General features: G+C 45.9%; 3 protein-coding genes across 10 annotated transcripts; 1 reads left to right on the top strand and 2 right to left on the bottom strand.

Annotated features, from left to right (window-relative positions):
• Positions 1–25,533: 25,533 nt before the first annotated feature.
• Positions 25,534–84,598, bottom strand: LOC137304412 (ras GTPase-activating protein nGAP-like). Of its 2 annotated transcripts, XM_067972998.1 has the most exons (18): positions 83,984–84,598; positions 72,695–72,834; positions 67,928–68,000; positions 49,796–49,884; positions 44,777–44,856; positions 42,613–42,766; positions 41,432–41,530; positions 40,122–40,670; positions 38,509–38,653; positions 36,880–37,024; positions 35,876–36,112; positions 34,431–34,632; positions 33,587–33,687; positions 31,605–31,974; positions 30,217–30,342; positions 29,243–29,415; positions 28,865–28,949; positions 25,534–26,287 (listed from the first exon to the last, which is right to left on the bottom strand). In XM_067972998.1, the coding sequence occupies exons 1-18, from the start codon at positions 84,486–84,488 to the stop codon at positions 26,057–26,059; spliced, it is 3,504 nt and encodes a 1,167-aa protein (XP_067829099.1). In that variant the 5' UTR covers positions 84,489–84,598; the 3' UTR covers positions 25,534–26,056. The 2 variants fall into 2 exon arrangements, with proteins under 2 accessions (XP_067829099.1, XP_067829100.1); XM_067972999.1 differs by lacking the exons at positions 67,928–68,000; positions 72,695–72,834; positions 83,984–84,598 and adding an exon at positions 64,972–65,190.
• Positions 84,599–89,904: 5,306 nt separating this feature from the next.
• On the bottom strand, positions 89,905–97,965 carry pglyrp6 (peptidoglycan recognition protein 6). The gene is made up of 4 exons (XM_067972825.1): positions 97,292–97,965; positions 94,299–94,509; positions 92,757–93,051; positions 89,905–90,416 (listed from the first exon to the last, which is right to left on the bottom strand). Exons 1-4 carry the CDS (start codon positions 97,926–97,928, stop codon positions 90,381–90,383), a joined length of 1,179 nt encoding a protein of 392 aa, XP_067828926.1. The 5' UTR covers positions 97,929–97,965; the 3' UTR covers positions 89,905–90,380.
• Positions 97,966–105,258: 7,293 nt separating this feature from the next.
• Positions 105,259–143,506, top strand: slc27a1a (solute carrier family 27 member 1a). 7 transcript variants are annotated; one of them, XM_067972995.1, is made up of 14 exons: positions 105,708–105,813; positions 108,490–108,629; positions 112,914–113,096; positions 117,639–118,033; positions 119,477–119,638; positions 128,650–128,719; positions 130,334–130,425; positions 132,746–132,855; positions 134,719–134,932; positions 135,782–135,904; positions 137,524–137,661; positions 139,483–139,647; positions 140,826–140,972; positions 142,976–143,506. In XM_067972995.1, the coding sequence occupies exons 3-14, from the start codon at positions 112,930–112,932 to the stop codon at positions 143,131–143,133; spliced, it is 1,941 nt and encodes a 646-aa protein (XP_067829096.1). In that variant the 5' UTR covers positions 105,708–105,813; positions 108,490–108,629; positions 112,914–112,929; the 3' UTR covers positions 143,134–143,506. The 7 variants fall into 7 exon arrangements, with proteins under 7 accessions (XP_067829098.1, XP_067829096.1, XP_067829094.1 ...); XM_067972994.1 differs by lacking the exon at positions 105,708–105,813 and adding an exon at positions 105,824–106,011; XM_067972997.1 differs by lacking the exons at positions 105,708–105,813; positions 108,490–108,629 and adding an exon at positions 105,259–105,374.
• The last annotated feature ends 220 nt before the right edge of the window (positions 143,507–143,726 follow it).

Genomic DNA, 143,726 nt, shown 5'->3' with positions numbered 1-143,726 from the left:
TTATTTTCATTGGTGTTAAACGTATAAAAATGAAACTCCCAACAGTACCCAGTGATTAACAATTTCTTGCAGTCATATGGTTGCAGATCACCTCCCCCCACCTCACTGGTTTGAAGTGGTTGCTCCCAGTGAAGTCAATGGAGTTGCTGTGGGAAGCATGCTGGCTGATCCAAATGGAGGAGCTCAGCAGGGGAGCAGTGATGTCAAATACCAGGTCTACCAGAGAGAAGTAACCTGCAAAATTGTAAAAGCATGTAAAGGAGTAGATATCATTTGATCTTGAAGGGTTGGGTAAGGGCTTTGAACACGCGATACCTCCAAACCTTCCTATCTCCCTTACCTAACCGGATTAGACTCCAGACTGAAGGAAACACAAAGAAGCTGAATTCAGGAGATGGGAGGAGAAAATTAATCCAGCTTGTTTTTATAAAAGGTTTTTTTGAAGGTACGTACGGTCTTGCTTTGCAGTTGAACGTCCTGTTAGCCTTTCCGTAGTTTGCTTTGTGTTGGTCACTTCTGAAAGATAATCCCACATTATATATTTTGTCAGTTAAAAAGCCCTTAACTAAAAGAAACCACTTGGAACCAGTATTGAATAAAATAAACTTTCACATAAGATAACAGAACGTCCCAGAATGTTCCTTTTGAGGGAAAATAAAGTTTTTGGAAATTGCATTTCAGCAGCTTATTTATGGGCCAAAGGCGGGTATATGGAGTTAGATCACAGATCAGCCATGATCTTATCAAATGGCGGGGCAGGCACGAGGGGCTGAATGGCCTACTCCTGTTCCTATGTTCCTATGATAGTTATAACTTCTTTGGAGATAGAGGTGTTCAAAATTATGAGGAGTTTTGATAGAGTAGATAGGGAGAGGGTAGAGGGTCGGTAACCAGAGGACACAGATTTAAGGTAATTTGCAAAAAAGCCAGAGGGGAGATGAGGAGAATTTCTTTTACGCAGCGAGTTGTTATGATCTGGAATGCGCTGCCTGAAAGGGCGATGGAAGCAGATTCAATAGTAACTTTCAAAAGGGAATTGGATAAATACTTGAAAAGGAAAAATTTGCAGGGCTATGAGGATAAGAGATGGGGAGTGGGGCTAATTGGATAGCTCTTTCAAAGAGCCAGCACAGGCACGACGGGCTGAATGGCCTCCTCCTGTGATGCATGATTCTATAAACACTAAATAAACAAATCTGTAACTGAGACTCTCAGAAGCCATCAGCTCATTTTACATTTTTCTGCCTCAAGTTTGTGCACAACAGATAATGGGAGATGGTAACATCTGATTGATTCCAATCCGGCCACCCATCCTATCTCGTCTGACGAGGGATGCCAGTCCCACCCACCAGTGATCTGATGGGTAAATACTGACAATCTCCAACAGCAGTGATAAAAGTAGATTTGACTTGTAAAACACTGACACCTGGGTCAAAACACTGTCTGTTTAAAAAAAAACGTATGGTTATATGGTTCGTATCGAAAGCTGAACCTTTCAGTGAAATTGCAACCTAATCTTGTACCTTACCGCCTATAATTCCATGTTAAATTAAATGAATGAATCTTGAAGTGTGCAGTGTGTGTTGTAAGAAATTGTGACTCACTTTTATCACCAGTACAGTTCCGTGCCACTTCTTCCCATCTTTGTGTGATTTCTGGCACTGAAAGATGACATTAGATTACAGATTGTTACTTTCTAACGGTCTGTAAACGTACTGCAACAACAACATCTTGCATTTATATAGCGCCTTTAACATAGTAAAACGTCCCAGGGTGCTTCACGGCAGAGATTGTCAAACAAAATTTGACACCGGGCCACATAAGGAGATATTAGGACAGGTGACCAAAAGCTTGGTCAAAGAGGCAGGTTTTAATCGTAGAATCGTAGAAATTTACGGCACAGAAGGAGGCCATTCGGCCCATCATGTCTGTGCTGGCCAATAAAGAGCTATCCAGCCTAATCCCACTTTCCAGCACTTGGTCAGTAGCCCTGTAGGTTACGGCACTTCAAGTGCACATCCAAGTACTTTTTAAATGAGTTAAGGGTTTCTGCCTCTCCCACCCTCTCAGGCAGTGAATTCCAGACCCCCACCACCCTCTGGGTGAAAAAATTTCTCCTCAACTCCCCTCTAACCCTTCTACCAATTACTTTAAATCTATGCCCCCTTGTCTTTGACCTCTCTGCTAAGGGAACTAGGTCCTTCCTATCCACTCTATCTAGTCCCATCGTAATTTTATACACCTCAATTAAATCTCCCCTCAGCCTGCTCTGTGATGGTGGGCCGCCTTCTCCTTGAACCACTGGGGTCCTTGCGTTGATGGTGCTCCTACGATAGTGTTAGGCCAGTTTAGGTGCAGCAGCCCTGACTGATTTTTTTCCCCCCCGATATTCCCCTCCCCACACAACCCCGGGGCACAGAGGCCAATCGTAACCCCCAAGAAATGTACTTAAGGAGCATCTTAAAGGAGGAGAGAGAGATAGAGAGGTTTAGGGAGGGAATTCCAGAGCTTAAGGCCTAGGCAGCTGAAGGCACGGCCGCTAATGGTGGAGTGAAGAAAATCGCAAGAGGTCAGAATTGGAGGAGCGCAGAGATCTCGGAGGTTACAGAGATAGGGAGGGGCGAGGCCACGGAGGGATTTGAAAACAGGGATGAGAATTTTAAAATCGAGGGGTTGCCGGACCGAGAGCCAGTGTAGGTCAGCGAGCACAGGGGTGATGGGTGAATGAGGAAAGTGGAGAAATTAAATAGATGCTTCATATCCTTCACAAGACTATGGTCAAATCCTTGATCCTTAAACTTGAGGTGTTGGCAGACTGGGAACCATTCTACGTTACTGTGCACAGTGGTGATACACGAGCAGGATTTAGTACAGGATAGGAAAGTTCTTGCTTATTTACAACTTATTTAGTCAGAGGTTAACCAGTTTATTTTAAATGGGCTGAGGGGTGACCTAATGGAGGTCTTTAAAACTATGAAGCGATTCAATAGGGTAGATGTAGAGAAGATGTTTCCACTTGTGGGGAGTCCAAAACTAGGAGCCATAAATATAAAATAGTCAGCAATAAATCCAATAGGGAATTCAGGAGGAACTTCTTTACCCAGAGAGTGGTTAGAATGTGGAACTCACTACCACATGGAGTAGCTGAGGCAAATAGCAGAGATACATTTAAGGGGAAGCTAGATAAGTGCACAACTGATCGGGCCAGATGAAGTAGGGAGGGAGGAGGCTTGTGTGGAGCATAAACATCGACACAGACCAGTTTGGCCAAATGGCCAGTTTCTGTGCTGTACACTCTATGTAATTCTATGTAACTTGATGTCAAATAAGCAGTCAGACACCTCAGTGGTTGTGTGACATCAATCATGCTGAGAGTTACTAGTCCCTGAGATGTCAGTGGTTGTGTTCAAAAAACCTTCAGGGTTGTGGAGTGTAGCAGGTAGTGAAACCTTGGTGCTCATAAGAACATAAGAAACAGGAGCAGGAGTAGGCCATCCGGCCCCTCGAGCCTGCTCAGAACTAGCCTCCTTCATATTATTTCTTAAGACACCAACTTGGCCACAAACAAAACCCATTTTAATTTTACGGTAGAAATAAAACTTATAGAATTTATAAAGAAGGTGTAATGCTCATAATTATCTACATGATGAATTCAGAGTCGGAGCCAGTCCATTGGGAGGGAGGCACAATGACGAAGAGGGGCGGAGGGAAAATAGAGAAGACACAGGCTTAGGGAGAGGTTGTCTCTACTCCCTCCCCTCTTGGCGAGAGATTGGTGGAGGGCTTGGGAGACTCAACAAAAAAAAAACCTTACCAAAAAAATAATTTCAATAACTTACTTTTATTTTGAATCCCCTTCAGTTCGTTCATTAATTTGTTCATTTCTTTGTTTAGCGCTGAGACTGAAAGACAGATAACCTCAGTGATCAAATAAATAGCAGCTGAACATCGAAAATGAAATTCTCTGAGGCAGCCATTTTCATGAAGTGTGACAAACCTTTTTTTTTTAGGTTTATCAGATTTTATTTCAAATGTAATCATCACCCAAACCTCACTCCTTATTTTGTTTGTAAACCTTGGCAATCCTGCAAGTATGGTCACAGGAATTGTCACGGTTCATAACAGTTACCATATTTACACTGTCCCTTATCTCAAAAAAACACCTGGAACCATCATTGAAGAAAATAAACTTTCACACGCAACAGCTGGGCACGCCCCAGAATGTTCCTTTTGAGGGAAAATAAAGTTTTTGGAAGTTGCGTTTCAGCAGCTAATTTAATATTTATAACATCATCAAATAACTAGCAACTGAATATCGAAAATGAAAGTCTCTGAGGCAGCCGTTTTCTTAAAGGGTTGGTTTTGTTAAGTTTTTCAGCCTTATGTCACTGTATGTTGTGGCGAGATAGTTTGCCCTAGTACTTCTACCGAAATAATTACATATCTTATGGGACATTGGAAAGTCTCCGAGGAGTGTGGAAAGGTGTCCGTATATTAATAAGTCCTGAATGGCTCCATCTCGTATTGATAAAAAAAAAAGCCATGAATTATAGTCAACTATCTGTTAGGTAAACTATGGTGATTGGCTCAAATATTCCATGAACTAAAAGATTTCCAATCAAAAACCATCCCCATTCACTAAATAATTGAGATAAAACTACCGACAGTCCATAACTACCAAAATCCAACTGATCAAATTGCTAAAAAAGAGGGAATTGGACATATAGTTAAAAAGGAGAAATGTGCAGGACGATGGGGATAAGAGCAGGGGGAGTGGGACTGATTGGATAGCTCTTTCAAAGAGCCAGCACAGGCACGATGGGCTGAATGGCCTCCTTCTATGCTGTAAGATTCTTTGTGCTCTAGCAGCAACTACTTTTGGATTATGCAAGAATAACTTCAGTGTACAGTTGGGACTCAGAAAGGGTCATTTTCAACATCACTGCTTGGGCAGTAACTTGGCTGCTGATTTCAATGGAATGAAAACCGGGAGCTTCTTAAAGTGGGGGTGTAGTGGGGGCAATCTGCTCCGCCAGGATACTGTTGAAAATGACCCCCCCGTAGTCTTTATATGAAAACAGTGTCATTTGGGTGGGATTCTTTTGTTCTCCCAACCTCCCCCCCCCCCCCGCCCACCCCGGGACGCTGACTCACGCTGGGATAGGGTTCACGGGGACCCAATTCATACTTCAGTTCCTTGCACCAGTGCCTAAAGTTCACGTGTGAGCCAAGACAGCAAACTATTCGGCCATGGAGGGAATCAGGCCATGCTCTGTTATCACTTGACATCCACATTCTGCAGCTGGAGTCTCTGGATTGTGGGATACCTGACTGATACTTTTTATTCCCGGAGCGTCGAGCCAAATTGTAGTTTCCCAACTGCCACTGAGGCTGAGGTCAGCTCATTCAGCCCAGGCCACGAATGGATCTTTAAGCCTATATGGTGTGAATTGTATGATTTATATCAGCGAGTGTTAATTGTATTCAGGTGGTGGTTAACAACTGGGGCTCTCTTGTATCCTTTTTATAGGAGAGGGAATCTCTGTGAATAAAGGTTGGAAGCAACTAAATGCCAGGCTCTAGTGTTCTATCCTTCACCACATGGCTATCCAATTTTAACATATGGCTGTTAGATTTCCTATTGAGCCATATGGAGCTCTTGAATGGGAAGTATCCACCTCCAATGTAAGACACAGGCTTACGGCATAATACATTATTATGGTGTTAGCTGTGGCTCAGCGGGTAGCACTCTTGCCTTTGAGTCACGAAGGTCGTGAGTTCATAGTCCCACTCCAGAGACTTGAGCATGGAATCCAGACTGATACTCCCAGTGCAGTACTGAGGGGGTGCTGCACTGTTGGTAGGCGCTGTTTCTTGGATGAGAACTGAGGTCTCAGGTGGTCGTAAAAGATCCCACAGCACTCTCGAAGAAGAAGAACAAGAGAGTTCTCCCTGGTGTCCCGGCCAATATTATCCCTAACCAACATCCTAAAAAAAACAGATTATCTGGTCATTATCCTATTGCTGTTTGTGGGATCTTGCTGTGCTCAACTTGACTGCCTCGTTTCCTACATTACAACTGTGACTGCACTTCAAAATTGGCTGTAAAACGCTTTGGGACGTCCTGAGGTCGTGAAAGGCGCTATAGAAATGCAAGTTCCTTCTTTCTTTCCATACACATATGGGTAGAACTTGCGCAGTATTCTCCTGATCCTCTCCTTAATTTTGGCAGAAGATCCAGAGAGAAACGGCGTCAGTGGCCATTTGTCCGGGATTTCCGTCGAACCTTCGGCAGGAGATCGGGAGATCGTCCGCGGACATTGTACCCCATAGAATTGAGAATGGCACCAACCAAATGGTAAAACCTGTTGTAGAACCCACCTAATTTTCATTCCATCGTCCTTATGTGTCAGTCACAGGCAATTTCTGTCTCGTTAGCATGAAGTACTTACCGTTTGAAAGGCCAACAATGAGAAGAACCAGAATCACGAAGAAAGGGATTCCCAGAATCAGGAAGATGACAAAAGGTTTTCCATATACAACGGGCCATCCTCCACATGAAAGCTTTCCTCCACAACCTTAAAAAAAACAAGTTCGATAAGCAGTTACCTGCAGCTCAATAAAGATTAGGGGTAATTCCACAATCCCCACTCCCAACAGGGAGCCACGCACCCAGGGAGCACGGATTGGAGAGTTGGGCCTACGGTAATGTCTCTGGCCAGTGTTCACGGTCAGTTCAGCTGTTTACTGGAGGCCTGGGGGCCCAGAAATAGCCCCCTTGAGGTCGGGTTTCCGCTTTGGGCGCTTTTGGGAAATTGCGCCCAATTGCACTGGTTTGGTTACACTTCAATTTTCCGCTAAAATTCATTTGCATAATCACAGACGTTAAAATCTTCCATGAACCTGCGCAGTCGGGCAGCGTAACACAACATAATCGTTCCTTTTTTTTCTTTCCATTTAAAAGTATTCCTTGATGTATTTAACAGGGATGACCTGGTGCAGTTTTATTAATTCAGCTGAAAATGGGTTGATGAGCAAAAATAAGCCTTTTTAATAAGAACATAAGAAATAGGAGCAGGGGCAGACCACCTGGCCCCTCGAACCTGCTTTGCCATTAAATAGGATCATGACTGATATTCTACCTCAACTCCACTTTCCTGCCCGATCCCCATATCCCTTGATTCCCTTAGTGTTCAAATATCCATCAATCTCAGTCTTGAATATACTCAATGACTGAGCATCCCTCAGTCTGAGCCCTCTGGGGTAGAGAATTCCAAAGATTCGCAACCCTCTGAGTGAAGAACTTTTTCCTCATCTCGGTCTTAAATGACCAACCCATTATCTTGTGACTATTCCCCCTAGTTCTAGACTCTCCAGCCAGGGGAAATAACCTCTCAGCATCTACCCTGTCAAGCCCTCTAAGAATTTTATACATTTCAATAAGATCACCTCTCATTCTTCTAAACTCCAGAGAGAATAGGCCCATTCTACTCAATCTCTCCTCATAGGACAACCCTCTCATCCCAGGAATCAATCTAGTGAACCTTCGTTGTGCCTCATCTAAGGCGAGTATATCCTTCCGTAGGTAAGGAGACCAGAACTGTACACAGTACTCCAGGTGAGGTCTCACCAAAGCCCTGTACAATTGCAGCAAGACTTCCTTACTCTTGTACTCCAACCCTCTTGCAATAAAGGCCAACATACCATTTGCCTTCCTAATTGCTTGCTGTACCTGCATGTTCACTTTCCGTGATTCGTGTACAAAGACACCCAAATCCCTCTGACTGTCAACAGTTCTTAGTCTCTCACCTTTTAAAAAATATTCTGTTTTTCTAGTCTTCCTATCAAAGTGGATAATTTCACATTTCCCCACATTATACTCCATCTGCCACCTTCTCGCCCACTCGCTTAACCTGTCTAAATCCTTTTGCAGCCTCTTTGCGTCCTCCTCACAGCTTACTTTCCCTTAAACATTTTTAATAACGGTTAAGTTCTCCACCTGTGAGTAACCTGATTTAAAATCACTGAAAATGATTTAAAAAACTACCGAACCATTTACTACTTTCATTGGTGTACACTAGTCAGTTTCTTAGTAAATTAAATATTTTTTGATGTGAAAAAGCTTTTAAAACACGTCGACTAGTGCCTGTGCGTTTAAGAAAATGAGCCCAATTTGAACACCCTTCAGGATCCAGCACAATCTGCGGAATCTCGCAATTCCGACCTGGGAGGCGTGGCCAGGTTTGTGGGCGGGGCCTGACTCGGGCGAATTGAATCTTGAACCAACGTAAAAGATGACGGAAAATGTAAGAGATTGTGGAATTACCCCCAGTGCCATGGGAACTTTTACGTCCATCTGAGAGGGCAGACCATGAATGCAGCCATCCCACCCTCGAATTATTGGTCATCTTGCAGGAAGTGTCATTGTACCATTGTTGGGGTGCGTCCAGTGTCACATAATCTTTCCGTAGGTACTTTAGTTATTAAGACTGGGCATACGAATGAGTCGCCTTCCTCACATTGGGCGTCATTGCTTACTCTGCGGTCTCATGTCTTATAGCCGGGTCTTTCAGATCAGTACCTGCACCCCCCCCCACACACCTGGATGAGCAGTCGTTCATCCTGTACCCCTGTTACAGTGAGAGCACCTGAACTCTCTAGTATCACCCCATGACTTCCTTACTCTGTTGCTTCTGGGGCTGTGGAGACACACCAGGTTGACGGGAACAATCTGACTGCACAGTCGACCATCGAGATCCTGACGCTCTTGAGTTTCCATAATGGTCTGCCCGTTTGCCTAGCTGCTTCAGGGTCTCACACCCACGGTCAAGCAACCGTGCCCTTAGACCATTTGTAACTGCATCCAGAAATCAATCCCTCAACATATAGATCAATCTCTCTATTTCTCCACACAACTACGTGAAGTTTGAATTTATATCTCCAAGCTTCAAGCGTTAAGTCATGGGGATCAAGAATATATGTTTTACAGCTCCATAGTTCTCACTATTCATCGGATTGACACGAGAAGAAGCCACAAAGTGCTTTTCCGCTGAGAAGGGTACATGTCGTTCCAGCACAGACATCAGATGCCATTAAACCGACATGTACTATAGACAGTGAGACACACGAGCTGCACAGTAACAGAGGGGAGTCTGATGTCTCTGCTTATTTGGGGTTTCTACTGAGACGGAGCGAGTGAAATGTGAGATAAAACTATATTCTTTATTTTATACCATATAGAAATTTTTCAAGTAACGCTTGTACCAGTCTTTTACCGGGAATGAACAAATGCTGATAAGTTCATCAAATTTACTAAAATGGGGATTTTTTTTTTTGCTTAGGGGGTGTTGTCCACTAATTTGCTGGGGTAGATTTCCACCTTCAGCCCATGGACACTAATCTGGCGGGGAGATCTCCCGCCCTTTACTGGCCCCCCCCCCCGCTGACTTTCATTCCTTTGAAATGAATGGGATGAAAACCAAACGAGATTACCACCCAGAAGTCCAGCCTCATTTCTCCCTCTCAGACCCTGCTGTCCCTCAACTTTTCCTTTTTAAAAAAACTTCCGTATCAGTGAGAAGCACTTCAAAAAACAAACTCGTTCCTGTCAGAAAATGACTATTCAGCAATATAGCATTGACCCCCTCCCCCCAATTAATGTTTTTTAACCAAGCTGTTAATTGTCTACGATTCCTCATTAAATGGCTTTTACTCAATTCTCTTCTTTGTACTAAATATTAATAGAATATCTCAGTGAGGAATAACAGGCGACTGGCGATATTTCAACTATCGTTCATTTAAAAACATCAAAATGTTTCTATGATCCTTGGTAAATATTCTTTAAACATCTTATTCAAAGAAGTGATCTTCGTCTAAGCAACATGCAGAAGTAGTCGTTATATAAATGATAGAGAAGTGAACCCGTGCTGTATCAGCTCACTCGCTTTAGAGCAATCGTAGAATCATAGAATGATACAGCACAGAAGGAGGCCATTCTCTGAAAGAGCTGTCCAATTAGTCCCACTCCCCCTGCTCTTTCCCCGTAGCCCTGCAGATTTTTCTTCTTCAAGTATTTATCCAATTTCCTTTTGAAAGTTACTGTTGAATCTGCTTCCACCACCCTTTCAGGCAGCGCATTCCAGATCAGAACAACTCGCTGCGTAAAACTTTATTCCTCATGGTTCTTTTGCCAATTACCTTAAATCTGTGTCCTCTGGTTACTGACCCTTCTGCCACTGGAAGCAGTTTCTCCTTATTTACTCTTATCAAAACCCTTCATGATTTTGAACACCTCTATCAAATCTCCCCTTAACCTTCTCTGCTCTAAGGAGAACAACCCCAGCTTCTCCAGTCTCTCCACGTAACTGAAATCTTTCATCCCTGGCACCATTCCAGTAAATCTCCTCTGCACCCTCTCTCATGATGTGGAGATGCCGTCTCTCATCAAGGCCCTCTCTCAGGCCTTGATATCCTTCCCAAAATGTGGTGCCTTCAATCTTGCCCCATTTGCAAATCCTGCACTTTTTTTTCAGTCCAAAGGGGGCTGTGTTGTGAGACGAGGAAGCTGCTCATCTTTCAAACTAACTCTCTTTTCCATTTCATTATCCATGAACAATGGAGCAAAGAAGCTGGGATAGTCTGAAGCTGGGGCAGAGAATCCAGGAGTGTGTCAGTAACCCGATATCTGAAGAGAACTGTTCAAAGTGGAACAGACTGCTACTAATATAAATACAAACATCATTAACATTATCACATTCATTTTAATGATATAAGCATAGAAGGTTAAGGGGAGATTCAATCGAGGTGTTCAAAATCATGAAGGGTTTTGATAGAGTAAATAAAGAGAAACTGTTTCCAGTGGCAGGAGGGTCGGTAACCAGAGGGCACAGATTTAAGATAATTGGCAAAAGAACCAAAGGAGAAATGAGGAGAATTTTTTTTTGCGTAGCGAGTTGTTATGATCTGGAATTCACTGCCTGAAAGGGCGGTGGAAGCAGATTCAATGGTAACTTTCAAAAGGGAATTGGATAAATACTTGAAAAGGAAAAATATTGCAGGGCTATGGGGAAAGAGCAGGGGGAGTGGGACTAATTGGATTGCTCTTTCAAAGAGCCGGCACAGGCACAATGGGCCAAATGGCCTCCTTCTGTGCCGTATGATTCTATTAGTAGCAGTCAATCATTCTCAGTACAAAGTGATTGATTAAATATTTGTTAAGGACGGTGGCAGTCCGGAGTCTAATCAGGCAGACGGCTTGATATCAAACGAGCGTAACCCAGACTTACATCGAATTACATCGAAACTACAGCACAGAAACAGGCCATTCGGCCCAACTGCTCTGTGCCGGTGTTTATGCTCCACACGAGCCTCCTCCCTTCCCACTTCAACTCACCCTATCAGCATATCCTTCTATTCCTTTGTCCCTCATGTGTTTATCTAGCTTCCCCTTAAATGTATCCACGCTATTTGCCTCAACAATCCTTGTGTTGGCGAGTTCCACGCTCTAACCACTCTCTGGGTAAAGATGTTTCTCCTGCAACACGCAAAAGAAAAATAAACACCCTGCCCTATAGACTGTTGGCGAGCCGCCCTTTACCTTGTTTCCCTCTGTGCATCCCCTCCCGTTCGCCATGTCGCAAGTGATTGCAGAAGTTGCTGTAGATGGTGTTGTCTTCCCGGCCCCCACTGAGAACCTGCAAGTTAGCATAAGTCTGATCGTGAGCCATGAATCCTGTCGGTGCCCGTCTCCGGCTGAGTCTAGTCGAAGGAACCGTGGAAAAAATTATATATATTCAGACGTCACCAGTGAAGTTAATCTATTCTTGAGAACAGGTGGGCAGGGTGTTTATTTAAACTTTTGCATAAATTTTTTATCCTGAAGCCACTTGTAGTCTGAGATGGGTTTGGTGGAGGTTGATGCTAATCTTCTGCACTTCCTGTGAGTTGCTTATCTCGATGATGTGCCATGTAGAAAAAAAAGACACTGCTATCAAGAATGATCGTTATGTGTCTCTGCTTTACATCACCCATCTCCTCTTTACCCTTTCTTGTTTTATTTTGTATGGATGTTTGTGCTCAAAATGTAGGGGGGATGTTGGTGCTCAGGTGGATGTTTCAACATGGTGTACTTCCAGATGGAGTACATTGTGTGTTAGGTGCAGAATAAAGCTCCCGCTACCCTGCCCTAGCAACGTGCTTTGGCCCAACTTCAGGGCAGCAACTCCAACTGTAGGGGCGCCTGACCTTTAGTACCCGTGTGTCTCAATTAGCGAGTGAGTCACGCTTGGTTAAATTGCTTTGGAGACAAGCAAAATCCTGCTTAAGCCACATCTCCAACTTCCAATCAACTTGCTGGTTCTTGGAGATCTTGGACTATGCCACTTCCAGCTATAGAATCATAGAATCTTACATCTTATAAAGGGGGGCCATTTAGCCCATCGTGCCTGTGCTAGCTCTTTGAAAAAGCTATGTGTGTGTGTGTATATGTGACTCTGTGTGTGTGTATATGTAACTGCGTGTTTGTGTTTGTGTGTGTGTATATGTGGCTTTGTGTTTGTGTGTGTATGTATATATGTGTATGTGTGTGTATGTATATACGTGTGTACGTGCCGGCTCTTTGAAAGAGCTGTCCAATTAGTCCCGCTCCCCTGCCCTTTCGCCATAGCCCTGTAAACTTTTCCTTTTCAACTATTTATCCAATTCCCTTTTGAAAGTTATTATTGAATCTGCTTCCACCGCCCTTTCAAGCAGCGCATTCCAGATCAGAACAACTCGCTCCGTAAAAACATTCTCCTCATCTCCCCTCTGGTTCTTTTGCTAATTACCTTAAATCTGTGTCCTCTGGTTACCGACCCTCCTGGCAGTGGAAACAGTTTTTCCTTATTTCCTCTATCAAACCCTTTGTAATTTTGAACACCTCTATGAAATCTCCCTTTAACCTTCTCTGCTGTAGGGAGAACAATCCCAGCTCCTTCACAGTTCTCTCTCTACGAACATACGTTTGCAACCATCTTCAGCCAGAAGTGCTGAGTGGATGCACTGCAGCAACTCGCCAAGGCTTCTTCGACAGCACCTCCCAAACCCGCGACCTCTACCACTTAGAAGGACAAGAGCAGCAGGTACATGGGAACAACACCACCTGCACGTTCCCCTCCAAATCACACACCATCCCGACTTGGAAATATATCGCCGTTCCTTCATCGTCGCTGGGTCAAAATCCTGGAACTCCCTCCCTAACAGCACTGTGGGAGAACCTTCACCACACGGACTGCAGCGGTTCAAGAACATAAGAACATAAGAACATAAGAAATTGGAGCAGGAGTAGGCCAATCGGCCCCTCGAGCCTGCTCCGCCATTCAATAAGATCATGGCTGATCTGATCCCAACCACAAATCTAAAGAACACAAGAAGTAGGAGCAGGACCCGGCCACACAGCCCCTGGGCCCTCTCCGCCACCCACAGGGCATTGACCGATCTGAACTCAGCTTCATGTCCAATTTCCTGCCCGCTCCCCATAACCCCTAATTCCCTTTACTTCTAGAAAACTGTCTATTTCTGTTTTAAATTTATCTAATGATGTAGCTTCCACAGCTTCCTGAGGCAGCAAATTCCACAGACCTACCACCCTCTGAGTGAAGAAGTTTCTCCTCATCTCAGTTTTGAAAGAGCAGCCCCTTATTCTAAGATTATGCCCCCTAGTTCTAGTTTCACCCATCCTTGGGAACATCATTACCGCATCCACCCGATCAAGCCCCTTCACAATCTTATATGTTTCAATAAGATCGCCTCTCATTCTTCTGAACTCCAATGAGTAGAGTCCCAATCTACTCAACCTCTCCTCATATGTCCGCCCCCTCATCCCCGGGATTAACCGAGTGAACCTTCTTTGTACTGCCTCGAGAGCAAGTATGTCTTTTCTCCACCTTCTCAAAGGCAATTAGGGATGGGCAATAAATGCCGGCCTCGCCAGCGACGCCCACATCCCATGAATGAATAAAAAAAATAGGAACATACGAATTAAGAGCAGGAGTGGGACATTCGGCCCCTCGAGCCTGCTCTGCCATTTGATAAAATCATGGCTGATCTGATTGTGACCTCAACCTAACTTTCCTGTCTATCTACTATAACCTTTGACTCCCTTGTTAATCAGGAATCTATCTAACTCAGCCTTAAAAATATTCAATGACCCTGCCTCCACCGCTCTCTGGGGAAGGGAGTTCCACAGATTCACGATCCTCTAAAGGAAAAAAATTCTCCTTATCTCCGTTGTAGGGTGTTTCCGATCGTGTGAGGGTCGTTCAGCCTTGCTTGTCACAGCCGAACTCACTTATTTACGGTCGAAAATCTGCCATTATCCTTATGAATCACACTGAAAGAAGATGAATAATGCAACTGACACAGGTTTCAGATTTTGAACAGTAAAAGTATGTTTAATGTGTACAGCAAATCTCAATATGGCAAAACCAATGCTAACGTTCCTATAGGACTAGGAACAAATAGATTACTTCCCCTTGGACGTCTTAAACTAAGCCCCTCCGTGTTCCCCTACTCACGGCTGTTAACTACCAACACTATACTGCTGAGGTTTGGTCGGGACATGCAGAGGTAACTCTCCACACGGCTGTGAGTTGAGTATTCTGCAGGCTGCGGTTGAAATGCTCACCCTGCTGACTTTGGCTGCCGGGTCGTGCCTTCTACGATCCAAGTCCTTGGGGCCGTACCCGTTGCTTGGGGCATGCGACTTCCTTCGGTCCTGGTTGTAGAGAGAGCGGCCTGCTCTGATCTTCTGATGTTGTAGAGCTGTGTCGCTGGTGTCCCTTTGACATCCACTGTTTGACCCCCTCCACTGTTTGACCCCTCCACTGTTTGACCCCTCCACTGTTTGACCCCTCCACTGTTTGACCCCTCCACTGTTTGACCCCTCCACTGTTTGACCCCTCCACTGTTTGACCCCTCCACTGTTGGACCCCTCCACTGTTCGACCCCCTCCTTCCCTCGGCTGCAACAGTTATACTGTTTTCTGGCTGCTCTACTCAGACGGTGCAAAATGCTACGATTGGTCCTTGGAGAGAAAGCTTTGTTTGAATGGGTATTATTTTCCTGCCTCTCAGCTGGCTGGTTTTGGGGGACGATGGGAACTGCTGATCTTGCGTACTATATGAGGTGTGAACTGTTTTCAGATGGGTTCTGTTGTCCCGACCGATTGACTTAATTATATCAACTGGTGGATTTCATTGTCTCCTTAGCCAACTTGGAGCCAGTGATGATGTAAGGCACTGTGGGTGGGTGGGTTTTAGTTCAAAAGCTTGTCCTTTCTGGTTTGATGTGGAGATGCCGGTGATGGACTGGGATTCCTTACAACTTTCTGGTCTGGGAACTGTGTTTTAAACAGTGTCCTTTACGCAGCCATTTTCCCAAAACTGGGGCTTTCCCCTGGTGAATAAAATCTTGGATTAAAAAATGATAATCCTACACTGTCTTCAATGGGAGACCCCTTATTTTTAAACTGTGGTCCTTAGTTCTAGTCTCTCCCACAAGGAGAAACATCCTCTCAGCATCTACCCCTTCAAGTCCCCTCAGGATCTTATATGTTTCAATAAGATCACCTCTCATTCTTCTAAACTCCAGTGTATACAGGCCCAACTTGTCCAACCTTTCCTCATAAGATAACCCCCTCATCCCAGGAATCAGTCGAGTGAACCTTCTCTGAACCGCCTCCAAAGCGATTATGTCCTTTCTTAAATAAGGAGACCAAAACTGCACACAGTATTCTAGATGTGGTCTCACCAATGCCCTGTACAACTGTAGCAAAACATCTCTACTTTTATGTTCCATTCCCCTTGCAATGTCCATTTGCCTTCCTAATCATTACTATCTCTGCAGCCACTTCTTTTAAGACCCTAGGATGAAGTCCGTCAGGACCTGGGGACTTGTCAGCTTTTAGTCTTAATATTTTTTTCAAAACCCTTTCCCTGGTGATTGTAAATATTTTAAGATCCTCCCTCTCTTTCACCTCTTGATTCGCAATGATTTCTGGGATGTTATTTGTATCCTCTACAGTGAAGACGGACGCAAAATATCTGTTCAATTTATCCGCCATTTCCTTATCCTCCATTATTAATTCCACAGACTCGCTCTCTAGAGGACCAACACTCACTTTACTTACTTTTTAAATACCTGTAGAAACTCTTACTATCTGTTTTTATATTTCTAGCTCGCTTTCTCTCGAACTCTAATTTCTCCCTCCTTATTATTCTTTTATGTGGAGATGCCGGTGATGGACTGGGGTGGACAAATGTAAGGAATCTTACAACACCAGGTTATAGTCCAACAAATTTATTTTAAAATCACAAGCTTTCGGAGATTATCTCCTTCGTCAGATGAATGAATCTGACGAAGGAGATAATCTCCGAAAGCTTGTGATTTTAAAATAAATTTGTTGGACTATAACCTGGTGTTGTAAGATTCCTTACATTATTCTTTTAGTCATTCTTTGCTGTTTTTTATGTTCTGTCCAATTTTCTGACCTGCCACTGATCTTTGCGGAATTGTATGCTTTTTCTTTTAACTTGATACTATCTTTAACTTCCTTAGTTAGCCACGGATGGTACGTCCTTCCCCTGGTGTCTTTCTTTCTCACTGGAATGTATCTTTGCTGAGTGTTATGAAATATCTCATTAAATGTCTGCCACTGCATCTCTACTGACATATCCCTTAACCTAAGTTCACTTCAGCCAGCTCTGTCTTCATGCCCTCATAATTGCCCTTATTTAAGTTTAAAACACTAGTCTTAGACTTACTGTTCTCTCCCTCAAACTGAATGCAAAACTCAATCATATTATGATCACTGCTACCTAGAGGCTCCTTTACAATGAGGTCATTAATTAATCCTGTCTCATTACACATTACCAGATCTAGAATAACCTGCTCTCTGGTTGGCTCTAGAACGTGCTGCTCTAAGAAACTGTCCTGAAAGCACTCTATGAACTCATCTTCCAGGCTACCTTTGCCAATCAGATTCTACCAATCTATGTGTAGATTAGAATCACCCATGATTATCGCTGTTCCTTTCACACAAGCCCCCATTATTTCTTCCTGTATACCCTGTCGTACAGTGTGGTTACTGTTCGGAGGCCTATAAACTAATCCCACAAGTGACTTCTTGCCTTTGCTATTTCATATCTCTACCCAAACTGATTCTACATCTTGGGCTTTAGAACTAAGGTAATTTCTCTCTATTATACTCATGTCATCCTCAATTAACACTGAGCTACCCCTCCACCTTTTCCTAGCTTCCTGTCCTTCCGAAATGTCAAGTGCCCTTGAATATTCAGGTTCCAGCCTTTGTCACCTTGCAGCCATGTCTCTGTAATGGCTCTCAGATCGTACATATTTATTTTTATTTGAGCTGTCAATTCATCCATTTTGTTACAAATGCTACGCACATTCAGATACAAAGCCTTTAGTGCTGTCTTTTTACTATTTTTGCAACCTCTAGCCTTATCTGCTGGTGCACTCTTAAGTTTGCATGCTCTGTTCCTTCCTGCCACTCTCTGATTATCATTTCCCTGATTGCTACCTTGCTCTCTTGCCTTGTCTTCTTTCTTTAATTTATCACATCTTCCATTACTTGATCCCTCACCCCACTATTTAGTTTAAAGCCCTCTCTACCGCCCTAGTTATACGATTCGCCAGAACACTGGCCCCAGCACAGTTCTGATGAAGCCCGTCCCAACGGTACAGCTCCCACTTTCCCCAGTACTGGGGCCAGTGCCCCATGAATCGAAACCCATTTCTCCCACACCAATCTTTGAGCTGTGAATTTAACTCTCTAATCTTATTTACCCTATGTCAATTTGCTCGTGGCTCAGGTAATAATCCAGAGATTATTACCTTTGAGGTTCTGCTTTTTAATTTAACCCCTAGCTGCTCATACTCCCTAAGCAGAACCTCTTCCCTCGTTCTGCCTATGTCGTTGGTACCTACGTGAACCACAACAACTGGATCCTCCTCCTCCCACTGCAAGTTCCTCTCCAGCCCAAAGCAGATGTCCCGAATCCTGGCACCAGGCAGGCAACACAGCCTTCTGGGCTCTCGTTCTCGGCTGCAGAGAACTGTGTCTATCCCTTGACTATACTGTCCCCAACTACCACTACATTCAGTCCAGAGAAATGTGAGTTAATGCATTTGGGGAGAGCAAACAAGGCAAGGGAATACACAATAAATGGGAGGATACTGAGAGCTGTAAAGGAAGTGAGGGACCTTGGAGTGCATGTCCACAGATCCCTGAAGGTAGCAGGACAGGTAGATAAGGTGGTTAAGAAGGCATATGGAATGCATAGAATATAAAAGCAGGGATGTTGTGCTGGAATTGTATAAAGCACTAGTTAGGCCACAGCTTGAGCACTGGTACAGTTCTGGTCACCACATTACAGGAAGGATGTAATTGCACTAGAGAGGGTGCAGAGGAGATTTACGAGGATGTTGCCAAGACTGGAGAAGTTTAGCTATGAGGAAAGATTGGATAGGCTGGGGTTGTTTTCCTTGGAACAGCGGAGGCTGAGGGGTGATTTATTTGAGGTGTACAAAATTATGAGGGGCCTAGACAGACCTATTTCCCTTAGCGGAGGGGTCAATAACCATAGGGCATGGGTTTAAAGTGATTGGTGGAAGGATTAGAGCAGAAATGAGGAAATTTTTTTTCGCTCAAAGCGTGGTGGGGGTCTGGAACTCACTGCTTGAGAGGGTGGTAGAGGCAGAAACCCTCAACTCATTTAAAAAATACTCGGATGTGCACCTGAAGCACCTGCAGGGCTACGGACCAAATGCGGGAAAGTGGGATTAGGCTGGGTGGCTCGTTTCTCAGCCGGCGCGGACACGATGGGCCGAATGGCCTCCTTCTGTGCCGTAAATTTTCTATTATTCTATTCATTCCTACTAACTCCCCCCGCTCGAATGGCTTCCTGTATCATGGTGCCACGGTCAGTTTGCTCATCCACCCTGCAGCCCCCGCTTTCATCCACACAGGCTGCATGGACCTCAAACCTATTGGAGAATTGCAAAGGCTGAGGCTCCTCCACTTCTACCTGATCTCCACGATCCCCTGACCTGCCTCGCTCGCAGTCACACCCTCCTGTCCCTGACCACTGACCAATTTAGACGACCTTATCCTAAGCGGTGTGACCGCCTCCTGGAACCGAGTGTCCAGGTATTTTTCCCCCTCCCTGATGTGTCGCAGTGTCTGCAGCTCGGCCTCCAGTTCAATGACTCTGAGCCGAAGCTCCTCAAGCCGCAGACACTTACTGCAGACGTGTTTGCCCCGGATCACACTGGGGTCCAGGAGCTCCCACATTCTGCAGTCGCTACACATCACCTGCCCTGCCATCTTTATTATGTGTCTATCTCTCCCTGCTATGTTACCTCTCTTCTCTTTTAATACTTTTCCCTTCCTCTTTTTTTTTATTCTTCTGTTTTGGAGCTCAGTTTGAATCGCTTTATCCAGCCCACATCACCAAAAGCACCCTGCTCAGAGTCACCAATGATATCTTTATCTCTGCTCGTCTTTCTGGATCTCTGCACGACCTTTGATTAAGGATAGCCACTCCCACCGCTTCTCCTTCGGGGTCTGGCAACGCGGTATCACCCTTTCATGTTCCCCAACTTAGCCGTCACTACTCTTGAAATGCTTCGCCGCCTGTGCCAGCTCTGGCGGGCTCCAAGGTTCCACCCGCAGGGATCCACTGCTCTTCACCATCTTTGCCAACGAGCGAAACGAAGGCACCGGGCGAGGCGTCCACCAGTTCAGAGATGATACAAAGATATGTGCGGGTGTGTGGACCTCAGGTGAGAACAATCGTTGGCAGCCAGATCGACATGCGATGGGCGAGTGGTGGGGAGGGCCCGTATTCGCAAGATGTCTGTTAATATACATAAATGTAGCGTTATGCACTTGGGCAGGCAGAACTCCAAGAATGTTTACACCTTCTGGAGTGCGTGCTTAGCGGGAGGTCAGTGACATGAGGCTATTGTAAAAGCAAATAGAGCATTAAAGAAAGAAAGAAGAAAGGCTTGAATTTATATTTCTTTTATTCGTTCATGGGATGTGGGCGTCGCTGGCGAGGCCGGCATTTATTGCCCATCCTTAATTGCCCTCGAGAAGGTGGTGGTGAGCCGCCTTCTTGAACCGCTGCAGTCCGTGTGGTGAAGGTTCTCCCACAGTGCTGTTAGGTCGGGAGTTCCAGGATTTTGACCCAGCGACGAGGAAGGAACGGCCGATATATTTCCAAGTCGGGATGGTGTGTGACTTGGGAGGGGAACGTGCAGGTGGTGTTGTTCCCATGTGCCTTTCATGACCTCAGGACGACCCAAAGTGCTTTACAGCCAATGAAATACTTTTGAAGTGTAGTCACTGTTGTAATGTAGGAAACGCGACAGCCAATTTGCGCACAGCAAGATCCCACAAACAGCAATGTGATAATGGCCAGATAATCTGTTTTAGTGATGTTGGTTGAGGGATAAATGTTGGCCCAGGACACCGGGGAGAACTCCCCTGCTCTTTTTCGAAATAGTGCCATGGGATCTTTTACGTCCACTTAAGAGGGAAGACGGGGCCTCGGTTTAACGTCTCATCCGGAAGACGGCACCTCTGACAGTGAAGCACTCCCTCAGCACTGCACTGGAGTATTGTCACATTAGGATGTTTTGCCAGGAGAAATAAATATAAAACTAGAAATACCATCCTTTGCCCATATAAGACTTTGCTCAGGCCTTGTGTAGAATGCTGTGTCCAGTTTTGGTCCCCTCACATAGTGGGTGATATAGAGGCCCTGGAAAAGGTTCAGAGGAGGGCCACTTAATTGATATCTAGTTTAAAGGCACTTAGTTACCAGGACAGGCCTTGAGAGCTGGAGCTCTTTACTTTGGAAAAGCGTAGACTTTGAGAGGATACGATTGACGTTTTCAAAATAATGAAGGGATTATATTCTGTCCGTGTAGTTATGTTACTTGAGCTAGCTAGGTCGGGATGGGCTTGTGGCATCAGTACAAGTTACGAAAGCAGAGAGTTAGGTTAGGTGATCAGCTCCACTCGCAATCCCTCAGATGATGAAGCGGTCCTTGTCCTCATGCAGCAAGACCTGGACAACATCCAGACTTGGGTTGCTAAGTGCCAAGTGAAACATTGCGCCACCCTTAAGGCGATGACACTAAAGAGCCAATTCTGTGACCCCGCACTCCCAGCTAACACTGGGAGTTTCACCTCGCCTTACGGAAATTACCCCTTACATGTACATCCTAAAGGACTTCTGACAATCCAAAGCTTCTGGGAGCCTAAAACAGCCCTGAATCCCCGGACAATTTGTCTGTACCTCAGGCCTTGGCTGAGCCTCCACTTCAGCGAGGTACCTCAGGTTGGAAAGTCTTAAGAGGCACGTAAGATTCACGGCTTCCTCTGTTGTCTCAATTATTTAAAAAAAAACACCGCAGCTTAGCTACAGTGCAGGACCAGAAGCATTCATCGTACACAAGATTGGTAAAACTCAAATGCATTTTAATAATACAGCAGGAAACCTCAGAGATTCAAAGAATTTCTTTTGTAATTTTACAGGTTATTTACATTACTGTTTTCTTTTGAAGCAAAAAGAAGTTAAATGAAGAGAATCGTTGACTATGTTACTGTCCCTTTCCACCCCGCACTCAGCACTGAAAACTCTTGTGCGTGAAATCCTGTTGAGGCGAGGTCAAAATTGAGATTGTTAGATTTTTGTTAGGCAAGAGTATTAAGGGTTACGGAACCAAGGCGGGTAGATGGAGTTAAGATACAGATCAGCCACGATCTAATTGAATGGTGGAACGGGCTCGAGGGGCTGAATGGCCTCCTCCTCTTCCTGTGTTCTTCCTACGATCCTCCGTAATTTCAGAAAAAAACGCCCTCAATTTACAATCCACCATTTTTACTCAAAATGATGAACCATAATAGCATGGATAAAAGAGAGAGAGAGAGAGACAGGAGTTGTTACGGAGTGAGGGAATTATTAGAGTGGGAGACGGTTCACCTGTCGGACGATTAGCTGCAGCTTGTATTCTGTCCAGCAATGTGAGGGAGGTGTTGGAACGGTCTCCCCAGATGCAGGAGGACAATTCCTCTTTAAACCTACCTGTGTTTGGACAGCTTGGCATCCATGCAGCTTTTCAGACTATGGGTAAAGGTGTACACCAGATATAGCCTCAGGCAATCTCTGAGACACAGTACCAGGTGTGATATGTTACCTATTCAGCTTTAGAGATTACATTTGCTGAGGAATCTTTGCAGAGTCAAATGTTAACTGTACAATAATTAATTTTTTATTACTTGTTTGAATAGCAACGCACAAAAAAATGAGAGTTTCAGGCTAACCAAGGGCTAAAATGGTAAAATACAGGCGAATAGTCTGTGTTTGGTCACCATCACAAAATGGTGGCCGCACGTTGTTACCTTACAAAATGGTGGCTACATGTCAAGTCACCTTCACAAAATGGAGGCTCTATCTATTGTATTTTCACATTTGTGCACTGCCTACTTACACCAATGTTTACATAAAAAAATTCTTCAAATAGTTCTACATCACCAGCAAAAATGTCAAATAAAGAATAAATAATATTCAAATAAATGAATAGTTGGAAAGCTATTTTTAAAACTAAGCTCGAATTGCATAAACACTAAATAAATTTGTGAAATGAAACCTTTCTGTATCTCCTCTCGAGTGTCTACAATGCCTGTTGTAACGGGGCTAACACCTAGTTCTCCACATAACTCAGTTCAGTATGTACTACCTGTGTAACATTGCCCTTCTCCGCCCCGCCTCAGCCCATCTGCTGTTGAAACTCTCATCCATGCCTTAGTTACCTCCAGACTTGACTATTCCAACGCTCTCCTGGCCGGCCTCCCATCTTCCACCCTCCATAAACTTCAGCTCATCCAAAACTCTGTCGCCCGTATCCAACTTTCACCAAGTCCCGTTCACCCATCACCCCCTGTGCTCGCTGACCTACATTGGCTCCCGGTCCAGCAACGCCTCGATTTTAAAATTCTCATCCTTATGTTCAAATCCCTCCATGGCCCTCGCCCCTCCCTATCTCTGTAACCTCCTCCAGCCCTACAACCCTCCGAGATCTCTGCGCTCCTCCAATTCTGGACTCTTGCACATCCCCAATTTCCTTCGCTCCACCATTGGCGGCCGTGCCTTCAGCTGCCTGGGTCCTACGCTCTGGATTTCCCTTCCTAAACGTCTCCGCCTCTCCACCTCTCCTCCTTTAAGTCGCTCATAAAAACCTACCTCTTTGACCAAGCCTTTGGTCACCTGTCCTAATATCTCCTTACGTGGCTCGGTGTCAAATTTTGTCTGATTACGCTCCTGTAAAGCCTCTTGGGATGTTTTACTACGTTAAAGGCGCTATATAAATGCAAGTTGTTGTTGTGTGCTACTTAACCATATGGACAAGGAAGGTTCTGTGTTTGATCCCTGCTCTGTGCTGATGTGACGAGTGAAAGTTTACATTGTTCATTTTGTAATACATTTCAAGTGGTTTGGGGTTGGTTGAATCTCTTGTCTCTGAGACAGAACACAAACACCACAGCAGCAGAGAAAGGGTTAACCTAAAGACGGGCAATTGTGGAAGGGCTGTACCACCACTTGAGTAAGGAGGGGAGGTCTAGATGGAACGTCCTGAATGTACGTGTTATCTAACCAGGAACCCTTTGGGAACAATAAGTACAATCGTTCAGATGGTCAGTGATGGAGGGGGGGGAGCAAGTTGGAGTAATAAGCCCGACATTCCTGGGGTCCCACTGTGCTGGGGTAAGTGCGCCCCGTCTCATCCGAGGCTGGAGACCCAATCCAAATTCCGGAGACAGGGACATTTGCATGGCCAGAGTGGGATCAGGTGAAAGATCGGCCCACAGCCAAACCCACCAGATGGAATGTAAAGGTTGGTTCAGATGGGGCATAATCCTGGCAGAGTTGGGGTCAGGCCCATGTTCCTGGAGACCCCCTTCCCCTCAGTGTATGTGTGACTTATACCCTTCCCAACCCTGGGAAGTTCACGGGCCCTATTACCTTCAGTTTGAGGTGTTTCATTCTCACAGTCGAAACCCACCCTCTAGCCCAATGAAAGAGTCTGGTCGTTGGATAGCTGCAGGTAAGAGTTGACTCCAATCCTCTCTGAAAGTGTGGCTGACCTGGTGAAATGAGTGAGGTATAAAACTTGTTTTTAATCACACTCAACTGGGTTCCCATTGCCTAATTGAGTGAGAGATAAGAGACCGCAGAGGAAGGAGAGACAACAACTGTAGAAATACGATGCAAATTACTCATAGGGGCCGGGAAGGTTTGTTGTGGAATGTCATTGTGTCCCAAAGCCAACTGTGTCACTGCTATCAGCCTAGGAAACAGTAGGAAGCTCTACAGCGAGTTGGGTGCGCTACAATTGCCCACAGTTCTGCTGAGGAAGGGAAACAGATTTATCCGGGGTTCCTGCTCCTGATCTATCCAGCGATTCCTGTTGGAATGTGTGGGGGCACCAGGCGAGGACAGGATTGGTCCTGGGTGTGATGCCTCCCACAGTTGGTCAGCCAGACGACAACTCACTGCCAGAGCTCCGATGTGAAGAATGGCCACTTGAGTGAGGTACCAAAGGAATGTTGGACATGTTGGAACCACACCCAGCGTAACCTAGCACTGTCAGGGGAGGAGGAGAGAAAATTAGCCTCAATATGGCTGTCAAGGTGTCCAAATATTTGCCTGAATTTAGTTGGACATTTATATCAGAGCAAAATATGATGCTTTCAGTTCTACAATATTTTGACATTTTCACCACATGCAAAACTCACAATATTATACAAAAATACAAAAATATTACATTGGCATTGTTTACAAAATATTTTCTTTTCCCAAAATGTCATCGTCACCAAGTCGCCCACCATCCTGACTTGGAACATGTATCAACATTCCTTTATTGTTGCTGGGTCAAAACCAGGGATATCCTTAGTTAACACTGCTGTGGGAGCACCATCTCCACACAGACTGCAGTGGTTCAAGAAGGCGGCTCACCACCGCCTTCTCAAGGGGCAACTGGGGATGGGCAATAAATGCCGGCCTTACCAGTGACGCCCACATCCTGAGAACAAATATTTTTTTTAAAAATCACTATTTACAGCAAGATCCAGTGCATAAATTGCAACCTCATTCTTGTTTTTATGTTTCTTTCCAATATAAGACAGTCACAGTGTTGCTGAGAATGGAAAGTTAGTCAAGACACCGATTATAAACAGAGTGGGGTGAGTTATATATGGGTGTGCTTTAACATCTAGCTGATGAAATTGGCTTCCTAACTCATCGGCTGACACCGTGCTGCCAATGGACTCTGGTTGAAATAGGCTAATGATACAGAAAAGATCCACAAGTTGTAAATGTAACAGTTTAAATCATCGGTTCTCAATGCGACTCACTGATTTCTGTATTGTGATCCCATTAATTTGACCTCATGGTTATGCTGATAGGGTGAGATGAAGAGGGGTGGGAGGAGGCTCGTGTGGAGCACAAACACCAGCATAGACTGGTTGGGCCGAATGGCCTGTTTCTGTGCTGTAAATTCTATGCAATTCTACGTATTTGTTCAATCCCACGATCCCAAATCTGGTCCCCGTTCTTGATCTGCTGCCAATGATTAGCTGCCACAATGCCAACACTCCCACTGCCACATGACGGGCAGCGTGCCAACCAACCCATCACAAAGCTTAAGGCAATGCCGCTGAGAGACCCAGTGCACATCGGGACAATGGGCAGGCCACAAAAGCACATCTAAATATTTGCCGCAACCAGCCGCCAAAGTATGTCGATAGCCTTTACTCGGGGCTTGCTCCTCATACACAATGAACCATATACTCCATGAAAAGAACACATGAATGTGTGACTACATGTTGCAACTGAAGAAGAATTTTTTAAAAATATATAATTTTTTTTTTAGAAATTTCTAATGCCATTTCTATGAAAAGTAACAATCCCACGGAGCGAGGAAGTTCTTAACAATTGCCGTTCTCTACTTGTCCATTTTCCACAGCTGATAGCTCAGTGGGACTTAGCAGTGCCTTGGAACTGGATGGAGCAGAGGGATTGGTGTCGGATGGAGCCTCGGGTATGGGGCTTGATGGAGCGATGTGATTGGAACTTGCTGCATGGTGATTGTCTCTCAGCTCTTTGATGGAGTTCAATAACTGTTTGTGTTGTTCTTCCATTGAAAAGAGGCGACTTTCCTGCATTAAAACACATGAGGCATCCGGGTTAAAGCCGTGGATCTCAAGCCCACCTTTACACAACATAAGCTATTAATAAGACATACCTGTTTAGGGATAAACCTATACTTTTAAGCACTCCAAGTGCCTGTACTGACCTCCCTGAAGCCATCTGCCTTCCTTGAGAATCAAGCAGCATTGTGTCTGTTATTGCAGGCACGTAACCAGTCATATAGTATAGAATCATAGAATGATACAGCACAGAGGAGGCCGTTCAGCCCATCGTGCCTGTGCCGGCTCTTTGAAAAAGCTATCCAATTAGTCCCACTCCCCTCCCTGCAAATTTTTCCCCTTCAAGTATTCCCTTTTGAAAGTTATTATTGAATCTGCTTCCACCGCCCTTTCAGGCAGCGCATTCCAGATCATAACAACTCGCTGCGTAAAAAAAATTCTTCTCATCTCCCCTCTGGTTCTTTTGACAATTACCTTAAATCCGTGTCCTCTGGTTACCGACCCTCCCAGTTTCTCGTTATTTGCTTTATCAAAAACCGTCATGCTTCTGACCACCTCTATTAAATCTCTGCTCTAAGGAGAACAACCCCAGCTTCTCCAGTCTCTCCAGGTAACTGAAGTCCCTCATCCCTGGTACCATTCTAGTAAATCTCCTCTGTACCCTCTCCAAGAAAACGTTAAAAGAAATATATTAAAACAAATCGTACAAAAAGGCCTTTAGGGCCAACAGGTCCATTTCCAATGACAACCATTAGTATTTATATAGCACCTTCAACACAGATAAAGGCTTCACAAAGGTATAAGGGGAAAAAAACAGGTGCCAAGGAAAAGAAGGCGAGATTGACAGCTCGGTCAAAGAGGTGGGTTTTAAGGAGGGCCTGAAACGAGGAGAGAGAGATCAAGGTGTTTACCTATTCCTTTTGAATAGGTGAACCCCACTTGCCCACCTTCAGAGTTCGGCCTGTACTTACAGAACAGAGCCTCACTCAAGAGGATAACGGGTTGGAGAATTGGGGGTGCAGGTTCTAGCCTATTTTACGCAGCGAGTTGTTACGATCTGGTGTGCGCCGCCTGAAAGGGCGGTGGAAGCAGATTCAAAAGTCACTTTCAAAGAGGAACTGGATCTAAACTTAAAAAGGAAAGATTTGCAGGGCTACGGGGAAAAAGCATGAGAGCGGGATTAATCGAATAGCTCTTTCAAAGAGCCAGCACAGGCACGATGGGCCGAATGGCCACCTTCTGTGCTGTATCATTCTATGTTTATATTCTCTGGCACATTTTGTGTTGCAACACACTAAATGATCACTATTTGGAGTGCTTTTGATGGCGGGAGTGCATTGGCTGAATGCTGTTACAAGGCCTTGTGTGAGATAATGTCAAGACTGATGATTTAAAAACATCATTTTTAACCTAACCCATATGGCCCGGTCCGGTTTACAATGGAGAGTAAAATCAGACAGGGTTGTAAAACCTGTTCTTCCTGCAAACCAGCTCCCAATCCCGTCAGTCTCCTGCTGGGCAGGTCAGCTTACCATTACCCTCATGCAATTATGGAAATCTGGGAGGGTCTGTTCGACAGCTATTTAATTACAACCATCACTTCTTGCTCAATAGAAAATGTCTCCGGGCATTTAGCAAGACAAAAAAACTGAGCGAGCAGGAAAGAGGGAGGGAATCATTTGGTTAGGGTGGGGACGGTGGAACAAAAATTAAGGCCAAAGAGAAGGGTTCTTAGCAGGGTTGCCAACTCTGGTTGGACGTATTCCTGGAGGTTTGACCTCCAGGAATACGTGACCTCCTGTCTCCAACCGCCCCACCCCCACACTCCCACCATTGGTCGCCCAACATGTCCATCCTCGCGGTGCCCCGCCTTCCCACGGCCAATTGGAAAGCGAACAGACTCTTTGTTACCCGATTGGGTGACTCTTGACTGTCAGTCAAATGGCCATTTTCCCAACTCCAATATTTTTATAATCAATAAACAAAGAAAATTTTAAATAACACAATTATCTTTTTAACGTCCCTATGATTTGATCTCCTGGGTTTGCGGGCGGCAGTGTCTTGGAGATTAATCTTCAATTCCTGGAGACTCCAGGACAATCCTGGAAGGCTGGCAACCCTAGTTCTTAGCGGGTTTCTGGAGGGAGGGAGGGAGGGAAGGAGGTAGAGAGACATGCGAGAGAGAATCCCAGAAAGCAGGTGCGTAGTGACTGAAGGAAGAAGCTCTGGAGGGAGAGAGAAATGGATCACAACTCCATGCTAGAAGTAAACAATTTTACAACACCAAGTTATAGTCCAACGATTTTATTTGAAATTTACAAGCTTTCGGAGGCTTCCTCCTTCCTCAGGTAAATGTGGACATTTGCCTGAGGAAGGAGGAAGCCTTCGAAAGCTTGTAAATTTCAAATAAAATCGTTGGACTATAACTTGGTGTTGTAAAATTGTTTACAATTGTCCATCACCGGCATCTCCACACCATGCTAGAAGAGCAGAGGAGGCAATAAGTGGAGATCACTCAGGTAAGGCAACATGATTAACCTTTTTAATAAGGAGCTGAGAAAGAGCAGCCAACGACACATTACTTACCAAACATTCAATCTTCTGCTGGTTCCGGGCGGCAGCTTCTAATTTTTCAATGTCCTTCTTCCTTTCCCCTTCAACTGTTTCAAGTCTGTAAAAGCAGAGAACTTTTCAACGTGTGATCAGGCTGCGGAGCGGTTAGCTCAAGTGGCGCGGGTTAATGGACGCAGTAAAACAAGGTGATCCTCAGAATCCTGCCACTCAGATTACTCTACCACCCTTATTCTGTTCTTGCTCTCGATGGTCACTCTACATTGGAGCATTCCTGAGAGTGACCCTCAAGCAAGGCATAGCTTGATACAGTGTCCCTCAACCAGATGTCAGTAAAGCCAAATTAGAAAAATATCCTTGCCTAGTCTTATTAATGAAGCGCTTTGTTCTCACCTGTGAGCAAGCTCCTTTATTTGCTTGTCCTTTTCCTCCAGCTGATTTTTCTGCTTCTCCTCGTTCCCCTGAAGCATTCGCTGAACCTGCTCTTCTATACAGTTTTTAAATTCCTTCAGCTCCTCGTTGATTGTCTGTATGTTTTCCTTTAGACTGGTGATGTCCTGCTCGTGCTGGGGAGAGGGAGGGGAGTAAGGGATGTCAGAGAGGCGTTACTTGCTTCTTCACATGATATGAACGTTTAGAAGTTCTAGACTGGCTGGAAATTTAAAGAGAGCTCTTCAACGCACACAGTGTGGAACTGAGCCAAAACCAAGAACGGAAAGGTTCCAACTTCAGTGCTCTGTATCAGCTCAGGAAGCTAATTGCACTGTGCAACAGTGAGGATTGGCACAATGCCCTGGACTAATGCACCCACTCCCGATTGGCATCCAGTGCCCCCTGCTGGAAAATGGAGGTGCCTGGATGTCAGGTGAGCAGGTCGAGCCCATTTGAATGTGGGATGTTACTGGAGGCCTTTAGCACTGTTTCCTGCCTTCTGCTTCTGTTCAACACCATTAAGAGTGGGGCTATCCCATCATTCACACTACGGTGCACCTTAGACTGCACCCCGTCACTCTACGTTGGAGCATTCCTTAGAGCGACCCTCAAGCAAGCCAAAGCTTGAGTACCGTGGTCCTGGATCGGGCTGGACTATGATACTATTCCCCTAATCAAATGGCCTGCTGACACTCAATACCTGAGCTCGCAAGTGAAGAATGGTGAGGAATCAGAGGGCAGCCAATGCCCATGGAACTATACTCCAGCTCATTCAGAAGAGAAGGAAAGACTTGAATCTATATAGCACCTTTAATGACCTCAGGACGTGCCAAAGCTCTTCACTTTCATCAGCTCCAAACAGCTTTCAGTTTAGAATATTCATATTGAAAGAAAATAGCTGGTATAAAATTGATGCTGGATTATACTCTTCTTACCTTCTCCAAAGGTTTGAAGTCCTGTCTTTCTGGCCCTGTCTGAGGAGACCACTCCTCATTTTCAGTGCATTGCCATGGGACTTGGGACTTTCGGAATGAATCAACTGGCATAAGACGTGGGTGGCCCTGTCACAGAAAGAACAAAATTGGGGCGTCAGATATGTGCACTAAAAGCATTTCTTCCGAATTGTACAGCGATCTCATAAAACAAAATTCATGGGTGGCGGGAGAGGGAGAAACACGCAGTGTGATGTCAAATGGGACAGCCAATGGGGCCCTATGATTGGTCTCAGCCAACTGGGGAACAGTTGGCCAGATTGGCATTCTATGCTTTGAAGCATAATCAACCAATGCCGTTCCTGCAATATTCGCAGCTCCAATAATGTACATCAGGTCAGGGGATAGTAAATGGGATAAGTTTGGTGAAAATCAAAGTTAGTTAACTGAAGCAAATGTTAGTTGGCAGGTTGACCAATACTGGTTGAGATACAAAGGAAAACAAAACTTCCAGTTGGTACACCTGACTCATGCCTTGTACCTGCCACCTTCCTCTCATTTAGTTCTGTGTTATAATGGGGGTTGCTAATCTCCCAGTTTCTAGTTACATAGAATTACATAGGATTTACAGCACAGAAACAGGCCATTCAGTCCAACTGGTCTATGCCAATGTTTATGCTCCACATGAGTTTCTATTAACTTCATCTCACCCTATCAACATATCCTTCTATTCCTTATGTGTTTATCTTGATTCCCCTTTAAATGCATCTATGCTATTCACCTCGACTACTCCTTATGGTAGCGAGTTCCACATTCTCACCACTCTCTGGGTAAGGAAGTTTCTCCTGAATTCCCTCTAGAATTTACCAGTGACTCTTATACTTATGGCCCCTAGTTCTGGTCTCCCCCGCAAGTGGAAACATCTTCTCTACATCTACCCTATCAAACCCCTTCATAATTTCAAAGACCTCTATCAGGTCCCCTCTCCTCTTTTTTAGAGAAAAGATCCCCAGCCTGTTCAGTCTTTCCTGATAGTTATAACCTCTCAGTTCTGGTATCATCGTTGTAAATCTTTTTTGCACTTTCTCCAGTGCATCTACATCCTTTTTGTAATTTGGAGACCAGAACTGTGCACAGTACTCTAAATGTGATCCGCCCGAGGTTCTATATTAGTTTGACATAACTTCTCTGCTTTTGAATTCTATCTCTCCAGAAATGAACCCCAGTAATTTGTTTCCATTGAGGTTCTGATGAAGGGGCGACATCCCAAATGTTAACCTGTTTTTCCAGATGCTTAAGGACCTGCAGCGTTTTTCCAACATTTTCCGTTTTAATGCAAGCAATACCGGCGTCTACTCGCACATTGGAGCAATGAGAGACGATACTGTTACCTGCATTCTCAGACGTGGGATGCCTTGTGCGCAAGAGCGGGGAGAATTTAACGAGCGGGTGCCAGAGAGAGGAATCTTTGTTAACGTATTGTATTGTCGGTCTGGTAAGCTTGTGACGATGTCTTCGTCGACGCACTCTCTGTTCTCTGAAACAGGTTCCCAAGTTGACTGTTTCTGCGTCACGTTGGGTCTCTTCCGTGCCGGCGCACTCTGCGTGCGTTTCACCACGACCGTACCCTTGTTTGCGATCCCAGCGGACTTCAAATTCTGCTCTTCGGCTGTGGACCTTTGCAAACTGAGCAGCGACGCACTAACCAGGTTGACGTTTTTGGGCGCTACGTAGGTCGGTTTGTCGTCCCGACAGTAGGGGCTGAAAGAGAAGGCGTCCTGTGTGAGTAATGTGCAGCATATATTGGGGTCAAGGTGATGTCATTTTTGGGGGCCCCAATGTTGGGTGTTTACAAAGTGGAAGAGCATGGTAGGGTGGGTTACGGTGTCTGGTTCTGTACTTCCCCTACACTGTGAGCTTCAGACTCCATCATGGTACCATATCTCGTCCTTCACAGGCGTGATAGGGAAACCTTCGACAGGCAAATCACCTCACTCTTGTGCACCGAACTCTTTGGCAGGGCCCTGGGATCGGGTCACTCGGGGCAGGGGGGAGACAGCGCTCTCTGCAACTTCTTCAACTCTTCGACCTTCATCTCTATAAAGTCTGTCTAAGGCTACGATATTGTTCCCATATCTGGAGGCTTGTCTAGCTTCCCTTTCACATCACTGAACAGGATACAAAACAAAGCTCCTGTCTGATAGTTGATTCCTGTAATCTCCAACCTCTCTCTCTTCATCCCAACCTTTCTAGTCTTTGTCTATTTTCTTGGTAGTTGACTCTGGTCAGCTGCTGCTCTGAAATTTCTCCTCCCCTTCCCCCTAAGCTCCAAATATGTCCCCTTACATCCTCTTATTTTCTTCATTGTCAATGCGTTGAAATCAAGTCTCCGTCCTCCCTCCTACAATCGACTCACTTTTAAAACCCAAGCTCGGCATCGGTGAACCTCTGGGGTCGATTTTCAACTTGCTGCCGGGGCATTGGAGAATCCTCCCGATTTTAACTTCCGTTGGTATCGACGGTCGACCCGCAATGCCAGACTTATGCCTGGTCTGCTAGTCGAAAATGTGCCAGGTCTGGATTCATTAAGGTTTCTCAACTAGAACCCCACCCCCCACCCCACCAACCTGTAGAATAGGGGTGCAGTACATTTGAAAATAGACTCAAGAACAAGCAACTAAAGTGTGGCACGTTAAGCCTTTTTTTTGTTCATGATTGCCCAAGATATCTGCTGGGTGGCTCTGAACGCCCTCCAATAAACTGTTGCTCCAATTGATTACACAAAGTGGCAAGAGAGAGAGTTTCTCCTCTATGAGGTCGAGGGACTCTAATATACCACAGTTAGCAGCCAGTGATTGAGAACTGACAGATGCGATAGTGCAGTTGTGTAAAACGGGTGATATCGGATCAGCTGCCCATTGACTTCAATGGAAACGAAAATCAGGAGAAGTGTACAGTGGGCGTCTGAATTGAAATCGCCCGTGTCACACTATCGCACCGAAGTCGGAATTCCCAACGTATCATCGATTCACTGGGAATTCTGCTCCTCATTTATCTTATATCGTCTTGGGAATGCTCTTCCTCACTTCCTCTGATCAATTCATTGACTTCCCAGTTTATGGAGATCAATCATTGACTGAGAACGCTGCTCTTGGATTCTTTTTTTTTGATTCACCTGTTTGTAAAGAATGGCATTCACCTTTATCCCAGATCACCTTTACAGGAAAATCACTGTCCATTTGTTAGGAATACTCAGTGGGATGGTGGGGGGGGGTGGGGCGGGTGAGAGGGGGAATACCGTTCCTTTACCTAACTTCGGTCGGTAACTCATCCACTCGTGGACAATCTGTGGGGACGGATACTTGTGTCTTACCTGAATTCCTGGTGATGGATCATTGGTGCATTCGGGTTGTTCAGCGAATGGGTGATACCATTGAGAATGGCGGGGAGAGGTTGCAGCTTGTCCAGTTCTTGCTGTTATTTGCAGGACGTAGCAATGGCAATAGCAGCGGGAATCAGGATTGTAGGGGGGTGCATTGAAAATAGACAGTAAAAGGAAAAAGATATTAGACACATAGGGACAGTAATGGAAAGTTACACAATTTAAAAATGAATTGACTGCTCATCAGGTTAAAGGATGCCAACGGGGGGAATGACTAAGGAGCAGATTATTCATCTATTGCCCTCTTGGCCATGTCCCCCACGTTCTTTGCTCCATCATTGGTGGCCATGCTTTCAGCTGTCTAGGCCCTAAGCTCTGGAATTCCCTCCCTAAACCTCTCCGCCTCTCTCTCTCCTCCTTTAAGACGCTCCTCAAAACCTACTTCTTTGACCAAGCTTTTGGTCACCTGTCCTAATATCTCCTTATGTGGCTCAGTGTTAATTTTTTGTTTGATTACGCTCCTGTGAAGCGCCTTGTGACATTTTACTACATTAAAGGCGCTATATAAACGCAAGTTGTTGTTGTATGGACAAAAATCTAGTCCCATTGCAGTGAATACTCCGATGTCAGTATAACAAAGCCATCCCTAGTAGGAACTGGTTCACTATCCAAACTCATTTCTTGAAGGACATTGATAATTACCCGAAGGATAAGACCTACACTGTTCACCCTGATAGACTCTCTGAGTAAGAAAAATTATCACCTCAACTACTCAATCACAGTGGAAAAAAAGTAACGAATACAACATGTTAGGGCAACCGATTTCTCACCATACCTGGTCCAACCGCGAGATGACGTCACAGAGGAGAGAGTGGAGGATGGACAGTTCCAGTCCGAGATCAATGCAGCCTTCGAACGCTGAGGTATTCATGTTGAGCTCTGGATTGGAAATGTTTGTCAGAAAGAGATTCATGTTCTCCCAGTTTAACGCCAAGAAGTTGTCCATAAAGGCCATGTACCCCTCCTTGTCCTCGAACCTGCAGGTTGCACAGATGCCACAAAGGACGGAACTGAGTGCGGTTCAGGAACCTCCATGCAAGGCTATGAATAATGGGTAAGCAAGGTAGATACCGTACATATGAGGAGAGTCTCCATATAGCTGAGGAAAAGGGGATGCTCCATATAGACCCTTTTCAGCTATACACCTAATTATCACAAACTCTTATTTTACTGACCCTTCCATTATAATGAGTAGTGGAGCTTAAACCCTGATAAAATGAACCTTCATTGAGAACCGCGTGTAAAAAAAAAAGTATCTCATCAGGTCAAAACGGCTCAACGCACTTCACAAAATGAGTTTGTTTTTGGAGTGAAGTGACCTTTGTTATGTGGCCGAGTGCTCTGTCATTCTGTACCAGCGACACCCGATAAACACCAATGAGATGAACGACCAGTTAATTTGTTTTCTTGCTGGTGTTGGTTGAGGGGGGAATGTTGGCCAGGACCCCAGGAGAACTTCCCATCCTTCCTACGAATAGTGCCATGGGATATTTAACGTCCGCCCAGGTCTCAGGGTGCCATTGCTTCCAGAGGACGGCAGCTCCCAGAGCCCAGCACTCGCTCAACGTTGCACTGGACCGTCAGCCTAGATTACACCCTCAGGTTCTACTTTAGGGTTCGATCCCACAACCTTCTGACCAGAGGCAAAGTGCTATGTAGAGATCCAAGCGGACACCAGGTTTAGCGGTGAGCCTTGGCTCAGTGGGTAGCTCTCTCACCTCTGAGTCAGAAGATCGTGGGTTCAAGTCTCACTCCTGTGACTTGAACACAAAATCGAGGCTGACACTTACCCAGTACCGTACTGAGGGAGTGCTGCACTGTGGGAGTGTGCCGTCTTTCAGATGGGACATTAGACCTAGGCCCCGTCTGCCCTCTCAGGTGGACACAAAAGATCCCATGGAAACCTATTGGAAGAAGAGCAGGGGAGTTCTCCCCGGTGTCCTGGTGAATATTTATCCCTTAACAAACATCACTAAAAAAATAGATCATCTGATCATTATCACATTGCTGTTTGTGGGATCTTGCTGTGCGCAAACTGGCTGCTGTGTCTCCCTACTTGACAACGCTTCAAAAAAGTACTTCATTGGCTGTAAAGCACTTTGGGACATCCTGAGGTTGTGAAAGGCGCTATATAAATGCAAGTCTTCCTTCTTCCTTTGATTGTACACAGTTTCAGACTGTGTATGGTGCTTGACGGGTCAGGTACAGTGATATACGTACGTGGTAAAGTTGGCCAGGTTCTGAATGACTTTGGCGATAAGTGTGAGAGTTCGAGCCGCGCTGTCGTTGGGATATTCCTGAGTCAGGTTGAAGAGGCTGGGAGACATTATTGCCGGGCAGAGAAATCGCAGAAACAATGAGGCACAAATCATCCGTTTCCCAATGTCCAGCTTCCCTCGATCGAAACACTGCTGCTGCCAGGCTGCAAATATTTCCCTCAGCTCGACTGGAAATGTGCTGTAAAAAGAAACGGGCGAGGAAGGCAGATAAGTTAGAATAGCTTCAGATACACAGATCTGGGTTTAAATCCTGAGCTGCACTGCCCATTTCCAGTGGGATTTGGTAGATATATACTGTTGATGGCTTAATCTCATCCATTATCGCACTGAGATTGATGGATTTTTGTTAGGCAACGGTATTAAGGGTTACGGAACTAGTGGGAGTCTGCGATCTGCTGTGCTCACCAGTGGGAGTCTGCGATCTCTTGTACTCACTAGTGGGAGTCTGCGATCTGCTGTGCTCACCAGTGGGAGTCTGCGATCTCTTGTACTCACTAGTGGGAGTCTGCGATCTGCTGTGCTCACCAGTGGGAGTCTGCGATCTCTTGTACTCACTAGTGGGAGTCTGCGATCTGCTGTGCTCACCAGTGGGAGTCTGCGATCTCTTGTACTCACCAGTGGGAGTCTGCGATCTCTTGTACTCACCAATGGGAGTCTGCGATCTGCTGTGCTCACTAGTGGGAGTCTGCGATTTGCTCTGCTCACTAGTGGGAGTCTGCGATCTGCTCTGCTCACCAGTGGGAGTCTATGATCTGCTCTGCTCACTAGTGGGAGTCTATGATTTGCTGTGTTCACTAGTGGGAGTCTATGATTTGCTGTGCTCACCAGTGGGAGTCTATGATTTGCTGTGCTCACCAGTGGGAGTCTGTGATCTGCTCTGCTCACTAGTGGGAGTGTATGATTTGCTGTGTTCACTAGTGGGAGTCTATGATTTGCTGTGCTCACCATTGGGAGTCTGTGATCTGCCTAAAAGCCTCTTCGCAGCTTGCCCTCATATTGGCTTGATTCTCTGACATATCATTGGCCGAACACTTGTTGGGATCAACTTCATAATTTTCTTCCGGATTGTAGAGTCTTGTCACAAAGTCTCCTGTGAATGACATTGAGGGAGGGTAAGTGTCAGCAATAATTCAGACCCTGGTGACCACCTGCATTGTCATTTCCACAGCCGGTGGGAATTGTCAGAGAAATATATATTTTTCAAATTTCTTTCCCTGCTATTTTCAAATCCCACACTCCATACTCTGTTCCCCAGATAAGAACATAGGCAGCGGGCTGTCCAATCCAGTCGAACTGCCTGTGTCATTCTGTAACTGGCCACTAGAAGGTGCAGGTGAGAAGATCCTTGACCTGTTTTTTTCCTCCCTTCCTGTCTGGTCTTTACTCATCTTAAAATTTGGGAGTGAAATCAGGAAGCATTTTGTCACACAAAGGAAATTCCCAACTCTCTTCCCCCCCAAAAGGCTGTGGGTGCTGGGGGTCAATTGAAATTCTCAAGACTGGGATTGATAGATTTTTTGTTGAGTAAGGGTGAGAACATAAGAAATAGGAGCAGGAGTAGGCCATTCGGCCCCTCGAGCCTGCTCCGCCATTCAATCAGATCGTGGCTGATCTTCTACCTCAACTCCACTTTCCCGCCCAATCCCCATATCCCTTGATTCCCCTAGAGTCCAAAAAATCTATCGATCTCAGCCTTGAATATACTCAATGACTCAGCATCCACAGCCCTCTGAGGTAGAGAATTCCAAAGATTCACAACCCTCTGAGTGAAGAAATTCCTCCTCATCTCAGTCTTAAATGGCCGACCCCTTAGACCTGCAACTGTGCTCCTTAGTTCTAGACTCTCCAGCCAGGGGAAACAGCCTCTCGGCGTCTACAGTATCTCAGTATCAAGGGATATGGAGCAAAGGCAGGTAAATGGGGATGAGGCATAGATCAGCCATGATCTAACTGAATGGTGGAACAGGCTCGAGGGGCTGAATGACCTCCTCTTGGTCCTAAGTTCTTTCTTCTAAAGTCAAGGGCCACATCGCCAGAACTGGTTGTCTATATGCCCTGCTGGCCTACTGAATGCTACAAGACCTGTGGACACACAGCTGGAGGATGGGAAAGTGGCCTCCCATTCACAGCTGTGGGATTTGTGGATCGCAAAAGAAAACTTTGGAAATGGGGCTATCCCAGCGAGGGTCGCCAACCATGCAGGATTGTCCTGGAGTCTCCAGGAATTGAAGATTAATCTTCAAGACGTTGCTGCAAGCAAACCCGAGAGAAAAATCATAAGGGGCATTGAACAAAATTGTGTTTTTTTTCATCTTCATTTATCAGTTATAATAATATTGGAGATGAAGGAAAAAAGGGCTATTTCACCAACAGCCAAGATTAATCCAATTGGGTAACAAAGTGTCTGTTCCCTTTCCAATTGGCCGTGGGAAGGCGGGGCGCCTGGAGAATGGACCAATGGCGAGAGGGTGGAGGCGGACATGTGATGAAACTTCCAGGAATGCACCCGACTAGAGTTGGCGACCCTAATTCCAGCATCCATGAGATGCAGATCACGTCGCCCATCAATCTTACCAAGCGTTTCGACCAGGTACTTCTGTCCAACCAGCTTCATGTATTCATCAATCGCCTTGGTGGTCAAGGTATTTTCTCTGAAGAGCACAGAGTGTTTCTCTTCACACCGATCGACCTCCGCAATCCCCAAGTCAATCAGAAAGTCCTACAGTTCATGGTGAGAACAGAAGAAAAGGGTTTTATTCACAGAAGCATTGAGAAAGACGTCCAATGTGATTCAATGAAGTTACTCCAGACTAGATTAAGATGCCAGGTTCCTATCATGACCAGATGGCCAATGAAACACCTAGTGTGACACTAAGACCAGGCGCCCAGTTCAATCCCCATCCTGTGCTGAGTTAGATGTTCCACTTGGGACAACTCTGTTGGCTTCAGAGAGGAAAAAATCCACAGTTGCTTCTCTGGGCATCATTCAGCCACGTGTCCTGGATATCCAGCGAGGGCCCAGCTTTGATGCCCCCTCCCCCCCCACTGTCGAATAACCTGATTACCCTCCCAATCTCAGCTCACACGTATACAGTGACCGTCTGGATCGGCGGTAGTGTACTGTGGAGCTGTGCCCCTAGCACGATGAGGAGAGGAACAAAAGGACAACAACTTGCATTTATATAGCGCCTTTAACGTAGGAAATGCTTCAAAATGCCACCGTTCAAAACCCAAGCTTGGTGTCTCCTAGCCACTAATTTTTGACTTTTCCCAAATTCTTTTCAACCTTTGTGGAGCCCTGAACTACGGGCATTCACCTGGGATTCAGGGTGAAACCTAAGACCTGTGATTTGTCCAGCTATTAAGCCCATGGAATACGTAGTTTCCAACTAACCCCGGAATAACATCAGTGAGAGTGAGGAACCTGGTGACACGGATAATCAGAGAGCTGGCACCTCACCTCTAGGCCCAGGGTTCATAATGATGTGACATAAATCTGTTTCCGAGAGGGTGATACGCGAAATGAGATTGGCCAGACTCAACCCAGTTCTTGGAGGGAACAAATGCAAGGAACAAAATTACTCATAAATTAATACTAATTGGTAAAGGGAGCATAAAAATGGATAATGTAGGAAATGGAGATCATAGAATCTTACAACACAGAAGGAGGCCACTTGGCCCATCGTGCCTGTGCCGGCTCTTTGAAAGAACTATCTAATTAATCTCACTCTTTCCCTATAGCTCTGCAAATTTTTCCTTTTAGTATTTATCCAATTCTCTTTCACAAGTTACTATTGAATCTGTTTCCGCCGTCCTTTCAGGCAGTGAATTCCAGATCATAACAACTCGCCGCGTAAAAAAAAATTCTCCTCATCTCCCCTCTGGCTCTTTAGCGAGAGATGTGCTCACATGTATTAAAATGGGCTCTTTGGAGGGTGTGCTTAACTAACATTATAGAGGAAGCTTTAACCGCTCATCTAACCCATCTAACCTGGTCTGAGCAGGGAGCACTGGATACCTTATACCTCACAGTTGTGTAGGGTTAGAGGCAGCTCAGGAACACACTCATGAAGCAAGCAGATCCAATTTGTATGGTGCAGTTAGACCAGGACACTCCAACTAGCGGCCCTTTTGGCCTGCGCAAGGGCGACAGGGCCCAAGAAGAGTAACAGAGTAACCTGAGCTACCTTGGCTTTCCCGACACTCTGTAGAACATGGACCAACGCACTGGCTACCTCCTCCTTATCCTTCACTTTCAGTGCTGGCTCCAGCACAGTGCACAGAGTCATGTAGTTGCAGATGAGGTACTCTGCAAACTCCTTGTAGTGTATCATGGGCAGGACCTTGACGTTCTGGTAACGCAGGTTGATGCGTATTGTTGGGATCACCACTTTGCCCTTATTTAGAGGCTGGGTGTTGATGTTGTGCCACTTCTCCACGTATTGACGTCCCGTGACCTCAACGAGCGGGATGGCGACAGATCCAAGGGCACTCATCTCTTTCCTCTTCTTATCTTCATCCCTGAAGACATGCAAAGTGACTTCTTTTGTGGGGGGCAGATTATTGAACTCAAAGTGCTCGCCCCAGAAGAGTTCCTCAGAGTTAACCTTGCTGGTTGTGCGGGCGTAGAGGGAGCCATCGAGGTGTAGCTCACAGAAGTACTTCTTCCTGGGAGACAGATCTTTGGCTTCATTCACCCAAAGGCTCAGCATGTTCTCCACCCTCACACAGTTATCCTGAAAAACAAAGGAACAAACGTACATGAAAGAAAAGGACCATCAGAGACCATAAGAGATAGGAGCAGGAGTAGGCCATTCAGCCCCTCAAGCCTGCTCCGCCATTTAATCGGCCCAGCTGGTCTTTGCTGGTGTTTATGCTCCACACAAGCCTCCTCCCACCCTACTTCATCTCACCTTATCAGCATATCCTTCTATTCCTTTCTCCCCCATGTGTTTATCTAGCTTCCCACTTAAATCCATCTCTAATATTCACCTCAACCACTCCTTGTGGGAGTGAGTTCCACATTCTAACCACTCTCTGAGTAAAGAAGTTTCTCCTGAATTCCTTAATGGACTTATTAGTGACCATTTTATATTTAAGGCCCTTAGTTTTGGACTCCCCATAAGTGGAAACATCTTCTCAACAATGAAAAAGGCAAACTGTAAAAAAACATAATGAATTGCTATAGAATTTAGCTCATACATTTTACACTGTGGAGCATAAAGTACATTAGTGACAGTGAAATCTTAAAAATTAAGAACATAAGTCAAGGAACAAGGAAAGAGGCCATTCAGCCCATCAAGCCCATTCCTTCCACAACACAAATAACCTATCCTACGCCCTCTCCCCGCTATTCTAAAGCAGGCACTAACCCGATTATTTTGAAGTAGCACAGAGAGGAATTTGGTACAAGTGTGTTAAGCTGTGGCAATAGTGGGGGTTGTAATTTCCACCCACATATCCAGAATGCTCAGTTGTGTCCTTTCCTTTCTCCTACCTTGTTGGGCTGCACTGTTCGAAGGAGATTCTCTATCCATTTGTCTCTCTCCGCAGCAGATGTGCACCCAAAGCAACGGCTCCCTCTAGAGTTAATAACCTGAAATACAAGGAGTAATGAGCATGTGCAGGGAATAGGGCCCCGAGTGAAATAGACTTCAGTCCCAATAACGAATAAATCAGCTCGACTTAAAATTGCATTCGAAGAAAACACCCCAAGTGAGTCATTCCAGACCCCCATCCCTGTTCATTTCCTCAAATTTCCTCATGGAACGGCAGTGAGATGAGGGCTGCTGTCCAGGCGGCGGTGCCTTCAAAATGGAACTGAACTTCTATCTGAAGTGAAATTATACGTACCTTTTCTACATAATTTTGAGAACACCCTTTTAGAAATAGTTTGAGCTTCATTTGTACCGTGGCAAGATACAGATTTGTGCGGGTTTGTTTGTGTATAAATGTTTGTGTATTTGTGCAGATATTTGAGTTTTATATGTATATGTTGGACAGTGTATGGTTTTGTGTGTGTATAATGTATGCAGTGTATGTGTAATGAATGCATTGTGTGTGTTTATGTGTAATGTGCAGTGTGTGTATATAATGAATGCAGCGTGTGTATTATGTATGCAGCGTGTGTAAAATGTATGCAGTTTGTGTAAAGTGTGTGCAGTGTGTGTGTATTATGTGTGCAGTGTGTGTGTATTATGTGTGCAGTGTGTGTGTATTATGTGTGCAGTGTGTGTGTATTATGTGTGCAGTGTGTGTGTATTATGTGTGCAGTGTGTGTGTATTATGTGTGCAGTGTGTGTGTATTATGTGTGCAGTGTGTGTGTATTATGTATGCAGTGTGTGTAAAATTTATGCATGCAGTCTATGTATTATGTATGCAGTGTTTATGTATTATGGATGCAGTGTGTGTGTGCATAATGTATGTGTGTTTGTAGTATGTATGACTGTGTATATGTACACTATCTAACTATCCACCATCAAAAGCTGCACCTCCCCTTTAAGGTGCTGTAGGCTGCCTTTAAGTAGTAGCCATTCCAGATTTCCCACCGTCCCAATCAGTGAGCTGTCTGTAGAAAGTGAGCAACTGCATTTAAATTGGATCTGGCCATGAAAATGGCCCAGGCCCCACTCACTGCCCGCCCGATTGACACCACACACCAATATCGACCCCATTACCTCGAAGCAGTATCTCTCGCCCAGAATGCTACTGTGCAATGGCCTGACGATGACATTCGTCTCGTTGGTCAGATCGAGTGTTTCAATTGGGTTCAAAGAGCCTGTCAGGGACTCATAGGAGACAGCTTCTTTCAGGTTCTGGATGCTGGGACGCCTAGGACACAAGGGGAAGAGGCAGATTAGAATCGGAAAGAACCTGAGAGTCGAGGATTCACTGACCTTCTATCAGGTATGTTATTATCATTTTGAAAACATGGAGGGAACCAAAGACATTGGCCCAGATCTTGCTGGAATGGGCCATCTCATGGCGGGTCCTGTTGATCACCCTTCAGCTTAACATTTATTTACCCTGGAAGTGCGAGCTGGTAACGGGCACAGCGAGAGCAACAGGACCTTGGCGAACGACTGGATCAACGGTCCATCTCCCTCACCGATGAGATTTAAGAATTGAGAAAGAAACAAAGGAATGATGGAGAAGGAAACAGGGTGAATTAGAGACAAGTCAGGTACAGAAAGAGAAATAAAGAGAGGGAAAGAAAGATTATATTAAGAGAGAGAGAAAAGAGACAGAAAGGAAAAGTAAGAAAAAAGATTTAAAGTTTTTAAATCTCTAACAATAATTTACCACCTGTAGGAATGAGACTCCACAGTTTAATGGACATTACTGGACCATAAATCTCCTCATTAAAAAGGTACTTACGCTGTTAAGTACTAGCCCTAACTTTCTGTGCTGCATTTAATTGGAAATTAATGTGCAAATGCAGCAATTTCATGAAACTCACGGGGAGGTTGAGGGCGAGCTGTCGTTTCTCGCGAGGCGAACGGCGGGAGCGGCGCAAATCGACCAGCAACTTGTGGCGACTCGCAACTCACGGGGAATCTCTTCCTCGCCACATGTTGCTGGAGGATTTACACATTGATAATGGCGAGCGCCATTAAAAACTCACCGTTATTTTGGCAACAAAATCTGGGCCCATGTTCTTTATCATTAAGGTGCAAATTTCTGACTCCACGCTCCCAACAGTATTTTCATTGATCACGAACGAATGTCGGAGATTCGAAGATAATCGGATATCGCCGTGGTTCCGACCATAAACTATGCCAACCGGCGGTGGTGTGATGCCAACCAGCCCATCACCCACCTAAACCTCTGGTCAGAAAATCACGTGGCGCACTCCCAAATTTTCCAGTTCAAGCTCCCTATCAGGAGGGCGATGTTGGAAAATTACTTCTTATAGATTTTATGCTCAAAGCTGTGTCCGTTACAATAATGGGTATATCAGCAATAGCTGTGAGATTAGGGAACAATGTGGTGAGGGTGAGTGAAGTATATCTTAGGAAAGGTTTTAATGCACAATGTTTGTAGTTACAACAGGATGTGTTACTATGACAGTATGACAGCATGTTACGGTGATGAGCTGGGAATGCTGGAGGAGTTACAGGTTTAAGCTGAAATGGGATTGCCTATCTGAAGCCAGTTCCAATCATAGAATCATAGAAGTTACAACATGGAAACAGGCCCTTCGGCCCAACATGTCCATGTCGCCCAGTTTATACCACTAAGCTAGTCCCAATTGCCTGCACTTGGCCCATATCCCTCTATACCCATCTTACCCATGTAACAATCGTTCAGAACCATCCTCATTCAGGGAAGGTGTAAGGAAGTCAGTGTCAACAATGAAAATGTCACGTTTATTGGAGTAGCCAGGATGTGGAGATGCCGGTGATGGACTGGTTGGTGTTCAGACAGGTTGGTTTTCCGTGGCTAACCTGTCTGAACACCAACGACACCTTTGATTGCTGTGATCGTCTCCCAGCCGAGGTGTTATAGGGGGCAGTTGGAAAGATTATCTGTAATCACCAGGCATTGTTCTCTGACTATATATGCTATGCGTTTTTAGAATCCCTTCACTCACCTGACGAAGGAGGAAAGCTCCGAAAGCTTGTGATTTAAAATAAAACTGTTGGACTATAACCTGGTGTTGTGCAAGTCCTTACATTTATTGGAGCAGAGCGTGCTGTTCAGGAACCGGAGTCAAAGTCCCTTATTAATGTAGTGGGGAGGGAAGTGGCTGCTTCTAACCCATGCTTTGGGAGTGTGCGGTGGTGATGCCAGGCACAGAATGCCTCATTGTCCGAGACCCCTCAATAAATATTGGGCTACCTGGTGCTTTTCTCGTTTGGAGACTGTGGTGTTTCTGGTTGGCTCCGATTCTTCTTCTTCAATCTTTTGTAGATCAGACTCTAGAACAGGATTCAGAAAATTAATTCTGCGAAATGGGGCCACATACATTTATCAGAGTGAGTGATGGTCTCCAGCTCTTCAAATCTCACAATTGGAGAAGAATTGGTGAATATTTTGCTGCCTCTTTATAGAGCGAAGATTTTCAAACTTGGAACCCTTTGGGTAGGAGAGAGAGAGAGAGAAAGAGAGATTGAAAGAGAGAGAAAGTGAGTCAGTATTTACAGGGTGTACCCAGGAGAGAGTCAGTATTTACAGGGTGTTCCCGGGAGTGAGTCAGTATTTATAGGGTGTTCCCAGGAGTGAGTCAGTATTTATAGGGTGTTCCCGGGAGTGAGTCAGTATTTATAGGGTGTTCCCGGGAGTGAGTCAGTATTTATAGGGTGTTCCCAGGAGTGAGTCAGTATTTATAGGGTGTTCCCAGGAGTGAGTCAGTATTTATAGGGTGTTCCCGGGAGTGAGTCAGTATTCATAGGGTGTTCCTGGGAGTGAGTCAGTATTTATAGGGTGTCCCTGGGAGTGAGTCAGTATTTATAGGGTGTTCCTGGGAGTGAGTCAGTATTTATAGGGTGTTCCTGGGAGTGAGTCAGTATTCATAGGGTGTTCCCGGGAGTGAGTCAGTATTCATAGGGTGTTCCTGGGAGTGAGTCAGTATTTATAGGGTGTTCCCGGGAGTGTGTCTGTATTTATAGGGTGTTCCCGAGAGTGAGTCAATAATTACAGGGGGCCCCCAGGAGTGTGTCTGTATTTATTGGGTGTTCCCGGGAGTGAGTCAGTAATTACAGGGGGCCCCCGGGAGTGTGTCTGTATTTATAGGGTGTCCCCGGGAGTGAGTCAGTATTCACAGGAGGTCTCCGGGAGTGAGTCAGTATTTACAGGGGGTTCCCGGGAGTGAGTCAATATTTATAGGGTGTTCCCGGGAGTGAGTCAGTATTTATAGGGTGTTCCCAGGAGTGAGTCAGTATTTATAGGGTGTTCCCAGGAGTGAGTCAGTATTTATAGGGTGTTCCCGGGAGTGAGTCAGTATTCATAGGGTGTTCCTGGGAGTGAGTCAGTATTTATAGGGTGTCCCTGGGAGTGAGTCAGTATTTATAGGGTGTACCTGGGAGTGAGTCAGTATTTATAGGGTGTTCCTGGGAGTGAGTCAGTATTCATAGGGTGTTCCCGGGAGTGAGTCAGTATTCATAGGGTGTTCCTGGGAGTGAGTCAGTATTTATAGGGTGTTCCCGGGAGTGTGTCTGTATTTATAGGGTGTTCCCGAGAGTGAGTCAATAATTACAGGGGGCCCCCAGGAGTGTGTCTGTATTTATTGGGTGTTCCCGGGAGTGAGTCAGTAATTACAGGGGGCCCCCGGGAGTGTGTCTGTATTTATAGGGTGTCCCCGGGAGTGAGTCAGTATTCACAGGAGGTCTCCGGGAGTGAGTCAGTATTTACAGGGGGTTCCCGGGAGTGAGTCAATATTTATAGGGTGTTCCTGGGAGTGAGTCAGTGTTCACAGGGGGTTCCCGGGAGTGAGACAGTATTTATAGGGTGTTCCCGGGAGTGAGTCAGTATTTACAGAGTGTTCCCGGGAGTGTGTCAGTATTTACAGGGGGTCCCCGGGAGTGTGTCAGTATTTACAGGGGGTCTCCGGGAGTGTGTCGTTATTTACAGGGTGTTCCTGGGAGTGAGTCAGTGATTACAGGGTATTCCCAGGAGTGAGTCAGTAATTACAATGGGTTCCTGGGAGTGAGTCAGTATTTACAGGGTGTTCCCGGGGGAGTGAGTCAGTATTTACAGAGTGTTCCCGGGAGTGAGTCAGTATTTACAGGGTGTTCCCGGGAGTGAGTCAGTATTTACAGAGTGTTCCCGGGAGTGAGTCAGTATTTACAGGGGGTACCCGGGAGTGAGTCAATATTTATAGGGTGTTCCTGGGAGTGAGTCTGTATTCACAGGGGGTCCCCGGGAGTGAGTCAGTATTTATAGGGTGTTGCCGGGAGTGAGTCAGTATTCACAGGGGGTCCCCGGGAGTGAGTCAGTATTTATAGGGTGTTGCCGGGAGTGAGTCAGTATTTATAGGGTGTTCCCGGGAGTGAGTCAGTATTTATAGGAGGTCCCCGGGAGTGTGTCTGTATTTACAGGAGGTCCCTGGGAGTGAGTCAGTATTTACAGGATGTTCCCGGGAGTGAGTCAGTAATTACAGGATGTTCCCGGGAGTGAGTCAGTAATTACAGGAGGTCCCCGGGAGTGAGTCAGTATTTATAGAGTGTTCCCGGGAGTGAGTCAGTATTTACAGGATGTTCCCGGGAGTGAGTCAGTAATTACAGGAGGTCCCCGGGAGTGAGTCAGTATTTATAGAGTGTTCCTGGGAGTGAGTCAGTATTTATAGGAGGTCCCCGGGAGTGTGTCTGTATTTACAGGAGGTCCCCGGGAGTGTGTCTGTATTTACAGGATGTTCCCGGGAGTGAGTCAGTAATTACAGGGTGTTCCCGGGAGTGTGTCTGTATTTACAGGATGTTCCCGGGAGTGAGTCAGTATTTACAGAGTGTTCCCGGGAGTGAGTCAGTATTTATAGAGTGTTCCCGGGAGTGAGTCAGTAATTACAGGGCTCTACCTCCCCCTTGGTGTTGCGGGGGAAGTTTAGGTTCATTCTAACTGTGGTAAATACTTACCCTCGATTAGCCCTCAGTACTTGTTTTCCCTTTGGATCGATTATTTTTTTTGAACTGGTCCCATTTATAGAAACACTCTGCACACTTCTGCATTCATCCGTTCCAGCTGTTTTGAAGTGAAGTGGGCAGCGTGGGTTGGCATTGGACTATGGGGGGCCCCTTGAAACACACTTAACGTTCGTGTCTGTCAGTCCTACAGTCCAATTGGTTTCTGATGATGTATTGTACTTTCCACTGAAATACATTGCTCAATCGACAAATAGAACAGGAAGTGTAGCGATGGCTTCCTGTACAGGCATTACGTCCTGGCCCAAAAAACAACATTTGGCAACCCACAAAAAAAACTTCTCATTGTGTCAGAGGGTGTTACAGTAATGATGTGTGGTATATCTGAGAGGAAATATATAATATGTGTGTGTGTGTGCACACATATAGGTGAGGTATATCTAACAGCGTATGGGCTCGATTTTACAATGGTGGTGGGTTGGCAGCGGGGGAGGTGCGCTCGGCAAACCCGCATGAACCAAACTTACTGTTTCGGACCCGATCGCGCGTTGATTGATAGCGGTTAACGTCCTCGCCGGGTTTCGCACCCGGCAGCCAGCCTGAGTGACAGGCTGGCTGCCGTCAGGAGCTGCAACGCAACGGGGGTGGGGGAGGGGGAGGAGAGAAAGAGAGAGAGAGCGAGACGTCATCCAGCGCTGGACTGGAAGACCGGGGTGAGGGAGGTGGGGTGGGGGGGGGAGAGAGGAAGATCGGTGCGGGGGGGAAGAGGGGAAGATCGGGAGGTGGGAGTGGGGAAGATCGGGGGGTTTAAGAGGGGGACATCAGGGGAGGATCGGCGGGGTGAAGAGGGGGACATCGGAGGGGCATCGGGGGGGGTGAAGAGGGGGACATCGGAGGGGCATCGGGGGGGCGAAGAGGGGGACATCGGAGGGGCATCGGGGGGGTGAAGAGGGGGACATCGGAGGGGCATCGGGGGGGTGAAGAGGGGGACATTGGGGGGGGTGAAGAGGGGGACATTGTGGGGGGTGAAGAGGGGGACATTGGGGGGGGGGGTGAAGAGGGGGACATTGTGGGGGGTGAAGAGGGGGACATTGGGGGGGGGCGGTGAAGAGGGGGACATCGGAGCAGGTTTCAAAGGTAAGCTCATTTAGTGTTTTCACTTCCAGCTATGGTTTTTTATTTAATTTATTTAGTTTCTTTTTGCCTGATCGGGCCCTTCACTCCTGGTTTCACCAGGCATGAATCAGAAGCGGTGGGCAAGCCGCCCAGGTAAATTAAAAATCTTTCTAAGTATTTAATCGGTCGCAGGTAAAGTGCCTTAAGTACCTCGATGAGGTACATTTGGCTCTTTAACTGACATCCTGGGACTTCTGTTTCCGGGTCGCCCGCGCGCACACAGGTGGGTCCCTGGGAAACTCAGGAGTCGACGGGTTGGAGCCAGTTTCCGAACCCGAACGGGATTTCCGCGATTTTCGGAGCCCCCCCCCCTCGCCCCCAATGCACCCACAATTGCCCCCTAAAATCACCCCCTATGTCTCGATTGGCCATGTTGGGCTATGTCTCCGCAGGCCACTCGGAAAAAGCTAGGTCTACGTTGCTGAGCTTTCAGCCAAAGTAGTGGAAGAGAAAATGGCCGCTCAAATAAGGTTCAAATATTTGCTCTGATTTTAATTTTTTTTTAACGGAAAGCATTGGGAAAAAAATGGCACACCAGCGATGAGGGACTTTAGTTATGTGGACAGACTGGAGAAGCTGGGGTTGTTCTCCTTAGAGCAGAGAAGGTTAAGGGGAGATTTAATCGAGGTGTTCAAAATCATGAAGGGTTTTGATAGAGTCAATAAGGAGAAACTGTTTCCAGTGGCAGGAGGGTCAGTAACCAGAGGACACAGATTTAAAGTAATTGGCAAAAGAGCCAGAGGGGAAATGAGAATTATTTTTACGCAGCGAGTTGTTATGATCTGGAATTCACTGCCTGAAAGGGCGGTGGAAGCAGATTCAATAGTAACTTTCAAAAGGGAATTGAATAAATACTTGAAAAGGAAAAATTTGCAGGGCAATTGGGAAAATAACAGGGGAGTGGGACTAATTGGATAGCCCTTCCAAGGAGCCGGCACAGGCACGATGGGCCAAATGGCCTCCACCTGTGCTGTATCATTCTACAAGGAGGAAAAACAGCCAAAATAAGCACCAAATATCAACACAAAGCAAACTCAGAACAGGGAGAGCTTTCACTGTATTGGTAACGCCATCTGCGGAGTGGATCAGAACCATGGTGAACTTGTACCTTCACGTTGTTCACTGGGCCCTCGCTGGAGACTCCACTCCTGTCCAGTTTTCGCAAGGAAGAGGGGCTCCTTTTACCAGGCGCTGGTTCTGAGGAAACGGAAAGATTGAGTAAAGATAAGTTCTGTTGGAATCACCTTGCCACCCTCGCCAGTCTTGTCTCATATTGTGCTCCATGTGGCATGGTCCTCTCTAGAGACCCCAAACTGCACACGCAATCTGCAAACTCGCACCAAGTCCCACTCACCCCCCTGCGCTCGCTGACCTACATTGGCTCCCGGTCCAACAATGCCTCGATTTTAAAATTCTCATCCACTGCCTCGCCCCCCCCCCCCCCCCCTATCTCTGTAACCTCCTCCAGCCCTATAACCCTCCAACATTTCTGCACTCCTCCAATTCTTGCCTCTTGCGCATCCCCAATTTTTATTGTTCCATCATTGGCGGCCGTGCCTTTAGCTGTTTAGGTCTTAAGCTCTGGAATTCCCTCCCTAAACCTCTCCACCTCTCTCCTCCTTTTAAGACGCTCCTTCAAACCTACCTCTTTAACCAAGCATTTGATCACCTGTCCTAATATCTCCTTACATGGCTCGCTGTCAAATGAATGTTTGATAATCGATCCTGTGAAGTGCCTTGGGACGTTTTACTACATTAAAGATACCATATCAATGCAAGTTGTCATGGTGAAGCACTGAGATATTTCCGCGATGTTATAAATCTTCAGGAGAGACGGTGGGAGGGCGGGGATAAAGAGCGAGGAACTAATCTTATATGTGAACTTTCTCAAAAAAATCCCACTGGGGTAATTTTGAACTTGCCGCCTGGATATAAAACTGATTTCAATGGAAATTAAAATTGGTCGATTTCTATAACGGACGGTCGACACACATCGCTAGTTTTACCCTCAGGCGACAAGTTACAAGTCTACCCCACTGAATCCCATGAATTACCAATTAATAAGAGTTAATCTATCTTGACATCTCTAATTTCTCCTTTATCCAGACAAAGTAGCACTCTACCATAGGCATCTTCAATACCAAGTGAATGTATCTTAGGCTCCTCCATACTATTACCTACAAGCCAGCCAGTCCTTAAATATTAAAAGCAAACAAATTAAATTGATGTCAAAGGCTTTAAACAGGAAAAGGAGGCTTATAATAAATGTCAAGCCAGTAATACAGTGGAGAACCGAGCTGAATACAGAAATTACAGGGAGAACTGAGAAAGGAAATAAGAGGGCCAAAGAGAGAGTGTGAGAATAGATTAGTGGGTAACATAAAAGGGACCTAAAAGTCTTTTATAAACACATAAATAATAAAAGAGTAGTCAAAGGAAGGGTGGGACCGATTAAGGACCTAAAAGGAAATCTTCTTTTAGAGATGGAGGGGGCATGGCTGAGGTACTAAATGAGTACTTTGCATCTGTTTTCACTAAAGAAGAGGTTGCTGCCAATGTCACAGTAAAGGAGGAGGTAATAGAGAAATTGATATGATAGAAACAGATGAAGAAGAGGTACTTAAAGTAGAAAAGTCACCCGGTCCGGATGGGATGCATCCTCGGTTGCTGAGGGAAATAAGGGTGGAGATAGCGGAGGCTCTGGCCACAATCTTCCAATCCTCCTTCGATATGGGAGCAGTGCCAGAGGACTGGAGGATTGCAAATATTAGACCCCTGTTGAAAAAAGGGGAGAGGGATAAACCTGGTAACTACAGGCCAGTCAGCCTAACGCCAGTGGTGGGGAAACTTGTAGAGACTATAATCCGGGACAAAATTAATTGTCACTTGGAAAAATATGGGTTAATAAATGTAAGCCACCATGGATTTGTTAAAGGCAAATCGTGTTTGACTAACTTGATTGAGTTCTTTGATGAAGTAACGGAGAGGGTTGATGAGGGTAGTGTAGTTGATGTTGTATATTTGGACTTTCAAAAGGCATTTGATAAAGTACCACATTATAGACATGTAAGCAAAGTTGAAGCCCTTGTGATTAAGGGGACAGTGGCAGCGTGGATACAAAATTGGCTAAGAGACAGAAAGCAGAGAATAGTGGTGAACGGTTGTTTTTCAGACTGGAGGGAATTATACAGTGGTGTCCCCCATGGGTCGGTGTTAGGACCACTGCTCTTTTTGATATATATATATATATATATATATATGTGTATGTATGTGTGTATGTACAGGGCAACATTTCAAAGTTTGCAGATGACACAAAACTCAGAAATGAAGTAAACAGTGAGGAGGATAGTGACAGACTTCAGGAGGACATTGACAGACTGGTGAAATGGTCAGATACATGGCGGATTCAATTTAAAGCAGAGAAGTGTGAAGTGATACATTTTGTTGGAGGAATGAGGAGAGGCAATATAAACTAAATGGTACAATTTTAAGGGGGAGTGCAGGAACAGAGAGACCTGGGGGTGTACATATACAAATCTTTGAAGGTAGCAGGAAAAGTTGAGAAGGCTGTTTATAAAAAGCATATGGGATCCTTGGCTTTATAAACAGAGGCATAGAGTACAAAGCAAGAAAGTTATGCTAAACCTTTATAAATCACTGGTTAGGCCCCAGCTAGAGTATTGTCCAATTCTGGGCACCACACTTTAAGGATGTCAAGGCCTTGGAGAGGGTGCAGAGGAGATTTACTGGAATGGCACCAGGGATGAGGGACTTCAGTTATGTGGAGAGACTGGAGAAGCTGGGGTTGTTCTCCTTAGAGCAGAGAAGGTAAAGGGGAGATTTAATAGAGGTGTTCAAAAATTGTAAAGGGTTTCGATAGAGTAAATAAGGAGAAACTGTTTCCCAGCAGCAGGAGGGTCGGTAACCAGAGGACACAGATTTACGGTAATTGGCAAAAGAACCAGAGGTGAGATGAGGAGAATTTTTTTTTTTACGCAACGAGTTGTTATGATCTGGAATGCGCTGCCTGAAAGGGAAGTGGAAGCAGATTCAATAATAACTTTCAAAAGGGAATTGGATAAATACTTGAAGAGGAGAAATTTGCAGGGCTGTGGGGAAAGAGCAGGGGAGTGAGACTAATTGAATAGCTCCTCCCAAAGAGCCAGCACAGGCATGATGGGCTGAATGGCCTCCTTCTGTGCCGTATCAGTCTATGATTCTCTGAAAACTGTCTACAGAATGCCTGTTTAATTCTACAAGGTGGTGCAAGATCAGGTGATTTAATTAAAGATAAAATGTTACATCATATAAATCGTGAGTGTGCATTCTCAGATCCTGAGACACAGGATATGAGTCAATTCACACTTGGTTTATGTGTTATTTGCACTGTCTCTCCTGTTGAGTCTATAATTTAATCATTGATGCAGAAGTGCAACTTCCCTGAGCATCCTGACCCACCACAACAATTGTACAGTTCTCTGACCCTGCCTAACCCAGTCCAGGCCCCAGTCCCTGCTAAATGATATTTAATGCAACACACCATTCCCAGTGCCATGTGCACTCGGTACTGACCCAACACACCAACCCCACTGACCTCTGAACTCTGTACTGACCCAACACACCAACCCCACTGACCTCTGCACTCTGTACTGACCCAACACACCAATCCCACTGACCTCTGTACTCTGTACTGACCCAACACACCAATCCCACTGACCTCTGCACTCTATACTGACCCAACACACCAAGCCCACTGACCTCTGAACTCTGTACTGACCCAACACACCAATCCCACTGACCTCTGAACTCTGTACTGACCCAACACACCAACCCCATTGACCTCTGCACTCTGTACTGACCCAACACACCAACCCCATTGACCTCTGCACTCTGTACTGACCCAACATGCCAATCCCACTGACCTCTGCGCTCTGTACTGACCTAACACACCAACCCCACTGACCTCTGCACTCTGTACTGACCCAACACACCAATCCCACTGACCTCTGCACTCTGTACTGACCCAACACACCAATCCCACTGACCTCTGCACTCTGTACTGACCCAACACACCAATCCCACTGCCAGCTGCCTCATTCCTGAGCCAATGTTCCAGACCTCCTACACCAGCTGACCAACACTGGCTGTCAGCGCAGGTTCCTGCCTGGGAGCGAGGGATCATGGGCTTAGCCCTAAAGAGACAAAACTCTGACTAAAACTATTTCTCGGAGCGAAGCAACATTGACACAAACCCACAATTTCTACCATAGTATTCCTGAGAAGGTATCACACATTATGACCTAGATTTTCCTCTGTGGTGGGGTCTCTGTCAGAAATGCGTGGGGGTGTGATATGCGGGAACAGTGTGACCCCTCAATGACCCTGGGGAATCTCCCGGGGTCAAACTGATTAAAGTATTCATGGCGACTATTAGCTCTGTTGGTGGGAGCTTGCCCTTGTGGTGGGGGAACGGGGAAAGGACATGAGTTGCTACTCCTGCTCCGAGCAGTATGGACAATGGCTCAGCTGAAGACGACAAGCTATTCATTTATTTTAAATCTCCTGCGTTGGTGAATCTTTCATTTTGTACCCCTCCCCCAACCCCTCCCTCCCCCCCAACCTCCTTAGAAACACTGGATACTAGATACATCAAATGTTTTAAATGGGGTTTACATTTTGAAAGGTACTTGTGCATAATATAATAGATAATAGATGCATTTAAGAGGAAGTTAGATAGCTACATGAGGGAGAAAGGAATAGAAGGTTATGTTGATAGGGTGAGATGAAGTAAGGTGGGAGGAGGCATAAACGCCAGCATAGACCAGTTGGGCCGAATGGCCTGTTTCTGTGCTGTAAATTCTATGCAGCTTCAAATATCACCCACAAATTACTCACCATATAAAAACTAACTGGATATGTAATTATCCAGGTCACAGCATCCATGTACAGGAGTTGACCACAGACCTACAAGAACCCGCTTGCTATTGTCCGATGTGTACAGTGCCATGTATACCCTGAGCTCTACTGTAATGGCTGTGTGAGATGGAGCAGAGATGAGTGGTGACACTTAATGATTGGTGTTCAGCTTCATGCATGGGAACATATATCAGGAACTTTATGGCAGAGGTCACGGTGCCTGATTTGCTTTGCGTAATGGGAGCGCTGGATTACAAAAATGTTACCCCAACATCAGTGTGGGTTTAAATGCTCGACAAAGCCTCCTCTATCCCAACAGTATGCTTTAATCCCAACTCCAGAAAAGCAGCTCCTAATGTAGCATTGTAACAGTTCCATTTTCCACATCCCCGGTGTCCTGGCCAATATTTATCCCTCAACCAACATCATTAAAAGAGATGGTCTGGTCATTTATTTCCTTACTATTTGTGGGATCTTGCTGTGCATTTCCTACATTACAACAGTGACGACACTTCAAAAGTACTTCATTGACTGTAAAGCGATTTGGGGCGTCCTGAAGCTGTGAAAGGCGCTATATAAATGCAAGTTCTTTCTTTTATCAACCATCCTTGAAGCCAATGGCTAAAATGCAAGTAGTTTTATGCTCTTAAACTGCATCTCTTAGGAACTGGGTTTGGACAACCCAAATTCATTTCATTTGGGGCCAGTACAACCATCAGAGGGAGCTGACCTTCGTCCCATCAGTCTGGGTTGGATTTGAAGCCAAGTTCCAGTACTGAACACCACCATGTAGCTGATTACTTGTTGTGCCTCTTTATGCTCGCCAGACTGCCCCGTGCCCGATGTGAGATACTTTCACTCTAAGGGGACTGATACTCAATGTGGATGGCTGTTGACCATACATTTGTGTTGCCCACACCCCACAAGAGCTGCATGGTATGTGCCACAAGGGATCCTTATGAGATTGAGAGGTATAGAATTGCATGTGAGATGTGGCTGGTGTTTCCTGTTTTCAGTATGCTGCAGGGGAGGCCAGTGAAAAATGAAAACCAAAGAGGTTTTTTATTGCTAATATGTGCTAAATAAACTCTGGGAGATTTACTTTATATATATTAGATTTAATAACAGTAGGAACTGCTACTTCCTTCCAATTATAGACTGCGTTCAGTGCCAACAGCAGATTTCACACTATGACCAGTGGATTGGTTAGAATGCCTCCTCCTTGTGTTGAGTTTAATGGACAATTAATGTGCAAATCCAGCAAGTTCTTAAAAATAACGGGGAGGCTAGGCGTGAGACGCCGATTGTGCGAAGCAAATGGTGGAGAGGCGTAAATCGAGCAGCAAGTCCTGGAGATTGGCAACTCGCAGCGTATCTCTTCATCCCCTGAACCTGCTGGCCGATCTGGGCATTAATAACGGCCTGCGTCGTTATTTTTCCAGAAAGATCCGGCCCATTGTTAATTTACCGAGATCGGACTGGGGAGACGAGTCACTGATAATCCTCATGCCAGTTCAACATTACAAACCATGCATCTTCCATGGAGGTCTCAGTGACTGGTCTGTGTGTGGGGAACACTGCAAGTATTGGCACAATCTTGGGAACCCCACGTAAAAAGTGGGACACACACTAGGAGGGCGTCTCGTCCCATCTTCCGAAAGTCTGTGGGTGAACCTTTGTGCCCATGGGAGCAAATGATGTGAATTTGGACTTGTGCCTGCTCCCCCCGCCCCCCATTCCCCACCCCTGCCTGATGGTTTTCTGTCCATTCCTTTCGGTGGATGGGAAATCATGGTGGTTGGGCTCCCGAATCCCTGATGTGCACTGCTGGCACACGTAGCTCCACTCCAGAGAAGTGAAGACGAGAATTTAGCCCCGATTTCAGCTACCCAAAGGAAAATGGATACTGAAGGAAGCACCGGTTTACAGCGACAGAGATAAGGGGCTAGTAAGTCAATAAGTACAGAAACTTATAGAAATCTGATGACCTTACTGACCCCTTGTGATCTTCTTGTCATAGAATCATAGAAGTTACAACATGGAAACAGGCCTTTCGGCCCAACATGTCCATGTCGCCCAGTTTATACCACTAAGCTAGTCCCAATTGCCTGCACTTGGCCCATATCCCTCTATACCCATCTTACCCATGTAACTGTCCAAATGCTTTTTAAAAGACAAAATTGTACCCTCCTCTACTACTGCCTCTGGCAGCTCGTTCCAGACACTCACCACCCTTTGAGTGAAAAAATTGCCCCTCTGGACCCTTTTGTATCTCTCCCCTCTCACCTTAAATCTATGCCCCCTCGTTATAGACTCCCCTACCTTTGGGAAAAGATTTTGACGATCTACCTTATCTATGCCCCTCATTATTTTATAGACTTCTATAAGATCACCCCTTAACCTCCTACTCTCCAGGGAAAAAAGTCCCAGTCTATCTAACCTCTCCCTATAAGTCAAACCATCAAGTCCCGGTAGCATCCTAGTAAATCTTTTCTGCACTCTTTCTAGTTTAATAATATCCTTTCTATAATAGGGTGACCAGAACTGTACACAGTATTCCAAGTGTGGCCTTACCAATGTCTTGAACAACTTCAACAAGACATCCCAACTCCTGTATTCAATGTTCTGACCAATGGAACCAAGCATGCCGAATGCCTTCTTCACCACCCTATCCACCTGTGACTCCACTTTCAGGGAGCTATGAACCTGTACTCCTAGATCTCTTTGTTCTATAACTCTCCCCAACGCCCTACCATTAACGGAGTAGGTCCTGGCCCGATTCGATCTACCAAAATGCATCACCTCACATTTATCTAAATTAAACTCCATCTGCCATTCATCGGCCCACTGGCCCAATTTATCAAGATCCCGTTGCAATCCTAGATAACCTTCTTCACTGTCCACAATGCCACCAATCTTGTGGACTCACTCGGGTCTGGGGACCCCTTGGTTTGAACAGGCAGCCAGTCGGGTGAAGTGAGTCAGATCATTTGCACTTCTGCGAGGAGTGGCTGGCAAGTTGCACTCGATTAAAGCATTTCTTCATTTAGGCGAGGGATGGTGGTTCTCGGGGGAATGGAACTCTTCCCATTTTCCGGCACTCCCATATCAGGTGTGACACAGCGAGCTGCAAAGCAGAACTCCCTCTACATGCCTCAACCCCCAGCCTCAGGGGAGAACCCCCTAATGCCCATTTTGTTTCCATTTCCAATTCACTGAGTAAGATCGCCATTTAGTGCCAGCTTTGTGCTGTTGACCCGTGCCCAATAAGAGCTGGATTAACACTGTCCAGACTCATTTTGCATAGAGACAGAGCAGGCTTTGTCCCGTCTGGATGGAATTTGGAACCATCTCCCAGTAGTGAAGGGCCAGCATCTAACCCACTCCGCAGAGCAATTGGCACAATCTTCGGAACCCCGGGCAAAAAGTGACTCAAGCAATGGGGGAGCCATGTCCCATCTGTCAAAAGGCAGTGGGTAAATTTTTGTGCCCACTGGAGCAAATGAGGTTAATTTGGATCTGTGTCCACTCTTCTCCCCCCCCACCCCAGATCGTCTTCTGCCCATGGCCGGAAAATCATGGTGGGTGGGCTCCCGAATTCCTGATGTGCCCTAGTGGCATGTGTAGCTCCACATAAGAGACCACTGGTATTTGAGAAGACAGGACAAAATGGAAATGAATTATAGCCCCTCATCGCCACTCCCAGCAGTCTTGTGGGTCAGCTTTGAGTCAACATATGTTACTATTTTATTTCAATGCAATTTTTTCTTGACATTTCAGCAAGCTGTGGCAGAGAAATCAAGCATAGAATCTTACAGAAGGAGGCCATTCGGCCCATCCTGCCTGTGCAAGCTCTTCGAGAGAGCTATCCGATTGGTCCCACTACCCCGCTCCTTCCCCATGGTCCTGCACATTTTTCCTTTTCAAAGTATATATGCATTTCCTTTTTGAAAGTTACTACTGAATTGGCTTCCACCACCCTTTCAGGCAGGGCATTCCAGATCACAACAACATGACAACACATAATTGAACTGTTGGTGGAATTAGAGCAAGGTTACAGCAGCAGATGCAAGAAAGGTCCAAGTTGATATCAGTATGAAAATTGGGCCCATTATTTTAGAACTGAGATGTTGAATTCCTACTGGGTTAGATGAAGAGAAGTGGGAGGAAGCTCGTATGGAGCTTAAACACCAGCATAGACTAGTTAGGCTGAATGGCCTGTTTCTGTGCTGTAGACTCTATGTAATTCTATGTAATGTAATGCTGGGGCGTTAATAATCTGAGTTTTGGATGGTGAGTCTGGTGGACTTCTTATCCAACAAGAGAGAGTCTAACCACCTCCCCTCGACATTCAATCGCACTACCATCGTCAAATCCCCCACCATCAACATCCTGGGGGTCACCATTGACCAGAAACCTAACTGGCTACAAGAGCAGGTCAGAGGCTGGGTATTCTGCGGCGAGTGACTCACCTCCTGACTCCCCAAAGCCTTTCCACCATCTACAAGTCAGGAGTGTGATGGAATACTCTCCACTTGCCTGGATGAGTGCAGCTCCAACAACACTCAAGAAGCTCGACACCATCCAGGACAAAGCAGCCCGCTTGATTGGTATCCCATCCACCACCCTAAACATTCACTCCCTTCACCACCGGCGCACTGTGGCTGCAGTGTGCACCATCCACAGGATGCACTGCAGCAACTCGCCAAGGCTTCTTCGACAGCACCTCCCAAACCCACGACCTCTACCACCTAGAAGGACAAGAGCAGCAGGTAATGGGAACAATACCACCTGCATGTTCCCCTCCAAGTCACACACCATCCCGACTTGGAAATATATCGCCGTTCTTTCATCGTCGCTGGGTCAAAATCCTGGAACTCCCTTCCTAACAGCACTGTGGGAGAACCTTCACCACACGGACTGCAGCGGTTCAAGAAGGCGGCTCACCACCTTCCCGAGGGCAATTAGGGATGGGCAATAAATGTCGGCCTCGCCAGCAATGCCCACATCCCATGAACGAAAAAAAAACTCCAGACATAAATTCACCCACAGCAGTGTAGCTTACCAAAGATTGTATCAATCGTCAATAAAATGCATCAACATCTTTATCAGACTCTGCTGCATCTTAAAGCTGCTGAGGTGAGCCTGTCATTTCCTGCACATATTGTCGGTGAGAAGCAACTAAAAAGTCCCGATAGGTAAAGCGGAGAGGAAACGGTAGGCAAACGAGTCGTGAGACTGAAGTGCCAGTAAGTATCAAAATGGGGAGAACACCAGCATCAGCGACAATCACACCAAGAGATCAAAACACTTGCAACGTCTCACACCATCATTTCCATTGAATCAAAAAACTGTCGGTTACAGAGTATTCCTCTTCTCAGAGTGTCCGTGTCTCAGTGGGTGGAACTCTCGTTTGAAGGTTGTGGGTACAAGCCCCACTCCCGAGATTTGAGCCCATGATCCAGGCTGGTACTCCCAGCGCAGTACTGAGGGGATGCTGCACTGTCGGAGGTGCCGTCTTTCGGATGAGACATTAAACCGAGGCTCCGTCTGCCCCCTCAGGTGGACGTAAAAGATCCCACGACACTAATTTTGAAAAAGAGCCGAGGAGTTCTTCCCGGCATCCTGGCAAATATTTAACCCTCAAACAACGCCACTGAATCAGGTTATCTGGTCGTATATCTCATTGCTGTTTGTGGGATCTTGCTGTGCGCAAATTGGCTGCAGCTTTTCCTACGTTACAAGAGTGATTGCGCTTGAAAAGTACTTTATTAGCTGTGAAGCACTTTGGGACGTCCTGAGGCTGTGAAAGGCACTATATAAATGCAAATTTCTTCCATTTTTCTTTCTCACACGTTCTGTTCTAGGTGTTATATCTGAGTGAGTATAGATGACAGAGGGGTACCTGGACCCCTTCGCTCGCTGTGCTGCGTAGCGTAAACAAGCCCAGCTCTCTGATCCCAGCAACATTGTGGAACCAAGGGTCTGCGATTCCACGGTTGGGACAAGGGATCCAGGTTCGGTTGTGTAAATGCGGAGAGCTGGTGCTGCATGCTTGCTCTCTGTTGGGCTCTGTATAAAAGTGAGGCTGCTTATAACGACACCACTATTCCCGGCCAGAATGGAGATGATTGGGTAATTCCTCCGTCGATCACCGCTGGAGACCGCACCGCGGTAAGTCACTGGGATTGATTTTACGCACATAATTTGTAACTATCCTCCACTCGCTGCATTTTGCTGGAGAAATCACCCTGCGTTTATCGGGAGAAGTTGCTACAGTTTCGGTCATGAGTTCTGTTTGCTGTGAGTCCTGCTTTAAGCCCCGCCCTACCTCAAACTCATTGGCTGACACAGTGGTGTCAGTACTCACTTTGTAAAAGTGTGGCCCAGCACACCCACGGTGACCAGGTTCTCATCTTGATGATAAAAGTGGAGGAGCAGCACACAGATATCACATTCCAGATATCCATGCACAAATATAGAAGCAGCTTTAAATTCAGATACACATGCACTCCATCCCAGCTTCACACTCCCTTTCTCATACACACTCCCTTCACTTCCCTGTTCTCGCTGCATGCGTCATAACAGGACATGTCTGCAGACCTCATTTTTCGCGAAACCGAAGAAGCACATTAGTCATGAGCGATGTTACAGAATCTAAGCTTTTCTGAGATAAGATAGTCAATAGGAAATGTGGCTTCTTCTTCCTCATCACTCCACAGGAAAAGGTTTCAGCACAAAAAAACCCAAAATGTTTAAAGCAGGCTGGTTTATCAGTGAAACAAAGGCTGCCCTGATTCCAGATTATCTCAAGACACTCAGCAGCCATTAGTAGAGCTCAGGGATTCTGATATCAGTGAAGGACATTAACTGCAAATGCTCATTAGAGCAAGCTTCTCTCTTGGGCCTGAAGGTAGCTTCGCCTAAGAGATGCAAAGGAGGTTCTAACCTCTATCTTGTCAAAAGAAGAGCTGATTAAACAAGATTACAAAGAAAGAAAGGCTTGCATTTATATAGCGCCTTTCATGACCTCAGGACGTCCCAAAGCACTTTACAGCCAATGAAGTACTTATTGAAGTGTAGTCACTGTTGTAATGTAGGAAATGCGGCAGCCAATTTGTGCACAGCAAGATCCCACAAACAGCACTGTGATAATGACCAGATCATCTGTTTTAGTGATGGTTGAGGGATAAATGTTGGCCAGGAGACCAGAGAGAACTCCCTTGCTCTTCTGCAAAATAGCACCACGGAATCTTTTACATCCACTCGAGCGGGCAGACGGAGCCTCGGTTTAATGTCTCCTCCCAAAAACGGCACCTCTGACAGGGCAGCACCCCCTCAATGCCGCACTGAAGTGTTAGGCTGGATTATGTATTCAAAGTCTCTCGGAGTGGGATTATGAACCCATGACCTTTTATCTCAGAGACAAGAGTGCTACCCACTGAGCCACAGGTAACACCAGAGAGTGCTGCTCTGCTCAGTAACAAATCACGTTGATCTCAGTCCATGCATTGTGTGACTTTATTCATTCCCTCCCCCCGCCCCCACGTTAGTTATCAGTACCACTGTTACAGACACACATACCAGTGGCAGCTCAGACTGTAAAGTGCTGAATGTCTCTGAGAAAAAGGAAATTCAGAAACAAACAATACTCTCACCCTTGGCTTGTGAGTCACGCCTTAACCCCCAAGTATTGAGGAAGCTACAAAACTAGCCTCAGCTGAAAATAAATACTTTAAAGGCAACTCATCGTTTTACTAAAAGAAATAGCGAAATCCTGCAGATGCTGGAAATCTGAAATAAAAACAGAAAATGCTGGAAACACTCAGCAGGTCAGGCGGCATCTGTGGAGGGAGAAACAGAGTTAACGTTTCAGGTCGATGACCTTTCATCAGAACTGGAAGAAGTTAGAGATTTAAAAGTTTTTAAGTAAGTACAGAGCCAGGGAAAGGGGGTGCGGGGGGAGAGAACAAAGGGGAAAAGCTGGCGGGCAGGAGTGATTAAATAACAAAAGGGATGATGGTGCAAGGCAAAAGCTGGGGGGGGTGGTAATGGGACAAGTAATGAAATGAAAGATGGGTCCAGAGGAAGGTGTAAATGGTTGCAGCAGAATCAGCATCACTTTTATCATTTGATCACACTCCTGCCCTTCACCATGGCCGAGCAACAAGTCACTAATTATTAGAGACAGAGAAAGGACCAAGGATTGGGCATGGAGCGAATAGTGGGGGCTTTCAGCTGAGATCATGTCAAATTTATTTCTCCTTTTGATAACAATAGAGGACAAATGTCCAGGAAATTCCTATTCTTGTTGTTGCAACAAATTTTCTCATCCTGTTGTGCAACTTTGTTTGTCCTTAGGAGAATATTAAAGCAACAACAACTTGCATTTATATAGCACCTTTAACGTAGTAAAACGTCCCAAGACGCTTCTCAAGAGCATTATCAAACAAAATTTGACCCCGAGCTATAAGGACATAAGGAGATATTAGGACAGGCAACGAGGTAGGTTTTAAGGAGCGTCTTAAAGGAGGAGAGCGAGGCGGAGAGGTTTAGGGAGGGAATTCCAGAGCTTAGGGCCTAGGTAGCTGAAGGCACGGCTGCCAATGGTGGAGGCCCCATCTCAGCTGTACGGAAAGTATCCCACGTCCACTGTTTCAGGGAAGAGCAGGGGGAGTTCTCCCCGGTGTCCTGGCCAATATTTATCCCTCAACCAACATCAGTAAAACATATTATCTGGTCATTATCACATTGCTGTTTGTGGGATCTTGCTGTGCGCAAATTAGCTGCTGTATTACCTACATTACAACAGTGACCACACTTCAAAAGTACTTCATTGGCTGTAAAGCACGTTGGGATGTCCTGAGGTCGTGAAAGGCGCTATATAAATGCAAGTCTTTCTCTCCTTAACCTACTACAGATATATAAATATTGATGAAAAGTACTGGGCAATGTAGAAACCCAAAGATAAATTCAACATCTTAACTGAACCCCAAAATGTCCAGCTTTATAAAACATCCGCCAACTTGCTCAGACAGATCTCTGATGTTTGGATCCTTTTCAGTCCTCAGCATCGCACCTATTGATTGGAATGCCCAGAAGGAAATTGTCCCATTTATCAGGCCACCCTTTAATAAAACCTATTGGAAATCAATCGATTCCTTAGAAAATGTCTCCTGTAAATGATTTCCACTTATTAAAAGTGTCCACATTAACAGGCACCATTTGTGCCTTATTAAGAGCTTTCTAATTATACAGCATCTCTGTGGACCTCTGGTTATTATTGAATAATGGGGACTGCTTATTGCAATAGTTCGTGATGGGATTATCATATCATAAGAATATAAGAACATAAGAAATAAGAGCAGGAGTAAGCCAATCGGCCCCTCGAGCCTGCTCCGCCATTCAATAAGACCATGGCTGATCTGATCCTAACCTCAAATTTAAATTCATGTCCAATTTCCTGCCCGCTCCCCATAACCCCTAATTCCCTTTACTTCTAGGAAACTGTCTATTTCTGTTTTAAATTTATCTAATGATGTCGCTTCCACAGCTTCCTGGGGCAGCAAATTCCACAGACCTACTACCCTCTGAGTGAAGAAGTTTCTCCTCATCTCAGTTTTGGAAGAGCAGCCCCTTATTCTAAGATTATGCCCCCTAGTTCTAGTTTCACCCATCCTTGGAAACATCCTTACTGCATCCACCCGATCAAGGCCCTTCACAATCTTATATGTTTCAATAAGATCGCCTCTCATTCTTCTGAACTCCAATGAGTAGAGTCCCAATCTACTCAACCTCTCCTCATATGTCCTCCCCCTCATCCCCGGGATTAACCGAGTGAACCTTCTTTGTACTGCCTCGAGAGCAAGTATGTCTTTTCTTAAGTATGGACACCAAAACTGTAAGCAGTATTCCAGGTGCGGTCTCACCAATACCTTATATAACTGCAGCAATACCTCCCTGTTTTTATATTCTATCCCCCTAGCAATAAAAGCCAACATTCCGTTGGCTTTCTTGATCACCTGCTGCACCTGCATACTAACATTTTGATTTTCTTGCACTAGGACCCCCAGATCCCTTTGTACTGCAGTACTTTCCAGTTTCTCGCCATTAAGATAATAACTTGCTCTCTGATTTTACTAAATAGTTTTACTAAATAAAACTAAATAGTTTTCTTTCCAGATTGAGTGTGGACAAGAGTGTTGCACGCTTAAGTGAAAAGAACATTTTAAAATTGTTTTTCTTTAAAATTAGTCTTCACCATCCAAAACCGCAACACAACAGGGAGGAGTGATTCATGAAAAGGCTACTGCGCTGCTGAACTATGAACCCTGAGACTTGCGACAGCAGTAATGAGTTGTCACTTACCTTGCTGCACCCCGCAGACTAACCATCGCCTCAACCCCATCATGATCTGAAACTTTCGCCTTTTTGCTCAGAGTTCAAATGTGACACCCTTGAACGCCTGGAGTCTTCAGACTGTCAGCCTCTCTGCTGCAGCCACTGTTGTGGCAAGTGAGCTTCCCCAACACCGTTCCTGTTTTTGCAGGACCCGTGCTGGTTTTCTTGAAGTGGTACGGTTAGATTCGCTTCAGCCGGTTGCAAGGTCCCTGACTCTACGCTGTCTCTCTCGTCAGATAGCTGTGCGCCTATTTGTTTCTAACTGACGCCCTGCCCCACCGGTCACGTGACCAGATCAGTCTGATTCAGAGGAAATATTCAGCCCCAAACCTTGTCATCTTTTCTACCTCCATTACTTCCTGTTCTTGGCAGAACTTGTCTTAGTAGCAGACAGTAAAATTTCCCTCGATTTTCAGCGACATTGCTTTTGCTTCTTAGATTCACCACAGGCTTCGCAATAATTGCCCTGTTGCTTGACAACCAAATCCAACAGGAACTACAGAATCTTACAGCACAGAAGGAGGCCATTCGGCTATCAAAATCAAAAAGAGCTATCCAAATAGCCCCACTCCCCCTGCTCTTTCCCCATAGCCCTGCGAATTTTTCCTTTTCAAGTATTTATCCAATTCCCTTTTGAAAGTTATTATTGAATCTGCTTCCACCGCCCTTTCAGGCAGCACATTCCAGATCATAACAACTCGCTGCGTAAAAGAAATTCTCCTCATCTCCCCTCTGGTTCTTTTGCCAATTATCTTAAATTTGTGTTCTCTGGTTACTGACCTTCCTGCCACTGGAAACAGTTTCACCCCATTTACTCTTATCAAAACCCCTCATAATTTTGAACACCTCTATTAAATCTCCCCTTAACCTTCTCTGCTCTAAGGAGATCAATCCCAGCTTCTCCAGCCTAACCATGTAACTGAAACTTGGCTTATTTTACCTCTTCCTTGCCCAGGGCTCCTGAACCCAACTGTAGAGGCCCCAATTGCTGCCCTGGAGTCAACTAATTCAGCGTACAACAGGACTCCAACCTGGGAGTTTCTGGTCTGTATAATCGCAGCGAGCAGTATATCTACCAACTGAGACATGGGGCAAGCTGCACAAACATAAACGTCACTGAAACCCATCAATGTGGCATCTGGAAGTCACATCATTGTGGCAAGAACTTGAATTAATATTTTTTTTTAATCCATGGTAGAGTTAGGTCCACACTACGAGTTATGATAGTGACATAAGAGGAGATGTCTACAGGAATCCTGTTTGATGTCCCTTCAAACTTGTTCAGGACTTGAATACATTGTTAAACAAGTTTTAAACTACCTTCCCACTTCTTGTAGGGTGTACGTTCTAATCATTTCCTGCCCACCAAGGCTGCCTTCTGTAATCTCACCATCGACTGTTCAAAAATAGAGCAACGGCCATGACCACATTCAGCCCGAAACCAAACAGAAGCCAAACTCAAATAATGGTGTGCAAAACTGAACGCCCACAGCATCATACCCAGTCACAGAGTCTCACTGGGGACAGGAACCATGTTAACCATTTCAAACACTTAAGGGCTACTTTCATCAAGCTAAGGTCGTTCGGTTAACATTCCCTTTAAGAGTTTGTAAGAATTAAGTGTTAGCGTTTAGATCAGATTTCCTAGAATGATACCAGGGATGAGGGACTTCACTTATGTAGAGAAACAGAAGAAACTGGGATTGTTCTCCTTAGAGCAGAGAAGGTTAAAGGGAGATTTAATAGAGGTGTTCAAAATCATGAAGGGTTTTGATAGAGTAAATAAGGAGAAACTGTGTCCAATTCTGGGCACCCCACTTTAGGAAAGACATCAAGGCCTTGGAGAGGATGCAGAAGAGATTTACTGGAATGGTACCAGGGATGAGGGACTTCAGTTATGTGGAGAGACTGGAGAAGCTGGGATTGTTCCCTTTAGAACAGAGAAGGTTAAGGGGAGATTTGATAGAGGTGTTCAAAATCATGAGGGGTTTTGATAGAGTAAATAAGGAGAAACTGTTTCCAGTGGCAGGAGGGTCGGTAACCAGAGGACACAGATTTAAGGTGATCGGCAAAAGAGCCAGAGGCGAGATGGGGAAACATTTTTTTACGCAGCGAGTTGTTATGATCTGGAATTCACTGCCTGAAAGGGCGGTGGAAGCAGATTCAATAGTAACTTTCAAAAGTGAATTGGATAAATATTTGAAGGGAAAAAATTTACAGGACTATGGGGAAAGAGCAGGGGGAGTGGGACTAATTGGATAGCTCTTTCAAAGAGCCGGCACAAGCACGATGGGCCGAATGGCCTCCTCCTGTGCTGTATCTACGATGATACTATGATCTATGAAAAGACCTTAGCGTCATAAAATGTTAGAGAACAGAAGGTGTTCTCATCCCACTGTACCTGCGCTGGCTCTCGAAAAGAACTATCCACTTCTCCCCATTCCCTCCCCTATCTTCACATTCTTTTAAATTTTCTTTTTCAAATATTTATCCACCTCTCTTTTAAAAGTTATTACGGATTCTATTTCCGCCAATCAAATAATATGAAGACCGCTGTTGCGATGGGTTCCATCTCCCACACACAGTGGGATCGAGCTGCACGTGTGCAGAGTGTTGTATTCTGTAACTGCAACACCATTTTTAAAGGGGCAGTCCAATATAACTCATCCTTTCCCAGTACCTCATCTTCCTCCGGCTTCCTCCCACCATCGATAGGCTACTTAAACCCCAAGCTCGTTCTCGCCTAACCACTGCTTCTTGATTCATCCCATCCTCTCTCCAACTCTTCTCCCAGTCCTGATGGTGTCCTGTACCCTGGGTCTCGGCCCTTCACCTCAGTTTCTCATTAATAAAAATAAACTCGAATATAAGGGGGGGTCGGGGGTGGGGGGTCAGTAGGGGAGGGTGAAGAGAAGAATCTTACCCCAGTTTTGTGATGGACTGAGGCTGATGTCAGACATACAGCTACTGGTCCTGAGTCTTGATCTACAGCTGCCCTACAAATAGAAACAGATAGTAATAATTAAAAATTAGCAGACAGCTCCCATCACTACTACTAACTACTACTAATACTATTACTACTACTACTTCTACTACTGTTATCACAAATACTATTATTATTATTATTGCTGCTACTGTTATATTTACTTCTATTATTACTAATACTATTACTATTGCTACTATTAATATTACAGCACTACTACTGTTATATTTACTTTTAATTAATAGTAGCAATGCTATTAGTATTGCTACTATTAATACTACTATCACTACTACTGTTATATTTACTTCTATCATTACTACTATTATTATTACCATTGCTACTATTAATACTTCCATTATTACTATAATATTTACTTCTAGTACTACTACCACTACTAATACTATTATTATTACTATTGCTACTATTATGACTACCATTATTATTTCTACTACTATTATTACTACTACTATAACAACTAGCATTTATATAGCACCTTTGACATGGAAAAATATCCCGAGTTGCTTCACAGAGGCATAAGGAGAGCAAAATGGTGGCCAATCTAAAGCAGGAGAGCTTAGGAGGAGTGACCAAAAGCTTGGTCAGCAAGGTGGGTTGTAAGAAGGGTCTTAAAGGACAGGCGGGGAGATGGAGGGGTTTAAGAAAGGGAATTCCAGAGGGTGGGGCCTTGGCAGATGAATGAATGGTCAGCAATAGTGAGGCGAAGGTAGGGACGGAGGGAGGGATGCACGAGGCTGGAAACAGCGGGGGCGGGGGTGGGTGTAGAGCAGGAGAAGCTCATAGAGATCGGGAGGGGGCGAGGCTGTGGGGGTGTTTAAACACAAGGATAAGAATTTAAATTTGAGGCACTGCTCGTGGTATCTCTGGAACGGTAACCTAGCAACAGACACCACTGTCTAGACAGGAAAAAAGTCATAGAAACATAGAAAATAAGAGCAAGAGTAGGCCATTCGGCCCTTCGGGCCTGCTCCACCATTCAAAATGATCATGGCTGATCGTCTAATTCAGTACCCTGTTCCCGCTTTTTCCCCATATCCCTTGATCCCTTTAGCATTAAGAAATAAATCTATCTCCTTCTTGAATACATCTAATGACTTGGCCTCCACAGCCTTCTGTGGTAGAGAATTCCACAGGTTCACCGCCCTCTGAGTGAAGAAATTTCTCCTCATCTCGGTTCTAAATGGCATACCCCGTATCCTGAGACTGTGACCCCTGGTTCTGGACTCCCCAGCCATCGGGAACATCCTCCCTGCATCTAGTCTGTCTAGTCCAGTTAGAATTTTATATGTTTCGATGAGATCACCTCTCATTCTTCTAAACTCTAGTGAATATAGGCCTAGTCGACCCAATCTCTCCTCACACGTCAGTCCTGCCATCCCAGGAATCAGTCTGGTAAACCTTCGTTGCACTCCCTCCATGGCAAGGACATCCTTCCTCAGATAAGGAGACCAAAACTGCACACAATACTCCAGATGTGGTCTCACCAAGGCCCTGTATAACTGCAGTAAGACATCTCTGCTCCTGTACTCAAATCCTCTTGCAATGAAGGCCAACATACCATTCGCCTTCCTAACTGCTTGCTGCACCTGAATGCTCACTTTCAGTGACTGGTGTACAAGGACACCCAGGTCTCGTTGCACCTCCCCTTTTCCCAATCTATCACCATTCAGATAATAATCTGCCTTTCTGTTTTTACAACCAAAGTAGATAACCTCACATTTATCCACGTTATACTGCATCTGCCATGTTCTTGCCCACTCACCCAACTTGTCTAAATCACATTGGAGCCTCTTTGCATCCTCCTCACAGCTCACATTCCAGCCCAGCTTTGTGTCGTCTGCAAACTTGGAAATGTTACATTTAGTTCCTTCATCCAAATCATTAATATATATTGTGAATAGCTGGGGCCCAAGCACTGATCCCTGCGGTACCCCACTAGTCACTGTCTGCCACCCGGAAAAAGACCCGTTTATTCCTACTCTCTGTTTCCTGTCTGTCAACCAATTCTCAATCCTCAGTATATTCCCCCCAATCCCATGTGCTTTAATTTTGCACACTAACCTCTTGTATGGGACCTTATCAAAAGCCTTCTGAAAATCCAAATACACCACATCCACTGGTTCTCCCCTATCTATCCTATTAGTTACATCCTCAAAAAACTCCAGTAGATTTGTTAAGCATTGATTTCACTTTCATAAACCCATGCTGACTTTGTCCAGTCCCGTTAATGCCCTCCAAGTGTTCTGTTATCACATCTTTTATAATAGACTTTAGCATTTTCCCCACAACTGATGTTAGGCTAATTGGTCTGTAATTCCCTGTTTTTTCTCTCCCTCCTTTTTTAAATAGTGGGTTTACATTTGCCACCCTCCAATCTGTAGGAACTGTTCCAGAGTCTATAGAATTTTGGAAGATGATCACCAATGCATTCACTATTTCCAGGGCCACTTCCCTTAGTATTCTGGGATGTAGATTATCAGGCCCTGGGGATTTGTCAGCCTTTAGCCCCATTAATTTCCCTAGCACTATTTTTTTTTACTAATACTGGTTTCCTTCAGTTCCTCCCTCTCACTAGACCCTTGGATCCCTAACATTTCTGGGAGGTTATTTGTGTCCTCCTTTGTGAAGACACCTGTAGTGTCCATGACTTCCCACATAGTGCAGGAGGAGCATATCACGGGTGTGAGCTCTGCTGCCATGACTTGCCTTAGATTTACACTGCGTTCACCTCTCGGACTCTCCTTTTACACTGCGTTCACCTCTCGGACTCTCCTTTTACACTGCGCTCACCTCTCGGACTCTCCTTTTACCCTGCGTTCACCTCTCGGACTCTCCTTTTACACTGCGTTCATCTCTCGGACTCTCCTTTTACACTGCGTTCACCTCTCGGAACTCAACACAAGTCAACACAACTCCCAGTTTTCAGTCACAGAGTAAAACGCATTAACTAGCCTGGTCGGGTTATGTATGATATTTTGTATGTGTAATGTAAATGAAGGCCAGCAGATGGAGGCACTGCACAGGAAGAGAATGAGGGAAGATTTTCAACTCGCTGCCTGGATTTAAGGCTGACGATGTGGATTGGCCATCCGTTATAGAAACCACCCGATTCTCATTTCCACTTATGCTCGGGCAACAAGTCGTGGGTCGAATCCTGTTCGGAGCTGTGTGTAGTCGCAGAGTTTTCAGGACCTAGAGTTTAGAACAGCAACAACAACTTACATTTATATAGCGCCTAGAGGAGATATTAGGACGCTCCTTAAAACCTACCTCTTTGACCAAGCATTTGGTCACCTGTCCTAATATCTCCTTATGAGACGTGGTATCAAATTCTGTTTGATAATCGCTCCTGTGAAGGGTCTTGGGACGTTTTACTACGTTAATGACGCTATATAAATGCAAGTTGTCGTTGTTCATTTGATATCACTCCCTGATCACCAATATCTTGTAAACAATTTTACAACACCAAGTTATAGTCCAGCAATTTTATTTTAAATTCACAAGCTTTCGGAGATTTTCTCCTTCCTCAGGCAAATGTTTCAAGATCTCCTTGAAGCCTACGCATTTATACATATTGAACAATAATACATGGTGTTTACAGACTGCCCCTGCAACTGCCCGTTGCCAAGGCAATCACCGTGTTCAGACAGAGAGGTGTTACCTGCAGAACCTCCGAATACACATTCAACAAAAAAACAAACAGGGAAAAAAAACAGAGAAAAAAAAACACAGAGAGAGGCAGAAACATCCGGAAGGCAGAGAGAGCCAGCAAATGACCCATTATATTAAAAACAGATAACATTTGTTCGCTGGTGGGGTAACGTGTAGCGTGACATGAACCCAAGATCCCGGTTGAGGCCGTCCTCATGGGTGCGGAACTTGGCTATCAATTTCTGCTCGACAATTTTGCGTTGTCGTGTGTCTCGAAGGCCGCCTTGGAGTACGCTTACCCGAAGGTCGGTGGATGAATGTCCATGACTGCTGAAGTGTTCCCCGACTGGGAGGGAACCCTCCTGTTTGGCGATTGTGTCCCTCCCAGTCGGGGAACACTTCAGCAGTCATGGACATTCATCCACCGACCTTCGGGTAAGCGTACTCCAAGGCGGCCTTCGAGACACACGACAACGCAAAATTGTCGAGCAGAAATTGATAGCCAAGTTCCGCACCCATGAGGACGGCCTCAACCGGGATCTTGGGTTCATGTCACGCTACACGTTACCCCACCAGCGAACAAATGTTATCTGTTTTTAATATAATGGGTCATTTGCTGGCTCTCTCTGCCTTCCGGATGTTTCTGCCTCTCTCTGTGTTTTTTTTTCTCTGTTTTTTTTCCCTGTTTGTTTTTTTGTTGAATGTGTATTCGGAGGTTCTGCAGGTAACACCTCTCTGTCTGAACACGGTGATTGCCTTGGCAACGGGCAGTTGCAGGGGCAGTCTGTAAACACCATGTATTATTGTTCAATATGTATAAATGCGTAGGCTTCAAGGAGATCTTGAAACATTTGCCTGAGGAAGGAGAAAATCTCCGAAAGCTTGTGAATTTAAAATAAAATTGCTGGACTATAACTTGGTGTTGTAAAATTGTTTACAATTGTCAACCCCAGTCCATCACCGGCATCTCCACATCATGACCAATATCTTGAACATCTGTACGTGACTGGAGATAGATCTTTGTCCTCATTCTCGTACCTCATCGTCCCGTGACATCAGCACCAGCTGCCCATTGACTAGTGTGCAGTTATTGATGTCCCAAACGGGCACTCCCGCTGAAGGCACCAGGGAAATGGGAGGGGCCTGAGGCGGAGACACAGGTACAGCGTCAATCTCATCTGTAGAAAAAAAAAATCACATCCATCAGGATCCTCGCCATGAAGAGAAATCAAAAACTTGCCTTTCTATAGCGCCTTTCACCATCTCAGGGTGTCCCAAAGCGCTTTACAGCCAATGAAGTGCAGTCACTGTTGTGATGTAGGAAACGCGGCGGCCGATTTGCGCACAGCAAGGTGATAATGACCAGATAATCTGTTTTAGTGATGTTGGTTGAGGGATAAATATTGGCCCCAGAACACCCGGGGAGAACTCCCCTGCTTTTCTTTGAAAGAGTGACAATGGGATCTTTTATATCCAGCTAAGAGGGCAGACAGGGCCGCGGTTTAATGCCTCATCTGAAAAACGACACTTCCAACAGTACAGCACTGGAGTATCAGCCTAGATTTTCTGCTTAAATCTCCGAACTTGTGGGACCTGAACCCACAACCTTCTGATTTAGAAGATAAGGATGCTATCCACTGAGCCACAGATGACCAATGGTAACATTGCGCAGCTTAACTGTTGTCCCAAGTTCTGCCCGTCAATGAGACCTTGTCCAGTTTCTCCATTACTGGGGAGACTTTAAAGAAACAATCTGGTCCGAAGCCTCCACCAAACTTCCACTGGTGGTGGGACCCGTCGGCCTAGAAATTGGACTGCGACAGGTGTAGAACGGACGCCTAAGGGTCCAAAATGGTGGAGGCGGTGCACACTCATTCTGCGCCAGAAGTGCGCTGCCCGCCATATTGGTTGGGGCTCCTCAGTGCATTTTTTTTCCATGTACCAGGAATCTGGTGTGAAATGTCATCGTGCCTCTTGAGTCAGGAGCTCAAGGGTTCAAGCCCCACCCAGGATATAGGCACATAATCTAGGCCGACACTTCAGTGCAGTACTGAGGGGGTGCTGCACTGTCAGAGGTGCCATTTTTTGGTCAGGTGTAAAAGATCCCATGGCACTATTCCAAGAAGAGCACGGGAATTCTCCCCTGTGTCCCGGCCACTTTTTATCCTTCAACCAACATCACTAAAACTGATGAATCATAGAAATTTACAGCACAGAACGAGGCCATTCGGCCCATCGTGTCTGTGCCGGCCGAAAAAGAGCCATCCAGCCTAATCCCACTTTCCAGCTCTTGGTCCGTAGCCCTGTAGGTTACGGCACTTCAGGTGCACATCCAGGTACTTTTTAAATGAGTTGAGGGTTTCTGCCTCTACCACCCTTTCAGGCAGTGAGTTCCAGACCCCCAACACCCTCTGGGGGAAAAAATTTTTCCTCAGCTCCCCTCTAATCCTTCTACCAATTATTTTAAATCTATGTCCCCTGGTTATTGACCCCTCTGCTAAGGGAAATAGCTCCTTCCTGTCCACTCCATCTAGGCCCCTCATAATTTTATACATCTCAATTAAATCACCCCTCAGCCTCCTCTGTTCCGAAGAAAACAACCCCAGCCTATCCAATCTTTCCTCATAGCTAAAATTCTCCAGTCCTGGCAACATCCTTGTAAATTTCCTCTGTACCCTCTCTAGTGCAATCACATCTTTCCTGTACTGAGGTGACCAGAACTGAACACAACACTCTAGCTGTGGTCTAACCAGTGTTTTATATGGTTCTAGCATAACCTCCCAGCTCTTATATTTTATGCCTCGGCTAATAAAGGAAAGTATCCCATATGCCTTCTTAACCACCTTATCTACCTGTCCTGCTACCTTCAGGGATCTGTGGACATGCACTCCAAGGTCCCTCTGTTTCTCTACACCTCTCAGTATCCTCCCATTTATTGTGTATTCCCTTGCCTTGTTTGCCCTCTCCAAATGCATGACCTTGCACTTCTCCAGATTGAATCCATTTGCCACTTTTCTGCCCATCTGACCAGTCCATTGATATCTTCCTGCAGTCTACAGCTTTCCTCCTCACTATCAACCACACGGCCAATTTTTGTATCATCTGCAAAATACTTTATCATGCCCCCTACATTTAAATCTAAATCATTGATATAGATAACCTGGTCGTTTAGCTCATTGTTGTTTGTTGGACATTGCAGTGTGTAAATTGGCTGCCGTGTTGACCTACATAAAAACAGAGGCTCCTATTTTAACTCGAGGCGGGTTTTGGGTGGGTGAGTAGCCAGGTGAGTTGGAAGTTCACCCTCTGCTCTAGAAACGATGCCCGGGCGTATTTTAAATCCTGCCGGCTGACACCTGGGTGAGGCAAGGAGCCTGGACCATTTTAATTGGCCGTCCACATGGTTTCTGCTGCGTGGGTAGGGTTAATATCGCCCCAGTGACTACCCTTCAAAAGTACTTCATTGGCTGTGAAGCACTTTATGTACATATGAAATTGACGGGCAGGAAAAGACCAGCTGGTCCATCAAGCCTGTCCCACCCACCATGATGGCCGGAGCATCGTGATTGGACACTTCCTCCCTCCCCCCTCCCCCCGCCGACCCCTCCCCCACACAGCCATGGGACATCCCGAGGACGTGTTGTAAAACTACAACTTCTTTCTTTAACTCTTCTCCAACAAATGTATAAAACAGTTTTCAAATCCTTAATTTTTTGTGTTACTTTATTTGTCTCCTGCGGTTACTAAATGCACCACTCTATGTGGAGCTGAATCACACAGAAAATTGTAAGTAGTTGCGTTTTGAAACTTCTCCCTGGGTTGGGCTAAGCCATCAAGCCTCTATCAGTGTTGAACCTGATCAGTTAGCCACATGGTGCAGTGGGCACTGGCCCCTGTGGTCCCTGTGCCAGTGCTACTCAGACTTTTCTATCTCTGCTGCCATCGAATGCGGTGCAGAAAGGAAAGAGATCAAAGGTGCACAATATGAGAGTCACTTCCTGTTCCACATCAGCAACTGCTGCAGGAAGCCAATCTTGACATCCACCGTGAGAAGACCTCACTAATGTGAATAGCCTCCCTGTGAGAATAGAGTGTTACTGTGGGTTGGCTCAGTGGGTCGCACTCTCACCTCTGTATTGTGGAGAAGGTCATGGGTTCAAGTCCCACTCCAGAGACTTAAACTCAAAATCCAGGCTGACACTCCCAGTCCAGTACTGAGGGAGTGCTGCACTGTCAGTAGGTGCTGTCTCTCGGGTGAGATGTTAAACCGAGGCCCTGTCTGCCCTCTCGGTTAGACATAGAAGATTCCATGGCACTAGTTTGAAGAAGAGCAGAGGATTTCCCCCCCAGTGACCTGGCTGATATTTATCTCTCAACCAACATCACTAGAACAGATTATCTGGTCATTATCTCAATGCTGTTTGTGGGATCTTGCTGTGTGCAAATTGGCTGCCACATTACAACACTGATTACATTTCGAAAGTATTTCATTGGCTGTAAAGCGCTATGGGGACGTCCTGAGGTCATGAAAGTGAGCAATATAAATGCAAGTTCTTTCTTGTTGTTCACGTGGCCTCTCGGAACGAAATGTACATTTTTAAGCCGCTTGCAGCAGTTTTGGGCCTGTGCTCGTGAAGAATAGGTTGAAGCTGCCCAAACACATCTTATGGAGGGCCCTGCTGACACAGTTACTCCATTGGGCTGGCCTACTTTTAAACTCAAGCCTCAGAGGTGAACAAGCAATAAACTAATAGTTTATTGGGCCCATTCGGCCCAACTGGTCCATGCCAGTGTTTATGCTCCACACGAGCCTCCTCCCACCCTACTTCATCTCACCCTATCAGCATATCCTTCTATTCCTTTCTCCCTCATGTACTTGTCTAGCTTCCCCTTAAATGCATCTACGCTATTCGCCTCAACTATTCCACGTGGTAGTGAGTTCCACATTCTCACCACTCTCTGGGTAAAGAATTGACTTAAGTCTCCCTGGACTAGGGAGGGTCAAAAGTCAGGCAGGATTCCCACTCCAGATCATGATCCAGTTACACCATGGCCTCGCCCCTCCCTATATCTGTGACCTCCTCCAGCCCTACAACCCTCCGAGATCTCTGCGCTCCTCCAATTCTGGCCTCTTGTGCATCCCCGATTTTAATCGCACCACCATTGGCGGCCGTGCCTTCAGCTGCCTAGGCCCTAAGCTCTGGAATTCCCTCCCTAAACCTCTCCACCTCTCTCCTCTTTCTGCTCCTTTAAAGTCGCTCCATTAAACCTACCTCTTTGACTAAGTTTGTGGTCACCTGTCCTAATATCTCCTTACGAGGCTCGGTGTTAAATTTTGTTTGATAATCGCTCCTGTGAAGAGCCTTGAGACGTTTTACTACATTAAAGGCGCTGTATAAATGCAAGTTGTTGTCGTTAAAATGTCAGATGTCTGAAATTATCTCCTACTGAAAGACAGAATCTGGTTTGAAGAGCCAATCATGATCCAGGCTCACACAGGAAGTGTGGCCACTTGATTGGGGGAGGGGAGGAGAAAAGTTTACTCTCAATCTCAGGCTCCTGAACTACGTGTTATGCTAAACCTGATTTTAATTCAAAATCACTTTTTTGCACTTAAAAAAGTTTGAATTATCCAGTATTTCGAATGAAGCAACATAAACATGGCAAAGTAGGAACGTAATACACAAAAAAATTCCACAAGCGCTGGATAAGTTAAATGAAATAAGTAGATTTGATCTAATTTTTTAACCACAAAAATGTGGTGGTTTTATGTCGTTATCAAAAACATTCCCTGGTGCAGTTGAAGAGTCATCACACAACTCAACCTGAGGCCTTGGGTCTCAGGGGACTGCACTATCCTCAGCTCCCTGATCAATGCATACATTCATACCACAATCAGCCAGATCTTACAGCACTGACAAGCCATCACACTCAGTGCAGTGCCTGCGGCCAAGTATTGACAGTTAATATCATCATTTCAGTTCTGTGAAACCAGACAGATCTTGCCACATGTCGCAGACCCAGATGTTGTGTTAAAAATAAATTCAGAAGTCAATTAAGAAAGCTTCTTGATTCGTTTCCTTAAAGAATCGCTCAACATCTATGCTTAGTATTAAATGTTATCCATGGAGATAGATTATAAGAATGCATGGGAACAGGAGTAGGCCATTCAGCCCCTCGAGTCTGTACCGCCATTCAATTTGATCATGGCTGATCTGTATCTTAACTCCATCTACCCGCCTTGGTTCCATAACCCTTAATACCCTTACCTAACTAAAATCTATCACTCAGTTTTGAAATTTTCAATTGACCCTCAGCCTCAACAGCTTTGTTGGTCGCTGACCTACACTGGCTCCCAGTCCTGCAGCATCTCGATTTTAAAATTCTCATCCTTGTTTTCAAATCCCTCCATGGCCTCGCCCCTCCCTATCTCTGTAACCTCCTCCAGCCCTACAACCCTCTGAGATCTCTGCGCTCCTCCAATTCTTGCCTCTTGCTCATCCCCGATTTCCATCGCTCCACCATTGGCGGCCGTGCCTTCAGCTGTCTAGGCCCTAAGCTCTGGAATTCCCTCCCTAAACCTCTCCGCCTCTCTCTCGTCCTTTAAGACGCTCCTTAAAACCTACCCCTTTGACCAAGCTTTTGGTTACCTGTCCTAATATCTCCTTACGTGTCCCGGTGTCAAATTTTGTTTGATAATCGCTCCTGTGAAGCGCCTTGGGTCATTTTACTGTGTTAAAGGCGCTATATAAATGCAAGTTGTTGTCGTTGTTGAGAGAGTTCCAGAATGGATCAATGCAACGAAAGGTGCAGCCTACTGGTGAGTCGAAAGTTCAGCAGGCAGCAGCTAAATGGCTGACCGAGCAAGCTCTTTGGGCAGCGACAGACAGTCAGGCTGATGTGGTCATGCCAACACTTGGTGGTACTTCCTGTGCTTGAATCAAAGCACCATCTGCAGCTCCAACAAACACAGGGCAGAGGGATCGTTTAAAGATTTGAGAAAGATTAGCCAAGATCCGTGCAGTAGAGAGCGGCAAGGCAACAGGATCGGACGAGTCAAAGTAACAGTACTTTAAGTCCAGATTTTACAAACCTTTAGCTTGGAGGTGGAAGGGAAGACTGGAGAAGGTGAGGCGTTCCATAGTTTTGAAACTATGGAAGAATGGGGGTAATTTTGACTTTTGGCGCTGGTGTAAGACGGGTGATTGTCAGTTTGGACGCCCTGTTATACATCTCTCCCTACTTTCTATTAAAGTCAACGGGTGGCTGATCCGATATCACCCGTTTTACACCATCGGCCAAAGTAAAAATTACCGCCAATGGGTTTAGTAGGAGATGGTGCGATGAGCCTTGACTTCAGCACAGTGAGGAAGTGGCGGGGAGGAAGAGTGTGTAGAATGGAATACTTTAGAACTTAGGAGAGACAAGAGAAGAAAGTTGTGAGGAGGAATGACGACAGTGGTTGCGATGAAATGGAGAAAGCCAGTGGTAGTTACGATGGGGAGGCAGGGTAGAGGCTGGAGCTGAGAATCAGGGCATCCATCAGCTTGTCCTTGTGACGTGTCTGGAACTGCAGGAGAGGTTCTGGGATTGAACAAAATAGTTTTGTATCTTTAGATCAATGGGTTTGGTGCTCTGGAGGGAATGAACGATGAAACTAATCCACTTGTAGTGCCTCAAACGTTGACGATACTGCTTTACTCAAAATGTCTATTGCCTTCAGCCAATATCAGGACGGAGTTGTGAATGGTTCAATACCCACTCCAGAGACTTGAGCATGTAATCCAGGCCGACATTCCCAGGGAGTGCTGCACTGTCTTTCGGGTGAGATGTTAAACTGAGGTCTCTCAGGTGGACGTAAAAAATCCCACGGCACTATTTGAAGAAGAGCAGGGGGAGTTCTCCCCGGTGTCCTGGGACCAATATTTATCCCTCAGCCAACATCACTAAAAACAGACGATCTGGTCATTATCACATTGCTGTTTGTGGGATCTTGCTGTGCGCAAATTGGCTGCCGCGTTTCCTAACATTACAACAGTGACTACACTTCAAAAATATTTCATTGGCTTTAGAACGTCCTGAGGTCGTGGAAGTAGATATACAAAATGCAAGTCTTTTCTTTAATCACGACCAGACCTGGCAACGCATTGGAAGATGTCGGGACAGAGTGGGTGGAAAGGGTGACAGAGTGGGTGGAAAGGGTGACAGAGTGGGTGGAAAGGGTGTCAGAGTGGGTGGAAAGGGTGTCAGAGTGGGTGGAAAGGGTGTCAGTGCAAAACTGGTGCAGAGGTTGAGGGAAGAACTGGTAGAAGTGGGTATCAGGATGGAGCATGTGGAGGATTTGACAGAGCAGAGCAGGCAGAGAGGCGACCAAGGCAACGTGGGTGGAACGTTACTATTTAATATCGACCACCGCATGGACACAAGGTGTTATGAGGTGTAACGTGCAGGGAGCAGGCAGATAAATAATTGACTCTCTCACCCCATTTCTGACCAACATGGAGTAAGTGGCACAGAATAGATTGACAGTAAAGTCTCCTCCATCAGGCCAACAGGAAGTTTCTGGAGAATTGGTCAATTTACAAACAGAAAAATACTTATCCATATAAGTAATCGAAGAGCCTTGAGAGAAATTGTTTTGCTTCATTTTCAGAGTGTCTCCTTCTCTCTTTATCACCCCATTTCCCATCGTGTACCATTTCCTGGTGATTAGCTTGGCCTGCTCCTGAGCTGTACTGGTCTCTGCACAGCCCCTCTCACCTTACATGAACTTCTTTTGATTTGGCCTTGATTCTTAGTCTAACTTATTGCGATACGAGTCAAGTCTAAAGGTCAGTGATAACAGACTGAAACGTCAGCACACTCTGTCGCACATCAGCCCCTGTGTGCTGGCATAGGAGAGTGTTCAGTTACAGTAAAGATGGTCACAGATCCCGGGTTTGATCCATGCCCTGTGTTGAATTAGCTGAGGCAGTTCAGGTGTCACAATTGGTCTCAGTACCGCTCCCGATCGCTGCCCCGTATACCTGCTTATCAGGTGAGAACCGGGTCAGATACAATTGTGATTCCCCTCTGCCCATTGCTCCAACAACTTGCATTTATATAGCACCTTTAACGTAGTGAAACGTCCCAAGGCGCTGCACAGGAGCGATTGTCTGTCAAAATTTCACACCGAGCCACATAAGGAGATTTTAAGGCCAGGTGACCAAAAGCTTGGTCAAAGAGGTAGGTTTTAAGGAGCGTCTTAAAGGAGGTAGAGAGGCATTGAGTTTTAAGGAAGGAATTCCAGAGTTTAGGGCCTAGGCAGCTGAAGGCACGGCCGCCAATGATGGAGCGAAGGAAATCAGGGATGCACAAGAGGCCAGAATTGGAGGAGCGCAGAGATCTCGGAGGGTTGTAGGGCTGGAGGAGGTTACAGAGATAGGGAGGGGCGAGGGCCATGGAGGGATTTGAAAACAAGGAGGAGAAATTTAAAATCGAGGCGTTGCCTGGAGCCAATGTAGGTCAACAGGCACAGGGGTGAAAGGGACTTGGTGCGAGTTAGGATACGGGCAGCAGAGTTTTAGATGAGCTCAAGTTCACGGATGGTGGAAAGTGGGAGGTCGGCCAGGAGAGCATTGGAATAGTCAAGTCTGGAGGTAACAAAGGCACGGATGAGGGTTTCAGCAGCAGATGGGCTGAGGCAGGGGCGGGGACAGGCGATGTTACAGAGGTGCAAGTAGACGGTCTTCTTATTATCCATACTCCTTGATAGGCTCACACGTGAATAGCTACTTGAGTGAGATGCTAGAGGTGATTTCCCCAATGGGGCTGTACTACCAGCACGGGTCAGTGCCTTCAGGAGAGGAAAGGAGGGAAGAAATTTAGCAAGGAAATGAAGGGTGGTACAGATATGGGGCTAATTCAAAAGTATGTGCTGTTGCACGTTGGTGTGACAAGAAGCTGCTAAGATTTGTGTTACTTTTCACCACCTAGAAAATTCTCAATCTCAGTTGTGCCTTTGTGGGAACATTAGAGTTAGGCCCTAGAGCCCCTCGAGCCTAGTCCGCCATTCAATTAGATCATGGCTGATCTGTACCTCAACTCCATTTACCCTCCTCTACTCCATATCCCTCGATACCCTCACCCAACAAAAATCTATCGATCTCAGTCTTGAAAGCTCCAACTGACCCCCAGCATCCACAGCCTTTTGGGGGAGGGGAGTGTGGAGTAAAAGTCGGGAATTCCAACATAGGGAATAGAGTCTGAGGGAAATTCACCCTGTTGTCTGATAGGTAATTCCTCTATCACCGCTAGCCTCCAACCTTTCTCTCTCTCTCCCTTTGTCTGTCTCTCCCTCTCTCTATCTATATCTCTCTATCTATCTCTCTATCTCTCTGCGTCTCTCTCTCTCTGTCTTTCTCTATCTTTCTCTCTGACTCTCTATCTCTCTCTGTCTGTCTCACTCTCTCACTCTCTCTCTCTCTCTCTCTCTATCTGTTGCAATCTTTTTGGCCTCCTTATTTTATTTATTCTTTACTAAGGTCATTACTTATCTAAACGTTTATCTCTTGCTCGTCCCTAAGCTCCAAATACAATGTCTTGCAGACTCTTACTCCTTCTCAACAGTCTCACTGATAAAACAAGACTCGTTGCTTTTACACCCTAACGGAATCATTCCCCGGACCATCAAACTGCAGAGCTGCTCGCTTCCCTCAGTCTTCCTCCTACAACCTGTAGGCTTTTTAAACCAAGCTTTGCACTGCCAAACCGCTACCCCTCGATCTACCTCGTCCGCCCTCCTGTGATTTTCAACCTGGTGGTGTCCTGAGTACTGAGGGAATACTGCACTGACGGAGGGGCAGTACTGAGGGAGTACTGCACTGTCAGAGGGGCGGTACTGAGAGTGTACTGCACTGACGGAGGGGCAGTACTGAGGGAATACTGCACTGACGGAGGGGCAGTACTGAGGGAATACTGCACTGACGGAGGGGCAGTACTGAGGGAGTGCTGCACTGATGGTGGGGCAGTACTGAGGGAATACTGCACTGACGGAGGGGCAGTACTGAGGGAGTGCTGCAGTGTCAGAGGAGCAGTACGGAGAGGGTGCTACGCTGCCATTCGGATGAGACATTAAACTCAGGTGGACGTAAAAATTCCCATGGCCACTATTTCGAAGAAGAGCAGGGGAGTTCTCCCTGGTCTTCGTGTCAAAATTCATCCCTTAATCAACAGCACTAAAAACAGATTATCTGGTCATTATCATATTGCTGTTGGTGGGATCTTGCTGTGCGCAAATTGGCTGCTGCATTTCCTACATTACAACAGTGACTACACTTCAAAAGTACGTCATTGGCTGTGAAGCGATTTCGAACGTCCTGCGGTTGTGAAAGGTGCTATATAAATGCAAGTTCTTTCTTTCTTTATACGATGTTCTTCACACTTCATCTAGATTTTCAACAAAAAAATGCTCTCCGTGATTACCTAAAGCTTCTATCTTGTACCCCCTGGTGGCATGTTTAAGAACGAGATGGAGTGTGCAATGCTTATTGTTAAATCAAGATGGCTTCATCATCATCTCTACAGTTATATAAATGGACTGGATGTATTCGCCTGGAATTAACTTGGGCATGCTCCCAATTGGCCGGTGGATACTCTGCTTAGAATCATAGAATCATACCGCACAGAAGGAGGCCATTCGGCCCATCATGCTGGTGCCGGCTCTTTGAAAGAGCTATCCAATTAGTCCCACTCCCCCTGCTCTTTCCCCCATAGCCCTGCAATTTTTCCCTTTCAAGTATTTATCCAATTCCCCTTTGAAAGTTATTATTGAATCTGCTTCCACCGCCCTTTCAGGCAGCGCATTCCAGATCATCACAACTCGCTACGTAAAAAAAATTCTCCTCATCTCACCTCTGGCACTTTTGCCAATTACCTTGAATCTGTGTCCTCTGGTTACCGACCCTCCTGCCACTGGAAACAGTTTCTCCCTGTCTACTCTATCAAAACCCTTCATGATTTTGAACACCTCTATTAAATCTCCCCTTAACCTTCTCTGCTCTAAGGAGAACAACCCCAGCTTCTCTAGTCTGTCCAGATAACTGAAACCCCTCATCCCTGGTACCATTCTAGTAAATCTCCTCTGCCCCCTCTCCAAGCTCCAAGCTTATGCCAATCTTCCTCCAAAGTTACAGCGATGGATCAGGAGAACCCTTCCAACATCCAAGGAAATTCATCCCCATTATGTCGACATCTAACACCTTAAATACTTCAGCATTGACCACAAACTACCATAAAATGAAACTCTGATAACACAAGACCGTTCACATGTATGTTGGAGAAAAGTACCTTCATGGGAATGGTCCTGTTCTGGCTCCTGGTTGGAACGTTTTCTGGTCAGTCGATTAGAAACCGAAGTCAGGAAACTCCTGATCTTTTCCGCCGAGTCTGACTTCACTTTCCTCAGGTTCCGGCCAGGACCTCTTGCCGATTTGGACGGCTCGGAGTGAGCTTGCTGGTAGCCCGACTTCTTGCTCCTCCCTGCCTGCCCTTCACCCTGGGAATCCATGCTCTCCTTGTCAGCCTTGGATCTCGTCCCCGCCGGCGTCTCCTTTCGGATCCCCTGCTGGGCAGCCTCATCTCCTGCAATGGCCTCTGTCAGGCCTCCTTCCTCTGCGGCATCTCTCCCCGAGGCTGCCTGCTCCTCCACCTCCTCCCCCTCCTCCTCGCACCTTTTAGCGCTCAGCTTGGAGCCCGTGTACCACTTGTAAGCCTTCAACAGCGACGGGTTGTCCATGCTCTGCTGCTCGGGAGAATCTGTAGCAGCAGAGGTCGAATTCCCATCCACGTCCATCGCTCCACAGCTGGACAGGGAAACCAAAACCAAGGGATCTCAACTGGTAATCCACTGGTTGAAATGTGTCACTCTACGCACATCCCCTGCTGGAACTTGGTGGTGCGTGCTCGGCTTTGTGTGTGTGTCGGGGGCGGAGGGGTTGGTGGTTGGTGTTGTTATGGTACATCTGTCGCAAAGGAAACAGAGGAAGGCACTGTAGCAGGAACATGGCCAATCACACACAGCAGCCCTCAAAGAGAATCTGTGAGTGACATTCGCTGCAAACCACAAGGTCAGATGGAAGGAGATTAAAAAGATTGTTTTCTTTCAAAAAATACAATTTCTGCCCTCCCCTCAAAAAAAAAAATAGACAGAGCCAGTAACCCGCACAAAAACTCTTCAAGCAAGAGGAAAGCTTTGGTCTCTTTAATGCTAACTTTTCTAGATGAGATGTTGCTCGTGGCATTCTGTTGGCGTTTGGTGGGGGGGGTCGGGGGGCTGGGGAGGGGTGCAGATTGTTCTCACGGAGGTTTCGAGAGATCCCGCAGCTCAGTAGATCCCTTCAACTGTATGTTTGTTCTCCACCTGGCAACGGGGCCTCTGTGCAGTGCGTTACGGTGGTTGACGTTCGACTGCCGCTGAGGCGGGAAGGGAGTCGATGCCCAATTTAAATTGCCGGTGACCAGACTTTTTAAGGTCTTCTGGCAGATGGTGAACTCCTGGTTGAGACGCTCATGGTTTGCAGCGCAGGCTGCCTAACCTATGTCAAAACCATTTGGGGAGGGGGGGAGGAGGAAACAGTGTGTGTCCCCCTCTCCCAATGGTTGCATCAATGAATGGCATAGGCCGAATTTCAGTCATACTTATTATCTGCTCATTTGATGACATCATGAGTGGCGCAGTTATGGTCGCCAACTCTCCAGGATTGCCCTGGAGTCTCCAGGAATTGAAGATTAATCTCCAGTTAACCGCTGCCAGCAAACCCATGTGATCAAATCATAGGGGGCATTAAACGAATTGAGTTTCAAAAATTTATCTTTGAACACTTTTGTCTATTAGATATAAAAAAAAAATCAAACGCGGGAACGAAAGGCTGTTGGACTGACAGTCAAGGATCATCCAATCGGGTAATGAAGAGTCTGTTCACTTTCCGATTGGCCGTGGGAAGGTGGAACACCGCGAGAGTGGACATGTGGGCGGCCAATGGTGAACGCGGGGGGGGGGCGGCGGGGCGGGGGGCGCGGGGCGGGGGGCGCGGGGCGGGGGGCGCGGGGCGGGGGGCGCGGGGCGGCTGGAACCAGGAGGTCATGCGATGAAACCTCCAGGAATATGTCCAACCAGAGTTGGTGACCCTAGACGCAGAGCATGTGAAAAAACGGGGAGGTGGGAGGGCCATAAAATTAATAGGCAATTAAAGCTAAGAGGATCCAGGACTCACAACCTGATGTTTAATTCCTCCATATTTTAGAAGATCTCTCCAGACGCCGATAGAAGGGGCCTGGCAGAATCATAGGATCATAGAATCATAGAGAGTTACGGCACAGAAGGAGGCCATTTGGCCCATCGTAGCCGTGCCGGCCAAAAAAAAGCTATCCAGCTTAATCCCACTTTCCAGCACTTGGTCCGTAGCCCTGTGGGTTACGGCACTTCAGGTGCACATCCAAGTACTTTTTAAATGAGTTGAGGGTTTCTGCCTCTACCACCCTCTCAGGCAGTGAGTTCCAGAACCCTCTGGGTGAAAAAATTCTCCTCAGCTCCCCTCTAATCCTTCTACCAATTACTTTAAATCTGTGCCCCCTGGTCACTGACCCCTCTGCTAAGGGAACTAGGTCCTCCTTATCCACTCTATCTAATCCTGTCATAATTTTATATATCTCAATTTTATATACCGCAATTAGGGACGGGGAATAAATGCTAGCCTTGCCAGCGACGCCCACATCCCATGCACAAAAATAAAATCTCCCCACAGCCTCCTTTGTTCCAAAGAAAACAACCCCAGCCTATCCAATCGAAGTAGCAGCGAATCGAGTGGCGAGCTGAGCGTTTCCCCCCGGCGGTGGGAGTAAAGATCAGAGAACAGGGCCGCCCAGTCACCACGTGGCAACGCCACGCCTAGCAACATCGGAGGAGGCCTGCGCACAGGTTGTGGGCCTGCTCCCTTGACGGAAAGAGAGTCTTGCATTTACATAGCGCCTTTCACGACTTCAGGACATCCCAAAGCGCTTTTGGATGTACTTTTGAAGTGCAGTCACTGTTGTGATGTAGGAAACGCAGCACAGCAAGGTCCAAATTTGCGCACAGCAAGGTCTCAATTTGCGCGCAGCAAGGTCTCAATTTGCGCGCAGCAAGGTCCCATTTTGCGCGCAGCAAGGTCTCAATTTGCGCGCAGCAAGGTCTCAATTTGCGCGCAGCAAGGTCCCATTTTGCACGCAGCAAGGTCTCAATTTGCGCGCAGCAAGGTCCCAATTTGCGCACAGCAGGGTCTCAATTTGCACGCAGCAAGGTCTCAATTTGCGCGCAGCAAGGTCCCAATTTGCGCACAGCAGGGTCTCAATTTGCACGCAGCAAGGTCTCAATTTGCACGCAGCAAGGTCTCAATTTGCGCGCAGCAAGGTCCCAATTTGCGCACAGCAAGGTCCCACAAACAGCAATGTGATAACGACCAGATACGGTGATACATAACCTACAGGGTTTAAGCATCTGTCAGATTTCTGTTTTCTGTCTATCAAAGAGAGCACAATGTTCGAGGTATGATATAAACTAATCTGTTGTTTAAAGGCTGGCGAATTTCCACCTTACTGAGAGTCTGCATAGTGTGTGTTCAGCATGACACAGGAAGTATGGTTAGTGCTTTAATAAGTCTGAGAGAGGCCGGAAGTCATGACCTTTCCAGATACTTCAACAAGCAAGAATTTGTTGAGGTACAAAGAAGTTAATTTGCCCGAAGGAGGACAAAATCTACCCCAAAATTGCAAAGTAGGAAAGCTGCATTTCAAAAAATATATAATTCATTGCAGAGATCAGAAAGTATAACGACATACAGGAGATGATAATCTTTGCCACGCAGGGTGCAATAAGGCCTGATTTTAGTGCTCTGTACATCACTGGGTACAACATAGGAATGGGAGTAGGCCATTCAGCCCCTCAAACCTGTTCCATCATTCATTTAGATCATAGTGATCTGTATCTTAACTCTTAATACCCTTTGCCTAACAAAAATCTATCAATCTCAGTTCTGAAATTTTCAATTGACCCCCAGCCTCAACAGCTTTTTGGGGGAGAGAGTTCCAGATTTCCACTCCCCTTTGTGTGAAGAAATGCTTCCTGACATCACCCCTGAACGCCTTTCACGCTTAGGCCACTGGTTAAAATAGCAATCGGGCCCCAATGATGTCATCGCAGCCTAATCTGCATACTTAAAGAAGGACCCCACTGGATTCAGGTGTCCTAGCCGCCCGCTCAAAAGAGCAAGTCAAAATTCCAGACTGCGGGAATGGAGCGGGAGGCGGGCAAGTGTGTCTCGGGAACGATTTTAACCTCCTGTCCACCTGGTTTCCGCCAAGCAGGCCGGAACAGCAACAACAACAGCTACTTGCATTTATATAGAGCCTTTTACGTAGTAAAACGTCCCAAGGCGCTTCACAGGAGTGTAATCAGTCAAAATTTGACACCGAGCCACATAAGGAGATATTAGGACAGGAGACCAAAAGCTTGGTCAAAGAGGTAGGTTTTTAAGGAGCGTCGTAAAGGAGGAGGAGAGAGAGGCGGAGAGGTTTAGGGAGGGAATTCCAAAGCTTAGGACCTAGGCAGCTGCAGGCACGGCCGCCAATGGTGGAGCGATGAAAATTGGGGATGAGCAAGAGGCCAGAATTGGAGGAGCGCAGAGATCTCAAAGGGTTGTCGGCTTGGAGGAGGTTACAGAGATAGGGATGGGCGAGGCCATAGAGGGATTTGAAAACAAAGATGAGGATTTTAAAATCGAGGTGTTTCCGGACCGGGAGCCAATGTGGGTCAGCGAGCACAGGGGGTGATGGATGAACAGGACTTGGTGTGAGTTAGGATACGGGCAGCAGAGTTTTGGATGAGCTCAAGTTTACAGAGGGTGGAAGATGGGAGGCCGGTCAGGAGAGCATTGGAATAGTCGAGTCTGGAGGTAAGAAAGGCATGGGTGAGGGTTTCAGCAGCAAAGGAGCTGAGGCGGGGGCGGAGACAGGCCTCTGCTGTGTGAATGTGGCTTCAACCGACTTATTGTTGTGACTTCACAGCTAGAACCACCCGCTGAATTCAGCAGGATCTGTGGGCAACTTTGATGAGTCTGTGCTCAGTAACTTTGAATAGTAACTGCTCAGTTTGTGCCAGATCCTGTACAGAGTGCGCCTTGTGTCAGTGAGTGTGAGTGGGGTGAGGTCTCTACAATTCTGTGCAATGAGTAAATGGGGTGGGAGGGTGGGGTCAGTCCTCTCGGGGACTCTGTGTGTGCGTGTGTGTCAGAGAGAGAGAGAGGAAGTTCCTGCTCTTTTGAGAGTTTTATATGTGGGTGGGGTGCAGTCGCTCTGTAGTATTGCGTGTGAGGACTGTCAATCCTCCTGGGTCTCCTCCTTTACATTATCACCTGTGGTTCAGCAGGTAGCACTCTCACCTCTGATTTTAGAAGGTTGTGGGTTCAGAGCCCGACTCCAGGCTGATACTCCCAGTACAGCACTGAGGGAGTGCTGCATTGTCTCAAGTGCTGTCTTTTGGATGAGATGTTAAACCCGCCCTCTCAGGTGGATGTAAAAGATCCCATGGTGTTATTTTGAAGAAGAGTAGGGGAGTCCTCCCCGGAGTCCTGGCCAACATTTATCCCTCAACCAACATCATTAAAACAGATTATCTGGTCATTAGCCCATCACTCTTTGTGGGATCTTGCTGTGCGCAAATTGGCTGCTGCATTTCCTACATCGCAAAAATGACTAAACTTCAGAAGTTCTTCATAGGCTGTAAAGTGCTTTGGGACGTCCTGAGATCATGAAAGGCGCTATATAAATGCAAGTTCTTTCTTTATATTCTAAGCATTTACTTTTATCTTCTTCCAAGGTAAGTGGAAAGGAGCAAATCAAGTATACTGAGATAAAAATATAAATATTGAAACTTCAAGAGGCGGTAGAGTTTTGCATCCCCATGTGTTGTCTTGTCACCTAATTTGCATATATTAAACCATATTTAAGGTAATTGGCAAAAGAGCCAGAGATGAGATGAGGAGATTTTTTTTTGACACAGCGAGTTGTTCTGATCTGAAATGTGCTGCCTGAAAGGGCGGTGGAAGCAGATTCAATAATAACTTTCAAAAGGGAATTGGATAAATACTTGAAAAGGGAAAATGTGCAGGATTATGGGGTGGAGATGCCGGTGATGGACTGGGGTTGACAATTGTAAACAATTTTACAACACCAAGTTATAGTCCAGCAATTTTATTTTAAATTCACAATCTTTCGGAGGCTTCCTCCTTCCTCAGGTGAACGAAATGAAATCCTCGAAATGAAATCGCATTTATAATTCACAGAACAATGCTTGGTGATTACAGACAGTTTTTTCAACTGCCCGTTGAAACTTCTTATGGGGAAAGAGCAGGGGAGTGAGACTAATTGGATAGCTCTGTCAAAGGCCAGCACAGGCACAATGGGCCAAATGGCCTCCTTCCGCACTGTATGATTCTATGAATTTCATTTAGTAAATACTGTATACATGGGAAATCCAAATTTAAAAGTCGTAAACAGATATTAAATAAATCAGAGCCAAATTATAGTTAATAAACTAGGCAAATCACACTTTAAAATGAGTGAGTTTATTAGTGGCCATGTAGCCATGACTGTCCATGTAACTCTTCCTTGTTTGAGGGCTGGCCTTCATGTTCGATCTTCTCTCTACGGGTTACTCTTCTGTGGTTCTGTTGACTTGTCCAACCTCCTGGTATGGGAGACACAGGTCCAAGGGTTAGAATGAAACCTTCCTGTATCCTGCCCCAACAACTCAACTCAGCCCAACCTCAGACATGCACCCCCTGCAGCACCAATTCCCCATTTGCCGCACCAGTCATCATCCCCTGGCCCCTCTGAATGGAAATTAGCGCTGAGGGAATTCGCAGCTCGGTCGAGACGGCCCAAATTAATCTCATACAGGACCCTCCCAACCAACTGCCAGAGGAGAATGATGGGGTAAATTTTAACCCCACGAGCGGGTGGGTTGGGGGCAGGCGGGATGGTAAAAATCTTTAAAAAGTAAAACCCGCCTCCAACCCACCCACTTCCGGTTTTAACGGAGACGGGTCGAGGGGGTGGGGGGACCAGCCCGCTCTCAGGAGGCGGGTCGGTCAGTGAAATCTTTTAAGGACGCTGCGGGCCTCCATTATAATAAGTTTTTTATTTTTAATTTCTGGGGGCCGAGATTCCCGGGCCTACTGCTTCACGCCATGTGAGAGGAGGCGAGAGGGCCCAGATCAACAGGTAAGTGCCTTTATTGCACAGCTGGTTGGCCAGGAGGAGCAGGAGTGTTTCCCACAGGCCCAACAAGCCTACTTGCCGCAATCCACACACACATGACCGGCCGACCCCCTCCCCCATGTCCGAGCCCCTCCTCGATCTCCGACCCTCCCACGATCTCCGACCCTCCTCGATCTCCGACCCTCCCACAATCTCCGACGTCCCCCGTGATCTCCGACCTTCCCGGCGATCTCCATCACCCCCAACGTCCAACCCCGACCCCCAATGTCCGACCCCCCCCCCCCCCATAACTGAGCCCCTGCTGACCCCCCCCCAATGACCGCCAACCACGATGACTCCCCCACATGACTCCCGAACCCTCGATGATCCCCGACCACCCAGTGAACCCACTACCCCAACCCCACCGATGAACGACCGCCCCCACCCCCTCCCCATCTAAGATTTAACTGCTCGCATCTGCTCCCCAGCTGCTCCCCCGTCCAATTGAGGCCAGCCTGTCAATCTGGCTGGCTGTCGGGCAGGAAACCTACAGAAAAAAAACGAAAGACGTCCTTACGTCAAAACCGTAAGGACGTCCGGGAAATCCGTTCTTCCAGGTTTCCCATCAGGAATTCCCCCCCAACCCCCGACCGCCCTCTTCCCAACTCCCTGTTAAAATTTACCCATATGAGCGTGGGCCAGGTCTGAGGCCAGAGATGAAAGGCCAGTGCAACCCTTGCACCACCCAGCCCTCTTCAGTCCCTGTATCCTTGGCCTCACAACAACAACAACAACTCCTTTAACAAAGTAAAACGTCCCAAGGGGCTTCACAGGAGCGTTTATCAGACAAAATTTGACACCGAGCCTCATAAGGAGATATTAGGACAGATGACCAAAAGCTTGGTCAAAGAGGTAGGTTTTAAGGAGCGTCTTAAAGGAAGAGAGAGAGAGGCGGAGAGGTTTAGGGAGGAAATTCCAGAGCTTAGGGCCTAGGCAGCTGAAGGCACGGCCGCCAACGGTGGAGCAATTAAAATCGGGGATGCGCGAGAGGCCAGAATTGGAGGAGCGCGGAGATCTCAGAGGGCTGTAGGGCTGGAGGAGGTCACAGAGATAGGGAGGGGCGAGGCCATGGAGGGATTTGAAAACAAGGATGAGAATTTTAAAACCGAGGCGTTCCCAGACCGGGAGCCAATGTAGGTCAGCGAGCACAGGGGGTGATGGGTGAACGGGACTTGGTGCGAGTTAGGATATGAGTTAGGATCAAGCTATATAAATGTTGAGTCTGGTGTTGCATTCTTTCAAAAGAATGTCTATTGCAAAACTATTGGAGACTCAATCAAATGGCTGTCATTTTTACTTTGGCGAACCCACTGATCTCACTCATTTCCTGGCACTGACATCAGTCCTTGCTCAAAGCCATGGTGGAATGGTGCCAATCAAAGCAGGATTAGGTTGGAGGGGGAGTTAAAAGAGCAAAGACAGAGTGCCATTGTTTGAACGAGAAGATACAACATTTGGGGAGATGCCGATTTTTTTTTTTGCGCTCACGTGAAAAGGAATAGGAACAGGAGTCGGCTGCTCAGCACTCTTGCCACATTCCTTTACGTACTAGTTTATCAAAACCTTTAACGCCAATGGGTTAATGTGGTCACTGAGGGGGCACTAATAGGAATTGGACACTTGTTGCAAAGAAATAGAACTGGGCGGGATTTGAATCCCAAGCTATCAGAGACCCAAAGCATGGGATTGGTGTGTTCATCCAACCCTTCATAAACTGTCCTTGATGTGATGACGAATCACCAAGATTACCCAATGGAAACACTGTTACCTTAAAGGCTTCCCATGTCTTGATTTCATTGAAGAGCATTTCCCCTGGGCACGTGGTTTCTCCGTGTTGCCGATGCCCTTGGACGGCGTAATCGCTGACAATTTTCTTGCCGATCACAGCGCACCTCATGAAATTTTCCTTCACCAGCTCCATTGCTGCCTGGTCCGGGAGCTCTGAGGTGTAGTTACCGATAAAACTTACACCGTACCCTTTGGAGTTTTGACCTTTGGTGTGGGCTCCTAGCCAGAGCCATCCGCGCCCTTCATACAGGTATCCGTCGGAGCCTGTCACAAAGCTACAAAGACCAGTCTGGAAATTAGCCCAGCAGACAACATTTTATTTTGTTTTCACAAGTAGTAACGTGGCTCAGTGGGCAGCACTCTTGTTTCTGAGTTAGAAGGTCAGGGATTCAAGTCCCACTCCAGAGACTTGAGCCTCGGTGCCAGTACTGAGGGAGTGCTGCACTGTCAGAGGTGCCGTCTTTCCAATGAGATATTACAACCAAAATCCTGTCTGCTCTCTTAGGCAAATGTGAAAAATTGTATGGTTCTGTTTCAAAGAAGAGCAGGGGAGTTCTCCCCAGTAGACCTGGGCCAATATTTATCACTAAAACAGATGATTGAGTTATTATCACATCACTGTCTGTGGGATGCTGTTGTGCACAAATTGGCTGCTGCGTTTCCCATTTTACCACAGTGACAATACTTAATTTATCAGGGAGTAATTTACTGAAGGGGTTTTGATGATACACTTTCAATTCTCTCTCAAGTTTTTCATATTAATTTTAGCTCTAATGTTTCAGTGTGAAGCTCCTGTGTTAACAAATTGCTTTCTTTTTGCTTTCTCGGTGTGGGGCGGGCATTGAATTATTGTGAGGAATATCACCGTGCAAAACGGGATACTTTTCCACTTTGGACACTCTGCCCTTCCCCTTGTCAGAATTAATCATACCCAGGTCAGATGCAGCGCGCCCAAATGCAGAGTAGCATCTCTACACTCCACCTCAACAACTTCCGAATACCTAGTCTCTGTTCTGTTGCACCCATATAAATGTTTCCCACTTCCTACTCCAGCCATCCACCTGTCCTCTCTGCCATCTTGTTCCAAATTGCGGTCTGTTTTTTTTTTATAATACTCCAGTATACTCACTAATAAATCCAATAGGGAATTCAGGAGAAACTCCTTTACCCAGAGAGTGGTGAGAATGTGGAACTCGCTACCACAAGGAGTAGTTGAGGTGACTAGCATAGATGCATTTAAGGGGAAGCTCGATAAACACATGAGGGAGAAAGGAATGGAAGGATATGCTGATAGGGTGAGATGAAGAGGGGAGGGAGGAAGCTCGTGTGGAGCATAAACACCAGCATAGACCAGTTGGGCTGAATGGCCTGTTTCTGTGTTGTGCATTCTATGTAATCCCTACTCAATGGGCAAGGGTGGAAGTGGGGCATTTGTCCTGCCAACTGTTCCATTCCCCGACAGCAATCCCTCAACTCACTGAACGCAAAGTTCCTCCGGACATAAAGGAAGTTGGCTCCTTACTTGTAGCCGATGTCATCCCATTGCCGATCGTCCTGGTGGAAGCGTTGCATGCTCCTCATGTCCGCTGCACAGTCCTGGAAATTGGTGCAGGGTCGGCTTGGCTCGTACGTATGGTGGATGTAGACATAGCGTAGGGGCAGTGCCAGCGTCACGGGCGTCCCCTTGTAGGGCTTCGCTCCCCACATACAGCGAGGAATGATTGGAGGGCAAACTGCAAACAATAAACACACGATGCAGCTGTATGTCAAAGAAAGAACGATGCACGGACACCTTAGGTGGTCACTGAGTAAAGTGCTGATACATCGTAAGCTCTGATACAACATCCATTGTTCATAGTTCCATCACTCAAATGGAACCCATGTACAACAGCTTCTCTATAATGGCTTCCCATTTTATATGGCCCGTGTTGATAAACACCCCCCCCAATTGCTTAGTGGGTAACTTCACTATGTGGTTTGCTGTTAAGTATTGAAGACCTGGGACTAAATTTTACTCCTGCTCGTAACCGGGTGGCGTGGTGGCATCTAAAGAGGACAACATGGGCAGTGAGGCCAACCACTATCTCACCGCTCCAACCTGAATTGCCCTCCCCCACCCCCCGGAACCATTCCTGCCCAGTCCTTACCCAACAAGTGCTGGGTTCCTGCTTTGTTTCTCTCCCGTCCGTCCCTGCTCCTCCTGCTCCCCAGGACAGCCGTGGTGACAGGCCCGGGGTGGGGATGGGAATTGGCCCCGGCATTTGGCCAATGGAAGCAGAGCGGCTACTGGAGGCCTCCTCTTCCATCGATTGCTTTACTGATGGAAGCCTCGGTCTGTGCCCAGGTCTCCAGTTGCTGTGCCGCTCCATTTTTCCAGGGTCCTCTGTGACCCCCCCCCCCCCCCCGCCCCACCTTTAACGTCACTCCAAACCCTTCAGGAGGTGCAGCACCATCTGGATTCTCTGCAGGGCCACTGGTGGGAATCCCACCGAGAATCTGCCATGGATACAGAATGACCCCTGACCCAGGATATTGGGCTGGGGTCATGGCGGGGTTGGCACAGCGGGCGGAGGTCCTTCCAGGGAACTCCCAGGTTGGGTCGAGTGTCCACTACAGTTGATTTAGATGATCTCGGACCAGGACAGCAGGTCGTTTGACACAATCAGTCAGGGTTCCTGTTCCAGACTGGCATCTAGTGACTCCTGTTGGACATTGGACGAGATCGGGATTGGCTGTGGGCAAATGCCAAAGAAAATTGATGCGAGAAGTAAATAAATAAGTAATACTGCAGGTGCACGTGGCATAAGGAAATTTGGGAAGCCTACTGAAGTCCACGGAAATCAAAATGGGGAGAGATGTAGAACGGGCTGCCGACTCACTATCACTCGTTCTATACTATCACACAAAGTCAAGATTACCCCCCTTTGAGTTAGGTTTGGTTAAATGTCATTGAATCTGGGGTTATGTTATGGTGGCATGAATGAGGAAGACCTTTTCTGTGATGTAACGTTGATTCTAAGCAGGAGCATTTCACAGGAAAACCTGAGGAGCAGGTTAGATGAGAAGAACTGGAATAATCAATTTACGTGATGCACGTAACAACTACACCGCCAACGTGAGGAAAGAAAGATAATAGTATTTTGGGCTGGATGGTTGAGTGGATGGTCATCTCCCCGAACCTGAGTTGGAATCTAGATCAGATGATGTGATGAAGCTTTCTCACCTTGTCTGTGTGAAGATGAGTTTGGACAGTCTCAACCTAGCTCCAAATATCATAGTATGGTACTGACCCCTGGGGAACACCGCTGTATACATCCCTCCAGTCTGAAAAACAACCGTTCACCACTACTCTGCTTTCTGTCCCGTAGCCAATTTTGTATCCACGCTGCCACTGTCCCTTTAATCCAATGGGCGTCAATTTTGCTATTATGTGGTACTTTGTAATTGCACCTTGTAATGTGGTGTGTTACTCAATGGGTAACCGCGTCTTGTAATGAGATACTAACCTTAGCTTGCCACTAATTGGCATTAATTTGGAAATCTTACTTAAAGAAGCCACAGGGACAGATGGTGTAGGAAATGGAAATGTCACACGGCAGAGTGGGGCCTGCTCTCCGAGATTGAATGAGTTTAGTACTGATACTGGATGAATATTTCCATGCACTAACTCGTCTCTCGCTTTAATGAGCACAAAATGTCAGAGCTAGATTTAGAAGTAAAATCAGAGGTGAAATAATTGACACTGTATATGGTGTCGTATATAATGGTCTACCCAATCTACCTGATTTTCATTCCATTGTTTTCAATTCAAGTGGTGTTGCAAGTAAGAACAAAACTCAAATTCTTGTGCATGTCGTGTTAAACCTGCAATTAAAGTAAAGCCTTCAACTCACTTTCTACCATCCGAAGGGGCGATATCACCATCCCACACTCCCAGCAGGAAGTTGCACTCACAGGAAAATGTGGGGCGGATAGGGCTACAATGAAACTGTGCCCCCCCTTGTGATCACAGCTCCCTGCTGGGGTTGAGGAGTTAATTGGTCTGAACTGCAGCCCATTTGCTTCAATCACTCACACCGCTGTCATCATCAGAGTGACACAGCATTGAGGAGATCCACGCTGAAGGTTATCCACAGGAGGTAAACATTCCATGATGTTAGAAAAACACCAGCCTATACATTAAAAAAAAACCTTCCAGAAGGCAAACTTTACTTCCTGTCGGCATAACTTTTGATCACGCTTTTCCATCAGCATTTACCACAGTAGATTGCTATGTCAACACTTCCCATTCAGTTTTTCCATGTCAATGGTCACGGTGTAGTTGCAGGCTAGGTGGCGCTTTGGAGTGAGTTTCTAAACTCTCTCAATTCCTTCACAATCTTGTATATAAATAAATCTTGTATTCATCAACTGACTGTGGGAGACGCCCCAGGCAATTTATTATAAAATTCTCGACAAGCAGTAGTTCAACTTGGCTTTTTAAGGGAGTGGCAGTCATTTCTATTTTTTACTTACCGAGATAATTATAACGAAACTGTTTAACTCCTTGCTCAGATATCTCTCTGAAGATGTTGTAGTCGAGGTGTTGAAGGATTGAATCAGTCCTGTTGTGGTCGTACAGATAAACTGCACTAACAATCTCATTGGTAAAATTGCCAAGGTCAACCTTTGCTTCAAAGTTCTCACGACGTGAGTTTGCCTTTAGACCCAGTTGCCCCTGCACCTCACCATAGTAATCTCTCAGCACTGAACTGAGTTTGGGCAATGGAGCTCGGAGTTCTGTTAAGAGGTCTCCCAGGATAAAGCCATCCATGCCTCCGTTAATCAAAGCATTTGTTGCCAGCGACCAGGACCCTGTCCCAGTGAAAACTTGAGGAGATGTCACATTGTCCCAACAACCGTCAGGTCCCAGTAACCCTTGGCTTCTGTTCAAGTGATGTGCCACAAATGCCACGCCGAGGTCCTTGGCTAACGTCAGAGCATAAAGATTATCAACTGTGACTGGGCGATCGCCTGCAACATCTGACCAATGCTCTACTTTTCTCTTCAGTCCGGCTTCAATTCCTGCAATAAGATGCCCGACAGCGACTGTCGTTCCATCTGGAGTGAGGACCACGCCACGTTCACCCAAAGAGCTGACTTCATGGTTCATAACATCTTTAATAAAAGATTGTTTGTCTTCAGATAGGGGTTCCAGCGAGGTGGAAGGGGTCGAGGGTTCACCGAGGAGGAGGTGACCGTACTCCCGGTTGGACGTTTGCAGATCTCGTAGGATAGACGTTATGTTGAGAATAGTGAATGCAGGAACATGGCCTTCCAACTCCTCGATAATGCTCAAAACATTATTTATGTGATAGTCTGGCTTTGCTGAAAAGAAAACCAAACAAATGAAGACTTTCAGAAAGACACAGAAGTTATCCAATGACCAGCAGTGTGTAGTCCCAAATACAAGGATGACTGGATACCCTCCTCTCAGTGATAGTTAGGAGTGCCCCATGATTTGGTGTGTCATGACAAGCTGTGCCAAACCTCTACACTCACTAATCTGATTTAATCCCTCAGCTACACTCTCCATTTCCACAAAAACCCTCCAACTGCAAAAAAATAACCTTTCCAAATAATGGAGTAGAGCTGGCCGCACAAATTCAATGAAGAATAACATAAGTTGAAGTGTTTTTTAAGTGTGAAACACCCTCCTGGGTATAGATGACATTAAGAAAATGCAAGATCTTCACTCTTGTGGCTAATAACATTTTGGGAGTCCTTTGAGAAGTTACTTTCTTGGCATGTGCTCCAGCCTGAGATATAATTCTTTCTTACCTCTGACCTCCAATCCCTTTCTCTCTACAGGTCTCAGCCGTGGCTCACTGGGTAACACTCTTGCCTCTGTGAGTCAGATGGTTGTGGGTTCAAGTCCCACTCCAGAGACTTGAGCTCAAAGCCTAGGCTGACACCCCAGTGTAGTATTGAGGGAGTGCTGCACTGTCAGAGGTGTTGTCTTTCAGATAAGATGTCAAACCAAGATCCTATCTCAGGTGGATGTAAAAGATCCCATAGCACTGTTTTGAAGAAGAGCAGGGGAGTTCTCCCTGATGTCCTGGCCAACGTTTATCCATTAGCTAACATTGTTGCTGTTTTTGGGATCTTGCTGTGTACAAATTAGCTGCTGTGTTTCCTACATTACAACAGTGACTACACTTCAAAAAGTATTTCATTGGCTGTAAAGTGCTTTGGGACATCCTAAGGTTGTAAAAGGTGCTATAGAAATGCAAGGCTTTCTTTCTCAAATAAATGATTAGTTCATGATGTTGGTTGAGGAATGAATTTCAGCAAAGACACTGGGGGAACTCCCTGCTCTTCTTCAAAAACGTGCAATGGGATCTTTTTACATCCAACTGGAAATGTGTTGCTTTAATGGCTCACTCTAAAGAAATTTCTACCCTTGAATATCTACAATAAACACAGAATAATGTATTCAAGAGTACGTTCCATGGCAGTAACACATCACAGGTTTGAGTTACTGGCTGCTGTCTTGTGTTTGAATTAAATTGGCTTAATCCCTCAATACATTACTGTCACTTGATGCACTGCAGATTGTGCATTGTGCTGTGTCTAATGCGCAGGTTATATCAATACTCACTTAAAAAGCATCCATGACTACAAAAGGACTTGGTGCTCACCTTCAACAGGACAGAGGAATGGGTAAAATGTCCAGAGGAAGAGAGAGTGGTGTAGAATTCTAACTTTGTTGGACATCTTCAGAGTTCTTAAAATGAGCAAAAACCTTTGCTCCCTTTATCATTCGGTTCGATCTGAAAACTGATCTCACATCAGCTTGAACTTTACTTCCTCCAATCAACAACTCATTGCTTAATCGGATTTTGAACAGAATATTTTCTGATCCTGATTGGTTAAACACTGCCTGAAATGTAGTTGAAATTTTTTTTTAACCCATTTTGGGGAGGCTTTTGATAGGCCCTATCTCTGTGACCTCCTCCAGCCCTGCAACCCTCCGAGATCTCTGCGCCCCTCCAGTTCTGGCCTCTTGCGCATCCCCGATTTTCATCGCTCCACCGCTTGACGGCTCTGGAGCTGCGGATGGACTCACTTTGGAGCACCCGCGATGCTGAGGAAGTCGTGGATAGCACGTTCAGTGAGTTGGTCACACCACAGATAAAAATTACTGAGGGAGATAGTGAATGGGTGACCAACAGACAGAGGAAGAGTAGGAAGGCAGTGCAGGGGTCCCCTGCGGTCATCTCCCTCCAAAACAGGTATACCGTTTTGGATACTGTTGGGGGAGATGGCTCACCAGGGGAAGGTGACAGCGGCCAGGTTCATGGCACCGTGGCTGGCTCTGCTGCACAGGAGGGCAGGAAAAAGAGTGGCAGAGCTATAGTGATAGGGGACTCGATTTAAGGGGAATAGATAGGCGTTTCTGCGGACGCAACCGAGACTCCAGGATGGTATGTTGCCTCCCTGGTGCAAGGGTCAGGGATGTCTCGGAGCCGCTGCAGGACATTCTGGAGGGGGAGGGTGAACAGCCAGTTGTCGTGGTGCATATAGGTACCAACGATATAGGTAAACAACGGGATGAGGTCCTACAAGCTGAATTTAGGGAGTTAGGAGTTAAACTAAAAAGTAGGACCTCAAAGGTAGTAATCTCAGGATTGCTACCAGTGCTACGGGCTAGTCAGAGTAGGAATGACAGGATAGCTAGGATGAATACGTGGCTTGAGAGATGGTGCAAGAGGGAGGGATTCAAATTCCTGGGCCATTGGAACCGGTTCTGGGGGAGGTGGGACCAGTACAAATTGGACGGTCTGCATCTGGGCAGGACTGGAACCAATATCCTAGGGGGAGTGTTTGCTAGTGCTGTTGGGGAGGATTTAAACTAATGTGGCAGGGGGATGGGAACTGATACAGGAAGTCAGTGGAAAGTAAAGTGGTGACAGAAACAAAAGGCAGTAAGGGAGAGTGTACAAAACATGACCGGACAGATGGTCTGAGAAAGCAGGGCAAAGACCAAGGGAAGTCCAGATTAAACTGCATTTATTTCAATGCAAGAAGTCTGATGGGCAAGGCAGATGAACTCAGGGCATGGATGGGTACATGGGACTGGGATGTTATAGCTATTACTGAAACATGGCTAAGGGAGGGGCAGGACTGGCAGCTCAATGTTCCAGGGTACAGATGCTATAGGAAAGATAGAGCAGGAGGAAAGAGAGGAGGGGGAGTTGCGTTCTTGATTAGGGAGAACATCACGGCAGTAGTGAGAGGGGATATATCCGAGGGTTCGCCCACTGAGTCTATATGGGTAGAACTGAAAAATAAGAAGGGAGAGATCACTTTGATAGGATTGTACTACAGACCCCCAAATAGTCAACGGGAAATTGAGGAGCAAATATGTAAGGAGATTGCAGACAGCTGCAAGAAAAATAGGGTGGTAATAGTAGGGGACTTTAACTTTCACAACATTGACTGGGACAGCCATAGCATTAGGGGCTTGGATGGAGAGAAATTTGTTGAGTGTATTCAGGAGGAATTTCTCATTCAGTATGTGGATGGCCCGACTAGAGAGGGGGCAAAACTTGACCTCCTCTTGGGAAATAAGGAAGGGCAGGTGACAGAAGTGTTAGTGAGGGATCACTTTGGGACCAGTGATCATAATTCCATTAGTTTTAAGATAGCTATGGAGAATGATAGGTCTGGCCCAAAAGTTAAAATTCTAAATTGGGGAAAGGCCAATTTTGATGGTATTAGACAGGAACTTTCAGAAGTTGATTGGGAGAGTCTGTTGGCAGGCAAAGGGACGTCTGGTAAGTGGGAGGCCTTCAAAAGTGTGTTAACCAGGGTTCAGGGTAAGCACATTCCTTATAAAGTGAAGGGCAAGGCTGGTAGAAGTAGGGAACCTTGGATGACTCGGGAGATTGAGGCCCTAGTCAAAAAGAAGAAGGAGGCATATGACATGCATAGGCAGCTGGGATCAAGTGGATCCCTTGAAGAGTATAGAGATTGCCGGAGTAGAGTTAAGAGAGAAATCAGGAGGGCAAAAAGGGGACATGAGATTGCTTTGGCAGATAAGGCAAAGGAGAATCCAAAGAGCTTCTACAAATACATAAAGGGCAAAAGAGTAACTAGGGAGAGAGTAGGGCCTCTTAAGAATCAACAAGGTCATCTATGTGCGGAACCACAAGAGATGGGTGAGATCCTAAATGAATATTTCACATCGGTATTTACGGTTGAGAAAGGCATGGATGTTAGGGAACTTGGGGAAATAAATAGTGATGTCTTGAGGAGTGTACATATTACAGAGAGGGAGGTGCTGGAAGTCTTAACGTGCATCAAGGTAGATAAATCTCCGGGACCTGATGAAATGTATCCCAGGACGTTATGGGAGGTTAGGGAGGAAATTGCGGGTCCCCTAGCAGAGATATTTGAATCATCGACAGCTACAGGTGAGGTGCCTGAAGATTGGAGGGTAGCAAATGTTATGCCTTTGTTTAAGAAGGGCGGCAGGGAAAAGCCTGGGAACTACAGACCGGTGAGCCTGACATCTGTAGTGGGTAAGTTGTTAGAGGGTATTATGAGAGACAGGATCTACAGGCATTTGGAGAGGCAGGGACTGATTAGGAACAGTCAGCATGGTTTTGTGAGAGGAAAATCATGTCTCACGAATTTGATTGAGTTTTTTGAAGAGGTAACCAAGAAGATAGATGAGGGCTGTGCAGTAGACGTGGTCGACATGGACTTTAGCAAAGCCTTTGTCAAGGTACCGCATGGTAGGTTGTTACATAAGGTTAGATCTCACGGGATCCAAGGTGAGGTAGCCAATTGGATACAAAATTGGATTGACGACAGAAGACAGAGGGTGGTTGTAGAGGGTTGTTTTTCAAACTGGAGGCCTGTGACCAGCGGTGTGCCTCAGGGATCGGTGCTGGGTCCGCTGTTATTTGTTATTTTATATTAATGATTTGGATGAGAATTTAGGAGGCATGGTTAGTAAGTTTGCAGATGACACCAAGATTGGTGGCATTGTGGACAGTGAAGAAGGTTATCTAGGATTGCAACGGGATCTTGATAAATTGGGCCAGTGGGCCGATGAATGGCAGATGGAGTTTAATTTAGATAAATGTGAGGTGATGCATTTTGGTAGATCCAATCGGGCCAGGACCTACTCCATTAATGGTAGGGCATTGGGGAGAGTTATAGAACAAAGAGATCTAGGAGTACAGGTTCATAGCTCCTTGAAAGTGGAGTCACAGGTGGATAGGGTGGTGAAGAAGGCATTCAGCATGCTTGGTTTCATTGGTCAGAACATTGAATACAGGAGTTGGGATGTCTTATTGAAGTTGTACAAGACATTAGTAAGGCCACACTTGGAATACTGTGTACAGTTCTGGTCACCCTATTATAGAAAGGATCTTATTAAACTAGAAAGAGTGCAGAAAAGATTTACTAGGATGCTACCTGGACTTGATGGTTTGACTTATAGGGAGAGGTTGGATAGACTGAGACTTTTTTCCCTGGAGAGTAGGAGGTTTAAGGGTGATCTTATAGAAGTCTATAAAATAATGAGGGGCATAGATAAGGTAGATCGTCAAAATCTTTTCCCAAAGGTAGGGGAGTCTATAACAAGGGGGCATAGATTTAAGGTGAGAGGGGAGAGATAAAAAAGGGTCCAGAGGGGCAATTTTTTCACTCAAAGGGTGGTGAGTGTCTGGAACGAGCTGCCAGAGGCAGTAGTGGAGGCGGGTACAATTTTGTCTTTTAAAAAGCATTTGGACAGTTACATGGGTAAGATGGGTATAGAGGGATCTGGGCCAAGTGCAGGCAATTGGGACTAGCTTCGTGGTATAAACTGGGCGACATGGACATGTTGGGCCGAAGGGCCTGTTTCCATGTTGTAACTTCTATGATTCTATGATTCCACCATTGGCGGCCGTGCCTTCAGCTGCCTGGGCCCTAAGCTCTGGAATTCCCTCCCTAAACCTCCCCGCCTCGCTACCTCTCTCTCCTCCCTTAAGACACTCCTAAAAACCTACCTCTCTGTCCTAGTATCTCCTTATGTGGATCGGTGTCAAATTTTGTTTGATAACGCTCATATGGAAAGTTTTACTACGTTAAAGGCATTATATAAATGTAAGTTGTTGTGACAGTCAGTGACGATTGGTGACCTACAGTTCCATGCTGTAGCCACAGGATGGCTCTGCAGAACAATTCCTAGTTTCTCAAGCTCCAGAAAGTTTTCAGTAACTTTTCCACTGCAGTCAGGGCACTAACACTACCACTACCAGTAATTAATAAGCACTTCATTGTCACCTTCAACTTCATTGGTTAAGTTCATGCTTTGAGGACATAACTTGTTCGTACTTTACTTGCTGCTCTTATGATGAGTTCGGCAGCTGTTCAGTACAGTCAGCAGGTCTCCACATGCCCAGCTGTTTAAAGAACCAATGACAATATGTTGTTGATGTGGTGGTTACTGTACATTCTACAACACCACCTCATTCGCACTTAAACAGCCGTGCATTGGTGAGGAGAGGCTGAGCAGCATTTAATGTTTTAATCCTAGTATTATTATGGTAACTTATCACATAAAAGTGGTTAAAAATATTAAAAACTACTTAGCCTTTACTCAGTGATACGTTGCTCATTTGTTTAAAGTTTACTATTCCATACAATCAGCAATTCACTCCAACGAATATATTTGTTGTTCCCCCCCCCCCACATATTAGTTATAATGAGGCTACAGTATCCACAAATTTGTTATGTGGTCTCAGATGGGGTGTAATTATGTCATGGCACAGTATGCCGTGAGTTTTACTCATGTTCCCAATAGCAAGAAAGAATGAGCTTGCGTTTATATAGTGCGTTTCACATCCTCAGGATGTCCCAAAGTGCTTCTCAGTCAATTAATTATTTTTGAAGAGTAGTCACTGTTGTAACAAAGTCCCAAAGCTCACCGTGCTGTTACAGGAATGATGGTGAGCACTAGGCAGTCACAACCTGGCAATAGAGAGAGGTGAATTATCCAGTCAATAAACGCACACTTCCAGCAGGCACGGCTGGATGGGGATAAGTAGGACCTCAGTGCCATCTTCCTCCTTCCTTCCGGTGTTGAGAGATTAACCATGCTTGCCTCTATTACTGTCCTGTCTGGTATTATTAACTCAGCACAGACCAAGAATTGAACCTGGGAACTTGGTGGTTTGTATAATACAACGGCTGAGTGGATAAATTCACTGAATGATTAGTGGAGAGCCTAAACTGAGTGTTTCAGTCACAAAAACAGAAAAATGCAGGAAACACTCAACAAGACACGCAGCATCTGGAAAGACCTTCCACGACCGGTGGACACTGCAGGAACTGGATAATATGAATAATATAAATATTTATGTTCATAAATTTCCTTTGTTTTTGCTTAAGTTCTTTATTAGTTGTGCCCCTTTAAAAAGGGTTTTTGGGGTTTTTTTTGCGTTTGATGACACTGGAGCAATCCAGCCTCTCCTTATGTTCAAAGAGAAAAAGCATCTGGAAAGAACTTTCTGCATCTGGCGGGGAATGGAGTGTCAGACAGACAGACACAACATTCTGGGTTAGTTTTAACAAGTTTCCTTTTGGTTTTTGCTGAAAGTAGACTTTATGTTTAGATTATTTTATTAGTTGTGCTTGATTAAAACAAAGGGGCAGGTGTGAATGAGTCTCCCTGTTGAGGAGACTGGGAGGGGGGGAAATCTTTATGGGTCAATTACAAAACAAAAAGGCAACTGTGAAAAAAGTGGCCACTTTAACATTGCGGGTGAGCGCTCGCAACGCATGCCGGGAGTTGTAGTTCTTTGAGGCGGGGAGACCTGGAGCTGCGCGCGCAGCAGCCAGCGGACTACAACTCCCGGCATGCCGCGGGCTCCCAGTCCAATGGGTGGCGGGTAAAGGCGGCGCAGGCGCGCTGAGCCGGGCCGGTTGAGCTGGACGGTTGGCGGCGGGAGCCTTGGAAACGGAGCGGCCTCTGAGCGCGGGCCCGGCCCCGGCCTCCAGTGAGTGAGTGACCCGGGTTTATTGTCCCCTCAGGCCGCAGGGAGGGGTAGGCCGCAGGGAGGGGTGGGCCGGAGCCCGGGGCCGGAGCGGGCTCCACGTCAAACGCATGCCACCCTCACCGCCTCCTTGAGAGCCGCCGCCGGCCAGCGATCCAACGGAGAAGGGGAGCGCCTGAGACGGAGGTGTTGGTTGTCCGGGTAATGACCGTGTGAATAATCGGTCACTCTGTCCCTTTGGCCATCGCCGTGCCCCGACCCGCGGCCACTCTGTCTCTTTGGCCATCGCCGTGCCCCGACCCGCGGCCACTCTGTCCCTTTGGCCATCGCCGTGCCCCGACCCGCGGCCACTCTGTCCCTTTGGCCATCGCCGTGCCCCGACCCGCGGCCACTCTGTCTCTTTGGCCATCGCCGTGCCCCGACCCGCGGTCACTCTGTCCCTTTGGCCATCGCCGTGCCCCGACCCGCGGCCACTCTGCCCTTTGGCCATCGCCGTGCCCCGACCCGCGGCCACTCTGTCCTTTGGCCATCGCCGTGCCCCGACCCGCGGCCACTCTGTCCCTTTGGCCATCGCCGTGCCCCGACCCGCGGCCACTCTGCCCTTTGGCCATCGCCGTGCCCCGACCCGCGGCCACTCTGCCCTTTGGCCATCGCCGTGCCCCGACCCGCGGTCACTCTGCCCCTTTGGCCATCGCCGTGCCCCGACCCGCGGTCACTCTGCCCCTTTGGCCATCGCCGTGCCCCGACCCGCGGTCACTCTGTCCCTTTGGCCATCGCCGTGCCCTGTCCCACAGACACACCCGCAGCTCCACACTTCAACCATCGAGTGCAGCATCATCAGCCCCAGAAGCTGTAGGTCCCCATCCCCATATCCGCAGCACCTCTCATGCACTCAGGGGAGTTCGCTCTGACCTGTCTTTCCATGGGCAATGCCTTAGGGTTTCAATATGTTTCCACCTTAAGTAAGGCAAAGTAAAGCTGCTATCCCTAGTCAGGAGCCCACTCCTCTGCTCTCTTGTCCTACAATCCGTACTCTTTGTGTAGTCAGGTCTTGTCTCACTCATATTTGGTTTAAAAATGTCACATTTTAATTTCTCTGTCTCTGAAAGATAACAGCTGCATGTGTTTAAAAGGATTTTGCAATCTGTCTCCTCGCTTTTTGATCATGAATCTCTGATGTTGCTAACCTTCATTACACAGTGTCTGAGGGAGCTGTGAGTAATTGATGCTTCTTATATTTACAAGTGGATTCTGTATTGCTGCTACACAAGACTGTCGGGCTCTCTTTAAAGACTCAAATACTGCGCCCATATCTGGGGACTCTCTTGTGTCCATCCCCAGATAAGATACAGGAGAATGCCTATCATCTAATAAGTGTGGTAGCTTTCACCTCTTGTCTTCACTCACTCTCTCCCCACATCTCAACATTTCTTGTTTTCATCTGTTTTATTGATGCAACTATGGTCATTCCTCCTAAGCTGCAAATATACCATCCTACACACACTTTCTCCTTCCTGCATCTTTACTATGTCACATGGGGACTTTAATTCTGACAGACAGAGGAGCATTTGTATTTTTGACAATGTATGTTTACCCTATGCTTGGCAATGCTGTCAATACAGATGTCATGTGTGGAAGTACTTCAACTAGAGAATATTTCCTGTGTTTACGCTTCAATGACACAGATACTGAAAAATATAAATATTAGGAGCCTGCCCTTCCTGGCGGAAAGCTTGCATCCCTGAGGAGGTCTGATGCACCTTTCTTTCCTGGAGAGTAACCGGAGGTGGTGTCTCAGTAAATAATTCCATCTGAGTTCAGTGCTGGGCTGGTCCTAATCAAGCACTGACTACTGATCAGTTCGAAACTGTTGGCTCCCTGGTGGGATGTGGCCCAATGCAGGCAGGAGAAATCTTTAATATGTTACGGGGAGATTTGATAGAGGTGTTCAAAATCATGAACAGTTGTGACTGAGTAAATAAGGAGAAACTGTTTCCAATGGCAGAAGGGTCGGTAATCAGAGGACACAGATTTAAGGAGATTGGTAAAAGAACCAGAGGTGACATGAGAAAACATTTCTTACGGAGCGAGTTGTTCTGATCTGGAATGCGCTGCCTGAAAGGGCGGTGGAAACAGATTCAGTAGTAACTTTCAAAAGGGAATTGGATAAATATTTGATGGGAAAAATATTTACAGGGCTATGGGGAAAGAGCAGGGGAATGGGCCTAATTGGATAGCTCTTTCAAAGTGCCAGTATAGGCATGATGGGCCGAATGGCCACCTCCTGTTCTGTACCTTCTATGATGCTATGTAGGGGATGAAGCCCCTGAATGTACTATGGCCATCGCATTCATAGGAAAAGAAGTAAATCATTCAGCCAGCTCCGAGGTATAGTTAACCACAGCTGCTCTTTGCTTATGACCCTAATTCCCCACCCTTTCTCTGTATCTCTTAATACCCTTGCACTCCTTTTTAAAAACATAGATAATTGTGTATCAGTGCATTTCACAACACTTTACGTGAATATATTTTTCTGGATTTTCTTTTCTTCACTTTAGTTCAAATTACAAGATGATCTAAATTCCCCCACTAAAGGGAACAGTTGTTTTTTGTCTAGCCTGTCTGTTACTTTGTTATTTTGAACAACCCAGATCACCCTTTATCCTTCTCACCTTCAAGGAACACAACCCAGGTATACTCAATCTCAACATAGCTAAATCAAAAGCAAAATACTGTGGATGCTGGAAATCTGAAATAAAAACAGAAAATGCCGGAGAAGCTCAGCAAGTGAGGCAGCATCTGTGGAGAAAGAAACAGAGGTAACGTTTCAGGTCGAAGACCTTTCGTCAGAACTGAAAGATGTTAAGAGTTAAAGTTTTTGAGCAAGTACAGAGCCAGGGAGTAGGGAGGAGAGGAAAGAGCAAAAGGGACGTTCTGTGATAGGGTAGAGGGCACGAGTGATTAAATGACAAAAGGGATGATGATGTAAGGCAAGGAAGGTGGTAATGGGACAGGTTAAGAAACAAAAGATTGCTCAGGAGTAGCAGCAGAACCATTACCAACACTAGCTGACCAAAAAAATGGGAGCAGTGGTTATGATCTGAAGTTATTGAAATCAGTGTTGAGTTCGGAAGGTTGTAAAGTGCCTAAACGAAAGATGAGATGCTGTTCCACTTCAGATCATAACCACTGCTTCCATTTTTTGTGATGTGGAGATGCCGGTGATGGACTGGGGTGGACAAATGTAAGGAATCTTACAACACCAGGTTATAGTCCAACAGTTTTATTTGAAAATCACAAGCTTTCGGAGGCTTTCTCCTTCGTCAGGTGAGTATTTTGTGTCAGCAAATGCTGGTAAAGGTTCTGCTGTTGCTGCTACTCCTGAGCAATCTTTTGTTTTTTAACCTGTCCCATTACCACCTTCCTTGCCTTACATCATCATCCCTTTTGTCATTTAATCACTCGTGCCCTCCACCCTATCACAGAACTTCCCTTTTGCTCTTTCGTCCCCTCCCCTCCCTACTCCCTGGCTCTGTACTTGCTCAAAAACTTTAACTCTTTAACATTTTCCAGTTCTGAAAAAAGATCTTCACCTTTATCCATGGTCTCCCTTATTTCACAAGTTAAAGTAGGCAAAACGAAGCACATTATTTCACTATTGCAGTGTCCTTCAAACTTCCTTTGACCTAATAGTGTGTGGATCTATTTATAAACCGTAACATTTGATGTCCTCATGCTATCTAGTTGCAATAGTGTGGGGAGTGGGCTCAAGTCCAGTATGGATTGATGAGATGAAAGTGTCCTTTGTGCTGGGTGTAAAGGTGCCACCTGATGAGTTTGGGCAGTCCCCGTGTGTAGTTACCCATGGGAATGGTTCACAGCGCAAAACTGCCTGTAATTCAGCACAAAATGGTGATCTTGTTTAGAGAGGCAATAAGTTTTACAGGTATGGAACATGGACTAACTGCTGCCATAAGGGGTGCTCTTCTGATTGGGGCTGAGATTTCTTATTTGTTGCTAGTTTCTGTATCGTACAGTGTTGTACTTTACTGGGAGTGCTTCATGCTTACGCCAGATTCCTGGAACTAAAAACATCCCATTCCCCAGCACTAACATTGCTCACCTTGATCAGCTCAAAATTCACAAAAGAATAGTGCATGGGAGCGATTTTATATTCGTCGTAATCTCATCCCCTGGTTCAATTGACAAATCCCTTGAGCTTTGCTCTTGTGTTAGTCTGAACCTTTTGATGCGTTGCTTTGTCACTCATTCCTTCTGCGTATTATTTAACATACAACTGGAACTGTGTTTCCGAGATCAGTTTCATAGGCATACTGAGCAGTCCATTAGCACAAGGAGGGCAGTCAGCTCGGGGAGGGCTGTTGGGATACTACACAGCTCAGCTTTGAAAGCAGATCATTTTAAAGTGTGGTGATAGGACCCATTTGGACTCGATTTGTGCTTTCCGTTTTCGGCCCAAGTACATCCCTGTGAATGAGTCCTAGCAGAGCAGTTTGTCTGTGCTTTGCTGAGAGACATCCAGTGAGTTAAACACTTGTTTGAAATTGGAACAGAGCCCCACTGGAACGCTGCCTGCGAGCTGCTTCGCAGAACCACAATGACATGTCTTTGTGTCGAGCGAAACAGATCAAAACAGCAAAGTCGCTGTGTGCAAAAGGGAGGTGAGATATTCGTGTTTTCACTCTGAACTGCCCCCAGTTTTGCCAGGCAGTGCCAACAGACCGTTAAAAGAAATTGCTTCCGGAAAAATCATTTAGTTCGCAGTTTGGATGGTATAGGGGTGAATGAATTCTTTGCACGCTGTTACAGAATTGATGTTTCTGGTGAGTTGGTAGATCCTCCGCTTTCTCATCTCTTGTTAAAATAGTGTGTCACTTGAAAACTTCAAAGATGCATTTCAGAATGAAGAGCTGTATTTGATGTATGTTTATTGTTGTTCATTGTCTGGCATTGTTGATGCTCAATTTAAATATATAGTGATGACAGAAATATAACTGCTGTCATTACACTTAATGACACAATGTCAAATCCAGAGATTTCTCCTGGAATTCTTCTTTAAGACAAACAGGATTCACCTCTCATTTCAATCCGTGAAATGCAAACTGTTACATTTCAAAAGAAGACAGCCCCAAGAGCTGAAACAATGGGGCATTTTATTCCTCGAGTGATTTATTTTTGTGCGTGTGTGTTGCTTGATGCAGAATGGTGCGCTGTACAGCTTCATCCATCAGGTCTGTCGGGGGTTTTTTTGATTGGTGCTCGTTAGATCAGGAGACTGAATGGTGCCAAAAAGATCCAAACTGAGTGGGTGGAAACTGACCAGAAGGCTGAACATTTGCCTGCTTCTCAACATATGGTAAAAATGGAAAACAAATTGTGACATTGGGAGTCTAACACAATTAAGCTGCTTAATGGTACCTGGGATAAGGGGTTTCAGTTGTGGCGAGACTCGAGAAGCTGGGATTGTTCTCCTTAGAGAAGAGAAGGTTAATGCTGAGATTTGATAGAGGTATCATAGTCATAGTCAATTACAGCACAGAAGGAGGCCATTTGGCCCATTGTGCCTATGCCGGCACTTTGAAAGAGCTATCCAATTAGTCCCACTAGCCTGCTCTTTCTCCATAGCCTTGTAAATTTATAGTATCATAGTCATAGGTGTTCAAAATTATGAAGGGTTTTGATAGAGTAGATAGATAGGGAGAAACAGTTTCTCCCTGGTAGGAGGTTCGGTAACCAGAGAAGTTATAAGAGCCCCTTTAATGACATCAGTATTGTCACTCGGGCAGCAGTAAAGCGTTTTGAGCTGTGTAACACTAGGGTGAAGTATTGCCACTGGTGTTGATAGTATTAGTAGGAATACTTTGATACGGATGAAACTTCCAACTATCAGAGAACTAAAAATTTCTTGGCGAACTTAAAAAAAAAAGGATAATTTTTGAAGCTCTAACATTCTAACCGTACGTCACCACAATTTGCAGCGTATTGGTTAAATGGGTAATTTGCCTCTATGCCTGTTGATATCGATGAGTTAAATAAACCCAACGGGTTTCTCTGTGCTTTGTTGTAGGGCTGTTTCTTCTCTTCTCACATCCCTCACCAGCATCTTTGACGGACTTGTTAACTGGAGAACGGTTTTGGATATATACAAGTATCTCCTTCTCCCACCCGCCCCCCCCATCTCCAAATATAAGAGCTAAGTAAGGTGCAGTGCTCCCCCTTTCTGTTCCTGAACTCCCTGTTGTAACTGGTCAGTGGTGTAAGCCCACACTCACCGTTTTATCGGGTTATATGATCTGCTGTTCAAGATTCTTTCTAAATAATGTAAATTGATGTAGTGAAAGCGGAAACATGGGTTGCTTTCTGATTCTGGAGTTGCTGAGGTTTTCTATAAGATACGTAATGTTCAGAACTTTGTTGTTCACCAGCAGGAATGCGATCCCTAATCAGCCAGGATGACCTTCTCCAAACAGAGTGCTTAGTGATGTTAAACACTAATGTGCTCAGTTGCCATGATCCACTTCTTTAGTTGGTGCAGAGTGGGAGAGAAAGAAAGAAAGTCTTGCATTTATATAGCGCCTTTCACGATCGCGGGACATCCCAAAGCGCTTTACAGCCAAAGGAAACGCGGCATCCAATTTTCGCACAACAAGGTCCCACAGACAGTAATGTGACACAATCACCAGATAATCTGTTTTAGTGATGTTGGTTGAGGGATAAATATTGGCCAGCACTCCGGGGAGAATTCACCTGCTCTTCTTCGAAACGGCTTCTCTCAGGAGTGTACGCTGTTGATTTCTGAACCTGTTTGTCTCGGGTACTTTATACAAGATGGACACTCTGGCCTGTTGTCCTATTTCCAGACTTGTTGAGTGTCAATTATTTCCAATGATCATCGAGCTGGTAACCCTAACGTTAACCTGGTTAACTAGTAACTACTCTGATAACCGAGTGGCGGTTAACTCTAACAGTAACTCTAACATTTAACAGTATCAAAGCGTAATCAAGGCTTTTCATGGAAATGTAACTGCTGTCTCTGTTGTACAGTACCACTGTTATTTATGTCAAACTTTTTTTTTTAACAGACAGTCTCTATACAAGATGCACAGTGTGGCCAGTTGCAGTGCATCCCTGGGATCTCTGGGATTGATGCAACTCTTTGGGATTTCCTGGACCTGGAGTATTGCTGCGAGCTTTGGCGTTTATCTAGGAAGTGGGGGATGGAGGTTTATTCGAATAGTCTTAAAAACTGCCCCTAGAGATATCTTGTAAGTTGCACTGTGTGATTTTATTGAGGGGTGTGTGTTGTGTGTACCTTTCTGTGTTAGTGTCTGGAAGTACTGAATATCCTCCTATTTTTCTTGACAAAACACTTTAGTTGGGTGTCCATTCCCAGAACTGGTTTTTATTTGTTCTGTCACGTTTACTTTGTTCCCTAGTTAGTGGTCCCCCCTCTCCCAGTTCCTCTAATATAATCATCGAATCATACAGCATCTGAGAGAGCTACCCCCACCCCCCCCAGCTCTTTCCCCATAGCCCTGCAGATTTTTTCTTTTCCTTTTCCTAATGGTGGTGTGACATTTTATGTTTTCCTCATCAGCTGTTTTCATGGTCTATCTGATTTATGATTCCTAGATCAGTGTCAAATTATAAGGAACTTTTTCCACCTTGGGTTTGTGACTGCCAGGATTAGCTTTCAGATTGTCCAAACTAAGGGGGCTAAATGAAATCAGCTATTGGAGAGAAGAGATTTTCATTGTATCGGTTTTTGGCTGGATTCAAACCCAGCGAAAAGACCATGTTCCAACCCTGATACGGTGTTCAATACTAAATATTTGGAAAGCAAATTTCAGCTTCTAACTCCTATGCTGTAGAAATCCTTTACTTAATTCCATTGGGGAGTTATCTAAATTTGATAGTTACTTTTTAACCAGTTTGGAGTGGATAAGGGTTAACTTATTTTTTAAAAAAAACTCAAGATGGGGTTACTGGTCCCGTGCATGTGCTTAACTTAAACTTAAACACTGGCCAGCTATCTGATCCCAAGAGTTTGATTCAACTTTTGATTATTTCTTTGGCCTATCTCCTGTCCTGCAACTCACCGTGGCTTATAGACCCTCCGCCACTGTGCAGAGCTGTCATTTTAATGGGCCCCTTGCTGTGGGTCGAATCCTTCCCTATTGATCCTGTAGCATTTCTTTAAAAGGAACATTTTGTTCATTGTTGTTAACTCAGTTCTGATCAAAAATACCAAATATTTGGTACAGGGCGGTTATCTCTTCAAAAAAAACAACAGCGACACCAATTGAAGACTAATTCCTCTTATCAGGAGTGCACGTTCTTCACTACTTTATTGAAGTTCATGTTGATCGAATGATTACATTTTCTCTTGGATTAGAATGCTTGACAGGTTTATGATATATTGCAGTTAATTATGCGATGTTTCGCCACCATCAAGTCTTATAACCCTCCGAGAGCGCTGTACTCCTCCAACTCTGGCCTCACATCCCCCACACCCTTCGCTCCACCCATGGCAACCGTGCCTTCAGCCGTCTAGGCCCTAAGCTCTGGAATTCCCTCCCTAAACCTCTCCGCCTCTCTCTCCTCCTTTTAAGACGCTCCTTAAAACCTATCTCTTTGACAAAGCTTTTAGTCACCCCTCCTAATATCTTTCTTGGCTTGGTGTCAAACTCAGCAAAAGCTAAACTGCCCGAATTCTGCTGACGTTACTGCTTTTAAACGTGTCCAAATCAAATGTAGGTTGGCTCCACTTCCCTCCTCCTCTGTGCCTCTTGTGTACTGTATTGATGTGCATATGTTTATCTGATAACGTGGGCACATTACGCTGCTTCTGGGTCAGACTCTTGTCAGTTCAGCCCAAAGCCCACATTGTGCTGACATTTACATTTTAGAATTCTTTATTTGCTTTCTCCTCGACAGTTTACAAAGTTGCCTGCGGTCTCGTTCTGTAGGAATGACCTCAGAGTCTGCATGTTTTCGCGCTGGAAAAAGTTCCACCTGCGACTGCCTAATGCAGCTGCAGAAAGCTACCTAATGACTCAAGTCAAACTCTAATGGCCCTATGAACGGTTCCTCTGAAGCATCAGTTTCTTGACTGTTTCCTTCGTAATTGAGAGTAAAGAAAGAGCTTGCATTTATATAGCACCTTGTCACATCCTCAGGATGTCTCAGAATGCTTCATATCCAATCAGCTGCTGTTGACGTGTAACACGGTAACCAATTGTTGCACAACAAGGTCCCACAAACAACAAGTGAAATGAGTGACCAATTAATCTGGATTTGGTGATGCTGGTTGAAAGAGGAATGGTGGCCAGGACACAGAAAACTCACTGATCATCTTCGGATGGTACCCTTGGATCTTTCATGTCCACCTGAACAGGGAGACGGAGCCTTGGTTAAGGTCTTGTCTGGACGAGGTAGCCTTTGACAATGTAGCACTGCCTCAGTACTGCATCGAAGTGTCATCCTGAGCTGGGCAATGTCTCTACTGATTAGAGCACCAAGGCTCCATTATTCACTTCAAAAATGCTCCCCAAAATCAGGAGTAGAAAGCCATGATTTGCATCAATTTTTACCTCCAACCTACAAGGAAAGAAAATTGTAAAACTTAAGTACTCTGCTTCGGGGTAAGGCAGCTGGTTTTAATAATGTAAACGTGGGGGCCGCTGCACAGGTGTTGCTGTCTCACAATCCGAACCACTTAATATAATGTCTCGGGTTAAAGTCGTCCCTCTGCACTTTTCTACACCGTGGTTTTATCATCCACCCAACTTAAAACTTTTTGAAAGGTCCTTTTACCATTGTAGTTAGTCCTAACCTGCACCAAGTCCCGCTCACCCATCACCCCGGGCTCGCATTACATTAGCTCCTGGTCCACTAATGCCTCAAATTTAACTTTCTCATCCTTGTGTTCAAATCCCTCCATGGACCCGCCCCTCCCTATTCCAGTCCTACAACCCTCCTTGGGACATTTTACTATGTTAAAGGTGCTTTATAAATGTAAGTTGTAGTTCCAGCTTTGGCCTTTTGCACATCCCCAACACCCTTTGGCCCCTCCATTGGCAGCAGTGCCTTCAGCCATCTAGTCCCTAAGCTCTGGAATTCCCTCCCTAAACGACTCCGCCTCTCCATGTCTCCTCCTTTGAGACCCTCCTTAAAGCATACTTCTTTGACTGAGCTTTCAATCACCCGTCCTAATATCTCCTTTGGCTCATGTCAATTTTTGTCTGATAATGCTCCTATGAATTGCCTTGGGATGTTTTCCTATGCTAAAGGTGCTATTCTAAATGCAAGTTGTTGCTGAAGCATTTCTTCTAACTGGGACAACATAACAACTTGCATTTAAATCTATGCTAGACGGAGGTTAGATAGGTCGGTCTTTGGAAGGGTTTGTTCACAGTAAGTTCAGCAGCCAGGCATTGGAAGGACCTTGTAGAAAAACAAAGTGAAAACGTAATTAAAAGTCTAGTCTGGTCAATGGCAGCTTTCCAAACAAAGCTCATGAGTAGAAAACAACTTTTAAAAATTAATATTCTTACTGACCTTTTGTAATAAGCGTACGGGTTCCAACTAAAGGTTACGTGAGTTCATGTCAGCAGAAGTTCACTCGGCTGTGCATCCTCCAAAAAAGGCTTTTGAAATGAGAGCCTTATTGTCGGGAGCCAAGCAGTGGGTTTGAGAGCAGCCCTACGCATATAGCCCTGGCGAATCACCAGTCAATCTTGTGCCAGCAGCACTCAAATCAACTTCACTCATAACATTGTTTCAAATTGTTAGAGCAGCTTGTGGTGAGTTCTAGCCTTATCTTTGCCTTGCAGGAAGCACGGAAGAAACCTTTTTTCATTAACAAGGGCCGAGGCTTCAGTGCAGGACCGAGGTTCAAAGAGTAGGAAGGATGGAATACACCAAGAAGAACTTGGCTTGTATTCCCTCGTGTATAGAAGATCAGGGGGGTGATCTGATCGAGGGCTTTAAAATGTTAAATGGATTTGACAGGGTAGATACAAAGGAACGACTTCCTCTGGTGGGGCAATCAAGGACAAGGGGATATAATCTTAAAATTAAAGCCAGGCCATTGAGGAGTGAAATCAGGAAGCCCTTTTCCACACAAGCTACAAATAGTAGAAATCTCTATTCACCTCCCACCCCCTCCCCACCACCAAAGGCTGTGGATGCTGGAACAATTGGAACTGTGATGGATAGATTTTTGTTGGGTAAGGGTATCAAGGGATATGGAGTTGAGGTGCAGATCAGCCATGATCTAACTTAATGGCAGAGCAGGCTCGAGGAGCTGAATGGCATACCCCAATTCTTAAGTAATGGTCTCAGACTGGGAGTAGGACCTAGGATCTTCCTGGTTTGTATGGCTCAGTATACCTACTCACTGATTAGGTGACACACCACACTTGGGCTTTAAAACTCTCAAATTGCAGAAAGAAGGGAAGACTAAAGGAGGTAAGGAATTCCACCGTTTTGAGAGATTAAGAAAGAATTAATTGGCATGGGGCAATGATATGATTTTGATCTCAGCAGAATGAGGACGCAGGGAAAAAGAAGAGCGTCCCAGTGAGATTTATGCCTAAAGTGTCCCTTTATAACGTGTCAGTGACAGATTTGCATCAAAAACCAGGGTTATCTTTCAGGGAATTCTCATCATGTTAAAACTGCAGATCATGTTTCTGATTTGAGCACCTCTCTCGTTTCTTTGTATCGCGCTGTGATTTCACGAGTTCTGAGGAGAATGAAATCAGAACTAAATTAATGTCTTGCGATTTTTCTTTCCTTGGCAGCGGCCTGTTATTGCTGCTGCGGGTTAAGTTAGCTGTGAGAAAACATCAGCGGGAAGACAGCACTATCCCGAAGATCTTTCAAGAGACGGTGAGGAGACACCCAGATAAAGTTGCCTTCATTTACGAAGGAGTCGACGAAAGGTGGACCTTCCGGCAACTCGACGAGTACTCCAATGCAGTGGGCAACCTCCTGCATGAGCAGGGCTATCAGCCGGGCGAGGTCATTGCATTGTTTATGGAGAGCAGGCCAGAGTTCGTTGGCCTGTGGCTCGGGATGGCAAAGATCGGTGTGGAGGCTGCCCTGCTTAACTTCAATCTTCGTCTGGACTCACTCACTCACTGCCTGTCTGTGTCAGGAGCCAAAGCTATTATCTTTGGAGCTGAGATGAGTGACGGTGAGTCAGTTAAAAAGAAAGAACCTGTATTTCCAGAGCCTTTCACATTGTTGGGACGGCACCAAGTGCTTCCCAGACAATGAATTATTTTTTTTTAAGGTACAGTCACTGTTATCCAGGCAAATGCTTTATTATGTAGCCAATTCATGCATAGCAAACAGCAATGAGATAAATAACCAGTTAATCAGGTTTTAGTGAATGTTGGTTGATGGATAAATATTGGCCATGGGAAAACTCCTTTCAAATAGTGCCATGGGCTTTATCATGTCCAACTGAGAGGGCAGATGGGGCTTCGTCTTAATGTCTGATCCGAAAGACGGCACTCTGACAGTGCAGCACTCCCTCAGTACTGCACTAGAAGTGTCGGCCTGGAGTGCACCGGCAAATATTTCTAATGGTGAGCTGCTTCTCTGTGCCGCGATCCCATTGGGAGCCTGCCCCGCACATTTAACAAGCCTTGACCCAGAAAGTGGATTGGGGTCAAGGGGGTGAAAGTTCAGTCCTGACCGTCCAGCTCCACCCAGAAGGAAAGTCCAGGCCTAATCGTCCAACTTAATATCTGTGTGTGCTGCTGTCTGTAGGGCTCTCTCCTCTTCCATTGAAAGGACTTAGGAGGAGAGAGAGCTTTATAGAAAGCACATAGACATTTTCAGGCCTTGTCTTATGAGAAATAAGACCACTCAGTATACTAAAATATATACATCGAAAACTGTCAACGTGTAGGGATTGTTAGTTCAGCCTAGGATCTTCTGAATGCTGAAAGGGTAGTGGAAGCAGATAGGAGCAGGAGTAGCCCATTCAGCCCCTCGAGCCTGTTCTGCCATTCATTTAGATCATGGCTGATCTGTATCTTAACTCCATTTACCTGCCTTGATTCCATAACCTTTCATATCCTTGCCTAACAAAAATCTATCAAACTCGGTTTTGAAATTTTCAATTGACCCCCAGCCTCAACAGCTTCTTGGGGAGAGAGTTCCAGATTTTCACTCTCCTTTGTGTGATTTAACAGTAACTTTTCAAAAGAGAACTGGATATATGCTTGAAAGGGAAAAATATGCAGAAGTATAGGGAAAGAGCAGGGGAGTGGGACTAATTGGATAGCTCTTTCAAAGAGCTGGCACAGACATAATGGGCTGAATGGCCTCTTGAGCTGTATTCTATGAATGCTGGCACAAATCTTTGAAGTTTGATCTTCATACATGCATTTTTATAAAAGATGACAACTTTTCTTGTGTTTCCAGACACACACTATTTCTGTATACGCAGTATTTTTTAATCTCTCTCGGACCTGTCCTATCGCAGAATGTCACGGCAGCTTAAAAGTTATTTATAAAGTATAGCGACGACAAAGCGTTAAACTTAACATACCTGCATCTTGTAGAAGTGCTGACTGGCGCTGGTGGAGCTGAACCTGATCGTTTTATGCATGTGTTTGTATTCCAGCCCTGTTAGAAGTGAATGGAATCCTAGGGAAAAATGTTCGGAAGTTCTGCAGTGGGAGCTGGGATCCAAGTAAAGTTCCAGCTGGCACAGAACACCTCGATCCTCTGCTCAACGCAGCATCCAAGTTTGCCCCCTCTCCTCCTCAGGCAATAGGATTCATGGGTAATGATTATTTTAATGCAGCATTATTTCTCGAATGTAAATACTGACATTTTTGAGTGGGTATTTGGGTACCTTACCCCATTTATATTGTATTGTGATTCACATGGCCTGTTGCCTACATTAGAGAGGGTGGTTACCTGGCCCGCATCTAACCAACTGTTATTTCCCCCTGGAAGTTAGCCCCCAGGAGGCTCAGGGACCACCTTGGTGTGAATCTATCTTCCCATCTCCTTTATCCTCTACTGCTGAAAAATATTGGCATTTCTCTGCTCATATTGTGGACTGAGCAGAACTGATCTCGAGTCAGTGTCTATTCCCACAAACCCAATATATACATTAAATACTGCATGATAAGGTCCTACAACAACCATGTACTCAAGTATTCATGTGAAAGCATTCACTCCCCTCCCACTGGTATAAAGGCTGATCAGGGCTTTCATCTCCGTGGCATTTGCATAGAATTTACAGCACAGAAACAGGCCATTTGGCCCAGCTGGTCCATGCCAGTGTTTATGCATCACACAAGCCTCATCTCACCCTATCAGCATATCCTTCTATTCCGTATTCCCTAATTTATTTACCCAGCTTCACCTTTCTGAGGCTGAGACATTGAAAGGGAACATTTCTTTGCTTACTTTGGCTCCCAACTGCCTATTGCTGCTCATTACCTTCAGTGAATCTACAAAATGTCCTTGGTTGTTGAATTCTGAAGTTTAAGTACAGTACACCCACCTTCCCCATGACCAGAAATAAGTCAATAAAAACTCCCAGACTATCAGGAGTTTGGTTTAATAAATACCCTCGTTTTTAACACCAGTACCACTGCTCCATGAATGATGAAATCCTAATATTTATTTTAGAAAAAACACACACCAAGCAGAATCACAGTAGTTTCATAGTAAGTACAGCACAGGAGAAGGCCATTCGGCCCATTGTGCCTGTGCTGGCTCTTTGAAAGAGCTATCCAATGATTCCCACTCCTCCGCCTTGTAAAATAGTAGTAGATTTTTATACAAATTCTTACATCTATAGATTAACAGTATTATAGTGCATATCGCTATCTCCGTTCTATCCTTTAATAGAAATCGTTGTATTAAAATCCATCTGCGTCATTGACCTCCCAATTATACTATTTTAGCCCAGTGGACTCATCAGAGTTACGCTACACCCTCCTTCAGATGTCTGCTACAAGAACTTAAACCCACGAGTTAAGCCACATTTAAAAATATACAATCTGTACACTAGCAACTGTAGATTGAAAATAGTTTGGGATTTCCAAATCCTATCCAGTTACCACCATAAAATTAGGTGCATCACTTGCATCTTCACAATAGACTGTAACGACCTATGTACCGAGGCTGCAGCTTATACTCTGATGCCAGTGACGATTTACCGCTGACCTGATGTATTCCTGCCTTCAGCAGTATTTGCTGCAAGTGGGAGAGGCCTTTAGTAGTTGTCATGTACTGAGATGTTGGTGCAGATAAGAGGTCCTTTGGTATGTAGCTGATATCGGGGGACTGAAGTTCCTCATACCACAATCTCCCTGTGAACAAAGCTAGCCTGTGTTCAGCAAAAAAACAGACCAACAGTATTTGTAAATTTTCTTGGGGGTGTAATGTTTTTACTGTACAAGTTTACTGTAAAGCCTAGTCGCCAATACTAATATGTTTAGTTTATCTATAACTGGAAAATTACACCCCAGTGATGCTCCAGTAATTCATCTTAATTTATCATTGGATAACTGGTCACAATGGTCAGTAAAATCCTTGAGCACGTTAAACCTACAAGTGTGCAAGTCTCCCCTTATGAGACACTGTACTAGTATTCAGTGTATTAATGTCACTCTGATGCTATTCGGTTGATTCATATGTTAATTGGCCAGTTAACAAGAGACTGTTTCATTTATTACAAAGCTACAGCACTGATCTTTTATAGAACAGGAGCTGAATGGCATTATCCTGTGTGTGTGTGTGTATAGATCTGAATGGGGCCTCTTTGAATGTGTCTCGTGTGAATGAGAGTCTGAAAAACAGCATTGTTTTGCATGTGTGAGAAAGGGCTTATGTACCAGTGTCGTTGTGTATATGTCTGGATCTGTTCATCACTAACTTACTTGTACATGAGTGAGGATCTCAATGGTGATACCTTGCACACTAGTGTGTGTTTTCACACCTGGAACTGCCCAGCACTGTCTTGCATGTGTTGAAATCTCTACTCACTATTTCTTTGTGTATATGTACCGTCCTGACCCATGCTTGAATTGACTAGGTATGATGTGGAGATGCTGGTGATGGACTGGGGTTGACAATTATAAACAATTTTACAACACCAAGTTATAGTCCAGCAATTTTATTTTAAATTCACAAGCTTTCGGAGGCTTCCTCCTTCCTCAGGTGAACAACTGTTTCTGCAGTTCCCCCTTTCTCCCCCCCCCCCCCCCCCTGCTGCTCCTCAAGTCAACATGGGGGTGTGTGAGGGTTATCAACCCTCACTGGAAAGACGTGGGGGAAATCAGAAGAAATGTGTGCACACAAACGATTATTAGAACATGGAATGCTTTGCTGTAAGTGGCATTTGTGGCAGAGACAAAACTTTCATTTAAAAGGAATTTGAAAAGGATGTAGGGTAAGGAGAAGGGAGATGAGATGAGATGAGATTGGAGTAGATTGCTCCCTTTGAAGAGCTGGCACCTGCAAAAGGACGATGGGCTAAAGGCCTCCTGTGCTGTAACTGCTCTGATTCTATGATTATATTTCACTGAAATCCTAATGATAGTAATGAGTAACTTTCCTTTTTTAAGCTCAGATCAGACGTTTCCATGTTTACAGCCCAGATTTGTACATACTGTCGTCTTAATACCATATTGTGTGATTTGCATTATTTCTATTGCAACAGCAAGTTAAAAGTAATGGCATTGACTGGATTTGGGGCTCAGTGAAAACCAGCCCTCTATCTGGAGGCTAGTACCTTTTAAAATAGACCAGTGCAATTGTGAGTAACGTATTGCTGGGCCCAATGAATGCATTCCTGTGCCATTCCAGTACAGCGTGGTCATTGTGTTGTGCTGCTGAATGCAAACAACTGCTTGTGAGGCCAGGATTGAGCAGCTATAATTGTGAGGAGAGACTTGAGATACTGGGGCTATTTCCACTGGAGCAGAGAAGGCTGAGGGGAGATTCAGAACAGGTTTTTAAGAATGGTGAAGAGTTTTGATAGCTGAATGGGGAAAGGCTATTTCATCTGGTTGGGGAGTTAGTGACGAGGGGGGTCATCAATTTAACATGATCACTAAGGGAGTAAAGGGAGAGGTTAGGAGATGGGCAAATTTGTGGCTTTGGCATTAGGGGTGGAATGGATGCATTCATAGGCCTTGTTATAACACGGGTCATATAAGAAACAGGAGAAGGAGAAGGCCATATGGCCCTTCGAGCCTGCTCCGCCATTCGATAATATCATGGCTGATCTTCGACCTCAACTCCACTTTCCCGCCTGATCTCCCATCCCTTTGTTCCCCTAGAGTCCAAAAATCTATCGATCTCAGCCTTGAATATACTCAACGACTGAGCATCCACAGCCCTCTGGGGTAGAGAATTCCAAAGATTAAAAACCTGAGTGAAGAAATTCCTCCTTATTTCAGTCTTAAATGGCCGACCCCTTATACTGAGACTACACCCCCTAGTTCTAGACTGTCCAGCCAGGGGAAACAGCCTCTCAGCATCTACCCTGTCAAGCCCCCTCAGAATCTTATGTTTCAATGAGATCACCTCTCATTCTTCTAAACTCCAGAGAACATAGGCCCATTCTACTCAATCTCCTCATAGGACAACCCTCCCATCCCAGAAATCAATCTAGTGAACCTTCGTTGCATTGGCTCCAAGGCAAATATATCCTTCCTTAGATAAGAGACCAAAAAATATCCGTCCAGCTCCCCCCGTTTTCATGTACTTTTGTTCTATAACTCTGTTAAACAAGTACGCTTCAATGTCTCAATATGTTTCTTGTCTGATGCTCTTAATTCATCCCCTTAAATTGCTCCAACTACCAGTGACAGAACTATAACCACCATTTCTTCACCCCGGTATTACACAGGTTGAAATGCTCTCCCCCCAGACACAACCTCAGTTTGGAAGAACAAAATCTGTAATTGTACAGCTGGGTGTTCTTCACAGTTCATGTGGACATTGTGTGAACATTTCATATGCCCACTATTACACGTCACTGAAATTTTACTGACAGCATTGAATGACTTTCATTTTTTATGCTCACTTTAGATGCCTAGTATGTTTACAGTCCAAATATACCAATAGACTGTTCTATATTAGGTTGTGTGACTTATGTTATTTCTAGAGTAAAAATAAGTTCAAAGTAATAACTATGTTTTCTGTAACTTTAAAAACTATCTGTTATGAATTGAGTAGCACATGTTATTTACTTGTCTCTTTTAAATATAAAGAGAAACCTCTTCCTTTTTTTTCTTTTAATCCAGCTTGTCTCACATACAGTGCCATGGTAGCTGTGCTGTGAGGCAGAAGTCCTGTGTGAACTTGTGGAAGGAAAGTAATTTCCATATTGCAACAACTTGCATTTATACAGCGCCTTTTAATGTAGTAAAACGGCCCAAGGCGCTTCACAGGAGCGATTATCAGACAAAATTTGACACTGAGCCACATGAGGAGATATTGGGACAGGTGAACAAAAGCTTGATTAAAGAGGTAGATTTTAAGGAGCGTCTTAAAGGAGGAGAGAGAGGCAGGGAAATTTAGGGAGGGAATTCCAGAACTTAGGTCCTAGGCAGCTGAAGGCGCGGCCGTCAGTCGTGGGGGCAGTGAAAATCGGAGATGCGCAAGAGGCCAGAATTGGAGGAGCGCAGAGATCGCGGAGGTTTTGCTGGCACTGGGTGCCCCTTGCTGTTTGCTCGAGCATTCTGTTTTTTGATGGTTCTACTTCTGCAGATACTCTCAGAACAAGTGTTCTGTATATTTGAAAAAAGAATTTTTTGTGTGTATATCTATACATATGTACGTACTTACTGACCCCCACACTTTAGAAATTTCACAATATCTAATGCAGATTTCTCTGTCACGCTTTTTTAAAAAAAGTATAAAGAAACAAAGGTAACTACTCCAATTTACCAAAACACCCCCCAGGAACACACACTGCAGCAGCCACACTGTGTGGAGGCTCTTAATTGACTTTCCCACAAACAAAACTGAGCTTTTGATTTCCACTGTAAATAGCAGCTAAACTTTGAATGAACTTATCTAGTTTTACTTAACAATCATTAGACTTTATAGCATTAAAGGGACACACACCCTAAACTGACCTCTGATTCAGTCCGAGCCCCATGGCCCCAACCACCCGGGGCCTCTAAAGGATGGACTTATCTCCGTTCCATCCTCTGCCTCTCCCGCTCCTCAGCCTGTGCCCCAAGGTGGCATTTTCCTGCTTGGAGCTCATGTCCCACCCCAAATACCTGTGCCTTTCCCACTCCAGTGCCACATTCCCAGCCATGACCAGCTTTCAAGTTCTTTTCGGTACTTTGCTTTTATCTTAGTAAAAACCATGGTAAGTGCTATAAAGAACTTAAAAGATATATAGGATACAGTAGCCCAGTGGTTATGGTACTGGACTAACAGCCCAGAGGTTAGGAGTTAAAATCCCAGCATAAGACATTGTGAAATTAAGTTCCATAAATCTTGTAATTTGTGGGTGTGTGATGCACATTTTCCCACACTCTGCACCAGAAAATGTGACCTGCACCCTCAACAGCTCCTCCCCACCATCTCACGATTAACAATAAAGGAGAGAGGACAGTAGAAGAGCACGGGTAACGTGCTGATCTATTAAAGTTCTTTCATGCACCTCCCACAAGTATCACAATACTTCCTGTAATACTTTCCCCATCGCACTTGGTCCATAACATCCCCATTTATGTAAAGTAACACATCGTCCAATTTATTATGGACAGTGCCAAGGCAGACGACCTAGTCCATGTGGAAGAAATTTGTGTCTAGCGAGGGTTTGTCACACTGCGGACATTGTGCTTTGGTTATGGATTTAAAATGATCTTTAAAAAAGAGAAGGTAAGCCAAGCATTTTATCCTGTGTTTTTCTAACCTGGAGCCTGAAATATACAAGCAATTAACTGACCTCCTGAAGAATCACTTCAGGGATTTACAAACTGCTGCCATTACCTAGACTTCCAGTAATTGAGCAGTGGCCTTAAACCAATATGCCAGGTTAGAAGCTAAACATCACAACCGGACTTCAGACCCCAGAAGGACTGTTTGCTCAGCAGGATACGCTTATCAAGCTCTATAGCACGCTGAATGTGCTTTGCTGGCAAGTCACATCCATAAACACCAATTCACATGAGCAAGGGGGTACAGGCACCAGCACAGAATGCAACCTTTCACCTACTTCCTGCTGCTGGGGAATTGTGACCTTTGCCCCACTAAAAGAGAGGTTTTAACTGAGTCACAGCATCAGCGTTGAGGCACAAAAGAGAGTCCTAAACAAAAACCTCTCCCTTCCACCCTAGCCTGAAGCTCCAGAGAGCTGCATGCATCTAGCACAGAGAGCACTGTCTGAATCTATCCACTTGTGCACCCTTTCTTTAATGAGAAAGATCTACTTTTATTTCTTTTTAAGAATCCTTTGTGCCAGCCTTTAATGGGGTGCCCCTTAAATAAGACATTCTTTAGTACTGGCAGAAATCACTAATCATAGAATGTTACAGCACAGAAGGAGACCCTTTGGCCCGTCGTGTCTGTGCTGGCTCTTTGAAAGAGGTATCCGATTAGTCCCATTCCCCCTTCTCTTTCCCCACAGCCCTTTTTTCCTTTTCAAGCATATATCCGATTCCCTTTTGAAAGTTACCATCGAATCTGCTTCCACCGCCCTTTTCAAGCCGTGCATTCCAGCAGTTCTCGAATTTAATGCAGTCTCCGCTGCTCGAGTGGCCACTCTCTGGACCCAGTAACGTGATGTCTCTGACACAGTTGCCAACGCAGATTGCACCTCCTATACACTAAAGCGGTGGCAGGTGCATCAAGCTCCATGCTGCTAACCGGACATTGTCACTTTAAAAGCATCAATAATATCTGCAATCTCCAACTGCAGTTAGCTGATTAGCAACAGAAAGCAGATATCACACACCAGATGTCAAACACTTAAAAAATAACTGCATTTCCAAAATTGGTCAGTTAACAATTAGATTCCTGCAAGCAGGCTGATTTATATATTTTTTTTCTCTGACTTTTCACACGATTCTGACCGGCTTAACAGTGCAATCTTCATGTAAAGCAATCCAATGAGACTCCTGTATAACTAAAATGAAGTTTAATTCAGTTGAGGAGGGCTGTGGGGCAGAAAGAGTGAGCATGAGCCCTGGAACTTAAACGAAATGCTCTCTGCGTGTGAGCGCGGCAGTTTTGGCTCATCTGTGATCAGGATGGGATTTCTTTGAAATTTAAGAACCACTTGTTCCCTAAAAGGCCCAGAGCTGACCACATTTTTGGGCTAGTATTGATTTTGTAGGATCAGGAGTCGGCCATTCAGCCCCTCAAGCTGGGTACATAAAGGGTAGTAAAAATCTAGAACTCTCGCCCCCCCCCAAAAGCTGCTGAGTCTGGGGGTCAGTTGAAAATTTAAAAACTGAGATTGATAAATTTTTGTTAGACAAGGGTATTAAGGGTCCCGGAACCAAGGTGGTTAGATGGAGTTAAGATACGGATGACCTATGATCTAATTGATTGTTGGAACAGGCTCGAAGGGCTGAATAGCCTCCTCTTATTCCTATGTAGCTTTTCTTCTCAGCTGATTATCACAACCCTCTCTCGTTTCCCTCCGCGATCCTGCCTCTTCCAGCCTGTGAAGCAGGAGTGAGCCGGACAGCTCGCTCGCTCTCCCCCCAAATCCTCCGCCAGCTGGACTGGAGGAGCAGGGTAGAGGGGTGAAAATTGCATCCCGAATCCTTCCATGACATGAACAGCAGCTCTCACAACACACGGGGCGTCCTAACAGCCCAATCAACAGAGGGCCTCATCTGTCACTCAGGCTCTTGTGGTAAAACGTCCCAAGGCCCTTCGCAGGACCATGATCAAACAAAAATTGACACCGAGCCACGTAAGGAGATAGTAGGACAGGTGGGGTCACTGAGAGAGGTTTTAAGGAGCTGAAGGCACGGCAGCTAAAGGTGGAGCGATTAAAATCAGGGATGCGCAAGAGGCCAGAATTGGAGGAGCGCAGAGATCTCGGAGGGTTGCGGGGGGGGGTTACAGAGATAGGGAGGGGCGATGCCATGGAGGGATTTGAAAGCAAGGACCAATCACCACTCCTTGGTGTTGCGAAAGTCTGTCTCTTTAGCATGTGAAAAAAAGCACGTGAACAGCATAGGCCAGTGCAGTGCTATGACCGGGAGTTACTTGATCCTACATTGATTCCTATTGCATGCAGTGCCATCTGTTGGTCATTGCAGCAGTGCAGGTTTGTGTGTTGACAGGTTAATTGCTGCTGCTGCTGCCCTTGTGTCTGAGTGTGTCAGGGACTCGTTTTGTTTCCTCCCTTGTAAATAACACTGACTAATTGTGGTCAAGGGTTGCTGGATCCTAGAAGCAATGACCGTGTGGCTTTATAACTCCTGTACGTTTCTGTTATTAAATCTGTAAAACCTAAAGACAAGAGAAATTCAAATGCAGCATGGTGTGTACAACAATATATATTATATATAATATGAAGACTGTTAGTATATTGTAGATGGAGAAAACATAGCTCTTGGTTGATATGCAGTTTCTTTTACAGGTTCTTGAGCTTTGAAAGACTGATTCCACTTTGGGCTTATGTGATTTGCTTTGATTTTGAATTGGCCAACGCAGGTTAAACTGCCTGCACCCCTCTAACAGTTGAGAGCTGGGATCTGCGAGGAAAGGGGGCAATCTTAATCCTATTTTGGAAATTTTAAATAGGAGCAAATACACCGCACCTGATTTCTCTCTCTGTTTTTGTAGATCGTCTGTTTTACATCTATACGTCTGGAACCACAGGCATGCCCAAAGCTGCTATTGTCGTGCACAGCAGGTACGTACCAGAACTTTGTGGCAGAGCAGAGGGCAGTGGCTGCGTTTGCTCTGACTTTTCAACGTTTTTTGCTCTGGGACTATTGCTACTGATTTCAACAATCACATGGAATCTACAGCACAGAAACAGGCCATTTGGCCCACATGGTCCATGCCTGTGTTTATGCTCCCTCTGCTAGATCCTCTTCATCTAACCCTATCAGCATATCCTTCTATTCCTTTCTCCCTCATTTACTTATCTAGCTTCCTTTAAATGCATCTACGTTATTCGCCTCAACAACTCCACATTCTCACCACTCTCTGGGTAAAGAAGTTTCTCCTGAATTCCCTATTGGATTTATTAATGACAGTCTTATATTTATGGCCCCCAGTTTTGGTCCCCCACAAGTGGAAACATTTTCTCTACATCTACCCTGTTAAACTCCTTCATAATTTTAAAGACCTCTAGCCTTCTCTTTACCAGAGAAAAAAGCCCCAGCCTGTTCAACCTTTCCTGTTAAATATATCCTCTCAGTTCTGGTCTCATCCTTGTGAATCTTTTTTGGGTCTTCTCCAGTGCCTCTTAAATCCTTTTTATAACACTGAGACCAGAACTGTGCGCAGTACAAACCCGTTAATCACCAAGACAGCAAGTTGCATCTTTGTGCAGGTTTTTAGTACATGGCAACGTGAAGGTGGGACCCATACACCAGAACTTAGGTTAAATTCTGTAGCCTGTGTTAGCTGTACAGCATGCGTTCTGTGATGCTTTGAATGTACCTGCTCGAGGTGATGGGAACAGGGTCGTCATTATGTGAATCGATAAACTAGAGAGAGAGCGAGTGCTGTTTGGGGTGGTACATTTTCCTTTAAGTAGATACAGTATAGCCCCCACACTGAAATCCCTGTGAGCTATGCCAGCAATTTGCTTCAGAACTTCTGTGGACCAAGAACATCTATGTATGCCAAAGAACTCGTTCTGATTTCAGAGTCACTGGTCGGGATCCAGGATTTGCAAGGTGCTTCTCACAAGTATCTGGTGACGTTATCTCCCCGCCACCACCCCCACAATAATTTTTCTCCCCTCCTGAAGCTGCTAACTCTTGGTGTGTGTCCACACTTGCCAGCAGCTCTCCTGTACCCCATTCCCCTGCCTATTCTTCATGTGTGAGTGAGTGTTGGTGGACTATTTGACTGTGGAAGGCATGACAGCTGAGCCCATTCCTGTCCTCGCTTGAGAGCCGCCTGGGCATTGCCCAGCAGCAATGGGCGGAAAGTGGTTAGGAGCGAGAAGTCCTATATCAGCCCATGGGTTGCCGAGGGCAATTTTAACCCCCCATCTGCTGCCTGGCTGAGATTGGCTAACTCGACACAGACCAGGGTTCTGGTCTTGGGTGGCTTGATGATGCTTCTCAGTCACTAGCAGGCCGGGTATGCTACAGTATTGCTCAATTTCTTCCTCTCTCTCTTTCCTGTCCCCTCAAGTAAAAATCGTTAAAAAGCTTTTTAATGACTTTCCCGTGTCAGTATTTGCCATGTTGTGTGGGCTGCAGGTACCTGGTGATTGACCTGCTCTGTGAGATATAAAACTCTGCCTCTGCCCCACTCATTACTAACCCGGTGTCATTGGTTACAGGTACTATAGGATGGCCGCGTTTGCTTATTATGGATTCCGAATGGGGCCCGATGACATCATTTACGACTGCTTGCCACTGTATCATTCAGCAGGTAACTAATGGTCATGTTAACCTTACTGGAGACCGGTTTTCCAGTTGTCTCCATTGCAGTGTGAATTAGTACGCCGGTTATGTTGTGGAATGAGGTGGCATAGTGGGTTAATGCTCCAGTACGCTATGCGGCTTGGTACCATGTAAGGGCATGGGCACACTGCCTTCCACTCCCCTATCTTCTGAACTTGACCAACCCAACAGATGGAATCACCAATTGAAGGTTCGGTGCTGAGGCAGGTAAAGTAGGAAAGTCACCTTAAGGACAGGAGAGCTAGTCCCCTTTTTTATTGATCATTCCCATTGATCCAATTTCTCACTTGTGTCAGCCTGCAATGAACCTGTGCCTCGGTTTAACGTCTCATCCGAAAGACGGCACCTCCGACAGTGCAGCACTCCCTCGATAGTCACTGAAAATGTCTCCGGAGTGGGACTTGAACCCACAACTTCCTGACTCTGAGGCAAGAGTGCTACCCACTGAGCCATGGCTGACACCTCATGTCATTGAGGGGCATGAGAGAGTAGTGTATGAAAATTCTCAAATTGTAGGACAGGCCAGGAGAATCACAGTGGGCTCTTTACTTCGGGATTTTCTGTTTCTATTTCAAAATTCCAGCTTACTGTTTTGTCTCCATTATATTTTATGTCATTCAGTCTGAAGGGCTTTGAAATATATTTTGAAATGCATTCACCAAGTGTACATTGTTCAATAAGTTGAGATGTTAAGCTTTTGTAGCACAGGGCTTTGCACCAGCTACCTCAGATTACCCCCAGATATTGTCCCTTTTACTGCCAAAATGTCAAATTTTACCCCACGAGCACGCACTCATCACAAATCATTAAATATTGTAATATAGACCGGTGCTACACTGCAGCTGTGAATCTGCTTCAGTCTGTGGGCTCTTCACTTACCTGTTTAAGCCACCTTGGATGTGATTACATCTTGCCTGCTAGGAATTGTGGCTGATATCACTCAGTATAAATCCTCGGGTCTGTCGTTCTCTGTAAAGAGATAAAAGGCTAATGTTTCATCAGAGTGAGCCCTTGTGCAACCCTCTCGTGATGTCCATTTTTAATTAAAAATTATGTCACAGGGAAGAGGCTTTTTTTAAGGAACCGTTGAATCTGTGTTAACGTTATTTACTTATAATTCTCGTTGTGGCGAGGGGCATGGTAAATGAGTTGGCCTATATGAGGGAACAACAACTTGCATTTATACAGCACCTTTAACGTAATAAAACATCCTAAGGCGCCTCACAGGAGCGATTATCAAACAAAATTTGACCCCAAGCCACATAAGGAGATATTAGGACAGGTGATCAAAAGCTTGGTCAAAGAGGCAGGTTTAGAGTATCTTAAAGGAAGGTAGAGAGGCAGAGAGGTTTAGGGAGGGAATTCCAGAGCTTAGGGCCTAGGCAGCTGAAGGCACGGCCGCTAATGGTGGAGTGATTAAAATCAGGGATGCGCAAGAGGCAAGAATTGGAGGAGCGCAGACATCTCGGAGGGTTGCAGGGCTGGAGGAGGTTACAGAGATAGGGAGGGGCGAGGCCATGGAAGGATTTGAAAACAAGGATGAGAATTTTAAAACTCAGGTGTTCCACGACCGGGAGCCAATGTAGGTCAGCGAGCACAGTGATGATGGGTGAACGGGACTTGGTGCGAGTTAGGATACAGGCAGCAGAGTTTTAAATGAGTTCAAGTTTATGGAAGGTGGAAGATGGGAGGCCAGCCAGGAGAGTATTGGAATAGTCCAGTCTGGACACCAAGGTTGTGAACGGTCTGATTCAGCCTCTGACGGGGAGAGGGATGGACTCGATGGCTGGGGAACGGTATTTGCAGCGGTGACCAAAGACAATGGCTTCAGTCTTCCCAATATTTAGTTGGAGGAAATTTTTGCTTATCCAATACTGGATGTCAGATAAGTAATGTGACAAATGAGAGACAGTGGGGTCGAGGGAGGTGGTTGTCAGGTCGAGCTGGGTGTCGTCAGCGTATATGTGGAGTCTGATGATGTGTTTTCAGATGATGTGCAAGAGACCAGAATTGGAGGAGAGCGGAGATCTCGGAGGGTTGTAGGACTGGGGGAGGTTACTGAGATAGGGAGGGGCTTTGATTGAAGGGGTAAGAACCAACCACAAAACAGTGACAGCGGGAGAGAAATGTGAAATGGCTTTTCACTTTCTTTCAAACATGTTGTGCCCTCATGGCTGCCGATCACACTCCACCTGTAGTCTTAACTATGTCTTTCTGCTGCTGACTTGTTTTAGCTAGTGCGAGGTCCATCCTTAAACCTTGCGTCTCTCTCTCTGCTCTGCCGGCAGGTAATATAGTTGGCGTCGGACAGTGCCTGCTGCACGGCCTGACTGTTGTGATCAAGAAGAAGTTCTCGGCCAGCCGATTCTGGGACGACTGCGTGAAGTACAACTGCACGGTGAGTATTTGGAAGCCTCGCTCATGCGGTTCGTGCTGGGGAGCTGCCGGTCGCTTGCCTCCATTGGCTTTCCCCCACACAGTGCTCCCATCTCCTCGCCCTCTTTTGGAGTAACTGCCTGGTCCCGCCTGCTGACAATGGCCAATAGCAGGACCACAGGGAGCTGGAGCTTTAAACAAAACAGAGAAACTAACAGGGTAATTGAAACTGAACCTGGCCACTCTGTACAATTCCTCAACGCCAAATTCAACGTCCTGAGGTTGTCATTGGTATGTGCTGAGGGTGAATTATATGCTGCCGTCTGTTCAAACACACAATATTATCCAACGTTTTTTTGATTTTTCCATTACACTTTTCTCCCTTTTCCTCTCTTCTTTCCTGATGTCGCTGGTTCTCAGTGAGGTACCCGGCCCAGGTAACCCTTCATCACGCATGCGCTCAGACAGCTTGATTCGATCGTGGGGAGAGCTTTACAGCAGAGCCTGATTCTGTCTTGCAGCGAGAAAATTGATCGGTCGTGGCAATCCTGGGACAGTAGCCCTGCTGCCACCAGTGACGCTGAGATCAGTTGGCTCACCACAGACCAGAGCCTAGTTGTGCCACTGGATGAATCACAAAGTGGGGGGTGGGCGTAGGCAAGTGTATGCTGGCTCGAAGACGCAGGGCACCTGCACGTTGCACTATACTGATGTGGCACTGGTGCTGCCGCACAATTTCCCCGCCTGGTGAGCTTCTGATCTCTGGCTGTCTGTCTGCAGAGAGGCGGCAGATGAAAGCGCAGGGAACAAAATGGGAGGGCAAGTCAATCTTGCAGACAGCAGCCTGAGAATAAGCCAACTACCCAGCTTGCTAACTAGGAAGTCAAATGGGGAGGGGGAGGGGGAGAGGGAAAAGCTTCTATCCATTCCCCTCATCCCTGGAGAAAATGGATAAAGATGGTGGAAGGTGTAGCTGTAGTTGCTTGAATGCTGGACTTGCTATCTGGAGATCAGGGATTGGGTCCCAACCTACTGGAGTTACGGTTCCGCAGTGGGTGGCAGTAGATGCCATCTTGCCTATGTTGACGTTTTCTTGTTTCAGCCTTGCCTTCCACATTGTACGTCTCATCCCCTGTCTGTTTCTGGTGCACCTCCGAGCCCTGGGAGCAGAACGTGCACCTGTTCTCTCCACCATGGACAGTATCCAGTTACATAAATTACATAGAAACTACAGCACAGAATCAGGCCATTCGGCCCAACTGGTCTATGCCAGCGTTTATGCTCCACACGAGCCTCCTCCCACCCCTCTTCATCTCACCCATAATATGAGGAGACCCAGGGACGGGAAGAAAATAAAATCAGGAAGTCTTGCCCCTAACACGGTGGGGGGGGCAATGAAACGGAGAAGACAAAGCAAATAAAAGTTAAGACAGCAAAAAGAGAAATGGAAAGGAAAAGAGAGAGAAATGGATAAAGATAGAGAGATCGTGGAAGGTGCAGCAGGTGGCTGAGTGCTGGACTTGCATTCTCGGGATCTGGGATTAAATTCCAACCATCCAAGCTTCCGACAGTCCTCAGACAGGCCAGCAGCTGGAGTTAATTGAAGTTATTGTAGTGCTCCACCTGGGGAAGACTGAGGAACAAAGTGACCCTCACCTGCCACCCACAGCATGGACTCCCTACAGATACCCAATGCCGAGTGGAACAGTGCGGAGTAGAGGTGACAGAGCGACAGCAGATGGGGAGCAAAGATAAACCAAATAAGCGAGGTGGTAATCAAAACCAGGTCTCAACAATACAAAAAAAAACAAAGCGATATCTGCTTATGTGTAGATCTGAGCTGCGATCTCACTGTCTGAATGTATGTGCGCTGATTGTTCTCCAGATTGTTCAGTACATTGGGGAGATCTGCCGCTACCTCCTTAACCAGCCGGTCCGGGAGGCGGAGAAGCAGCACCGAGTTCGCATAGCGATCGGCAATGGCCTGAGACCCTCCATCTGGGAATCCTTCACTACCCGCTTCCGGATCAAACAGATGGCAGAGTTCTACGGGGCGACCGAGTGCAACTGTGCCATCGCCAACCTCGACGGCAAGGTAGGTGCCGGCCGTTTAGCGTGTGTGTGTGTGTTCGTTTGCTGGCAATTTGGTGAAGTTTGTGCTCGTCAATCAGAGAAAGGATATCAGCTCAAAGGAAATGGAGCCTTTGTTCAGCTTTTGACCACCCTGACGGGGGATTTAAAAAGTAGGAAGTGTTCCATTTCGTGGCAGTGACGCCCTTCAAATTAAATTTTAGCAGCCACTTTTTTTGTTAGGGAGGGGATGCAGTTAACGTTTATTAAGTTGAAGGGCGTCACTGCTGCGAAATGGGACACTTCCTTCCTTTTTTTAAACCCCTGTTCAGGGTGGTCAAAAGCCAAACAAAGGCTCCATTTCCTTTGAGTCGATATCCTTTCTCTTTGATTGACGAGCACAAACTTCACCAAACCGGGCTGCTTATAGTGACACCACTATACCCAGCCAGAACGGATCACGCCTGGAGACTGCACTGCTGTAAGTGATTGGGATTGATTTTACGTGAATAATTTGTAGTATGTAACTACCGTCCACTCACTGCACTTTGCTGGAGAAATAATCCTGCTTTTATCGGGAGACCTTGCTGTAGCTTCAGTCATGGGTTCGGAGACTCTGCAAATTAAAACCACATGTCCCGCCCCCACCTCCCAACTCATTGGCTGACACAGTGGTGTCAATATTCACTCCGTAAAAGAATTAAAATCGGAGGGAAATTACATTTTTGAGGGAAATTTAGAAAATAGGAAAGCAAAATGACACCAACCTCTGCTTTATTGGCAATGATGTGACATTGGTATATTTAGCTGTGATACTCTTCCTACAAATCAGTTCAGTACTTAACCAGAATGCTACCTCCGCTTGTCTCTGTAGGTAGGGGCCTGTGGGTTCAACAGCCGTATATTGCCCCACGTGTACCCCATCCGTTTGGTGAAGGTCAATGAAGACACTCTTGAGCTTATCCGAGGTGCCTCTGGACTCTGCGTCACCTGCAAACCAGGTAATCGTCAAGTACATCAGCCGCTGCATGCTAATACATCTCTCAGGGATTCTCTGTGTGGATTAAAGCAATTTCCCCAGAAACCAGGAATCTGGGTATGAAAGTGTAGTTAGTTGTTTGCCATCGTTGCCCTCTGCCCCCTCCAAACTGCCCTCCAGTCAGGTATAGTCCAGCCAGGTGCAATACAAACCTCTCCTCTGCTGCAAAAATGCATGAGGGTCATCTCCACTTCCTACCTCAGCCATCCTGATCGCTTCTTCCAGTGAGAGTATTAACCCTTGTACCACTAGTTTTGACCTGTAGATTCCATCAGGAACTGGGCTGAGTCTGACCAACCTCATTTCGTTTAGAACCATTACAGCCAGAGGAGAGTGGGAACATTTGTCCTTTGGCGTAGGCTGGATTCGAACCAGGAGCTTAATGATGATGAGACAAGTTTTGTGTATTGATGAAGCTGTTTAACTGTCATGAGTTTATCACCATCTAATGGAGCAAAGCAGAATTGCATCTTGTGTTTAGTGCCATTGAAGACAGTGCGAGGTAGTGCAGCCTAACTGCAGCGTTTGTGTCTGAACCAATCCCACATCATGCCCAGTCTACAGAAATACTGCAGTTTCCTCCATATTTCTCCTCTCCTTAATTGTATGCTTTTGCTGTTTAGATCCATAAGTGAAACACGTACATGGAAGCAGTGGTCGTATGTTGCTATTTGTAAGGTGGCTCTCTGCAGCCCTGAAGGGTTCGGTACCTTCTGTCTGTACCCTGCAGAGGTGACTATCGCAGCACACTTCCCCCTCAAACACAATGAGCAGCAGGAGGGTAGGACACAAAGTGCTCCTGCTTCTCTCCCTTTCAGACTCTGTCCTCTATAACATTGACGGAGAGGGAACCAGAGGCCTCGGCAGGATACTAGGCCAGGCCACGGCCCACGCAAGCAAAGAGAAAGAAGTGTGGGCCCGGCAATACGGCCAAGTCAGAATGTTTACATTATAGGACGTTTTACTACGTTAAGGGCACTGTATAAATGCTGTAATACCTTCATTTAGGTGTTAGCCTTGGCTCAGTGAGTAGCACTCACGCCTCTCAATCAGAAAATTGTGGGTTCAAACCCCACTCGAGACTTGACCACAAAATCCAGGCTGACACTCCAGTGCAGTACTGAGGGAGTGCTGCACTGTCGGAGGTGCCGTCTTTCAGATGAGACATTAAACCGAGGCCCCGTCTGCCCCCTCAGGTGGACATAAGATCCCATGGCACTATTTCAAAGAAGAGCAGGGGAGTTCTCCCCGGTGTCCTGGCCAATAGTTATCCCTCAATCAACATCACTAAAACAGATTATCTGATCATTATCTCATTGCTGTTTGTGGGATCTTGCTGTGCTGGCGCATTTCCTACATTACAACAGTGATTACACTTCAAAAATACTTCATTTGCTGTAAAGCGCTTTGGGACATCCAGAGGTTATGAAAGGTGCTATATAAATGCAAGTTCTTTCTTTATTTGCTCACTCTGTACGTGGACGGGTTGCCCTGGGTTCACGCAGCAGCTTTCTGTTACTTCAGCCTGTGGATTCTGCGGCTATTTCACCAATTTTGACCGTTTCTTCCTTTGTGAAACAGGTGAGCCAGGTCAGCTGGTCGGCCGGATAAACCAGCAGGACCCCCTTCGCCGATTTGACGGATACGCAAACGAATCTGCCACAACCAAGAAGATTGCCTACAATGTGTTTAAGAAAGGAGACAGCGCATATCTGTCAGGTACCAACTACTGCAAAGGTACAGGGAATGCCACACAAAATGAGTGCAATGCATTTTATACATGTTCTCTTGTGCTATTTAGGTGTTCAGTTGTGGCTCAGTGGGTAGCACTTCTCGCTTCTGAGTCAGAAGGTTGTGGGTTCAAGTCCCACTCCAGAGACTTGTGCCCAAAATCCAGGCTGACGCTCTAATGCAGTACTGAGGGAGAGCTGCACTGTTGGAGGTGCCGTCTTTCAGGTGAGACGTTAAACCGAGGCCCCATCTGCCCCCTCAGGTGGATGTAAAAGATCCCATATCACTATTTTGAAAAAGAGCAGGAGAGTTCTCTCTGGTGTCCTGGCCAATATTCATCCCTCAACCAACATCACTAAAGAAAAAACAGATTATCTGGTCATTTTCACATTGCTGTGTGTGGGACCTTGCTGTGCGCAAATTGTCATAAGTGTCCACATTTCAAAAGTACTTCATTGGCTGTGAAGTGCTCTGGGTCGTGAAAGGCGCTATATAAATGCAAGTTCTTTTCCTCCCTATTTGTATCATTAAAGTAGAATTTCCATGTAAGAGCATCGTATAATAAAGGCTATATTTTCTCTCTTTAAAAACTCAATGCCATAGTACCAGTCACACTTTAGTGTCTTCCATCATTGGATCATTTTTTCTTTAACCTCCGTCACCCAGGTTCAATAAGCCTGCTGCTGAAAAATAAACCTGCATCCTTCCGAAATAAGCTGTCTGCTGTATATATGGACTAGTCAATAGGTCGCGATAAGATTGTTGCTGATACAAAAGAGAAAATGGTATAAACCACTCTCAACCTAACCTAGAGATACCCCCGGACAAGGAAGGATAGTGCTAAGGCATCCTGATCTTGAAGGGTATAACACGTGCATTACCAACAGGTGCCATTATGCCAACAGACATTGTATCCAGTGTAACCTCATGTAGTGGCTGCTATGACTTAATATACACCTTAATTCCGAACAAAACCCCATCCTTGCACTTTAGGAAGAGGATACTCATTGAGCATTGTTGTTTTCTGCTCTACAGTCTGGCTCAGTGGGTAGCACACTCACCTCTTGAGTCAGAAGGTCGTGTGTTCAAGCCCCACTCCCGGGCTTGAGTACATAATCGAGGCTGACACTTCAGTGCAGTACTGATGAGACACTGAACCAAATCTTCCTGTTCATATTGATGTACAAGCTCTCATGGTATTATTTGAAGAAGAATGGGTGAAATCTCCCAGTGTCCTGGCCAACAATTTTCCTTTAACTCTCACCACCAAAATGAGAATAACCGGTCATTTATTTTGTTGCTGTTTGTGGGACCTTGCTGTGCGCAGGTTCACTGCTGCATTTGCCTGCATAACAGTGACTATACTCCATCGGTAATTCGTTGCCTGCTATGTCCAGGATGGTGTCGAGCTTCTTGAGTGTTGTTGGAGCTGCACTCATCCAGACAAGTGGAGAGTATTCCATCACACTCCTTGACTTGTGCCTTGTAGATGGTGGAAAGGCTTTGGGGAGTCAGGAGGTGAGTCACTCACTGCAGAATACCCAGCCTCTGGTCTGCTCTAGTAGCTGTGTGGCTCGTCCAGTTCAGTTTGTGGTCAATGGTGACCCTCAGGATGTTGATGGGGGATTTGGTGATTGTAATTCCTTTGAAGTACTTGGGATTCCCTCTAATCATTGCAAGTTCCTTTGATGTTTCTTTCTTGCCTGTCGGTCCGCCTTATGACGTGAAAAGCTCAGTTTCTTCACATTAAATTGCATTTCTGCTGTTCCTGTCTAATTTTGGTGCCCCTTTTTCATCCATTGCCCACAGGTGACGTTCTGGTTATGGACGACCTCGGCTACATGTACTTTAGAGACCGAAGCGGTGACACTTTCCGGTGGCGAGGGGAGAACGTTTCGACCACAGAGGTGGAGGGGAGCCTGAGTCACCTCCTGAATATGACTGATGTAGCGGTGTACGGGGTGGAAGTTCCAGGTAGGCAGGGCGCCCTGCCCCGAGCCACAACGCTTACCTGTTCTCAGGTGATGCATTTCCTTTGAAGCAGAGGCATCCAGACTACAGCACGCAAACTCTGGCAAACCTGGCCGTGAAGCCAGGCAACTCTTTTTTTTATTAATTCTGGGGATATGGGAGTCACTGGCAAGGCCGGCATTTATTGCCCATCCCTAGTTGCCCCTTGAGAAGGTGGTGGTGGGCCACCTTCTTCTTGAACCGCTGCAGTCCGTGGCTGGATGCACTGCAGCAACTCGTCATGGCTTCTTCAGTGTTACTTGTCTCTTATCACAAGTCAGGATGTTGTCCAGGTCGAGTTGCTTGCTCTTCTATTTCTTACTCCTGCTCTGTTTGGGTTTTTAGGGACAGAATGTTTGGAAAGGGCTGCTCTTAGTGCCTCGTTAGTAGATAAACCCGGAATCAGAACAGCACAATCCGTTCGCATTAGCAGCTTACAATAAATGGAAATTAATGTTGTTTAAATTTTATACGTGGCCTGCGATCCTCAGGAGCGCAGTGTACTGTTACAATAACGTTTTTGGTTGAGTTCCAACGCACTGCTCATTTTCATTGTAAGGGACTCATCAGCTACTTACGTTTATATAGTGCTCCTCGGGTAAACGGTGTGCAGCTCTCCCACCTCGTTCACTGCTCGCCTCTGAGCTGTGAAGTCCTAACGATCCATCGCACTGATGAACAACAAAAAACTAGAATAGCAAACGAGGCAAGTTTTAACTTAGTTCCTCGACTGAAGCTCGCTATTGCCTGCAGTATTCCTTTAATGTACAGCTGACTGGCTGAGCCCACTGAAGTTTCGGGAAAACACTCAGCAGGTCAGGCAGCATCTGTGGAGAGAGAATCAAAGTTAACGTTTCAGGTCGATGACCTTTCATCAGAACTGGAAGATGCTGGAGATGAACAGCTTGTAACCAAGTTCCCCGGCTCCGTACTTGCTTAAAAACAGTTAATCTCTAACATCTTCCGCTTTTGATGAAAGGTCATCGACCTGAAACGTTAACTTTGATTCTCTCTCCATGGATGCTACATGACCTCCTGAGTGTTTTCCCGCATTTTCTGTTTTTTTTTAATTTCAGATTTCCAGCGTCTGCAGTATTTTTGCTTCTGTTCCACCTGAAGTTTCTGTTCTGATCTCTCGCTAGGTGTGGAGGGGAAGGCTGGGATGGCTGCCATTGCCGATCCAGAGAACAAAATCAATCCAGCTCTCTTCTACCAGAATCTGCAAAAGGTGTTGCCCTCATACGCCAGGCCAGTGTTCCTCCGGATCCTCCCTGTCGTGGACACCACAAGTACGTAGTTCGCGGCGTGTGTCAGATACCCCGGAGGCAATTCTGTGGGGTTGGAGTATTCGGTGTCCATTTCATTAGCCCCTTCTTCCTTGACACAGTGCATCTATCCTGTACCCCCCGCCCCCCGGGGAGAGCAACACATCTCAACCCTGAGTTGTGGTGCCACCCTGAATGGGTCTCTGATGACAGACCATCTCAATCTCCACTTTGGCCAGCCAGCGTGGTGCTTCCCGAGAGGAAGAGAGATGCTGAAGGGCAAGCTAGTCCCCAGTTACTTCACGAGCAAACTTGGCAGAGGCCTGGGAACAGGCCCCGTCTCTGCCCTTGCAATTTGTAGGGTAAAGGTTTAATTTCCTCTGGTAATGTGCTGTTTAACTCTTCGTATAAAATTCATTTATATGCTATTTTAACTTCATATAAAATTCATTTATATGCTATTTTAACGCAGTCAAAAGCCTTTTAGCTCCCTGAGGACCTCAGGATCGTGATTACCTCCCAGCTCTGCGCCCATCTCTCCAGAAACTACCTGTTTAAATCCTTTCAGTCCAGCTTCTGCCCATGTCAGCACTGAGTCCACCGTGACCGCAATCCTGAATGGCGTCCTCTCCACTGCGATCTTAGTCCTTTGTCCCTCCTTGTTCGCCTCCATCTTTCAGCAGGGTTCAACACTGTGGATTGTGCTGCCTCTTGTTGTCCAGCTCGGTGGAAATACCTTTGCCTCCACACAAGGTACACAGCCACTGGGCTTCTAGCAACAGTTTCTCCTTCCTGCTCCAGGTCACCACCTCTTGAGTCGCCCAAGGATCTATCCTTGGCTCCCTCCTTCTCGCCATCTACATGCTTGGTGCCATCAACCACAAGCACAGGGTCAGCTTTCGTGCGTATGCAGAAGACTACCCAGTTCTACCTCTCCGCCAGCATGACCTACACCTTCCTTTGGCTAAACATCAGGAAGAATGAAACCATCATTCTTGCTCACGACACTTACTCTGATCTCCTCTCTGGCCTCTCCCTCAGACTGAACAAGGCTGTACGGAACCTTGGCATCCTGCTCGACACTCAGCTGAACTTCAAACACCATAATACCCTTTATCACTGAAGACTGCTTATTTCCATCTCCACGACATTGCCCACATCTGCCCCCATCTCAGCCCCTCCACCACTGAAACCCTTACCCATGCTTTGTCACCTCCAGGTTCAATTATTCTGATGCTCTCCTTCCTTTGCCCAACATACTCCCAATGTGTTGATAATGCAGCTGCCGTCTTGCACTAGGACCTATCCACCCCTCGCTCTGTCTCCCCGTCCACTAAGATCAAAGTCCTTGTCCTCCAATCACTCCACCCTATTTCCACAACCTCCTACTTTCCCTCTCATACCCTTCAACCTTCCAAACCTGGGTCTCCCGTGCATCTCCCCTCCCCTCCACCCAGAACCTTTTGGTGGCAGAGCTTTCAGCATCTGTGATATCAGAACTGTTACCCTGATGATAAATGTCCTTCCCAACCGCCATGTTTGCAGTTTCCAGTAGGGGGGTCACTGGGTGACGATCTGGAGAGGAAACATGGCTGCCACTCCGTGCCAGTTCCTGTCATAAAGTTTGCAACGGAGGTTGAATGAATGAGGAAGAACAGTAAGTTACCAACCCTCGCTATAATCACTCTCATTCTTCGATTCAAAGTTCAACCTCCATATATATAGCCCCCTCCCAGATATCCCCTAGTTTCCCTATCTGAGCTGGCACGGCTTGGAGCTGCTTCCTGTTATTGTGGTTTCAGTACTTCATTGTTCTTGTCCTCTGGGCAGGAATCTGGCCTGCGATGCGATGCAAGTGCAGAGATCCTGTAACTGTTTAGGGATAGATTCTCTTAATAATGGCAATTCCCTGATGATCTTCACTATGGAAGTGACTGCATCCAACAGGACGTGAATGTTGAATTTTAATCAAAGAATGGGGAAGAGCCCGACCAAAGCCAGGTAATCAGACATTTGTATTGTTCCAGGCACTTTCAAAATTCAGAAGACCAGGTTACGCAAGGAGGGTTTTGACCTGCATCAGACGAATGACAGACTGTACTTCCTAGATTCCAAACTGGGAACATACATCCCTCTTGACAAGAAAGTTCACGACACTATTCTGGCTGGACATTTCCATCTATAGTTTAGAAATCAAATTCTGGGAAGCTTTAACAAAATTAAAAAATCACAGAAAAAGGGGGCAGAGTTTGGCTGCAAGCAGAGCTGGAACAAAAACTGTACCCAGAAGAGGAGAAAATCCTGTGGAATTCAACACTATTTGCCCAACTGTAAACAGCTGGGCGTGAACCTATCTGTGTGCCATTGGTCATGTACATTGATCTCCTGGTTTCTCAAAGTAACTATTGGAATAGCCCAGGAGTGGGACACTAATCCACAGTCGGGCCTCATGTTCCAAGAGCCATACTTAAAATTCAGAAATTGGAATAAGCACTACATTAACGACCGTGGAGTAGGAATAGACGGGGACCCTCAAGCTAATAAACTTTTCAAGTCGATTTTTGCGTTTCTATATGGCCGGCAGTGTCATACAAACTATCTGCTCGAGGAGTTGAGATGATACACTAAGGCAATAGTCACTAACTATTTCTACAGCCATGCTGGCTTCAAACGAGAGTGAAAACATTTCCCTACCCACCCTCCCCCAGCCGTCCTTCATTAAATCTGCACTCTCCATCGTTTCAGATATTTCCTGTATGAGTTTGTGCCCTCGGTGCT

The sequence above is a fragment of the Heptranchias perlo genome, chromosome 37 (genome assembly GCF_035084215.1).
Source record: "Heptranchias perlo isolate sHepPer1 chromosome 37, sHepPer1.hap1, whole genome shotgun sequence".
Taxonomy (NCBI): domain Eukaryota; kingdom Metazoa; phylum Chordata; class Chondrichthyes; order Hexanchiformes; family Hexanchidae; genus Heptranchias; species Heptranchias perlo.
Note: the sequence above shows the minus strand (reverse complement) of the source record. Positions and strands in the feature narration are given on the sequence as shown.

Coding starts and splice junctions, on each gene's coding strand:
- LOC137304412 (XM_067972998.1), bottom strand. CDS start 84,488: ATGGACGTGGATGGGAATTCGACCTCTGCTGCTACAGATTCTCCCGAG. Junction 44,857..49,795: donor GCCCAGTGAACAACGTGAAG/GTACAAGTTCAC, acceptor ATCCTGTTCTAG/AGTCTGATCTACAAAAGATT. Junction 40,671..41,431: donor GAACAGTGCAGCCCAACAAG/GTAGGAGAAAGG, acceptor TTTGTTTTTCAG/GATAACTGTGTGAGGGTGGA.
- slc27a1a (XM_067972997.1), top strand. CDS start 112,930: ATGCACAGTGTGGCCAGTTGCAGTGCATCCCTGGGATCTCTGGGATTG. Junction 132,856..134,718: donor GCGTGAAGTACAACTGCACG/GTGAGTATTTGG, acceptor ATTGTTCTCCAG/ATTGTTCAGTACATTGGGGA. Junction 135,905..137,523: donor CTGCGTCACCTGCAAACCAG/GTAATCGTCAAG, acceptor TTTGTGAAACAG/GTGAGCCAGGTCAGCTGGTC.
- pglyrp6 (XM_067972825.1), bottom strand. CDS start 97,928: ATGAACCATGAAGTCAGCTCTTTGGGTGAACGTGGCGTGGTCCTCACT. Junction 93,052..94,298: donor TGGGATGACATCGGCTACAA/GTAAGGAGCCAA, acceptor TGGTCTTTGTAG/CTTTGTGACAGGCTCCGACG. Junction 90,417..92,756: donor AGACATGGGAAGCCTTTAAG/GTAACAGTGTTT, acceptor CTCCCATACCAG/GAGGTTGGACAAGTCAACAG.